At 38.2% G+C, this 144,179-nt stretch overlaps 7 protein-coding genes, 1 long non-coding RNA gene and 1 other non-coding gene across 14 annotated transcripts in view; 6 read left to right on the forward strand and 3 right to left on the reverse strand.

Annotated features, from left to right (window-relative positions):
• The first annotated feature begins 16,781 nt into the window (after window positions 1-16,781).
• Window positions 16,782-28,888, forward strand: LOC103714902 (sodium/hydrogen exchanger 1-like). Its single transcript, XM_039132620.1, has 14 exons — window positions 16,782-17,298; window positions 17,379-17,497; window positions 18,587-18,684; window positions 20,075-20,134; window positions 20,254-20,300; window positions 20,387-20,581; window positions 20,718-20,764; window positions 21,106-21,172; window positions 21,298-21,398; window positions 21,519-21,620; window positions 26,035-26,173; window positions 26,251-26,313; window positions 26,981-27,064; window positions 28,099-28,888. The coding sequence occupies exons 1-14, from the start codon at window positions 17,125-17,127 to the stop codon at window positions 28,432-28,434; spliced, it is 1,632 nt and encodes a 543-aa protein (XP_038988548.1). The 5' UTR covers window positions 16,782-17,124; the 3' UTR covers window positions 28,435-28,888.
• Window positions 28,889-30,432: 1,544 nt separating this feature from the next.
• Window positions 30,433-37,534, forward strand: LOC103714865 (superoxide dismutase [Cu-Zn]-like). Of its 2 annotated transcripts, none has more exons than XM_008802300.3 (8): window positions 30,433-30,530; window positions 31,175-31,264; window positions 31,389-31,490; window positions 31,596-31,691; window positions 31,893-31,924; window positions 32,017-32,092; window positions 37,000-37,053; window positions 37,208-37,534. In XM_008802300.3, exons 2-8 carry the CDS (start codon window positions 31,189-31,191, stop codon window positions 37,234-37,236), a joined length of 465 nt encoding a protein of 154 aa, XP_008800522.1. In that variant the 5' UTR covers window positions 30,433-30,530; window positions 31,175-31,188; the 3' UTR covers window positions 37,237-37,534. The 2 variants fall into 2 exon arrangements, with proteins under 2 accessions (XP_008800522.1, XP_008800523.1); XM_008802301.3 differs by lacking the exon at window positions 30,433-30,530 and adding an exon at window positions 30,537-30,673.
• Window positions 37,535-38,237: 703 nt separating this feature from the next.
• On the reverse strand, window positions 38,238-60,546 carry LOC103714867 (protease Do-like 2, chloroplastic). 4 transcript variants are annotated; one of them, XM_026807606.2, is made up of 21 exons: window positions 60,317-60,545; window positions 60,013-60,183; window positions 58,233-58,286; window positions 58,058-58,131; window positions 55,265-55,328; window positions 53,178-53,222; window positions 51,268-51,375; window positions 50,900-50,977; window positions 49,750-49,816; window positions 49,547-49,605; window positions 47,696-47,795; window positions 46,564-46,643; window positions 44,709-44,765; window positions 41,070-41,173; window positions 40,605-40,692; window positions 40,411-40,496; window positions 40,269-40,293; window positions 40,075-40,146; window positions 39,076-39,126; window positions 38,923-38,983; window positions 38,238-38,824 (listed from the first exon to the last, which is right to left on the reverse strand). In XM_026807606.2, coding segments are annotated over exons 1-21 (1,617 nt in total). In that variant the 5' UTR covers window positions 60,488-60,545; the 3' UTR covers window positions 38,238-38,822. The 4 variants fall into 4 exon arrangements, with proteins under 4 accessions (XP_026663407.2, XP_008800525.2, XP_026663408.2 ...); XM_008802303.4 differs by having other exon boundaries at window positions 38,238-38,831; window positions 60,317-60,543; XM_026807607.2 differs by lacking the exons at window positions 38,238-38,824; window positions 38,923-38,983; window positions 39,076-39,126 and adding exons at window positions 39,133-39,765; window positions 39,919-39,981 and having other exon boundaries at window positions 60,317-60,546.
• A 149-nt stretch (window positions 60,547-60,695) lies between these two features.
• LOC120112768 lies at window positions 60,696-63,147 on the forward strand. The gene is made up of 2 exons (XR_005514429.1): window positions 60,696-60,949; window positions 62,520-63,147. It is a non-coding gene; the product is annotated as an uncharacterized LOC120112768 (long non-coding RNA).
• Window positions 63,148-64,682: 1,535 nt separating this feature from the next.
• Window positions 64,683-69,307, forward strand: LOC103714869. Its single transcript, XM_008802304.4, has 2 exons — window positions 64,683-65,001; window positions 68,748-69,307. The coding sequence occupies exons 1-2, from the start codon at window positions 64,717-64,719 to the stop codon at window positions 69,015-69,017; spliced, it is 555 nt and encodes a 184-aa protein (XP_008800526.1). The 5' UTR covers window positions 64,683-64,716; the 3' UTR covers window positions 69,018-69,307.
• Window positions 69,308-87,097: 17,790 nt separating this feature from the next.
• On the forward strand, window positions 87,098-102,900 carry LOC103696336. 2 transcript variants are annotated; one of them, XM_008777932.4, is made up of 4 exons: window positions 87,098-87,555; window positions 88,210-88,279; window positions 88,368-88,429; window positions 98,928-102,900. In XM_008777932.4, exon 4 carries the CDS (start codon window positions 99,210-99,212, stop codon window positions 102,444-102,446), a length of 3,237 nt encoding a protein of 1,078 aa, XP_008776154.1. In that variant the 5' UTR covers window positions 87,098-87,555; window positions 88,210-88,279; window positions 88,368-88,429; window positions 98,928-99,209; the 3' UTR covers window positions 102,447-102,900. The 2 variants fall into 2 exon arrangements, with proteins under 2 accessions (XP_008776154.1, XP_026656651.1); XM_026800850.2 differs by having other exon boundaries at window positions 98,976-102,900.
• A 3,597-nt stretch (window positions 102,901-106,497) lies between these two features.
• LOC103719702 lies at window positions 106,498-111,361 on the reverse strand. Its single transcript, XR_606027.2, has 2 exons — window positions 110,959-111,361; window positions 106,498-106,870 (listed from the first exon to the last, which is right to left on the reverse strand). It is a non-coding gene; the product is annotated as an uncharacterized LOC103719702 (transcript).
• Window positions 111,362-113,714: 2,353 nt separating this feature from the next.
• On the forward strand, window positions 113,715-127,358 carry LOC103719701 (pentatricopeptide repeat-containing protein At4g35850, mitochondrial-like). The gene is made up of 13 exons (XM_008809069.4): window positions 113,715-113,854; window positions 113,954-114,095; window positions 114,180-114,342; window positions 114,503-114,568; window positions 114,747-114,844; window positions 115,359-115,476; window positions 115,572-115,778; window positions 119,129-119,205; window positions 123,476-123,566; window positions 125,977-126,042; window positions 126,129-126,206; window positions 126,577-126,678; window positions 126,962-127,358. The coding sequence occupies exons 1-13, from the start codon at window positions 113,830-113,832 to the stop codon at window positions 127,055-127,057; spliced, it is 1,329 nt and encodes a 442-aa protein (XP_008807291.1). The 5' UTR covers window positions 113,715-113,829; the 3' UTR covers window positions 127,058-127,358.
• Window positions 127,359-136,826: 9,468 nt separating this feature from the next.
• Window positions 136,827-144,179, reverse strand: part of LOC103719700 (syntaxin-132-like) — a 14,432-nt gene continuing 7,079 nt past the window's right edge. Inside the window, exons 4-13 of the mRNA XM_008809067.4 lie at window positions 143,643-143,691; window positions 143,421-143,509; window positions 142,577-142,650; window positions 142,426-142,468; window positions 139,138-139,198; window positions 138,982-139,007; window positions 138,812-138,889; window positions 138,572-138,652; window positions 137,344-137,409; window positions 136,827-137,132 (exon numbers count right to left, since the gene is read on the reverse strand). Coding sequence (XP_008807289.1) covers window positions 136,968-137,132; window positions 137,344-137,409; window positions 138,572-138,652; window positions 138,812-138,889; window positions 138,982-139,007; window positions 139,138-139,198; window positions 142,426-142,468; window positions 142,577-142,650; window positions 143,421-143,509; window positions 143,643-143,691 — 732 coding nt within the window. The 3' untranslated portion in view covers window positions 136,827-136,967. The remainder of the gene's footprint in view (window positions 137,133-137,343; window positions 137,410-138,571; window positions 138,653-138,811; window positions 138,890-138,981; window positions 139,008-139,137; window positions 139,199-142,425; window positions 142,469-142,576; window positions 142,651-143,420; window positions 143,510-143,642; window positions 143,692-144,179) is intronic.

The raw sequence follows: 144,179 nt of genomic DNA on the forward strand, positions 1-144,179 counted from the left end.
TCCAAAATGATTCCCAAAGGGAGACTAGTGATCTAAGTACAACCAAGCCACTTCACATCACAACTGTGGAAGAGGTAGTGACAGATATTGAGAGCCAATCATCTGAATTGGCACTTGTAGCTAAAGTTACCCATGCGGAGTCCAACCTTGAACATTCCCCGGTAGTAGTTTCCCTTCTAAAGGAGTTTCATGATGCACTCCCTGATGATCTTCCGGATGCACTTTCTCCAATGCATGATATCCAACGCGCAATCGATCTAGTTTCCGGAGCATCTCTGCCCAACCTTCTACATCATAGGCTCAGACCGAATGCATATGCTAGGACCTGGAATTTAATGTTACCGACAGTTGAGTTTGCATGTAATAGTTCGGTTAATAAGTCCATAGGTATGAGTCCATTCGAAGCAGTGCATGATTACAAACCTAAGCAACCCATAGACCTGTTTTTCATGTCTCATCAGTATAGAGTCTTTGAGTCTGCACAATCAATTGTATCACATCCACATTCATTGCATCGAGAAATCAGCAATTGTAGTCACTTTAATAACTTAAAATATAAATCCTTTGCTGATTTATACAGACGTTATAATGAGTTAAGTGAAAGAGATTACATCATGATAAAAATTAGGTTTGAACGACTTTCTTCGGAAACGTTTAAGAAATTGCAAATTTGTAGTGCAGAACAGTTCAAAATCTTAAAGAAAACCAGTTCGAATGCATATGTTGTGGATCTTCCTGATGACTATGGGATTAGTGCGACATTTAATATTGAAGATTTAGTCCCATACAAAAAGATAATATTCCTGCCTTCTGACCCCTTTATTGCTATACCTGCCCATGTTGGACACCCTGCCCTATTACCTGCTGTTGAGCCACCACCTCCCAAATTTCATGCACGCAGAGAACAAATAGAACATATATTGGATGAGCAGGTTATTTCAAGCAGGAACGGTGGTTACCAACGTTACCTTGTTCGGTGGAAAGGTCGACCAAAGTCTGATGTGATGTGGATTTCCAAAGCACAGTTGCAGCGCATTGACCCCGATCTTCTGGAGCAGTACGACAGCCGGCCAGACCTGTACTCGACGGGGTCGAGTTTTTCTCACCCGGGAGGAGTTGATGGGGACATCAGAGCCCTTCATCCAGATGATCCTGAGCCCCCGGATTGAGCCAGACTCGTTTATTTGCATATTTATTTTATTATTTTATTTTTGGGCTTATTTGCATTCTAGGGTTTATTTGTGGTTTATTTTATTTCTGGGCTTATTTGCATTTTAGGGCTTATTTGTGTTATTTGTGGGTTCATTAGGATTTATTTCTGTGTAAGGGGGGTTTATGCAAGTTGTGTATTTGGGCCCTATATATAGGGAACTATTTTCATGATTAGGGTTTAATGAATGATTAAGAATTTCTTTTCCCCCCAGATCTTATTCTTCCTCCTCCTCCTCCCCTTCTCTTCTTCCTGTGTCTCTAGAACCTCTTCTTCCTTCTTCCTCTCTTGTTCTTCCTTCTCCTCCTCTTTTTCCGCATTTGTGCGGCATCAGACGATCTCTCTCGCGAGCATCAAGGCCGGAGCCGACCTGCACAGTTAGTTCGGAAAAATTTTCTCGTAAGGGAATTTGAATGAGTAGCTCACCAGGCTCTATCCGCTTCTTTTGAGGGCCGACCTGTGCCTCTAGAGTTTTAGCCAAGAGCTTGTCATCTGTTGTCAGAACCGACACTTTGGCCGGTTGCTTCGCCTCGTGGGTCGTCATGTAGCATCGCCTTGCCACCGCCTGGTCCCCACGGACTTCGCCGACTCTTTGGCTGGTGGGGAACCGCATAAGCAGATGGCGAGTTGAGACCACGGCTCGGAGAGCGTTGAGCCCTGGTCGTCCGAGGATGGCATTATAGGCCGAGGGCAGACGCACTACGAGGAAATCCATCCTCATGGTACTTTCTCGGGGGGCGAGCCCGACCGTGATTAGGAGATCGACCTCGTCCTCCACTGGGACTGAGTCTCCAGTAAATCCGACCAGCGGGGCGTTCATCCTTCGCAGTTGCTTTTCTGTCATCCCCATTCTAGAAAAGGCATCAAAGTACAAAACATTCGCCGAGCATCCATTATCAATTAGGACGCGTTTTACATCGAATCTGTTCACAACTATGGAGACGACCACAGCATCGTCATGGGGAGTTTCAACTCCCTCCAAGTCCTCATCCGAGAATGAGATGGTTTCGGAGGCGCGCGGGCGCTTCGGGGTGGTTCCTTCCTCTGCAGCTCCTCCGACCGAGGCTCCGCCTCGGATGGTGTTGATGGTGCCGGCGATGGGCCTGTTGGCATTTGGATCTTCGAGCTGTGCGGTGTTCTCCACTGGCCTTTTCTCTTCACGTTGGTTCCGCACGAACCGGTCGAGCGCTCGGCGAATGAGTGCCTCGATTTTGTCTCGAAGCTGGAAGCAGTCCTTCGTATCATGGTCGTGGTCCCGGTGGAAGCGGCAGTACTTCCGGGGATGGCGCCAGGCTTCGGGATCCCGCCTCGGGGGCGGGGGCCGAAAATAATCCCGGCCCTCGATCTCCATGAGAATCTCAGTCCGAGGAGCGGTAAGGGGAGTGTAATTTTCGTACCTCCCGTTGGTTATGCGGGATCGCGGTGGAGATCTCGGACGAGGCGGGGACCTTGGTCGAGGCGGTCCCCGCAGCCGGGGTGGACTCTTCAGACGAGGCGGGTTCTTGGCTCGGCGCGGAGACGGGCTTCTAGGACGGCCGCGCTCCTTCCGACGCCTTTTCTGCTTTTTGGAGGTCTGCTCGGCCCCGCTCCGCCTAGAAGCAACAGCTTCCTCAGCTTTCGCGTACTTCCGCGCCCGGACTAACATCTCGGTGAGGTCGGCCGGTAAATTCTTCTCGATGGAGAAGAGAAACCTATAAGATCGAGCTCCAGTCTTGAGTGTCGACATGGCTATTGATTGGTTGAGCTCGTGGACCTTCCAAGTTGCGGCAGTGAAACGGTCCAAATATTTCCGGAGCGACTCCCCCTCCCTTTGCTTTATGTCGAGGAGGGAGTCTGAAGTCCGCCGTTGGGGTCGGCTGGCAGCAAAGTTGGTGGCGAACTGCTTGCCGAGCTGCTCGAAAGAGGAAACTGTGCTGGGTTTCAGCCCGGCGAACCAAAGCCGAGCTGCTCCCCGAAGTGTTGCCGGGAAGGCCTTGTAGAGCATGGCCTCCGAGGATCCCTGCAGCGCCATCAGGGCCCGGTAACTTTCCAGATGGTCGAGGGGGTCGGTTGTGCCGTTATAGGGCTCCACCTGGGGCATTTTGAACCTCGGCAGGATCGGCTCATCCTCGATTTGTTGGGAGAAGGGAGACCTCGTGGTAAACTCGAAGTCGCCGTCACATCCTGCCTTTCTACCGTGGAGCACCTCGATCTAGCGCTCCAACTTCTCGACTTTCTTGTCGAGCTCATCGCTCTGGGGGATCACCACGGTGGTCCGCTCAGGCGCGGGTTGCCCCGGGGCTAACTCAGCTTCTGACGGTTGCGGCCAGTCACCGGGACCCCTCACTGGAGGTTCTCTCCAGGGGGATGCCTGGGCGTGGGGATCTTGGCTTTGGAGGGCCGATCCGCTTACAGGGGGCACCGGCTGGACCGGGGCCTGAGGGAACGGTGCTGTCAGGACGCCCCTGGGTTGCAGGCCTTGGACAACAGCGGCCAAGGCCTGAACTTGTTGCACCAGGGCATCAAACTGTTTCGGCCGAATTTGGGGAGTCGAGTCAGCCGGAGGCGGTGAGTTCTGGACAGAGTGTCCAGGGCTAGGTGGAGGACGTCGGGAGGCATTAGAAGCTCCCTTGCTTCTCAGCTTCATGGCCGCGACTCGGGCCCTTCCTCTAGCGCCAACTGTTGCTGGAATTTGGACCCGGGGGCGACCAATGGGCCAGGAAGGAGGAGCTCCGGTGAGAATTGGGGAGTGGCGGTCCGATGGCGCACGGCGTCCTCCGGAGGACCTGCAAGAAGCCGGTGACCGAAGTTTCCGGCGCCGGCCCTCCGATGCTTAAGTCAGAGGGGGCAAGTATCTGAATGAACCGTAGCAATGAATAGTCAGGGTTTCAAATCTTCCCCCCTTAAAATGGAGAAGTTCCCCTTTTATAGAGGGGGCTGGATTACCTGTGATGTGACGGGGCAAATGGTCTGTCGTACAATTGGGCATGCAGTAGAAATTAATGCTCAATCGTGTGAATCAATGCTGTTACTATATGAGATTAGGCCAAAGCTCTTAAGTCGTCGTGGAGTCATGTCATCATTCGTAACTAAGCAGGTTTGCCGTAAGAGGCGCGACGTCCGTAGGCAACGGAAGCTATACGCTTTAATTGTTGAGTAGGCTGAGGGCCTGCAGGTGCCATGCGCTTTGATTGTTGAGTGAACCGGAAGCCTGCAGGACCCATACACATTAATCGTTGACGAAGGCAAAACGTAGCCCTCCGGTCGTGCTGCGGGAGGATGTGACCTCAGCGCGCAGGTCGGGCGTCTTTGGGTTGGTAGAGCTATTTGGATGCTTCTAGGTCGAAGAGGGTCTGCTCGACCGCCTACAGGTCGGAGGGGGGCTGCTCGGTCGGCCCCTGCTCGGAGGGGATTTGCTCGGTCGGCCCCTGCTCGGAGGGGATCTGCTCGGTCGGCCCCTACTCGGGCAAGCGTGGTGACATATTTTTCCCCCAACAGTTGGCATATGTTGACTTATGTCACTTTGGAATAGTTGATTGTAAGAATTATTTGTATAAGATCTGGATTAAATTAATTTTCAAGATCATTATTGTTTTGATATGATCTCTAGTCTTGCATGTTTGTATGGTCCATCATGCAGGTATGCAGCATCTGTTATGCTTTGGATTTGGGACATGACATTTTGCATAAAATTTTATAGGAGAGATGCAATGAAGCATAGGTTTAGCTTAACTTTGTCGTAAAATGAATAACTTGGATGCCATGTGAATGTGATATTATGGAACCAGTTCATTTTATAAGTTTTATATCAAATCTGTTGCTGGTGGTCCAAACCGAGAACGATTGGCACAGCGGTGTGAACGGGACTCCGTCTGAGCTGCCTTGGTCGATGTTGATTGTGCTCCACCTTCCACCGGAAAACCTGCAAGCAAGCCTCGCACAACCACTGGGGTAGCGGGGGCCCTCCGACGATCAAGTCAGAGGAGATTGGAGGAGGAGGAGAAATGATAATAGCAAGCAAGAGAGTGCTCTGGAAGATATTGCTTACCCCCCCCCCTTCTCCCCCCAGCCGCATATATACCTGGCTGGGGGGTCTCTCAGGGGGGTTTGTCATCGTGGGGCGCGATGGAGTGGCCACTGACATGGCCGTTACAGGGCGTCGTGGAGCAGCGCTGGGTACGGCCATGACAGGGCGTAGTGGAGTTCCGCTTTGTACGGCTGATACAGGAGATCGTGGAACAGCATCGGATACAGCCGTTGCAGGGAGTAGTGGAGCAGGAGGCCTCGGCGTGCCTCTGGGAAGCAGCCTGTCGTTATCAAGAGATCTCCGACTCGGGGTCGGAGTGCTAGATCAGGGGGCAGCCGACTCGGGGTCGGGCTGCGGTGCTGAGGATATCCGACTTGGGGTCGGATTGCTAGATTAAGGGGCAGCCGACTCGGGGTCGGGCTGCGAAGCCGAAGATGTCCGACTCGGGGCCGGACTGCTGGATCGAAGGGCAGCCGACTCGAGGTCGGGCTGTGGAGCCGAAGATGTCCGACTCGGGGTCGGATTGCTGGATCAAAGGACAGCCGTAGTCTTCATGGGCGCGCGTGCCGGTCACGTGGAGCATGGCGGCTTAGTTCCCCCGTAACAGTAGCCCCCCACTTCCGAGCCTGGAACCAGAAGGGGAACGGGTGAAGGGAGTGATGCTTCGAGATTGCCGCCATCCCTCGGAGAGGCGCGCGCGCTTCGAGCTCCCCGCCTTCTTTATGGCGTATGGCGGTTGTTGCTGACCTGGCAGTCTGAGGATTTCGGCGGACATCCTTCCTTAATGGTGTCGATTCGCCTTTGGGCGCGAGCGACCCTTCGGCGGCCAGGCGTCCTCTGGCGTCATCGAGGCATCACCCGCCTTTCCGCCTATTTAACCGGGGGCCCTCCCCCGTCCGTCTTCCTCTTTACAGACATTTTCGAGTTTCCCCTTTGCGCTGCCGTTGTTGCCGTCGGACTGTTCGCTTGCTTCTCCTTTGACGCTCTCGGAGCCGTTCTTCCTTCTCTTCCGGTGAGTTACCCCATTCTTCTACTTAGGGCTCTCCATACTTTCTCCTTTTGTACTAGTGTACCCCAGTCGTCCCGGTCTTTCCCCCCTTCTTGTCCCCGTCCTGACCGTAGGTTTATTGGCCATTAGGAATGGGCGAAGTGAGAGCAGACCACATTAAGTCGGAGCTGGTCGCCGAAGACTTAGACAAACTCGTGGCTCGGTACCACCTTCCCGAGGCCTGCAACGTTACGCTCCCGGGGCCTGAGGAGAGGATGTCCCATCCTCCTCCAGGGAAGATCGCCATCAATGAGGGCATTCTCCAGGCCGGGTTCCGCTTTCCCCCTTCGGACTTAGTCGTGCAGGTACTCCGGGGTTTAAGAGTTGCGCCGACGCAACTGGTGCCGAACTCGTGGCGTGCCCTGACGGTCTTCCAGGTTCTCTGCCGCATGCACGAGATTTCCGCCACTCTGAATATTTTTTGGGAGTTCTACGGCCTGAGTGGCCACCCCCAGGACAAAGGGTGGTGGTGCTTTGCGGCGCGGCGAGGGTGCGGCCTCGTCAAAGAGGCTCCTTCCTCCATTCACGGCTGGAAGGAGCGTTTCTTCTTCATCGATGTAGATCCCTCTTGGGAAATCAGGGCGACCTGGGAGACGCCGATGAAGTCCCCGATCGGCCTATCGAGACTGTCGAGGGAGGAATCCGATGGCTTGGCCGCCTTGAAGGGGTTGGTTGCCGAGGGCCAGCTCCCCCCGGTGGCCCGCCTTATTTCCGAAGATACCTTGGTGAATGTCGGTCTGAGCTCGGTCCCCACCGACCGTGAGCCCGCTACCATTTCTTTTTTGACTCTTTTCTCCTCTTTCGTCTCGTTCTTTCCTTCGGTTTCTCAGCCCTCGACCATCTCGTTCTTGTTGCAGAGATTGACGACGTCATGCGGTCGGACAAGGGACCGGCTGTTGGTAGGTCGTCCCTACTGGAAGCGGTCCGGAGGAGGAAACGAGCTCCTCCGAGCGGGGCCCCGCCGGCGAAGAAGTCCCGCAAGGAGGTGCCTCCGACGCCGACCGACGAGTCCGGGCCCACCGATCAGGGAGACGCCGTGGGCACGGACCGGCAGCTGACGCTGTATCAGCCCTCCGGTGGTGAGACTGCCGCTATTCCGGAGGTATCATCCGAGCCCGCTCAAGACGGACGGGTCGGACGTGATCGGTCCCCGGCCCGGCCTTCGACTCAGCCGGCTCCTGATGATTCGAGGAGGGACGCGCCGAGGCCCCGGCCGAGCGGGGCCCTATCAATTCCTGGAGTGACCCCCGCCCCGAGCACAATCAGCAGGACTCTTCCCCAGGCGATGGATAAGGGTAAGGCTGCAGAACCACCATCCGGCTCCGGGGAGAAATCGGGGTCGGCCTTCACTACCGATGGCGCCCGAAACCTCATCGAAACAGTGCTGCTGGAGAAGGACCGTCGGCGGGTCCGGGAGTTGGGGGTCTCTGACGTCGGGGCTGCCAGCTGCGTCTGTCTCATGTCGGTGAGTGTTCTTCTGGCCACTTTTCACCATTTATTAGCTCTGTTGTTCTCCGCCTGACGCCCTCACTTTTCCTATCTCTTAGCTCGCCCAGTACATGATCCGTTTAGAGGAGTGCTACAAGGAACAGGCGGGGCTTCTGGCGAAGGCCGAGGACCGACTGAAAGCAGTGGAAGAGGGAGGCCAGGCTGTGGCGGGCAGGACGACCGGGGACCTCGAGGCGAGGCTCCGGGAGGCCGAAGAGCGGGCACTCGGCTTCGCCGCCCTCGAGAAGCAACTGTTGGAAGCTCGGGAGCAACTCAAAGTCGCCTCGGGCCTCGAAAGCAGGGTTAAGAAGGCGGAGGAACGAGCTGAAAAGCAGTCCCGGAAGGTCGTGGACTATCGAGAGAGGTGGGAGAAGGCTCAGCGGTCTGCCGACAGCGCCCGCAACCGAACCCGGTCTCTTGAAGCCAAACTGGGCGAATTGGAGTCAGCCTTGGAGAGGTCCCGCGCGAACGACCAAGAGCTCCGTTCGCGCCTGGAGGAAGCTGAAGCCGCTCGCACTGCTGCCGAGGCGAAGCATAAGGAGGCTCAGGCTAATCTGCTGAGGGTCTCCTCCGAGGCTGAAGACCGGATTGTGGCGAAGGTCTTGGAGGCTAAGGCTCAGATTACGGAGCGAGCAGAGGCGGCGCTGGCCGAGAAGAGTGCGGAGATCGGGCGCCAGGCGGTACAGGCTTATCGTCAGTCCGCCGAGTTCACCCGTGATATGTCGGAGGCGGTACGGGCCTATCGTCAGTCTGACGAGTTCATCCGTGACGCGTCGGATGCGGGGTCCGAATCCTTCATCTTAGGCTTCGAGGAGGGCCTGGCAAGGGTGTCGGCTAAGTACCCCGAAGTTGACCTGAGTGGGATTTCCCTTCTCGACTCCTCTCCGGCGCCATCGCCTGCTGATTCTCCTACCGCCTCCCTACCCCCTGCGGATGAGCCCGACGCTCCCGACCCGGGGGTTCCTCCAAGCTGACCTCTTGTACCTTTCGTTGTCCTCTTTTTTTGTATGTCGGCGTTTTGCCAAATTGTATGGGCCTTGGCCCTGAAACAATAAAAATTAATACAAGTCGAATGTTTCTTCATCTCGCTTTCGTCCTCCTCTTTTTTTTTCTTTTTAACTCTTGGCAGCGTCTTGCCGACTCCTGACTCTCGAAGTTCTTCCGGCCCTAAGCCAGGCATCCGAGGGTTAGGCCTCAGGAAATTCTTCCGGCACTAAGCCAGGCGTCCGAGGGTTAGGCCTCAGGAAATTCTTCCGGCGCTAAGCCAGGCATCCGAGGGTTAGGCCCCAGGAAATTCTTCCGGCACTAAGCCAGGCATCCGAGGGTTGGGCCTCAGGAAATTCTTCCGGCGCTAAGCCAGGCATCCGAGGGTTAGGCCTCAGGAAATTCTTCCGGCACTAAGCCAGGCATCCGAGGGTTAGGCCTCAGGAAATTCTTCCGGCCCTAAGCCAGGCATCCGAGGGTTAGGCCTCAGGAAATTCTTCCGGCATTAAGCCAGGCATCCGAGGGTTAGGCCTCAGGAAATTCTTCCGGCACTAAGCCAGGCATCCGAGGGTTAGGCCTCAGGAAATTCCGCTCGTCGGTCGGCCAAGGCTGGCGCAAGCCGAGGCGACCGGTCGGGGCTTCAGGCTAGTCTGGTCCCGGGATGGTCATCGGGTTAGCCTGGCATCCGAGGGCCGAGCCTCGGGAGATTCCGCTCGTTGGTCGGCCAAGGCTGGCGCAAGCCAAGGCGACCGGTCGGGGCTTCAGGCTAGTCTGCTCCGGGATGATCATCGGGTTAGCCTGGCATCCGAGGGCCGAGCCTCGGGAGATTCCGCTCGTTGGTCGGCCAAGGCTGGCGCAAGCCAAGGCGACCGGTCGGGGCTTCAGGCTAGTCTGGTCCCGGAATGGTCATCGGGTTAGCCTGGCATCCGAGGGCCGTGCCTCGAGAGATTCCGCTCGTTGGTCGGCCAAGGCTGGCGCAAGCCAAGGCGACCGGTCGGGGCTTCAGGCTAGTCTGCTCCCGGGATGATCATCGGGTTAGCCTGGCATCCGAGGGCCGAGCCTCGGAAGATTCCGCTCGTTGGTCGGCCAAGGCTGGCGCAAGCCAAGGCGACCGGTCGGGGCTTCAGGCTAGTCTGCTCCCGGGATGATCATCGGGTTAGCCTGGCATCCGAGGGCCGAGCCTCGTGAGATTCCGCTCGTTGGTCGGCCAAGGCTGGCGCAAGCCGAGGCGACCGGTCGGGGCTTCAGGCTAGTCTGCTCCCGGGATGATCATCGGGTTAGCCTGGCATCCGAGGGCCGAGCCTCGGAAGATTCCGCTCGTTGGTCGGCCAAGGCTGGCGCAAGCCAAGGCGACCGGTCGGGGCTTCAGGCTAGTCTGCTCCCGGGATGATCATCGGGTTAGCCTGGCATCCGAGGGCCGTGCCTCGGGAAATTCCGCTCGTTGGCCATGCGCCTGTCGCTTGCAGCCCGACGGGGTTTCTCCGTGGCCAGCTGCGATCGTGTTTCTCCTCTTCTCCAAGCGTTGCCTGGGGAACACCAGAAGGGCATTAAACGCTAATTGATGCGTTACCTGGGAAATCGGATCGCCAGTTGCTGCTTGCGAGGAGTATCAGTTAAGCGGCCGCGACGCGCGCGTTCTTCGAGGCGGATGCGGCCTGGGCGCGAGCGGAGATATGTGGACCTAGGGGTACGTGCCACCCGGAGTGTCCTGCACAAAGAATGCGATTAAGGAGAATGACGCTTAGGAAATCACGGAAAGATACGCCTCGAGAGCCAGAACGGCTCCGGATTCAATGCGTCCGCATTTATGGGAGCCACCCGCATCGGAACGACCGGGGGGCTGCAGTTTGGCTATAAATACAGGTGCAGGTGCGATGGAGTTTGCCAAGCCGGAGCTATTCAAGTTGCCATGGATCGTGGACCTTCTCTCTGGCGCATGGCTGAGAGACTCCTGCCGAAGGAACGGGAGGCGCGCCCCTCGTGACTTCAGCCAACTAGCCGTTTCATCTGGGATCAACAAGGAGGTTCTCCCCGGCGGAACTCCGCTCTAGGCGTTTCATCCGGGATCACGTCTCCCCTCCTTGAAGATTTTATTGACGAGGCGCTGGTAAGTGGCGCCAGCATTCTTCAGACCAAAGGGCATTACCTTGTAACAGTACAGCCCCCGGTCTGTTATAAAGGCAGTTTTCTCCTCGTCCTGTGGAGCCATCATTATTTGGTTGGAGCCGGAGAAGGCGTCCATGAAAGACAGCAGCTGATATCCGGAAGTCGCGTCGACCAGTTGGTCTATCCGTGGAAGCGGAAAGCTATCCTTGGGGCACGCCTTACATCATAGTTCGCCATAGTGAGGGAGATCACCATGGCATCATCATGGGGGGTCTGAACCCCCTTTACATCCTCATCACAAAAGGTGATTACATTTCCGACCCGCTGCCTCTTCGCGACGGCCACCCCTGATGCTTCCACCGAGCCCCCTGCGTTTCTCACGGGCCGAGAGCAGCCCCCAGTGATGGTGTGGATTACGCCCGCGACGGGTCGATTCTGCTCCCGAGGCTCCTGAGGGGCCGGGTCGGCCGGACGCGGGTCTGCGGGGGGACGTCGGTCGTTTACATATCGACCGAGACGCCCTCGGCGGATGAGAGCCTCGATCTCGTCCCGAAGCTGGAAGCAGTCTTCGGTATCGTGGCCGTGGTCTCGGTGGTACTCACAGTACGCCCGAGAGGGCCTCCTCCCAGGGATTTTCTTTATCTGCCTCGGGACCGGGAGGTTCTCCCGCCCCTTGACCTCCATAAGGATCTGGGCCCGGGGGGCCAGGAGTGGGGTGTACCGGTTGAAGCGTCGGTGCGGAGAACGAGGGCGTGGGGCGCCGTGGTTCCTCGCCGGTGACGGGCTTCTGCGCCGATGTTGAGGCGTCGGGCTCCTCCTCTGGGGTGCCTCTTTTCGCCTTTTCTTCCCGAGCTTTAGAGGGGCCTCGGCGGCCTCCTTGTTCCGGTGGGCGGCTGCCTCCTCGGCGTCTGCATACTGGTTCGCCCGAGACAACAGCTCCTGGAAGCTCCGCGGCAGGCGTTTGTCCAGGGAGAAGGTGAGTCTGCCCTTCCGGAAGCCACGCTTCAGGGCTGAGAGAGCCACCTCCTGGCTCAGGTTCCGGACCTCCAATGTAGCCTTGTTGAAGCGGGTAAGGTAATCCCGCAGGCTTTCTCCCTCGTTTTGCCGGACATCAAAGAGGGAGTCGGAAACCAATCGCCGCCGGCTACTGACGGCGAAATGGCTGATGAAGAGGCGAGTGAACTGGTCAAAGGACTGGATAGAGTCAGCCTCCAGGCCGGCGAACCACGCCCTGGCTGGGCCACGGAGGGTCGCCGGGAAGGCCTTGCAGAGGAGGGGATCTGATGCTCCATGGAGGAGCATAAGAGTCCTGAAACTCTCCACGTGATCCCGCGGGTCCGCCGCCCCGTCATAGGGCTCGATCGCCGGCATTTTGAATCCCGGCGGATTTGGGGTCCGCAGGATCCTCGAGGCAAGCGCCGGTTGGGAGGAGATCTCCAAGTCGGCGAAGAGATCTTTGGAGTGGCCCTTCAGGACCTGGAGTTGTCTGTGGAGATCGTCCACCCGCCGGTCCAGGGAGCGCGACCGGTGGGTGGGAGACAAGGAGCGGCGCGAGGGGGACCGACTGGAGTGCGGGCCCCTCGAGGACTGGGGGGTCGGAGAACGCGCCCGGGTCCGCCTCTCGTACCCCGCGCAGCTTCGATGAGAAGGTCCTGGCAGAATGGACCGTGCTTGAGAACTTTCCTCGCGCCGGCGCTCCTCCCCATGGGAGAGGAAGGAGCGCGGGTTGAGGAAGACAGGTGAGCGCTCGGGGGGCAGCGGCTCCTGGGCCCGCTGTGGCGCTCGAGACATCACACCCTGCAGGTTCTGCACTGCCTCCGCGAGGGTGCGAACCTGCTGGGCTAACTGGTCGAACTGAGCGGCTTCGACCATCTGAATGGGGGGTGGAATGGTGGAGTGTTGCTGAGAATGTGTTGGAGACGCAGCGGCCTCCCGGCCGGAGGCGCGAGAGGCCCCGCGACCGGAGGCATTGGAAACTCCACGACCACCTCGCCGTGCCATTACGATCGCTCTGAGATCAGGCCCTTCCTCTAGCGCCAACTGTTGCTGGTGGTCCAAACCGAGAACGATTGGCACAGCGGTGTGAACGGGACTCCGTCTGAGCTGCCTTGGTCGATGTTGATTGTGCTCCACCTTCCACCGGGAAACCTGCAAGCAAGCCTCGCACCACCACTGGGGTAGCGGGGGCCCTCCGACGATCAAGTCAGAGGAGATTGGAGGAGGAGGAGAAATGATAATAGCAAGCAAGAGAGTGCTCTGGAAGATATTGCTTACCCCCCCTTCTCCCCCCAGCCGCATATATACCTGGCTGGGGGGTCTCTCAGGGGGTTTGTCATCGTGGGGCGCGATGGAGTGGCCACTGACATGGCCGTTACAGGGCGTCGTGGAGCAGCGCTGGGTACGGCCATGACAGGGCGTAGTGGAGTTCCGCTTTGTACGGCTGATACAGGAGATCGTGGAACAGCATCGGATACAGCCGTTGCAGGGAGTAGTGGAGCAGGAGGCCTCGGCGTGCCTCTGGGAAGCAGCCTGTCGTTATCAAGAGATCTCCGACTCGGGGTCGGAGTGCTGGATCAGGGGGCAGCCGACTCGGGGTCGGGCTGCGGTGCTGAGGATATCCGACTTGGGGTCGGATTGCTAGATTAAGGGGCAGCCGACTCGGGGTCGGGCTGCGAAACCGAAGATGTCCGACTCGGGGCCGGACTGCTGGATCGAAGGGCAGCCGACTCGAGGTCGGGCTGTGGAGCCGAAGATGTCCGACTCGGGGTCGGATTGCTGGATCAAAGGACAGCCGTAGTCTTCATGGGCGCGCGTGCCGGTCACGTGGAGCATGGCGGCTTAGTTCCCCCGTAACAAAATCAATTGTTATTTAGGTCAATTGTAAATTATATCATGCAACAAAAATGAATGGTCAAGTTACACAACTTTAGTTTTCCACCTTTTGTTTTGTGTTATGCGGATTATATTACCTTTTAATTTTTACTAATAAAATAACCAAAGGTTATTACTATTTTTATGAAGTATATTCATTCTTTTTTCCTTATAAGCAAAACAACAATTATTGATGCAAAACAAAAGGCAAAATGATATCCAATAGACAAAGGTAAACCTATCTGAGATGAGACACAAAATTAGTCTAGCTCTTATCTCAAAATTCATGTCTTTGGATTGATCTTGGTCAAGCTTGTCATGGTCCTGGGCCTAGTTTAAGTTTCGACGTTAGGGTACTGAGTAGACTTCCCATTTTTTGTGCAATTCCTTAATGCCAAAGAGGTCCATGTCATGGTATTGCTTTTCTTTATTCTATAGGAGGCAATATTTTGTATCTAAAAAACCCTTAAAACTATCATCTTGCATCTATAATCATTGCTGATCCATAACTTGAAGAATCACAATCATAAAATAACATTTGGCTCTAAGCAATCCATATTGCAATTCAATAAATAGTGTTATATAATTTCCTAAAAAAATCTATACATGACTAAGGTTTATTGTTTTGGTTTGATCTCTAAGGCCCATAACCCATGGTCCACCCTATTGTAGTCATTTTCTCTTGGGAGGAGAGGTGGAAAGGGAAAGAGAGAAGTTGTTATTAAAGTTCCATATGGAATAACTTGTTGCATCAGGTTCTTCCCAAGGAATAAATTGAGTCCGAGGCACACAAACTATGTCTCGAATATATAGAAAGCTTTGTTCATTAATAAAATTAGTCAATAACTCTTCTTCAGAAGTAGCTTCTCAACGCAAGTGATGAGAATAAAATATGGTTGGTCCAGACTACTTTTACTAAAACATGTTAAAGAAATACATGCATGGTTTTGGAATCTAGCCATAACTCACAATTATAATGTTGAACGAAGGAATAAAATGGGCCATTGGGAATGTGGAGGTCAATTTGCTTGAAAATTGTTCTTTAATGAAAGTGATAGAAGATTGAGGACACTATAGTGATTGAGGGAATATAATAGTTTTGAACAGCTAGGATTTGAACAAACTAAGGATTATATTTTATAATGAGATGATAAAAAACATATCACTAGTGCTCATCATCACTTAGGACAATGAGGATCATGACTAATAAGTGTGGTAATAGCATGTTTGTTTTTCTTAAGATGATAACAGCTGTTTTATTTTATTGAGAGAAGTGATTATAATTTTCATCATAGCCTTGGATCCAATTATTTCACTGAAAACTATAGCAACAAGTCACCCATGCTATATTCTATAGATGCTAAGTAAGGGCAACATTTGATGCTAGACAAATTAAGATTGCAAGCATATATCCTGAAACTATGAGAATACCAAGAAAGTTTGGACAACTTTGATTGCAATAAGAAAGATTGCCATGGGAAATTAAGTGATAGAAGGTAATGCACTTCATCAAGGACAAGCGATTAACTTCGTTGGTAGCTCTAAGAGGATGTCTAATGTGAAGCAACATAATATGAACAATATCCTGCGTAGGTTTGACATATTCTGGTGTTTTTTTTTCACAAGCTCAACAACGCATGGAGCAATGCAAGGATAGAGTGATTGATTAGAAATTTTCATTGGACGTGTCTATCAAAATCAACGAAGATGACTCAACAATATTGATTTCTAGACCTACAAGCATGGGTATTATTTCTAATTATCAAGTTTTGCAAGGTTTGCCCGTTGAAATAAGCGACCGACCGATATCATGACTCTTTACATGACATCAGGTTCTTCAATAGCAGTATGTTTCTTGCATGATAAATATTGTTCCATCAAGCACTAATATACCTATCCTTGAAAATATATGTTATTGGTGGCTCAATTTGAGAAATCTAGTAGAGTTTCTTCTTCTTCTTCTTCTTCTTCTTCTTTTTTGCTTTGAAAAAGGGGAAGGGGGGAGGAAGGGACAAGCTCACTCCCGCGTAGCAACCTCCACTGGGCTTCCACCTCGCTAGGAGAATATTCGATGCGGGCAGAAATGACCGTGTGTTGGGCACTCTGGCCGGTTTTACTCATACCCTCTCCATCCGTGTGAGTACGTCACACCTGGCACCACGAAGGCTACCAGCAGAGCGATACGCTCTTCCAAACCCGCGTCCAAGTAGGAAGCATCCGGTCTCCACAATTTAATCAACATCCGTACGTTTCGAACTCGAAACCATTTAATTGGAAGTAAGGCTATGCTGTTATTGGGCTACCACATCAATGGTGTAGAGTTTCTTTTTGTGTGAAGCACCTATCAAGCAAGGTTGGTTCGTTTTTTTTTTTTTTAAGAAGAAAAATGCGAGTAGCAGGCTGGATTGCTGTTTTATTGTCAGACATTTGGGGGAATTCATCTGAACGGTTGCAGCGTATATAAAAACTATGCGATTTCCCTGGACTCGCGGCAAGCATTTTCCCTGGACTCGCGGCAAGCATTTTCGATTTTGGAGCCGTGGGTTGGAGGCTACTGGGAGTCTTCGAGATCCTTCATTTGCGTCTTGGGGACACTCTCTACTACACCGTTTAGCAAACACCAAATATATCCAATCAAAACGTACCACGAGTCGAACAAAGCCAAGCTTCCCTTCCTTGGTCCTCACGTCGCTCATCCTAACCGTCTGATCGAACGATCTAACGGCTACAGCACGAAGCACACCAGAACCCGCAGATCTATCAAGATGGGGCCCTGTTAGCCAATCCTTCTCATCCAACGGACACTCGTCTTCCCGATCTCTCGATCCAACGGCCACTGACAACGGTGCAAGCCGCCAAACGAAGATTTTCCTCCCCTTCTCATTTATATGCGATAGCCTTCTTTCCCGTCAGATTAATAACGGACGGTCAATTAATTTCTATGCGCTCGTTCAAAAGACTAGGTTGACCGGCGACGGCAGTCAGCTGGAGAGACCATGGATCGATCATCTGCGCCATTAGAACAGAAAACAGCAGCATGAAAGGCTGCCACGTAGTACCACTCCCATCTCCCTCCGCCGCGCCGTCCACGACACCATTCGTAGTAACACCTCTGGTTTCAATCATCCGAGGGAGGAAAGATCCCTCCTAGTTCTGATCTCCAACCAAAAAGCCCTAAAAGATCTTTAGATTCCGTCATTAAAATTCCTTCCCTATTGAATTCTCGAATCGAATCCACAATCCCGAGATTTTCTCCTCTGCAAAAAACCGTCCAGGATTCGACCCCAAGCATCGAATTCGTGAGCCGAGCGGGAGATCCCGGGGAATGGACTCCCTGGAGACATAGAGCATCGGATTCGCGCTTTGTTGTGGTGAGGTTTGGTATTTTGGGGCGCAGGTGCTGGGAGGGCCATGGCGGTGCACTTGGGGTCGGTGCTGATCAAACTTGGGGTCCTCTCGGAGTCTGATCACATGTCGGTGGCGTCGATCAATCTCTTCGTGGCGCTGCTGTGCGCGTGTATAGTGATCGGCCACTTGCTGGAAGAGAATCGGTGGATGAACGAGTCCATCACTGCCCTTCTTATCGTGAGTTCTATGGGGATAAAGATTTAATCTTTTGGTCTTTATTGCAGAAATTTAGTTTAATTGGACTGGTTTGATGTCAGGGGCTGGGCACTGGAGTGATTATTCTTCTAACTACTAAAGGAAAGAGTTCGCATCTTCTAGTCTTCAGTGAAGAACTCTTCTTCATATACTTGCTTCCGCCAATTATTTTCAATGCTGGGTAAGTTTTGTTGGATAGCTGTACCTCCATTTCTTGCTTCACAACTGTTTTCTGATTTAGGGTTAAATTTAGTTTTAACTTGCTAATAATGTTGGATTTGGTTTTTTTTTCTGCCTTTTTTTTTTATGCAAGATGCACCCAAGTTCAGTTTTTAAGTTTTACTATTGGAGCCAATTTTGGTCTTATCTACATTTAAATATTTTGTAACTGAACCTTGGGTTATTCTTGGCAAAACTTTGATTACCCGTGGTGGGCATTTCAACTCTAGGCCCTGCCTTAATTAGGGCTTAAGATGGTAAGATTTCCAGGCAGTGAGGGACTGAGGATAGTGCCAACATGACAATCCTCATCGTCCCTTCATTTTCACTTAGCTGATGCCTAACTTTGTTGTTATTGCTATCTTATCTGCATGTAAGTTTATTTGGCTATGTATTAGGAGTTATATGAGTAAGAATTTAGAAAATATACGTTATCTGATGATACTTGATGTTAATAGAAGATGATTTTTGCAAAATATAATAGTAAAGAGCTTGTTTAGCCATTTCTCTGACAGCAACAAATAAGGTGTCGAACATAGGCTCATATCCCAATTGTAAAACTTGAGAATAAAAAATTGGATAGCTAAGGACATTATACTTCTCAAACTCAAGCGTGTTCATGTCAATTAGCCTCCTATTGGCTATGATATATCCTCTCTCCTAACATGTCAATTAGTCTGCTCGAAATAGCTAGCAGTTCATTTCATAACAAAATCCCCAAATGTGCAATCCTGGGTTTCAAAATGGCAAATTTTGAATTACCTATCTTCAATGCAGAAATGTTTAAATAACCTTGATGTATCCAGAACCCGGTACAAGGGAGTCAACTTGCACTTCACTTAAGCCATCACACCAAAGTTTCATATTGCCCAAATTTCAGAAAAATATGTATTAAGTGCAGTTTCTGCTTTATTCTTATAAATTTAGCTGTACGTTATTTTTGCACCTGTTGGTTATGCAGATCTTGTTAAAACCGGAAGTCTTGAATGTTGACAATGAGCATTCATTTTAAATGTATGTTACAATTCTGACCAATTTTCTTATGCACCAGGTTTCAAGTAAAAAAGAAACGGTTCTTCCGCAACTTCATGACAATTATGCTGTTTGGTGCAGTTGGAACACTGATCTCCTTTATTATTATTTCACTTGGTAAGTTCTCGATCTCTTTGTATTTAATTGCACTATAAATATTCCAAGGAAAAGAATTTCAGCATAAATGCAACTGCATAAGCTTCTATGCCATGAAACCGTAACATGGCAAATGTTGTATTTATCAGAAATTGTCTTTTGTTGACTTTGATGTCTGCAAGACAGAAACCTTAGTATTGCACTTGTTCAGGTAGTTTATGATCCTCTTATAAGGGCGTATTCTGAGTTGATTAAATAGCTTTTCCGAATACATGCATGCTGCAGTTCTGAGTTCAAGAAAATTCAGGCACGGCTCATTGAGCATCTAGTTTTCAAGATGGCACTGGGTGAAATTAGTTTGGCTGATCGATTTATTAAGCATTCAGTTAGGAGGCTAAAAAATATAAGATATGAAGAATTGTCCCAGAAGATTGATGTGGGCAGAAACAAAATCAGAATGCATCAAAAGTTTTCAAACTTTTTAAATCTTAAAATAGGCATGGGATTTGAAAATTCAGAAGATTTCAAAGAATTTGAAATATTTCTTTGTAAAATTTATCATCATGTCTCCATCTTCCTTTTTTTCCTAACTGCATTTCTGCTGGCAAACATATCCTCTGAAAATAGTCAACTATGAAAATCTGAATTTATCTAATTAGAGAAAAGTAAGGAAGTATGAATTTAGGTGTAATTGATGCTTGCCCTTAGCTGAATGTGGGCCCATATTTTTTCGTGATAAAAATTTAACCCTGCTGCCCTGCTAGCAGATAGTGGCTTTTACATGGTATAATGGTGTTCCAACCAAGTTTGTTTTGCGTTTTTCTGCTCGCTCCCGTGATTTTATTTTTCTTTCTCTTTGGGTTTATTTCCGAGTGAGAAGCAAGCCGAGCCTTTTCTTGACCATGGCAAAACTTTTCTTCATGTGATATTGCTAAGACATTTCAGAACTGCTATGAGCTAAACGGAACGATAATAGGATAGAAGGGATTTCAGTTTGGAGCCTCTCATAGATCTCATCATGGGAGTAACGTATTACTAGTTTAATTGATAATTTTGTAGTCAGTGCGAACAGTAAGCAAAAGATTTAACCTGTAACTATTAATCTTTAGGAAGTCAGACAAATTGCATTTTCCCTATATTATCATATTATTCTGATCCACGTGAGTAATCTAAACAATATACTGAAACATGATATGGAGTGTCTTCTAAGAGTAGCATTTTAAGTGGTCTCCAGTGTGGAAACTCAACGAGAGTGATACTGGAGGTGTTGTTCTGGAATCTCAAGAAGGCCTGATTCTAAGAGGAATATTTTTAAAGATTAGGGAATCTCTAAGGAAGAGAAAAGTATACAAACTGCTGTTTTTCTATATGATGCATCACATTTATTTCTCGACCTTCATCTATTGTCCAGGAGCAATAGGAATAATTAAAAAAATGGATATAGGTGTTCTGGAAATTGGAGATTATCTTGGTAAGCTCTCTTATTGCACGCTCTTTGCTTCTATATTTTTTACCTCAGTTCTTGTATTCTTTTTTTGCTATCACTTGTTTCCTGAGCTCTCAAACTTCCTTCTATTTATATATTTGCAGCACTTGGAGCGATCTTTTCTGCAACAGATTCTGTTTGCACCTTGCAGGTTCTGAACATCTCAAATTTGTGTTATAGGCAAAGCTTAAGATATAATAGCTTACCATATTTGGAAATTGTGTACTTGAAAAACAGGTTCTCAGTCAGGATGAGACGCCTTTACTTTATAGCCTGGTTTTTGGCGAAGGTGTTGTAAATGATGCCACTTCAATAGTGCTTTTTAATGCAATCCAAAACTTTGATCTAGGAAATATTGATGCTGTTACTGTTTTGAAGTTTGTTGCAAACTTCTTGTATCTATTCTTTACCAGCACCTTTCTTGGAGCATTTGTAAGTTTGTTATGCTTCTGTAATGTAGTTCATTTTCATAAAAGAAATATGCCCTCCAACTTGCAACTTTTCTGTATCCTTTTCCAAATGGCCAGAGTTCTATGTTTGGCTGATATTTGTTCTCTTTCTTCTGCAGGCTGGATTGTTTAGTGCTTATATCATCAAAAAGTTGTATTTTGGCAGGTTGGTGATGCAAGAAACCTAAACTTCTCTTAGTGTTTTCTTTTGCATTGTAGTTACCATAAAGCCAACCTCAAATAGTTGGAATATGGCTGGATGGTTATGGTTAGCTGTGGAAAAAATTTATTAGTGTAGGAGTACTGAAAGAACTGGATTGGTGCTGCAGTTTTTTCTTTTCTTATGCTTTCCGTACTTAAAATAAAACACTGATAATTGCAGCACCCTTTTGTAGTTATTTATATTATTTTATAACGTAGCAACATGATGTGATACTATCAAAAGCAAAATCAAATTTTCCTGTTTTCTGCTAAAGATCTCATTGCTTATATTTCCATTTAATACAGACATTCTACTGATCGTGAAGTTGCAATTATGATACTTATGGCTTACCTTTCCTATATGCTGGCAGAAGTGAGTGTCTTCTTTTAAATCAACAAACATATTTAGAAACAGTCTGGCTTTCCCTTGTCTCCATGATGCTTGATATTTTATTTACTAAGTTAAACACATCACTGACAACTTGTTTCTTGTTGCAGCTATTAGATTTAAGCGGTATTCTAACAGTGTTCTTCTGTGGAATAGTAATGTCGCACTATACTTGGCATAATGTGACAGAAAGTTCCAGAGTTACCACCAAGTATGCAATTTCTTGATAGCTCCTTGCTATATAAACTACTGCTTCTCATGTTTTACTTGTTCCTTCTCTCACTGTTGATGTTATGATATTAATAGATTGCTTTTTGACTTACTGTCTCAGGCATGCCTTTGCAACATTGTCTTTTATTGCAGAGATTTTTCTCTTTCTTTATGTTGGCATGGATGCATTAGACATTGAAAAGTGGAAAGTGGCCAGTAACAGGTATGGTATATGTCACATTCTTAGATGAATGTTTGTGGACTAGGAAACTTCTTGTGAGCCGAATGCTGTAGTTTCTTTGAATTGCTCTAAATTTTTTTATATAATTAGAATAGGAAGGAGATCTCAGTATGGTATAAGCAAGGTCTCAATGCATGATTGCATTGACACTGTTCATCTGTCCATGTTTCATGCTTGTGATATGAAATGCTACTTTAGGTTGGCTCGTATTGTCATTTTGGTTTCTGATGAAAAAACATGATCAGTTTTTAGTTTCAAAAATAGTACTTCTTGAACGTAAATCATATGAATTAATCACACAAAAACATATATGTTAGACATTGCATCATTGATGTCTTCTATCATGAAGTCACATTGAGTTAATGTTTTGCATGCATCTCATGATTACTATCAGGGCCTTAGCTGTCATTTTCTACGTCTCATGATTACTATCGGGGCCTTATCTGTCATTTTCTATGTATGAGGCTTCTAACTTCTTAATCTATTATAGACATCTTGGAACCTTAGGTTTATATTCAAGTACTTATAGCATCATGTCTTCAAGAATCACCTAAAAAATTTCAGATTGATCTATTTTATTCCCTATTTTAATTAGAATTGCAACCATACGTTTAAAGAAAACATGATCTTACCGATGTATGTTCTGGTGGATGGGTTAATATAGCCTACACGGCTGCATTGAAATACAATGATGCGGAACATAATGGGTCCTTTTTTTAACCCCTAGTCGAAGTTGTTCTTTTTCTCGAATGCTTTAGGCTCTGTTAGCTTTTTTGAACAACTGTGACTAAGATCCGCAAAATCGGTACCAAGAACCATACGGGTATGTTAACGGTTCGGTACGGTAAGGTCAGTATGTACCCCATTCTAAGATAGGTTTTCAATACTTTTTCTTACTTTCAGCCATGGTACTGCTTGAAATTGGGCAGGATGGTCGGTATTGGGTCGAAACAGTTTTGCTTGATTTGGACCATTACGAACTAATTCGACTCATATATCAAATCGAACCTCGGTAGCATACGGATACATTATCGATATAATATGGTTGGTACGGGATGGTCCAAGTCGGCAGCAGACCTTGGCTTTGACATTTATAGAACAACAAATGATAGAACCTGCAGTCCTGTGCAGTGTATTTTGTGCAGAAAAGGTATATGCTGTTATAGTCCACCACTTTAAAAGGTTTTTATTGCATGGATTCAACCTGCAAGGGTCCGCCCTACCATTGCAGAAGATTGACTTCTGGGCGAGTTTAGTAGCAAAGTTGCCGGTTATTCAATGTCTGCATTTTCAGAAGTTCGATTCAGCATTTACTTCTTGCCCATATAGTTTCTTAGGGTGAATTTTCTGGAACCAATAGTCATGAAAGAAATTCTATTGGTCGTGGATAAACAAGAACTGAGGCCAAGACAAGCAAATAAGTATTGTAGAACCTCAATCACCCTCAGACCAAGTGGTCTACTATGAATCCGATATCCGTGCTTTTAGGCTTCCTATTGTTTTAAGAAATATAAGAGAATTGTACCTCTTACCCTGACAAATATATATTTTTTTCATGCAGCTCTCTTTTAACATTATTTTATGTTCACTACACTTTTCGTTTGTTATCAATTAGATCGTAAAAGGAGTATAGTTCATCCAAAATAATGGAAAGTTATGGAGGTGTAAACTTTGCAGAAAAATGTAGAATAGGAGGTGGTGGCACATTTCAAAGAGATGACGCCAGTGAGCTGTAAATAAGCATATTTTTTAAGTTTTAAACTGATGAAAGTTTAGAGGTAAAAATTTAGGTTGAGGTAGAGCCAGAGGAATAGACTCTATACTAAAATATGTTCATGCAAAAACCCTGCAAAGGATGCCTAGTTTAAACAAGAATTTTTAGTCAGTTGTTGTAGATAATGGGACAAGCATCCATTGGATGTTGAAAGTGTGTTCTTGCATGGAGCTATTAAGGAGTCTATATGAGTGTGTCATCTGGCTACAAACAGTAATTAGAAGATCACAACATCAACAAGTAAACTTGACCCATGATATTAAGCACTACTATCTAGGGCATGATTTAGCTTCTGAATTGCCATTAGATATGGCTATAAAAATTGCCACATTGGTTGATGCAGGATGATCTCAAATCTGATATCCAAAAGGATATTGGGACTACCAAGTTTTAGATTTCCTGAGTTTTCATTTTCAAACAATGATTTAGCTTGCTGAAATCAAACAGCAATGCAGTACTTTCTGAAGGACACTAATGTAGTCTGGCATCATGGTGCAATGGAAGATTTAAAGTGGAACTTTAGATAAATCACCAAGAAAGATAGTTGCATGTATTAGATCATAGATTAATGCCTCCAAGAAGAGGTTAGAGCATTACAAGATAGAAGTAAATGGATGAAGACTTCTCTAGGCACCACACAGAGTATTCAACACTCGACAGGCCCTCTAAGAATTACTTGGATCTCTGTCTTTCTTCCTTCAATCTTCCTTCTCTCTGTCATCTTTCTAGTAGGCGGCTACCGTGAGATCTCTTTCCTGAGACTCAACATGAGAAACCTTAACGCATACCCTAAAGCCCCACATGCCCCTCCTATTTATGGTAGGATGGACACCACTCCAAGGAAAACTCTAGATAAGTGGGCAGAACCTAGGGAAACCCCAATGGGCCAAGCACTTAGTGAAGCCCTAGGCCTGTGGTTTGGATCCAACCCATAAACACAGCCAATTTGGGTTATCCAGCCTACTTGAACCAACCCCTATGCCAAGGGTCTAGTCTATCTGTGCAATCATATTTTACCCAAGTGCGAGAACTCAATAGATATTTAGTGAAACGATAAAAAGACGAACATGTATAGCATCGAATGTTAATTGGATTTCTAATCTAACATGTCCTCTCTTACTTAATATGTGTGCCATGGTCACAATGCAGCGAGGAGGGCTAGCCTCCTTATGTATAAATATGTATGATTGTGCTAATTCTAGTAGAATGGATAGAAAAGTCTCTCTTCATGCATAGCATTTATTCTTGCAATTCAGTCCCTACACCTTCCTTTATGCTCGATTAATCATTCTGAAAATATATGCCATTTCAAATCCATAAATAATTAATTTCATGGCCCATCATAATTTTGGATTTATCAAATACAACTAAAAATTGATATGCGTGCAAAACCATTTTCAAAATAAATACGTTTGGTTTTATTCAAAATAAATATATTATTTAATATGAAAATGATTCGATTAAAACATAGCTTGGTATCAAGATTCCATACTTGACCATGTCTCTTTTCTAATGTGGATGAAATCATAGACAGGTTCTTTATTGGACAATCCTTATTCCTCACTCATGACATGACATGGTAAACTAGTCTGCCATTTCACTAAACCAAAATCATAGTGGGTAGTCGCGCCCCCAAATCAGGGGATCGCTTTATGAGAATGTCATCTTCAACAATGGTTTCCAAGAGGTGGCTGTGTCCCATTGATGGTTCAGTGTGAAGCTCACTCATGTATCAGTTCAAGATCAACTATTTTGATGCTTATGAAAAAAATAGCCACTCCAATTTATTATTGGACATTGTACATAATGGTAGCCATATGAGTGCGATGCCCAACCTCATCCATAGTTGTGAACCATCTTGAAGTGTAGAATGATCCAATACTTCCTGCAGAATACACAACTGTCTACTTGGTCATTCTACCCATAAGTGACACTTGTGGTCTTTGTCCCCCTCAAAGACTAATATGTGAAATAACCTTTAGCTGTTTATGACTATAAATAGAAGATATACCTATGTGATATCTCAAAATACAATGTTTAATATGCAAATGGCTTTTTAGGGCATACCTACTTCCCAACACCTTCAACTATGAAGGCTGCAGTTGTTGCCCAACTCTAAATAGGATGATAAATTGATGAGCAATTGGGATTACAAAAATAGCAATAAAATTTCTTCTATTCTTAGATTTTTTTTGCATTGAATTTTGAATTTCAAACCTGAAATGGTAATACCTGGCTTTTAAGAATTATAAATAAACATAGTTTTGCCACTAGCCTCTCACTGAAAGACATGATGGATCTATCAAGATATTAATATATAATATTACTATGTAATGCGGTAAGTTCAATGGAGCCATTCTAGTACTAAGGAACAGAAGGAAAAGTAGAAGATAAATCTGCAGTTGGCTGCACCCTTACATCTCTCTTTTTATGCAGTCACATATATCAAGAAAAATAGAAAACCATGGGCTATAATTAGACTATAATATTGAAAACAAGAGGTCCATATTTACTATTAAACTTACTTAAACAGTGAACTTTATATATGTTGGGCATATAAGTTGTTCCTTGGTTATTAATTTGATTTCATTGGTAGCTTCTAATATTTATCCTGCCATGCAGCCCTGGAAAATCAGTTGCTGTCAGCTCAATTCTGCTAGGTATGGTATTGATTGGAAGAGCTGCTTTTGTTTTCCCACTATCTTTTCTTTCCAACTTAAGTAAGAAGTCTCCAAATGAGAAAATCACCTTTAAGCAGCAAGTGAGTTTTCGGGACTCAAATTATTGTATATCTATTAAGTCAAATGTGAGAACAACTTCTAAAATTTCAATCTACAGGTCATAATATGGTGGGCTGGTCTAATGAGAGGAGCAGTATCAATTGCACTTGCATATAATAAGGTTAGATGTGATCTTTTACCTCCAAAATCTAATGTTTCTTTTGTATGAAAAAGAAGAATTTGCCTGTTTTTTAGTGTCTCCATTTGTGGAGTCTTATGCTTGTAGTTCCATATTCAGAGAGGTAAACATGTTATATTATTGGATATGAGTGGTCTGTAGTTTTTTTGTTTGAAAGAACCACTCAGCCTTTTTACGAGTATCACTGGTTTACCAGAGAAGCAAGCATCTCTTTAAATTTTCATGGTTGCTGCAAAGGAATCTAGATTGTTGTTTCTTTTGGAGAGCAAAGATTCTGTATGTGCATAACTTATTCATCAGTTTCTTCATGCAGGCTTTTCCCCCTCTAATTTCCGCCGGGAAATGATCATCTGTATTCATCGTTTTAATTGCATGGGCATTTTGATTATTGCATTTAAAATAAATTATACATAGATTAACCTAAAGTACCCCAAATACGAAAAGTTCCAGTGGATCTGTAGCTAAGAGATCTTTGGAACTATAAGACTACAAGTAGGAAATCCGAAGTGTTATCCTCTAAAAGGATATGTGTGCACATTACTATGCTTTTGTATGATATATTAGAAGTGGGATCCAGTTATATGCTGTAAATGCCTTACGATATTATAGGAGCTCTTTTATTGACAAGACATGGTAATGATATGTGCAGTTTGCTAGGACTGGCCATACCCAATTGCGTGGCAATGCAATCATGATCACCAGTACTATCACCGTCGTTCTCTTCAACACTGTGGTAAGACACCTTACGCCTCTCAGTTTGCATACTTGTCACTTGCATAGTTCATGGTGGCTTGTTGTCAAAACTAGGGGAGGTTGAATAATAGCACGAAGCAGTATTCAACTAGCTGCTAATGTTATGTAACACTCTTTTCATTCATGGTTCATCAGTAATTCGTCATCTAAAAAAAGAAATGCGGCTTTCCATGGACTTGGTTCCTGTTATTTGATTTGAGCTGCATGAGCTCACTGATCAATTAAAAGGTGTCCAATTTTTCTGATAATGGCCAATATTGTTTTGGTAGTAGTATCTGTCAATTTTGCTTTCATAACAGTACCCTACTTTAACCTTTCTTGTGTGTTTGTGTGTGTCTGGATGGTTTCTGCTTATTATATCTGAGCATATTCTCAAAATTTTCCAAATGTGTAATATTACCATAGCATCTTCTCTTAATATCATTGACTCAATAACCATATGATTATGCTGGATATTCTTTTAATAGTTTTATTTACTGTTAATGAAGTGGTGCTGTGGCTCTCATGGTGTACACACATGCAATGCACATAAGATGAAGCATGGATTGCTGTGATCCCCATCTGATTAGAGTATCTTGTTGTTTTTAATGCAACTTGGTAATTACACTCCAATTCTGGCTGGTGATCATCTGTTGCTTTGTCCTTGAGAGAACAAGGACTAAACTAAGATGAATGTGCTTATCAAAGATAGGAGTGTCTATAGAGATGTGAGCAAGTGGAGGCATGGAGAAAGGGTAGGGCAAGATACTCTGCTTTCTTTATTAATTTTTTTTTGGCATACATTAGTAGTGGGATGAAAGCATCAGGTAGTGGAGATGTGGAGTTTGTTATTCAGCCAAGATGTTTGCTCTATATCAGTATATATCACTTAGATTTCGATCCCAACATGTATCAGTATCTTTTGCATTCATTCTTTTTCCTTTGAAAAACACGTGTAGTAGATTGTTATGTTGGGAACTTTGCTATATTTTAATTGTGTAACAGGCTGTGTGCTAATTTTCTATTGCTGCTTAGGTGTTTGGGTTGATGACAAAGCCTCTGATAAGGTTTTTACTGCCTCCATGCGCAAATCATCTCAGCAGGGATCCCAGCATGTCATCCGGGCCTCCAAGTCCTAAATCTTTCCTCTCCCCATTGCTTGGAAATGGACAGGGAGCTGAATTGGAAACAGGGCAAAATGTCCAGCGCCCAACAAGCCTGCGTATGCTTCTCACTGCACCATCTCGTTCCGTTCACCATTACTGGCGTAGGTTTGATGATGCTTTCATGCGCCCCGTGTTTGGTGGGCGAGGTTTTGTTCCATTCGTTGCTGGTTCACCAGCTGAAAGAAGTGTCCACGCATTGCAATGAACCAAAAGGACATGGAACGGATGGAGAGGGAACCAAATCGAAGTTCTCCTGGCTATGCATGTAGTTGGTGCATAACGAGAAAATGCAGTCAATGGTCATAGCAGTATGAACTTTCCGAGGTTCCGGCCTGGCAGGTTGGAGTGCTGTGTTTACCCTGAGTCCTATACTTTTTTCCCCTTACCCATTCCTGTATGTTCTCCGACTAGTGATGCAGGTCCCTGTGGACTTGCATGAGGTACAGCAATTGCAGACTTTGTCATGGTGCTATATATTTGTATACTCTTTTTTTTTTTTTTGGTACATAATATATTTGTATACTCAAAACTGTGATTTTTAGGCTGTAAGTTATGTTCTCGAATGCATTATGATTCATGAAATAGGTGTTGTTCTGCTGTATCTATAGTTTTGTTCCATAAGATTATGTAAAGACATTTAGATCATGTAAAGGCTGCCACTTGCTCTTGTTGTGGGCATTAGCCGTCTGGCTAGACATAGACAGCTACCAGTATCCATTATCGCCCTGATCTATGGAATTTTTTTAATATAATTTTTTTCGACCAAAATAGTCAAGATTCGTCGATGACCTTGATTTAAGGTTGTATACATATAATCTACTTTAGACTCTACAATGATGGAAGTTTCGTGTATTGGGATGCCTCTTTTATCTATGATCTAATTTGTTTTGCAATTCTTTATATCGTAATATAAAGACATCGGGTCCAACTTAAAATAAATGCATGTATAGGCTTTTTTTTTTTTTTTTTTTTGGCTCCAAGTCTCCAACTAATCGTCATCTATAGCCTGTAGGATTTGGCTGCCGACTTTGGGGGACTTTAGAATGCTCGCTGGCGGTAACTGAAGATTCCGTTCACACCTGCAAACTTCCAATACCCACAGGTGAGCTCACCTCCCTCCCCCCCCCCTTCGAATTTCGTAAAGAGCAGCTGCATGGTTTGGTAAGCCGCCTTACATGCTTTAGGATACATTTAGTAGAGCTTTTAGAGGGCCAGGAAAGATTTTTTAACCCTCTAAAAATAATTTTGGATGATATAGCAGCATTTGATAAAAAATAAGGAAGTTGTTTGGCTCTACTGGAAAGCTGAAAAGGTTACTTGAAAAAAGCTCTATTTTGGAGCTTCTCCTTAAAAGTACTTTCTGACCAATATCGAAAAGCTATTTTGATTTTAATAAAAAAAATTTAATGATCAAAATATTGACTAACAAATCTCATGATTACATCTTATATCATATCATAATATATTATTATACTATACTATATTATACTATAATATCATAATAAATTAAAAAATATATTATGTTGTATTATATTATATTATTATATTATAATGGTATAATATATTATATTATTATAGTAATACATAATAATAATATAACATATTCTTATATTTTATTATAAGCATAATATAACATATTATTACAATCATCATTTTAAATTATTTTTATAATAATAAAAGCAAAAAGTCAGCCCCCTCAAATAGGCCTTTATTATAGATATTATTAAATAAAAGCAGAAAGTCAGCCCCCTCAAAAGGACTCATGAGCTCTAATTATAAATAGAATGCTCATATTTTAATTTCTAGAACTTTTAGGACACTCTAATTTATTATCAGTTTTGCAAAACAAAAAATGTATTTCCATTCTAATGACTAAGAGAATCAAAATTAAAAAAATTAAAATTATTATACATAAATACATACATACATACATACATACATACATACATATATATATATATATATATATATATATATATATATAGAGCGAGAGAGAGAGAGAGAGAGAGAGAGAGAGAGAGTTTCACCTCGTCATTACCACAGGTCTGTAGTCTTCCATTATAAAAAATTTACAAATATTTTACAAATTTTCTTTTTATTTTAATCTTACCGTTTTGTCACAAACCTATTTACTAATTCTACGCTGCCTTCGGTCAAAGCTCTCTTACGCTCACTGGGCGGTGAACATAATTTCACCGTTGGTGCTCGTGCCGCTCGATAGATAAGCAGCGGTCGGTCTCTTTGTCCCCTCCCGCTCTTCTTTTTGGCTTTCGTATCCCTCGCTCCAAGGGGTGGCCTGAGGTAAGCCAAACAGCACACAAGAGAATCTCTTGATCCAATCGATGCTAAGCGTTTAGAATCTCGCGACGAGTTCGATTTTGATACCATACTGTTAGGGTTCAACCAAACGATCACCCGATCGATTCTTTTCTTTGGCGATCCTTGTATGCTTCTTTCGATCGGATAACAAATCTTGAAAACTTTGATTTCTTATTTTGTTGTGATCTAACTTTTGTTTCTTTAAACTTTGATTTCTTATCCTTCGTTTACGTCGAATTTGAGTTTTTCTTTTTCTTTTTTTGTCTTGTTAATTTCTTATGGAGTCTCGAAGCATTTCTTACATGTATGATTTCCTGGCTACCGTAAATTAGACTGTTTGTTTGTTAATTAGTACCGAGTTATTTGATCATTTAATCTCGTATGAAGCAAAACTATCAACTTTTCCTTTTTAATTGTTAAATTTGATCGGCAACAGACTTGTTTAACGGTAAATAAATTTTTGCTCATAATTGCAGTGAAAGAATTAATTTTTTTACTGCTCTCCTGGATCTGTAGTTTGATATCGGTCATACTATTTCTCGAATTCTCGTTGTGATGCTCGTTACAAACATCATCTTGTGTTTGGTCTTGCGACTTTTGTTTTGTGTTTGATCTTTGATGTACAGATCACGCACAAAAAATGGTGAAGGCTGTTGCTGTTCTTGGCGGCACTGAGGGTGTCACAGGCACTGTGCACTTCTTCCAGGAAGGAGATGGTAAATTATTCCTAGAATTCAGTAGCTAGCAATTTATTGATCAAATATCGATTGTTATGCAAGATCATACTGAAGTTTTTTTTAAAATCACATTTGTTGATGGAGTTTTTGACGTCTGTTTCAGGTCCTACCACGGTAACTGCAAACATCTATGGGCTTAAGCCAGGGCTTCATGGATTCCATGTTCACGCTCTTGGTGACACCACCAATGGTTGCATGTCTACTGGTAGTGAGCTCTTGTTTTTGAGCTTCCGATTATTTAAGTAATTTCACCAGAATATGATTGAAGTGCTTGATTTGTGGGTCATTCTAATGCTCTTTTCAAATGCAGGGCCGCATTTTAATCCTGCTGGGAAGGAACATGGGGCACCTGAAGATGAGAACCGCCATGCTGGTGATCTTGGAAATGTGACTGCTGGCGAAGATGGTATGATCTATTTGTCATGGCCACTTTGTGGTGCTGCATAATTGTTTCCATAACATTTAAAAATGGCAAATTGGTATTAGCAGTGGTGTTTTACGTATGCTTGAAGGGGTTTACTGAAGCATTATGCATAGCTGGTTGCTGGAAAACTAGATGTTTATTGTTCAATTAATAGTCTTTTGTGGTTTTGGTTCGATGTTTCAGGTACTGTTAATTTTAGCATTGTTGACAACCAGGTATTTACTTTTTCCTTATGTTTAATATGTTTCTAATGAGATAATTATTAAATCTATCTTCGAAACTTTTCTAAGTTTATTCTCTTTTGCAGATTCCTCTCATTGGACCGACTGCCATTATTGGAAGGGCTGTTGTTGTCCATGCTGATCCTGATGACCTTGGAAAGGGTAAACTTTCTCGAAATGTATCTTATCACAATTCTAATTCACTTTACTTGTTTGCATTGAAAAATGAATGATTTAAAAATCTTAAAATTAAAGAATTATAAGACTTACTGTACCAAAAAGAAAGAATTATAAGACTTTTTAATGTTAATGCTAACCTCATGTTTCATTAATTTCAGGCATTAATATCTGATGATGTGGAACAATTAGTTATGATGTGTCGAGTATCAATTTGTATATATGCTATTTTTAATTTATTTATTTTCAGTTTTCACCAAAAGCATGCCTGAGCTAGCAAGTCATTAAAATCTCTATCTCCATTCATGCTAGCATCTAATGATTTGCTTGTTTCTCTTTTACATATTCAAACTATGTTATAGTTTTTATCATCACCCTAATTGGTTTATGTCAGTCAGTGCCATTTTATTATCTCAATTGCATGCCTGCACATAATTTTTACGAGTATGTTTTCTTATTGTACCTGTATTTTAGATTTTAACCTGTTTAGATGCTCTGGCATGGAGCTTGCTATATCCATATGCCATTCCAAAACAACATACATGCTTGAGCATTCAAACCCCCACCCCCCGCGCGCCGTGAAATTAAAAGAACTCTAGTGTTTGTGTTGGCATCTCTTGCATGCTGAGCACTGCATGATTACAAAAAATCCACTGTTATGGCTTTATGCGTCTTGGCAATTCATTCTACTTTTTAGCATCATTGTGTAAATATCCAAGGTTCAAAAGAAGGTTTCCTTTCAATGTAGACCAAGCTTATGAAGTTTTCTTTCAGCAGTTTCAACTGCTTTGCTAGATTTTGCTGAGTTCTAAAACCTTAACTATAAAGAAAGGAATAGGGAAAGCAAAAAAAAGGGGTGTTCAAAATGAGATATAATAGAGAAACTAGAGAAATCAAGTTGAGAAGATACCTTAGATATCATTGTAAAGTATATTGATGTATGCATGAATAGTTTAGGTTGTTATGATGATGAAACTAATAAATTATAAACGTGAACAACTAAGAAAATGTTAAAATGCATATGATATCATTGATATCATTTAAGAGTTTATATATTGTTCAATTCTTTTAGGAAAGTATAGCACATGACAATCTATATACATTGTTGTAAGTATGATTGTGTTGGATATGAATTGCAAATAATGTTACAAATGACATGAAAATAAATTATCCATATTTTTATGGAAGCTAAGAAGACTTTTGTTTTATTTATAGTTCTACAGGTTCTGCAGCTAAAGATGATTGATCTCTAAAGTCTAGGAAAGAGGATTGTAAAGTGTCTTAGAACCCTATTGGGCTTTGGCAATTGACACCTTGCAGGGGAAACAAATCTTACAAATTTGAGCTTAAATCTTGAAATCCACTATTCAAGATGTCCAATCTTTTTTCTTTTTTGTGGGGGGTGGGTTGCAGAATATATGCATGCACGCTAACAAAAAAAAGTTCTTACAAGTTTTGAAAAAGATTACTTATTCCTGATTGCGGCCAAACACATAAATGCTTCTTGTTTTCTTAAAACTTGTAGAATCAAAGTCTAATAGTTATAAATTATTTTCCAGAAATCAAATATATTAACAAGTTGTTAGAAAAGAACACCTTGCACGTATATACATAAGAAATGACTCTGCAGACCGGTGTCAGCTGAAACTCCATAACCAATGTTGGTTACGGATCATTTTGGGGAGAATCTGAAAAGCTTTGGTTTTGTTTTTAGGGTTTCAGCTGAAAGTTAAAGTCATGTGATGGGCAAAAATCCCTACACTCTTCCTCTCTGCATTAGAAAGCATCTAATGGATTAGAAGCTGATTTTGGTTGAACTCTGTTACATTAAATATTGACAAGATATTTTAAAAAAGGGTTTTCTTACATTCCATAGTTGTGAAAAAATAACTCATAATTCTTTAATAGTTATTATGGACTGGTTTCAGAATAAAGTAGGAATGCTACTTATGGTGCCACCATCTATTGGGTGTGGCTTCACACCACAATCTATGGCATTTTCAATTATGGGTAGTATATTTTTTATATCTTTTTCCACATGCTTGTATTCCTGCTTTAAAAGAAACTAGTATTCTAGCATTCGTATGTGATCTCCTTTTCAAAGAGTTTGAAAACATGGCTTCGACCATTTGGGTCAAGGCTGAAAACCATAACTAACAGAATCAAAGTTGAGAGATGTTAAAAAACACTGACCTCCCTTTCTAACTCTGGAATTGATAAGCATGGTAAATTAAAGTAGAGGATGTCATATTAAATATTCTCCATACTGTAGGCAACATACCCTCATCCAACTGCCGAACCCCATCTGTCCAAGCCCCAAATAAGTAATCTCCAATCCTCCATAACTTTAAGTGGTTACCTATGTTTAAAGTCATGTCAGTAATTGTAAATAGTGGTGTTAAGATCCATATGCTTCTCGCCCCTTGTCGAGTTTGTATTGGATAAGTATCAGGTCCAGGTACCAAGTGGATACCATTATTTATTGAGCCAAACTCCCTTGAGTCCTTAAGATAATTCATATGACATAGCTTCAAAGTGCAATTAGTATAATGTATAAGAAATGCAAAATTTATAAAAGTATACATTATATATCTGGTAAGCTATCAGCTCCAGATTGAGTCAGGTTCCTAAGAATTAGCTCCATGCCCTAAATAATTGTATTATTGGGTCCAGTCTGGTCTGGTTCACATGGACATTTGCTAGACCTATACTCAGTTCAAAAAAGTTTTATACATTAACTTTGGACCCATACTCGACCATAAATTTTTGAGTTTGGCTTGGATATTCTGGTTAGGTCTGTGTTCACGGGTCCAAGTGACTGCCTAACTGTAGACTGCATTTATATTATTTATTGGCGATTAAAAGAGAGAGTTTACTCGCAGGATATTACCCTGACATGAAGAATTCTAGGCACTCTTCTACTTGTATTTCTATATTGCATATATTGCTTGGGAATGCCATCTTCTAAGCGTTTCTAGATACTATATTTGGGAGATATATCACATTCTGAGAGGAGATAAACTTGGAGTGTTATGTTGGTTGGTACATTTTAATGTTTATTGACGTGAAATATCAGACTCCTACATATATACACTTAGGGCATGCCTGCTTGCTTGTAAGTGATAGAAGCATCTGAACTTGGGTTTTTAAATGAGTTCTGATCATGGTTTGCCGTACCGGTTGGTACGGGCCGGTACCGGCCGGTACATATCGGTACCGGACCCTACCGGTACGGTACAACTACATATTTCGGTACCGAACCGTACCAGCCCGTACCGACCGGTACCGATGCGTACCGGCCCGTACCGACCCGTACCAATTCGGTACCGGCCCATACCGAACCGATACTGGCCCGAACCGACCAGTCCGTACCGGCTCCAATTTTTTTTTGGCTTTTAGCCCCATCGGTACAGTACCGGTTCGGCTCGGTTTGATTCGGTACCGTACCGATACCGATGCCCACCGGTACGTCGGTACAGTCGGTACCGCGTACCTTAGTTCTGATCATGTTTGTTTCACAGTGCTGAACTCAAGTTCTGGCTAAGTCTGCTGTTTGGTTTGCAGGAAGTTGCTGCATAGGAAATGTAATTTGGAGACATCAAGATAATCACTAAAATATTATATAAGAATTATCACTTAAATATTGCTTAAATGACTAATTTGTAAGGAGTGAAAGTAGCATTAAGTGCTTTGCTCTGAGAATTGCTTTGCTTACCCCCACTCCACTCCCTCATTCTCCTCCCCAGTGCAAAGCCTATTTTAAGGTGAACTGGGAACTTTTCCAGAGTTCGGGAAGCAAACAGTTAGTGCCCACCTCCAACTGAACTCAAGTTAAGGCCCTGCTGTTTCTAGGAAACAAACATGTTCTTACTTGAATTACCTACATAGAGGAAGTAGAGAAAGGAAGATGCTGAAGACATTGGCAAGGATATTCATATGAAATCCCTAGATTTAACACATCTTGAAAATCTTGGGATCGTAGGATTAATGATTTCATTGTTCCTCATATTATCTCTTCTCCTTGGCTGGTTCCCAACCTTTGTGGAGAGATTGCGTATGGTAACTAGCTTCTCATCCATAGAGCTTCTTAAAAGGTTGTGAGCAGTGTCCATTAATTGAGGTTTTGAGATCAACTGAAAACTGAGTTACATATGTTGCTGATAGGTAGGATATTGTATGGACTATGGATTGTAGATAAGGGAATTCAAAGGTCTCCTTTCAAAGTACAGCAGGTGTGACACCCATAAAGGTTTTATTGAGAATGTTGTGAGCCCAATTTCCAAGGAAGTATTGATTTCTAAGAAGATTATGAGTGAAGAATTTTAATTTGAAATTATAGGTGTTGATTCATGTAGGCGAATTCGTACTATTCATTAGTCTCATGCAAACTAGATGCCTATTAGCTGATTGGGGCAAGTTAAACCCAAGTTGCATTTATTAGCTGTGAATTCTTAGAAATTTTAAACTATTATCTTAATGCTCCATTGAGGATGAGCCTTGGTGCAATCGTAAGGTTGCTCCATGATGACTTGAAGGTCACTCGTCGAAACATGGAAACTGCCTCTCTATACTCAGGGATAAGGCTGCGTAGGTTTGACTCTTTCTAGATGCCCGCAATGGCGGGGGCCTCAAGCACTTGTCTTCCTCCGTTATTTTAATGCTCCACGGCCACATTCAGATATTGCAAGTATAATATCAAGTATGCCTTCATGTTTTTTATATTCATAGTTGAGTGTTCTTCATGTGCAAGTTGCATTCATTCTGCGCTCTCTCTCACACGCGCACACGCGCACACACACTCATGCATGCACTTACGCATTTATGCATCTTTCCCCCTTCCAAAAGCTCATGTGGGCAGATAAGGCTGAAACAATTTTCTTTTTCTACTTTAGGTGGACATGAGCTTAGCAAAAGCACTGGAAATGCTGGTGCAAGAGTTGCCTGTGGTGGGTTTTCTGGAACTATACATCTCACGCAATGAACTATTTCTCCTTGTTCTGTTCTCCTCAAATGGGAACATTGCTTCTATTCTGGGTTTATATATTGAATTGACCACCTTGCCTTTTTTAACTTACGGAGCCAGTTTCTGTTATTTTCCAGGCATCATTGGACTGCGAGGCCATTTGTGAAGATTACAGGGCCCGTGCACTGCAAACCAACGGCATGTTTCCTTTTCCATGTTCCTTGATGGGAAAACAATAGCGTAAGTCGAATAAGAAAACTTGTGCAGCATTTATATGAGAAGAACATATATTTGTATGCTGTATCTAAGGTTTAATCGTCAAATAAATAAACAAAGAACTAAGTAAACATCGGTGGCAAATTATTTCCATTATTACAATACAAACTTCCTGAGCTTCATCTAATACTCTCCAATTTGTTACAAGACAAGACATGGCCCTAACTGAAAGTGAGAGTGCATTATCATGTGGATATTACTGCCTTTTGTGTTTTCTTCAATGAGACCGCACCTGTTCATGCTTTCTCTCTTCCAGAATTTGAGTGCATTCATCATATGAGAATCCACTGTTGTGTTTTGCACCCATCCATGCTTTCTCTCATGCAATATTTAGAGTGTGGGAATTGCTGTAATTGGTGCATCCAATGCGATCTCTGCCATCTATTCATCTTGTTGCAACCATCCATGTTTTGCACCGCCATGTGCCAGACACTGGTGCCTTCTAACTCATGGTAGTTGGCAACCAGGGAAGCACCATGCTTTCACCAAACCTTGTATGGTCTCCCTTCAGTCCTTTCAGGAATTGTGTTCTGCAATTGAATGCGGAGGGCTTCTCCCCGTTTAGCATGTAGCTCAGCATCCATGCACAACAATTATCGACTGCCGATTGTAACCAAATTGTGTCTTATAAATGCAGGTAGAGGTTAAAAAACACATACTCGAGGAAGAACATCAAGCTGTTCAACTCTTGAATTAAATCGAAGCTATTTGGAGAGCATGTTATTGGTTATGATCTTAAAACCAACCACAATTTTATCTCAAATTATAAAAAAATATTAAATTTCTAGATCGAATCACTAGTTCAGCCAGGAGCACTATAGACCTTTATTCCCTAATGCAACCCATATCTTGGCAGCTGTCTTTCCCACTAAAAAGTTGTGAAAACATACATAGGACAAACTATTTGCATTAATCACAAAATTCCTCAATGCATCATTGGAGTTTTTGTAATTACACAAATGCTAGTCATTGAAAAAGAAAAAGGAGAGATATCTCCACTTATGGGGGAGAAAAAGAAAAAGAATTTATCATTATGTTAATTTCAGCAACCAAAAATACAAAAGCTTAATGGAGTTAGCAGCAACCAATTCAGCATGTGCTTATGCGCTCCAAACTTTAGAAACAATGGAGGACGTCACAGAAAACATGAACAAGACACCTTTGATCAAATTGGTTCACCCTGTCAATGCAGGATGATGCTCGGGAGAACATCGTCATTAGCTTTGTAGGATCATTGAGTTCATGCCCATAAAAGACCATCAAATCCAATTTCCAAATTTGACACAGGGCTGTCCCCAATATCTTGAATTGGGACTTGGTTATCTTCTGAGAAGTCTATGTATGGCTCCAGCAAATCAGCTGATCGTTCACATGGAATTCCATAGTCCTTGAGAATACAGGGTGAGGCAGCAGCTGCAGCTTCTCTTTCCAAAACAGCAAGAAAATTGTCTTCAAATTCAAATACCAAGTACTTGTCTCTGCAAGCTACACAAGTGTCAAACAATGAGGATTAAGAATGTGAAAGGTGCAAAGATTAAAAGGAAACCTGTTCCACATATCAGGTGGAGCCACTTACAGTCAACAAGATGAGCGAGATGCCGAATGTTCTTTATTGGTGTTCCATTGAACTTCAAAACCTGTGGCCATCATTAGTTCATTCATATCAGCATTGAATACACGATAATTCATCCATCATAAAGCAATTAATGAAATTTGGGAAGAGCTTTACTTGTTGATTGCCCATATCTTCATATCCAATATTCACTTCATTTGCCAAGACCTAGAATATAGGAGGAAAGAAGAATATCTAAAAAACATGTAGTGGCCACTGGAATCAGAGAAATTTTTTTAAGCAAGTATAGAAAGAAGTATCATCTCTGCAAAAGAAGGCAGAATATTTCAGACTCTACCATCCTAGGTGATTATAAACACATCCACTTAGGTAAGGATGTTTAGATATAAGATACAGCATATGCCAAAAAGAACATAATAAATGAATACATGCATACTGTGGCATGTCTAGATCCTATAGCCAGCACCTAGTGGCCTTTAAGCACATGATATGAATGGCCCACACAGTAGGAACATGGTAGTAACCTATCTTAGCCCTGCAAGATCCCACCTGTACATTTTGGCCCCACCCCACAGGTCAGTTATCACAGGGGCACAAGGGAGGGCACATAGTGGGGACCACAGAGGATCCACACACTACCAAGAAGGGACTCCCTAGTCTTCACTGTTCAATCAAAGCATCGTCTCATATACAAGGTAATCTGATTCAGATATTGGTTGAATAGGAATAATCCAGTACTCCTCAGGCCTCTTTGTGATCATGCTATGTAAGCAATTGAAGCTGGAGGCTGGCAGTGACAGTCATGTCCTCTCATTGCAGAAAATTAGGTTGGCTTAAGGTGCAGACCTGTTAGCAGGATGAGATACTATATTTTCCGTTTGTCGACTTTAACAGTCAAAAGACTTACCATTAAAAAAACAACAACAAAGAAACCTAACAATAAGATGCATTCTTTATTAAAATATACACATTAAGGTTCCTTTGTTCTTGGGAAAATACCCGTAAACGAAAAAAAAGCTGAGGCATCCTCCATGAATAATAACTTTTCTTGGTGGAGTAACTCTACAGCTTCCGTTCAGGTTTTCTTAGTTACTCTAATATCAACATATTACGCAATGACAGACTTTCATGAGAGAAAAAAAAGCATGAGCTAACCTGGGACAAAATTACAATCTCTTCTCCTTTGAACCTTGCTAAAGAGTAGCGTGCCTTAGCCAGTAATTTCAGCTGACCATGCGAAAACATCTCTAGTCATGTGACAGGTAGTAACAAAGGTGCTCAACCAAAATCTGAAGACACCAGAAGCATAAGAACATAAAATGAGAAACCAAATTTGCATTCTAACTTACCCCAATTGAATCTTCACACTCCTCACTGCAATATAAAGCAGAAATGCTAAGTAACTGATTCTTTGTTTTCCACGGTTTACAAACAGATCACCACATAAAAACAATTATAATAACTAAGGATTTTGGGAAATCTACGACTTACTCTATCAGTGGTTCAGAGAGTGGAGTGAACACGAGACCTGCAATTATCAGATAAGAAGGCTGCCCCCCTTCAATGTGATAAGGCACCTTACAAGAAGAAATTGTCAATTACGAGAATTCAAAAGGATTGCAAAACAACGAGAAAATGTCAATTAAAGTTAGTAGCTACAACAAAGTAAGGCTCTAGGTGCTTACCAGATGCACCCGTGGCCGCAAAACAGTCTTGACTTTCATGGAGGACCCTTCTCGGATGATTCCAAGCTCCGAGACATCACCAGAAAACCTGATGATCCAAAATATTATTATGTTCAAGAGCTTGAGCCACTGCCCGAACACATGATACAATGCTTACAATTTTTTAAATTAAAAAGCTCAGAAATACACATTATGGGAGACAGACATACAGAGCCTGACTGAAGTGTTTAAATCCCTCTAGAATATATTCTCAAAAATATTTATCTGTATTATAAATCAGTTAGCATTTTTTTCCCTGGCAAATCTAGTCATTCTGCTGCACCAGTTAGGAGAAACCATGAAGACTAATGGTACTTTGGACATGAAGGTGAAATGTATCATAACAGCTAAACTGTATGTGCAAGTCTTGGGCTAATAGTTCTTACAAATTCCGAAATGACAGAGAAAAGTAGGTTGTGACTTTACTTTTGACTTATAAGGTAGCGAAAAGCAATACGTTCTGTGGATCGAAAAGGGATGGTTCCTTCACACCCTACGGAAACACCATCAAAGCTCACAATCACGTCACCCTGGAAATGCATAAAAATTTTAAAAGCGTTAAAAATTGAGATAACCATTACATCAAAAAAAATAAAAGAAAAACAAATATAAAAATTGAATTGAAGTGAAACATGAACAAGTACAGATTCTTGTCCTTTAATGCAGAAAAGAACAAAGACAACACCTTCATAAGGCTTATGATTTCAGTAGAGGCACTAATTACTTGAAACTTGATATGTGCTGTCCTACAATTATGTAGACATTTGCAGTGCAATGTAGAAAATAGAGCCAAAGAAAACATTTGATGGAGCCCAATGAAATTTAAACATTAGACCAAGGGCCTTTTGTTTTCTGTGGCACAAATTGTATTGGCTTTTATCAACTTTATAAGTGATAAAGAATCTACCAAGATTTGGTGCTATGATGTAAGAGGCAGAAAGGTCAATTATATTCTTTTATGGAGCTAGAGTATGGCAAGTCAGTAGCACAGTAGCAAGACATTCTCAGTTTCTATGCTGGTATCGTGATTTAAGAGCCTTCAGTCCAGTGCAAGAGTATCACCAGTGGCTGCTGAGTACATCTTCATTATCAGCAGATCAAACATCTGTTTTACTATAGTAGTCATGCAGAATAATAATCCTTATATCAGAACTGTAGCCTCGACGTTGCTAGGTCTTCTGTGGAGTTTCCAAAGACATTCAGAATATCTATCAAGGAAAAATTCTGTTAGATGGAAATGTATTTCCACAATTGTGTTGATCCTGAAGACGGAAGACCCTAATATCAGGATTCAGACATTGGTCACTATAATTACCCATGGATGGAGTAAATCCATCAACTAGTAGTCTATCAGCAAGTAAAGATCTACTTTTTCAGCAGTGATAAATGTATTTTTTGCTCAATAAATCATGCAAGAATATATACACAATAAAAAAGAAAAATTTGATGATTTGACAAATATAGGAAGCAAAAACAAGAGACTGATGGAAAGTGGTGCTTCCTCAAGGGTGTTCATTATCATAAAGCTTTCTTCTAACTAAATGAGTCTAGACAAGCTCCCAATTGTCGCAATCATTGTACCGCGTGTCGCGCTCAAAAGAAAAGGGAAGGCCAGAAGGTGAAGCAGGAGTCAGAAACACTTGAAATATTTCAGGTACAATGGCAATCCAACTCAACCAATTATGATCATTGAAACCACCATCTGGGAAAGTCATGGTATGCTGCACCATGCAACACGTCAACATTGCTTGTGGACCAAGTCAAATCGGAAGTTGCTGCTATGACCATCAAATGAGTCCTAGAACTGGTTGATATGATGCCATCAGCTTTTACACTGCAGGAGGTTGACCATGGAATCAGGATACGATTACATAAATCTAAAGAGTCAAGTGGGCTAACAAACTGGTTGGTTAACAGATAGAAGTACTATAGGAAGTTCGCAGTGTAAGCTTACTTTCCTCCTGACCTTACGATTCTACTTTAAGATAGAGATATGAGCATTTTATTGATGAAGAAGCTACCACCATCAAGGGAAAAAGATAAAGGATTACATAAAATTTATAACAAATAGTCAGAGAGAGCTGATTGATTATAATATACAACATCTATAGTTCTATAATATTGTCAACAAGAATGATTTCTAGATGACTAATTTATGTTAGTCATTGCCTCTTGCAGGATCCAGCCAATGCAGAACGTTGGTTACCTGGACACTCATGTCCAGCTCCCAGAATCCATATTGGATATGTATCTGAATTAGATACAAATGTGTTTGGATACTTAACAATTACTTCAAGATCTAGCTTATAAAAATTGGTAGAAAGGTTTGCAAGCTCGGTACTGAAACCTATATCGGTACCATAGTAGTATGGTATCAGTATTGCCTGATATAGAAATCGATTGAGCTTACCAACACTCAGTATGGCTCCCATATCGAGTACTGGTACGATACTATATGCTCTGTACAGCGTGCTATGCACTGATACTTTGAACCTTGATTGATAGACTTGGATACTTGAAAGAGTTCAACGGTTATAATAATCTTACAACTGAACTTCTATTCTATTTAGAGACTGATAAATAATGTAGGTTTTAAAATAACTTTGCAAAATGTCATTTATCTGAAATCCTTAAGCTAATTGATAGGTTTGGATGAGAAACACACATAACAAAGACCTTAACAAATACATTTGAATGTTTTGTTTTGTCCAATTTTCATATAAAAATATATAATATCATAATTTAGTTGAACTAATTATTTCTATATATCCCTGTATCTCTTTTTTTTTTCCGCTTACTATCTCGAATACTCGGACATGTCTCTGAATCTAATTCTTGTGTTTGTGTCTATGCAACACTAAAAGAGTTTTGACAATATTTGTAAAAATTTGAATGTCAATCAAGCATGACATAGTTTACGTTACAAATTCAAATTTGACAAGATTTAAATAAACTCATTACATTGTAACTATTTCAACAGACTGTATACTTCAAAATTAATGTAAAATCAATACCATATAGGTTAGCATCTCTTAACAAATTCTATTTGCATTATAGTTCAGAAATACCGTTTGAGTTATCTAAATTCCAAGCAGTAAAATTTCAAGTCATGTCATGTATTACTATTTCAACATTTAAGTGTGGCAAATAATTTGTCACCAATACAAGGTGGACACTACTTCATTAACGTTGACCAGAATTTCAAGTCATACTGCATTGAAATAAGGCAAAATAACATTATGTACAAATCATGTCTGGGACTCCAAAATGAAGGAAAAAACCTTAGCCTTAAACCAATAGCTTGGTTTCAATTAGGTTTAGCTAGAAGGGTTTTGCATATTTTTAAACTAGTTTAGATTTCCAGAATGAGTCAACAAAATAAACTGAGGCATTTCTTTGAAAATAAAAATAAAAAAATAACTTTTTCTTTAACTGCTTGCTTTGGAATAAGAGATCTTGACCGTGGACCTTCATGATAATTGTGGCCCATATAGAGCTCTTCTATATTCAGATAATTAAGAAAATAAGTAACTCTTTCATAGAATGTACCCCAGAACAACAAGAAGTAGATTCAATAATGAGGTGCACAGCTAACTGCCAAACCATGATATTATGTATCATGAGCTTTGAATGTTTGCTAATAAATTTAATCTTATGTTCACGGAAAAAAGTAGATACTAGAGTAATTCAGAATATATGGCCCTTGGTTTCTCATGCTTCCCACGCAAATATGGGATTTCCTCTCCAGTACTGAACATGGAGACATCTCTCCAGTTTTCCCATATATTTTTGCCATTTTAGGGTATTTACTAACTATTCAGTTCAGACTCTCTTCATCTTCTCCTGCATTAAGGTATCAGTAGGAGCACTGCAATGATGCTGAAATAAAAAGCTCATGGTGTACCACGGAAAACGATAGCAGCAAATCCTAGTCATAAAGTAAAACAGAATTTGATTGCTTCCAGGCAACTGGAACTTTCCTCAATATAAGCACTCAAAAAACTTAGATACCACAGAGGAACCATAATAATCAAGATAACTTTTGCAGTAACAAGCTCCGGTTACCTCTTTTAGAACATTACCAGCTGCAGAAGTGGGTTCGACCCTCCGGACCAGTACACCCTACATGATGCAAGAACAAAAAAGAAATTAGAAAGCCAAACTAAGTTACAGCTTGGATGTAAAACAAGCAAAGGAAAAGACTGTCTACATATTTACATCAAATTCTGCAAGCTAATAATAAAATATCAACATGAAAAGTACTATATTGCAAACACAAACACAACTTAGAAAATATTAATAATACAATAACAGCATTCATCTGGGAATTTGTATTTCTGTTACTTATCCCTTACATAGTCATTAAAGCTCACATTTTGAATAAGGCTTTCCATTACACAGGGTATGATGACTTCATCACATACAGATTTCATGAGAATCCAAGGAAAAACCTGAACAATACATATCTTGAAGTGACATAAAAGATGATGGCACATGTTTCTCTTAGGCCAAATAGTTTAACAATCAGAGCAAGCATGCATTATTTTTCCCCATCACAGTTGCTCTTCAAAATTGGAATTTAGCCCTTTCTTTTTGTGAAGGATCTAGACGAATTGAAGACTTGGTCAGACTTGCTAGATATTACTCTTTCTAGTTAAGACAACCCTAAATCTACTGGATATGGTCATCCCTGAGCTGTTTTATTCATGCTTCAGAACTTTCATCATTAAGGCAAGTTTCATGCTGGTCCCAAAGAATGTGATCAAACAAGTTTCAGACAAACATCTAACATATATGCACTTCATAGACATTTTTGAAATTTCCTGACCACCCAAGAATTTAGCAAAAATAAAAGAAGAAGAAAATTAAAAAAACTGTGAAATTCAGAATTGAAAAATGAAGTACTGAATGATATAATGTTTGCACAGTTGATACATAAAAATATCAGCATGACACATTTGCTGTAATGTGTCTTAATTTGCCTATGTACCTTGCAGTTTGTTCTTAAAGATTGATCTCGACCTAGCTTTTCCTCTTCCCATTTTGTCAGAACCTCTTTCACTCCATAGAGCAACCTTGGAGGGTAGATCCACTGCATAAGCTAAAATGCTTAACCAATTATGATTAAGTTATCCATTCTCACCACTGGTCAGCTAGGTTTTGCGGCATGCCCTTTTCATATCAAGAAACGCCTAAATGCTAGGATCGCAATATATTTAGTGTCTATATATGGCATATGTAGAAGCATCTTACAGATTGATTTGGACAAGTTTGCACTCTGGCCGCATTTGAATGAAAGGTGGGAACAGGTATCAGCTTTCCACTCTAGCCCATTCCCATGTTTGGTAACTTATTTGGACATCAGAATGCTAATCCCATTGGATGGCAGATTCCCATGAAAAGGGGCAAGACCAATGTATTAACCTGGACAGATCAACTGAATCAACCCGCCAGACCTGCAACCACACCAGATCAAACTCAAACCTGTAAATCCCACAAATCCATGCGGCCCATTGAACAGGGTGGGTCAACCCCTTCCTGCCCTGGTAGCCCCCATTTTGACCCGTCTAGGCTGACCACTTTAAGGGTTCTAAAACAAAATATAATAATCTAATATTGTTTTACTATTTTACTCTTTAGTATTAAGATTTTTGATGTCATCCAAACTTGCCCTAAAGTTAATGCAATTGCAGCCTTTGCTGACCAACAACAGGACTGATCTAACAGCAGCTAAATCTTACTTCTGGGGCTTGTTTAGATATTAATATCTACTGAATTAGATGTCTCAAGACAAGAATATCAGAATATACTAAAATCATGTAAACAACGTTTACTAAACAAGTACGTCATAATACAAATATAAAGCGAGTTAAAAGTGTTTTGATATGCAAAATCTATGGTGGATGAGTTCCAAGCGCACCTCATTGGATGGTACTCTTAAGCATGCACGCAATGCAGGGTTCTCCAACTTCTGAAGTAAGACCCCAAGGCAAGGAAATCCTATATGTTAATGCACAAAATAGCACAGAAAGATCAGTTTACGTAAAATCTCATAACGAGGTAACATTTATCTTTCACGCTTACCACCCTTTCTGTTCTGTGTGCATGTGTGTATCTTATATAGAATAAGAGCAGTACATGGGTTTGCATATATCTAAAAGAGAGTTGGTCATTTGACGACATCACTACAATATCAGATATTAACTTACAAGACAGACATATATAGTTGCTTCAGAGCCTATTTCGGTCCTATGTAATTTCTTGATAAGATTCAATCTGTACTAAATAAAATTGATAGAGATGAAACAAATATACCAATAGTAAGCACAAGCCAAGAATTCATATATATCACAGCAAAATTTAAACCAACCAATCCAGTTCGGTACACCCCGAACCATCTGGTTTTGCATGAACATATCCCAAGATATATATTAATAATTATGTTTATATTATATATATATTTGTTTAGAAGATATAATCGGAGGACATGGATTGTTAGGTTCCATTCATATACCTGGTGGAATGTCGCATCTATGAACTAAGAAAATCATTCACTCATTAAAAAAAAAGGATTCCATATGAAATGAGGCATGGAAGGGAGCCACTACAATGAAGTTTCAGGAGTATGAGGTTGACAACCAGCAAAGCTAATGTTGGTTGGCATAACATTACAAGTTAAAGGTAGATTAAAATTTCCACAATAGTAAGTCAAAGTCATGATTTCAAGTCAAAAGCAATGTTATATTACGACATGTCATAACTATTAAGCCATATGAGCAAGTATTGCCACCGTTTCGATTATTGGAATGATAAAATTCGCAAGTACTTCGAAGTGTTTGCCATACCTGGATTCAATTCCATCCATCTATTCTTTAAAGAGATGTCAAGATTTCAAATTCCTCAGATCTAAATATTAGAATAAAACTTATCTATAACTTCACATAGTTACCATACAAGGATCTTTTCCAGACATTCAAGTAGTTGCTATACAAGAAAACCGTTCAGACTATCTAGGCTTCGTAGAAATATGAAATTTCATGAGTTCAACTTACCAGTATACTTTCCATTTCTTTCATAGTCATTTAGAAAATGAGATACAACAGTAGTTGGAATCACATATCCAATATTTTCAGCTTCTTCAGATCTGAATACCTAAATGAAGTATCTTGTAAGAGACCAAAAAAACATGATGACAACAAAGCCAAAATGAATCATTTACAAACTATAAATTCCATCTCCAGCAATGAACATTTAGATTTCATATATAAAGTGGATTTATACAGAGAAAAGATGAAACTAAGTACAAGCATGAAAGAAGAAAAGATGAACAAAACTAGAAATAATAACGAAAAAAGGAGAAAAGAGCAATGCAGAAGAAACATAAATAAAAAGGGTATCCTAGTGTACAAGGCTCCCGCTATTGCAGGATCTAGGGAGGGTCATATGTACACAGCCTTACCCCAATGTGTGGAGAGGTTGTTTCTGTATTTCCACCCCGTGACTCAGGTAATAATGAAGCAACCTTACCATTGCACCAAGGCATGCACTCAAAAATAAAGTACTTCATAGAAATACGAAAGTCCAAGATAGTAGAGCAGTGGAATGAAACACTCGGGCTGCATTTTGGATGTCAGATGCATTTAACCATGGAATGCCGTACCGGCCCGTACCGGCCCGTACGTACCGGTCCGGTCCTAGACCGATACCGGAACCACAAAAAACCGGTATTTCCCGATTTTTTAGCCGGACCGGACCGGTACGTACCGGACCGGACCGGTACCGGTACCGGCCGGTACGTACCGGACCTTGCATTTAACCATTGGTAAACACTCCCAAATCAACTATCTATTGGATAGAATGATCCGTTGTTTGTTGACCCAACATGAATGCTTGAGTGGAGAAAATATGCTGTTTGGTTGAAAAGGTGGTGGTTAACAAGTTAAGTGACTTTTCTTACTTCCATGGACCAGAAGGTGAGGTAAAAAGGTTGTTGAGGGGTAAAACTAGGTGAGAATTGAGAGTGGAGGGAGCTTTCCCTTGGTTAGCTTTATTTAACCCTCCCCCATAAAAATAAGTTATCCAGGTTAGTCTTCTTTTCTGGAGCATTGATCGATTAAAGATAACATGCCATTTTTGCCACTTGTTTGGCTGGCTAAACTGATAACTAGGTCGTAACCAGTCACTCAATTTAGCTCATTCTTCCATATGATCTACTGAGTAGGTGAGATTGTGGTTAAGTTGAACAACTATGTTACAAATCATTATGATGCCACATGATATGTGCAGTCACACAATTTAGCCCATTCTTCCATATGATCTACTGACACTGTTATGTAGAGGCACTGGCATGTAATGTACAAAATCACATTGCATCATATCATATATCAGAACTGTCATAGCGTACTTATAATATGTTTTCACACTTAAAAGCTGTCTGAAATAGATAAAATCATTTGAAATTAATGTTCATTTGCAAATTAAAAGATACAATATCGCAATGTCACTACTGAAAACTCAATCGAGACATTTTAGTAAAAGATATAACCCATGAGTTCTGGATGCAAGTACTTCCACCTCTTCAAGATCAAATGGAAATGTTCAGTTTGTAAAACTCGAACTCATTCTAACTGCAATTTCATAAAGGACCATCCCTGTTTATCTCACTCCATCTGAAATTTTCATTCGTGAAGGCTTCTTGATCATTGATTGACCAACTTTTCCCCATCCTAAAATAACGATGGAACTAGCAAAAGATTCTACTTTCAGACATTGTTAATTAACAATTTAAAGTCCCTTCTTGTAGTTCATTTAGCTGATAATTGCATACAGTTCAGGAACATAAAAAGTTTGATTATCACATAATCAGTCAATAGTGTAACATGATATAGTAGAAGATAATGTACCTGAAATGCTACACCAATACACTCCCCTCGGTCATTAAAAGCAGGACCACCACTATTACCTGCAACAATACAAACATTAATACTCCTCCCACACTACAAACAACAGAAATGACAAAAACAAAAATCACAAGTTGAATGGAGACCAACGATAGTGCTCCATAAACTATTAACTAACAACATATATTTCCGGATCTGACATTTACCAGGATTTATTGCTGCATCAATTTGAATGCCAAGCAGATCAGATGCTCCGTGAGCATATGAAGTAACCTGAGGTATTCAGAAGGAAAATGACCATAATTATTGTTATCAAGAATTTTAGATTTAGTAATGTACTCTAAAGTAATTGTTATTTGACCAAGATTTGCGTCCAAGTTGATTCTTAAAAAGTTGCATATCTAGCACCATGTTAATTTGCTCATGTAGCTAAACACAACAATATTAATAATCTATGTTAAATCACAAATGATCTCTCAGTACACCTGGTGGAGCTCACTGGAAAAAATTATTAGGATAATTACATTGTTATGCGATAATAATCCTTGGACTACCTGGTGTTTTGTTGCTTATGATAATCCATGGTGCAACATTTGGATACTTGTCATATATCTCCTTTCCTTTTTTCTGCTTAAGTGTTATGGAATAGGTATCAAAGTTTCTGTCATGACACTCCAGACATGCTTATGAACGCAAGGACTGGAATTGGCATGGCAACTGACAAGCGTCATGACGAGGTGGCCCAATGACAAAGATTGATATGAAGTCTATAACTCATTGCACATGTTATGGATGAAATATGCACGACAAAACCTTTGTCGTGCCAGACCTTGGCCAAATGATAAAGGTCTAGTTGCTTGTAGCTTCATTTAAGGGTACTCCACATGCACTACCAGACATCAGCAGATATGAAAATGCACATGATCAGCAGTTTAAATGTTTCCATAGTTGTTCGTGGTTACCTTACTTCTTCCACCTGATCTTTCAAAAGAGATTTATAAACAACATCAGGACCTTCATGCCCTACCCAAAGTGTTTCTCACATCCATCACGCTATTTATGGACTTAAAGAGGCTCCTCATGATTGCTTTAGCAAATTTTGTACATTGTCGTAAGAATTACATAAATTTTAAAAAATAGGTTCTTTCATTACAATTATCCACAGATCAGCTACTGAACAATGATAAACAGGTCGATATAACATATGTATATGAAAATGAGGTTATGAGGGTATAAATCATTGAACAATATAATGGAAACTGAAATTCAGAAATCATGATATTCTATATGAAAGTACTGATGCACTCAATTAGGAAAAGAACAGGTCTTAAAAAGTCATGATGAATAAGATCAAACCTCAATTCGCGATACCACACCCTTTGTTACAGATATAGTATCTCCACCGAGAGGATAACCTACAACAGTTACTGAATCCTGCAAATTGCCAATTGTTACCTTAAAAAGTTAAAGACAAATCAACTTAATTAGCAGCTTATGGAAAAGAACATATAAAAACATTAATAATAATTGTATTGACATGTAACAGGATGCACCATGGTACTGACGATTCAACCCAGCAAATAACATTGTACAGACTAACAAAAGAAAAGGACATAAATCTTACTACATTTCACACCCAAAAACATGCATCAGAGAGGTTTGAATTTCTGGCACACATTATCACATGCAGAAAGGGTCACTGGATATATTTTATTGCCTATTACCTGAAGGCATGGCAGACGTCCAAAACAAAGTGGTTCAGCTCCTCTCCAGAATTCCTCACTCTCCACTGAGAGTAATGCAATGTCGCATTCTATGCCTCTAGCTAAAACCTGTGAATCAGATCACTGAGGAGTTTTATTAGCCAATGTAACAGCCAGTTCTAAAAGCTTCGATATCCTTGAAATGACTTTTAAACATCACTAAAAAAGGTTGCACATGAAAAAATTACATAGCAATCTGCTATTAGCAACTGTAATTCTTTATATAGTGGTGCCACGAGGGCCTGAGAAAACGGAGTATGAGAACAAATACTTGTGCAAAGTTGCCATTAAACAAAAGTAAACCATCTTGTTTCACAAAAACGAATGAAACAATAAGCAGATCATCAGTGAAATTCCAGTTGGTGAAGTCAATAAAAAATTGAACAAGCATACAGACATTAAGAGGAAAAAAAGACTCAGAATAGAACATAACATGTTTGGCTGCCTACAGTAAAACAGGGTTGGAAAATTATAAACAATGTAGAAATATAGCTGGAGAACAATGGTAAGATAACACCCAAAGAAGCTTTGGAAATATTCAACTTCATTTTAGTATGGGTCAACTTGAATCAGAAGTCTCTCAAGGTTAACAGACTGTCCTGCTGCACCTCCTTTAGAAACTAATAACAACTGTTTCCCAGGATAAAGCCAACTCTAGATTTTCCGATCAGTTTCTATTTTTCCTCATTTATCCTTCTCCTTCACAGTCTCCACCTCCCTCAAAAGGAACTAGTTGCTATATCAGTTCAATCACCAAGCATAAATTACTATTATGCTGATACTCATTTTTCTGCTCAAAGATATATGACAACTAATAGCATTTTTAAAAGAAAAATCAACATAAACACGTTCAACCTGTTTGCCAAGTTAATTGCTTGATCGAAGGTCCACCAATTTTACAAACCACTGTCATTTTATATTTTGCTGCATATTTGTTATAAATGTTTATAAATTATTGAGAACAGAATGAAATTAAAACCAAGTGAAATCCTGCTATTTTCTTCAGTTTAATGAAGGCACTTGACCATCTAATAAGCTGAATGTTCAAGTAATTTGTGGCTTATGTTCTGGATCAAAGTGTACCTTTGGTAACTTACTCAAGGAAAAGGTAGAGGATCAGAAACCAGCCTGAGTGTAAGTTTTGATACCCTTATTTAGAACCTACACCCCAGCATATCTGCGAGTACCTTGGGGTCAAGGCCTAGTGTTTGGAGTCCTTCCAAGTGCTAATGTTAGGTTTGACAACCTCTGGCCTATTGAGGAGATCTTAGTCCAGAAATGTTGCACAAAGGATAAGCTGATTCTCTGTACAGGAAGTTTATTACCTGTGAAAGCTTTTTCTTGGTTCTTTTGGGTTAGAAATAACTACCAGGCCTTTAAAGTTTAATGTTTAGCTACAAAGACCTTCAAGTGAGCATAAGATGACTTGCTCAATTTGTCAGGCTTCATGTTTTATTGACTTGATTATTCTTATGCTTTCTTCTTGTCTCTTCTTTCTTCCTTGGTACTACCTACACCAGACCTTCTCTCTTTTAAAGAGATTCTATGCTTTTCACCTGACAATGAGTTTCATTAGAGTTCTTCAACAACACATAAGGGTTAAAAAAAAAAGACCTTAATTTCCAATACCTTCATCATTGTTTTCTTGTAAGTTGGACTGGTAAAGAAGCAATGAACAGATAAATGGAAAGAGACATGAAATCCATCAAGATACCATATATTAATTGAGGAGAGCCACAAAGTAAGAATTGGAAAACCCATGGAGAAAAGTGTACAGGAGAACAAAAGGACACAATAAAATCACTATGAGCAACTAGTGAGGAAAACAGCAGAGATGTATAATATAAAAGTTTGCAAATACAAGAAAATACCTTAGCCACAAACTTGGTGTTATCTCCCCTTCTCTTCAATTTGACCTATTGCCATTAAACCAAAAAATTGAAAGGCAAATATAACTAACCACACGTAATAACAATAGGAAAAAAAGAACATAATTTTTAAACAAAGAAAAAACACAAAAAAATGAAAAGACTCGACCTCTGAACAGAGTGATCATTTCCACAGCAAAAAATGGATAATTCAAATGGTGAAAAGATTAGTACAGAAAAGATGATGATGAAAAGGGAAATATTATTTAAGGGCTACCCTATAGAAAATTAGACCACACCACAACAAATATTGATTATTATAGCCAGGTTTGAAGTTTAAACTGGGAGCAAAATATTTGTCAAACAAAAAGGTTTCGCTTGGAACTAGTTGAAAACCAGGGTCGGTGGAATCATCCCGAACCGGACAGTTCCGACCGTCCCGAGCCGTACCGGTGTCTCACCGATACGGTTCCGGCAACGAAAACGGAACCCGTTGCCGGAGCCGAAGAAGGGAAGAGAGAGCTAGCGAGGGAGGGAGGGAGAGAGAGCGCGGGATGTCGGCGAAGGCCGGCCTCGGCCGCAGAAAGCGAAGTTGCGGCTGCTGCTCCTGTTTCGAACGAAACAGAGTCCAGCCGTGGCCTCGACTTCACTTAAAAATCGCAAAATTAAAACATGCCGACTTTACTTAAAAAACGCAATTTTTTTAAGGCCGCGGCCGAACCCTGTTTGTTCGAAACTAGGGCCGCGGCCACGGCTTCACTTCCCACGGCCGAGGCCGGCCTCCGCCGACCTCTGTTGGCCTCCGCCAACACCCTGTCTTCCACTACCCTCTTCCGACCCTTCCTTCCCCGCTCGCTTTCTCTCTTTTTCTCTCTACACGGTCCCTCTCTCGGTACAGGCCCAACACGGCCCATACCGAGTCGTCCCGCCGGAGAACCGGTATGGTGCCCAGTACTGATTCCTTAAACCTTGTTGAAAACTGACTCCCCTTTTAGGAGTTTGCCAATTTTAAATAAAATTTAATTATAAATAAATGAGAGATGGGATTTGTTTGCTCTTTCTTACTTCATTCTATGTATTTTTGAGTGGTTTTGACAGGTAAATTTGGTTTCAAACGCTTGGGTGTTGGCTTGGGAAAACTTAAGCTCAAAAATAGCTGAGATTATAGTATTGGCCTCAAATTTTGTCGGGCATCTCAATCCCATTTTTTTTTACCTTAGCATTCAAGAGTACCCAACAAACTACGTAGATCTCTCTCAGCCTGTTTTAAAAAAATCTTCAAACTTTAGGACAAATTGATATAAGATATTCATGAGAAGAAGGGCTTTACTTTCATGGAAACAACTTAGAGAATATGGGTCATGTGAATAGACATGCTCTCAAGGAACACTATTTAATTCCAAAATCCATCGTAAAAATCTACTAGCAAACTTTTCTGCGATATACTCTCATACCAAATTAAAAAAAAGGTCAAAAAAATGTATTTTTAATATGACCATGCATAAACATGAACGATCATAGGGTATTTCATGAAATTTGTCTACCAAAATCTACAAAACTGGTACCAAGAATCATACCAACACGTTACAGGTTCAGTACGATACAGTCAGAACGATATGTATACATCTTGTACTAGACAGGCTTCCAACACTTTATTCTCACTCCTAAACATGCATTGCCCAAAATCGGCCAGTACAGGTCGATGTCATACGGTACACCCCCCCCTCCCCCCAGTTTTTTAGCAGTATGGGAGGCTTCCACTTGGTTCAGACTAGTATGAATCGGTTTGACTTATAACACAAACTGAACCTTGATAATATACCAGTACCTTACTAGTACAATACGGTCGGTACAGGTCGGTATGGCAGACCTTGCATTATCCTTGCAACATCATCAAAACAAAAAAAAAATTATGTCATATTTATGTATATTTGTAAAAAGATGTATTTGAAAGCAAGAACCTTGCCTCATTTTTTTTTTTGGTGGTGAGTTACAATTTTAGATGAACGATGTTAACCAAAGTTGTAATACTATAACAATCCTCATAAAATTTAATGTGTTTTCATTCATCAAACCATGTTAAGCTGTACCTGGGTATCATGTTCAACACAATGTGCATTTGTCAAAAGCTTCCCATCACCAATCATAAAAGCACTGCAAAATAAAGAAAGCATTAGATATGCATTTGCTTAAGTCAATAACATGTAAAGATTGATGATAGAGTATCGAAAAAGATGAAGAATATGTGCACATGTGAGAATGAGACAGTTCTTCCATGAATTGTACTCAATTTGTCAATCTCGACTAATTCTCTACTGTTACAGATACAAACTTCTCTACAAATTGTGATATATCACATAGGCAATGTTTGGTTGGCCTTTATATGGTTAAACCAAATTTATTGCAAGAGACGATGAGTTTCCAAGAACTAATTTTTAGTATAGCTTGTACAGTACAATGCACAAATTAGTTTTTGCATCCCTAGAAGATACCTTTCAATAAACTAGCACTGAGAACTCATTTACTCACCATATTAATTCTAGTCCATTTAAATGTTGTGCATGTCACAGCCATCATCTACTTCATCTTTAATGAAAGACAACACCAAACAGTTGGCCAAACATCATTGGTAATCAAATACCCCATTAGAAAATGTCATGCACCACATCATCCAAAACATTTAATCATATCTAGTGTCACTCCAACTAGAAACTTGACTAAAAGAATAGAGTTGTAACTTCATAAAGATATGAGAAGAGAAGATATTGGGGAAACAAGGACATGGGTCTAATCACGATCTGTTGTGCCGGTACCAAGCACCGTACCAGTTGTCCGGCGGCACGAGTCGGTATGAGCCCGCGCCGTGTTGTGCCGGGCTTGTACCGACACAGCAAAGAAAGTAGGAGAGAGAGCGAACGGGAGAGAGGAAAGAGAGAGAGAGAGAGAGAAGGGGGAGAGAAGGAGGTCAGCGGATGGTGGCGAAGGCCGGCACCTAGGCAGAAGACGGAGGGCGCTGCTAGATCCTTGTTTCGTTCGAAACAGAGGTCTGACTACTAAAACAATTTACGATTTTTAAGTGAAGTTGGCAAATTGTTTGCCGACTTTACTTAAATATCACCAAATTAAAAAAAATAAAAAAAATAAAGTGAAGTAGGCAATGGATTTGCCGACTTTAACTTAAAATCTACAAAAATAAAAGAGGCCCCCTCCGGGTCCCTGTTTCGAACGAATTAAGGGACCAGGGGCGGAGCCTCGCCTCCGCCTCCCGGGCCTCCGTCGGCCGGGCCGGCCTCTCTTCCTCCCTCTCCCTCTCCCTCTCCCTCCTCCCCTGCTCTCTCTCTCTCTCTCTCTCTCTCTTCCTCTTTTTTCTTCTTCTTCTCGTCCTTCGGCGATGGCGTCTCGGTTTGGTTGCCGGAACCATCCCGATCCCGCCGGTACAGCTCAGAACGCCCCGAACCGAGTAGTTCGGGATGGTTCCGTCAACCATGGGTCTAATAAGAAAAGGAGGGGATTGGGGAGATTAAGGAAGCAGCAAAACATGTGTTGACTTTCTTGATGGGATGGGAAGAGAAGAATGGGGAAGTTTAGAACCACGGCCACAAGATAAGTTTATGTAGTAGTGGACTTGTATCTGATGGTCTCTTGGCTTCTCATCAAGCTCAATTTTTGATGAAAGCATGAGAATGAAAAGTTATGTAAATTTAAATTTATAGGGCCAAGGTTTCTCTTCGAGGCCGTAGAAAGAAGTGTTTTTTAAAAAATATAGAGTTCTCACATAAAGAATTTCATCACCATGCATCATTTCATCCCATACTAAAGGCCTGCTTTGAGTTATTTGTGCAACTTCAGAGACTATCCAAAAAAGTTTGTCATGTTTAAGATGATTATTGTGATGATCAAATAAATAGAAAATGGCTGGGCTAGAAGCATTACTCAAATTATAAACTTAAGCTTCTTGGCAACTAGTAAACTCAGATTCTAGAAACATGAATTGATTCTCTAATCTAAATCTAGTATATAGCCTCCAAACCAGCCTAGGCTAATTATAATACAATATGAACTTAGCTTGTATGGCTCTACCAAAAGCACTATAGAGTTTAGACTTAATCATTGCATTCTCAGATCAAGTCGATCCAAGCCTACGAAAAAACAATCCGTTTATTTTCTAACCATTATATCTAACTAGCCCAACAAGCTTACTGACTCACTAATTTCAGGATATCTTGTCCAAAAGTTGCTTCAAGTTGCTCCATCTCCAAAATAAAAAGACCCAATTCTCCAGTCCCTTGCAACCTTAGCCAAAAAATACACCCAAAAATTCAAGCTGACATCAGTAATGACCATGATATTCACTTAGTTACTGTAATCAAGCAAATGGTGGAGTTTCCTACACCTCATATAAGGTACTTGATTTCTCTACCAATACGTAAAACAATCAAAAGAAAAGAAAGGAGGCAGGTTAAGCCTACAAAATCTGAGTTTTCTAACTCCAAGGAATGCAACTCAGACACCAGCCCATGGAACATAACACTTAGGCCTATGCAGTCACCCAGCCTATGTCCAGCCAAAAATATTTTAAAAAATGAGAAGTTTTAACAGCAAATATTGACAATATAGTGACCATCTTAAGTAAACCCCAAAGTTACGGGTATAGAAGCACGCTTTCAGTACCTAAGTTTTATCCATCGACCATAGTCGATTCCCAGTTTTTCTTTAGTCAGTTCTACAGTGGACTTCTGACATACGGCACAAGTAATGACCAAAGAATGAAACACTACTGAATAAAAAGAAAAAAAATGTCATGACAGGGATGGTAATTTATCTCTTTTGTATTAATCTTGTTGACCTTAAGTAATGCATCACATATAGTAATCGAAACTTGCCTTGCAGTACTTGTATATTGCCTTTGTTTTTGCCAAGGAAGTGAATAATCAGGTGCAGTATGCGTGCAGTAAACCTGGACAAAATGGATAATGTGTTTGGTGACTAAATTATATGCAACACATTTTATATTACCAATTAATCGCCTGGATCATTAGAATCCAGTCATGATCATACCTTCACAACAGCATTAAGAAAAGCTGCATCTTGAAGATTCCCAGTGTCGTCAAACTGATAAAAAAAATTATTTTTTAGTATCCATCCATCAAACCATCATCAAAAGCATGCTAAATATATGAGAGGGATATAGCAAGTAAAAAATCGAGCTTTTTATGAAATTTCTAATATTGATGAATCCAAATAATTCACCAAAAAGGATAAATCCTTGTACAACTACAAATGACCAGTCCACAAACTTATAACCATGGTTTGCCATACCGACCTGTGCCACTCGATATTAGATGTATCCATACTGTAGCGATAAGGTATCAATACAGTATCAAGGTTTGATATGGTGCAGGGGTAGAACCAATCAGGTGGAACCAACTTGTATCAGGTGGAACCAACTTGTATCAGGTGGAACCAATCAGTTCCATCCAACCTGTACGGCCCAATTTCAGGCGATACATGGTTGGGCATCAGAAATAAGTCTCTCAATCCTATATCCATATAGGGAACGTACCAGGCATACCATACCATCTGGTAAGGTACTTGTACAGCTTCCGGTACCGGTACAGCGAAGCTTAATTATGAAAATCCCAAAATATGATAAATCTTATTATTTTGGCATCATAAAAATCATCGTCACTATCCTAAGTTTATTTTTTGCTTTGGGTAGCCAAACTTGGTTAGAGATAGGCAGATTTAGCACATAAAAAATTAAACATGAAGTGAATAAAAATGAGTCATGAATAAATACCCTCTAGTTGGTAAACATGCTTGCATTTCCACTATTTTCTCCACAAAAAACATGCCAACATGGAAACTAGCAATGTCTAAAAAGTTTTGAGGACTATCATGTTGGTAGTTCAGTTATGTCCGACCCCATAAAACAGAAATCCAGTAGCCAAATCTTACATTAGAATGATGTGACCCTCAATTTAACCTATTTTCTAACCCAAAACACCCAATCAGACTCAGCTTACTGTACATGGTAATGTTTGACCTGGACACAACTCCAATTCTTTAGGCATTTAAAAATGCTCCAGAAGCCGGATGTCAACGACATTTTTTAACTATATGGAAAAATATTGACTCGAATTGTACTCTTTGTTGAATATTAGACATTTGTCTTACTATTTATTTTGAATCATCCTCTTTTAACTAGATGAAAAATGTAACTCTACAAAAGAAAGCCAGGCCTCTTCTATATGAAAAAAAGGGTCATTCCAAACCTTGTGACAGCTGTTACAAGTTTTGAATAAGTAAAAAAGGGACAATCCTGCTTTTAGTTTTCCATACAGACAAATAGTTCCATTTCTTTTTTATTGTTGAATATTTGGACAGAGTATATTAAAGGGAGGAATTTCTTCTCTCCAATTGGCAAAAAACCTAACTTGCCAGTCTCCGAGCTTAAGCTGATGCAACAAAAAGCAACCCTCTACAAGTGCCCTCAACATGGGACGAGTCTAGCCGTGATGGAAGAAGAATAGGTATTAATACATGTAATACATCCATCACCAATGCACAAAGAATAAACCAAAGAGCCTTATGGAAACATAGTCCTACGAAACTATAAAATAAAAGTGATCATTTTCATCATAGGAAGATGTTAATCAAGAAAAAAGAAACAAAATGTAGCCGTCCTTCCCTATGTCATAAATGTCTGGGAGAGTCTGATGCCCAAGACCCAGTTGAGTACATCAAATATTCAAAGCAAACACCACAAATTCATAAATGCGTGCTCAAAAAGCAATTGCAATTGCAGTTAGGGTTTGTTAGAGAGTGTAAATCATGCCTGCTGTTCCCTGAGATCATACACCAGATCTTTGTCCTTCTTCTGCAATCCAGCGGACCCGAACACCATCGACTGGGACCAACCCGCCTCCCCTCTACTCCCATCCGGCGGAAGATACGCCCTCTCATCCTTTCCTCTTCCTGGAAACCTCTTCTGAGAAACCCCTTTAAACTACCCTCAAAAACAAGCACAATACCATCAAAAATCTAAAGAAAAATCAAACTTTCCGATAAAATATCGATCGTAAGACAACTAAAAATGACATGCAATCAAGAAAAAATTTATTTCGTCTTGTTTTGATTACCTCGTCTCCGTTTTTTCGCGCAGGAGGGCCTTTTCTGAGGGATTTCTTTCGGGAGCGCGGAGGTCGATGGGAGCAGGCGAAGATTGACCTCCGAGAGGAGCAAGAGGATTGGCAGGACAGAGAGGGAGAGGAGCAAGAAGGCGAGGCTAGAACTGCGGCCATGGCCGCCATTAGAGGAGGAGGAGGAGAGCGAGGGAATGAGGGAGGTTTAAGAAGAAGGGAATGTACCATCCTTTAGCTCGCTCCTTATCCTCTCTGGCCCTAGTGAGAGGTCACGTGCAACGCACGTGATGCTCTAAGCTCCGAACCGGAACGGTCTATTACCGGGCCGATCTAACCGGCTTCGACTCGGAAACTCCGTGCGGACCGTGCCGTGCTCGGACCGGGAAAGCTCGAAAACGGACATGTGGCACATGGTTGTCGATTAGATCCGACGGTCAGCAATTGAGAACGGACCTAAAAATGGACGCTGGTAGGAGGCCGTTCCCAATTTCTCGTCGCAGTTTCGAGTCCTCGGCTCTTTCGCTGTGGTTTTCTTCGAGAAGGCAAACGCGAAGCGATTCCAAGTCTTGCTTATTGTGTACATTTGAAGTTGTTCTATGCCCTAGCATGTCCAGATTGCTTATTCAATAGGTTTTTCCTTTGATTTTGTTAAAATTTTCTATAATTATGCTTTATTGTCCAAATTTAGCCCAAGTTTTTGCTTTTGGAATTTCCAAGTAATTAGCAATAGGATTGACATGAGATTCTTATTAATTTGTCAAATTTACTAAAATCTCTGTAGTTTTCTTTATTGTGGAGAAAGCTGTTCAACATTAGTAAACCTCTCAGATAAGGTTCTTGAAATGCCCAGGAAGTAGCAATAGGATTGAGCTCACGTCTTCAAATTTGTCCAATGAATTGACTTCCATAGACTTTTGTTATCATACAGAAATCTGTTTAACATCAGTAGAGCTCACAGATGTGTGTAAATCATTAAATTTTACTGATTCCAGTGCATCTATATTTGAGTTCGGCAAATTTCAAAAGCATATATTTAAGAGATTGTCATAACTCTTTTAAGATGCATTTATGAGTACCCATTTTGAACGCATATGTGTAGAATGTAATAGAAACTACATAGAAATGGGAGCCAGTTGGTAAGTATTGGTCGTGCATATTCATGGAATTGGTAAGTGCTCTATAGATTGCAATTGGTAAAAAGCTGTTATATTTGATGATTATAGAATGAATTTATGGAATCTTGGATCAATATGTAGGATGGAATGAAAGTGCTCTAGGTAATGATAACAGATCAATTTATTGGTTTATAAGGAATCACAGCAAAAACCTGCGCACATTGACATTTCCCCCTTCTGAGGGATAATATTTTACTATATCACAATTTTCATAAGTTAGATAATACAAGGATCCTTCCCCATCTTTTACTTCTCAAGATCCCTTCATCTTATCAACATTTGGCATTAATAATGTTGCAAATACTTTTGATTTGCCTCTAATACTTAAGCCCTCACATCCAAGCATTCTCCCATCCTCATGCGTCCACTAATTCTTTCTCTAACTTCATTTTCTCATCAGGTTAGGCACTCCTTATCTCCAGTTTACTATGTACTGTTTAATACATCATTCATTTGGAGTGCTTATTGTTCATGTCATTATTTTGTATGCAATACCCCTTTAACATAGAAGGAAATGAGTACAAATTTTTGGAATTAGATTATATTCTCTTACCACCTAAATACAGCAAATAGCTCAAATATGGTTAGGTGATGTGAGTTTCAAAATAGTGTTTTTATTAAATTTAATGTCATTATTAGAAAAGATATAAGAAAGAAGTGGTTGGTAGTCGGCATGACCATGGTACTTCCAGATTTATTTTGTTGAAGGCACTCTGGAGACCATTAAATTTTTAGGTTAATCTCTCCATCTTTCACAAAGGAACCTTTGAGCACATGTCTATAAGAATCTAACATTATTTCCTGAATTGAGGTTTATTATAGACTTTTAGGAAAAATTAATAAGAAATTCCTGTGTATTTAAACATGTTCATATTGGTTTTTGGATATGATCATGTTAATGTTGGGTTTTCTAAAGTCCTTTAGCTTTATGTTAAAAATTTGTACCACTTGCCATGCTGGCTTCGAGGTCAGTTTTTTCTTTACTGTGGCACATTGATGGTAATCTTCATGTTTGCTGATTTCAGATGCAGATTTTTGTCAAGACCCTCACCAGCAAAACCATAACCCTCGAAGTTGAAAGTTCCGACACAATTGATAATGTCAAGGCTAATATCCAAGACAAGGAGGGCATCCCTCCTGACCAGCTGCATCTCATCTTTGCTGGGAAGTAGCTGGAAGATGGTCGCACCCTTGCTGACTATATAACATCGAGTCCACTGGAAAGACAATCACTCTTGAGGTTGAGAGCTTGGACACGATCGACAATGTGAAAGCCAAGATTCAGGACAAGGAGGGGATCCCACCTGATCAGCAACATCTCATATTTTCTGGGAAGCAGCTCGAGGATAGGCATACACTAGCAGATTACAACATTCAAAAGGAATCGACCCTTTACCTTGTCTTGCATCTCCGTGGTGGTGATCTATGAATCACTATCTGATAGTCGTAGTGGTACTAGTCTGTTTTTGTGGACAACCCTGCTTTGATAGATGGGAACCTCATAGAGTCCTTGGTCATGAATATGGATATTCTTCAGTATGACGATTTGCATTATGCTTTGAAACTGTTCAAAGAAGACTTCAATAAAGAGGATTGATTTTGTGAACTGATGCAGCAGTTGAATGAAGTAGTATGCAAGTCATTCTATTATAATTTTGGTTTATCACTGATGCAATGTTTGGTTATGATGTGAATGCTCTCTATGTTTAGTTATATGTTTACAAATTTATCTTAATTCTTTTTATGGCAGGTTCTCTTCTCAGTTTACTGTTCAAAGTGAGCTAAAGTAATGAATATCATAGTGCAAAAAAAAGAAAACTGTGGTTCAACTGTTGATTGTTTGGAATTAGCTCTAAGCATTCCCCAAGCAGCCCTAGTGTCTGGAATGAATATCAAAGTTTCTGGTTGTGAGAGTGGTACAAGTTTGAAACTGTAAGGGCCACAAATTCTGTTGGCAGGTAACTTCTATCTTCTAAGTTGGATATAGATGCATGCTTGGAAATTACGATGGAGAGATTATATTATACTTGAAAGTGAAAGCTATGCCTCAAGTAATTAGATCCTTGAAAAGCTGAGCCATCAAACCGGACCGGGATTTAGGTACGTGCTACTCTCTGGTTCTTCATGGTACCTTGTGTTGGAAAAATTTAAAACAATGCAGAATTTCGTTAGAAGGACTGTCTGGCACACTATTTTTTCCCTTTTTTTTCCTCTACTTAAAACTCAATTTGCAAGTCCTGGAACACGGCTAGATTCCCTTTTTTTTTTCTTTTCTTTTGGTGCAATTAACTTGATTTTAATGGAAAAAAAATGATGGCTGGGACAAAGGCATGCGTATGTGCTCTGCATGGTTACTTGGGCTACTCATTGCTCAGCCCTCAGCCGGCTAAATTCTCTCCTGGAACACAGTGATGCTATGGGAGCTCAGTATGAGGGCAAAGCTCTGGTTTCTCTGCTTAAATTTTGGATTAAGCCCAGCGAGCCATCGGGATGGGTCTGATGGGAAATTACAGAAGCATGCAATGTTACACAGTCAAAAATATGAAGAGCGTACGATAACAAATCTTAAAATTCTATCCGCATTATATCAATCATCAGTTTTCATCACAGGTGAAGTTATATACCCAGTAGAAAGGATGGCTTCAATCATTAGAAATTCATCTGGTGTTGGGGAATGAATATTGACTTGAAAACTTAACCTATTAAATTGATATTGATGTTAAGGAGAAAAAATAAATTTAAGAAATATTTTTGTTAATAAATAGCAAGATAATTATATAATTTTATATTAAACCCAATGAATCAAAATTAAATTATTTTTTTTGCCCTACAGCAAAAGCTATCCAATCCGGATCATTTCCAATCCTCCAGCTCAAACTTAGGATGTCTATGATCACTCTTTTGAGACATCAAAACCAACTAAAATTATTTTTTTTTCCAACGAAGTAAGTAGTTGAAATTGTTTTTTTTTATATTTCTTTTTTTAACATAAGGTTTCAAAAATGACTTTTAATTATTATTTAATATTTTTACTACTCATTTAAGCAAAATGATAGTCTTAGATTCAATTTTTTTAATGCTAGCTAGAAAATTTTATTTAATTTTATATTCCCTTTGAATCATTATAATAATTTTTTATTATTTTTTTTATTATTTTTTTTTAGTGGGACGACCGGTAGCAAATACAACTAGCGGCAGTCAGCTCTGGCGAATCCAAAGCAGATGGCGTCTTTGCTCCATTTTGTGACCCTCGCGACCGCAAGCAAGCCTTTCCCGTTCTCTTCTTCTCATCCCCAATTGGCCTCCGTTTCTATAGCTCCGAGGCGGCCCGCCTCTCATGGCAGCTTCGTTGTCCTTCGATCTCTCTACCACGCTTCCAGACGCCGAGCCTGCCGCCCCCGTCTCTCCTCATCGGACTCTGGAGTGCCAGGAGAGGAGGACCCGGAACCCCTAGTCCAGGAGCTCAGGGTTCCTGACGCTTGGTTGATCCCTTCGAACGCCATAAAGGTCTACTCTCGTATCCTTTTCCTTTTCGTTATTCTGCTAATTTTTGTTGTTCTGTTGGCGACTTTTTGTTTTGTATGATCATGGTGTGATTGCATTTCTGTTCAATTCGGTTTCATGCGAATTACTTTCTTGGATTTATTTCATCCGATTTTAAGATTAGAAGCTAGTTTTCCGATGCCACTTATTATTTCAACCGGCTATGTGTATCAAAGTGGCAATAGAAAGATTAAATTCTAATGTTATGCGAATTTTTATGCTTAGAAGTTAGTCTGTAGCACCTTTTATTGCAACCAGTTATGTGATTCTGAGAGACTATGTGGAAAAAACTAACCTTTAAACAATTACTTTAGCCTTACTGATGTTTCCATGGGCACTGATCCTATAGAACCTTGAATCTTGTTGCACTATTACTTTATCTTGCATCTAGTAAGTTTGATTAGTATGAATCTGGATCTTGGGATCAGGAACGGAGCTAGGATTTTCCTGCCGGAAGGGCACAGTTGATGGAAGATTTTATTATAATCACAATCTTATTCATCATAATTGAGTATAGAAACCTTAGAAATTCAGCAAGAAATATAAGGAACTGATCATTTTCCTTCTAGTATAAGGGCTTCAACAATGTGGCATGGGCGGTACACCATGTACCTGGCTATGGGCGCATACCTGCTTAGGGTTCAGCCATGACAGGACAGTACCTGCATCGATACAGTTCAATAAAGGTCAGTATGGACTAAAACAGGCAATACATAGCAGCGGTTGCCATGACTTTTTAATCCTTAATACTGACAAACCATTTCTACAAAGTGGTTGCTAATATTTAAGTATTTCAACTGCAAAATAGGCTATAGGATATAGTTATAACTGACAGTATCATGGTTGCATATTTAGAAATTTGAGTCCTCAGATTAGGCTAGTGTATCTTATGAGTCAGCATGAATTTCATAAGTTCAAACTATAATCTACTGCTGTACACTTAGACTACAAAAGCATGCGTCATAAGTAAAAGGCACATACATCAAAAGCCACAAATAACACCACAGCAGTGGATGAGAACAGGAAGAAAATTAAGAGAAAAGGCATACCATGGCAGACTAATCACTAACTCAATTTGAAAAGGCTCAACCTGACACCTTGTAAACAATTTTTATACCTCTGTTACCTAGACTTTAATATCCACCTCAACTAATTTGTTCAGATATTCATCCATGAGTCGGGTACATGTCGGCCACTTAGGTACCTATAAAATTCTCTAGTAGTGGCTTTTAGAGAGCTGGAGAGTTGGCCTTTCTAACAATGATTTTGACTTATCATAAGGTTTTTCGAAGTAAACTTTGCTGCTCTTGGAGATTGGTTGAAGGTGTACATATCAAAATAACTTGGTGAAAAGTCATGTTTCTTGTACGTTTGAGCTAATTTTGGAGCTACAGTGAGGAATATATAAATTGTATCACTTAAACAAATAATAACTTGTGGTAATTTCGATAAAATATTTATATACATGATACATAATTTAGTTATATTACTGATTTCCTAGGTGTCCCTTGATTAGGGGGCTGCAAGTGGATTGGGTTACCCCACTAACAGTCTGAGACCGGCCCAAAAAGAAAACAACCAGTCCAGTCGTAGCTTGAATGAGATGTATCAGGCTTGGGTTTGAAATCTGGCCCATTTCTAATTTGGACTGGGTCTTTGATCAAGCATCAATATATCTAATCCGCAAGGCAAAGAAATCAGGTTCGGGTAGACTTTTTTTCCTAACTTGACTTGACCTGACCCGTTTCAACCTGCTCCAACTGGCTCATAGAAGAGATATTTCTCTACTCTCCTTCAACGTGATTGTTCTATTATCATAGTCACAAGCTCAGTGTTCGGGAACCATTTGGTTCGATGGAATAATTCAGAATTCTTGAAATATCCAGAAAATGCATCAAAAATTCGAAAATGCTTTGGATAACAAAGAATTAGAAAAAAAGAAAAATTAAAAAATGGATTTCTGAATCATTTGTAAGTTTATTTACTTCAAAATAAGTATAGGAGAGTAAAAATAACAATTGGTCGAAAAGACATTGTTGCTAGTAATGATATATGGTGTGAAGGACAAATGGACCATCCAGCCATTTCCATCCATTTCTCCTTCTCCTCTTTCCCTTCTTTTTCATTTCCCTCCACTTCTCCAGCTCTTGTTCTCCTTCTCTTTTGTACCACGTTCCATCTTCTCTGATTTTTACCCTTCTCTTTTGTTCTTTTCACTATCTTCCATCTTATTCTATTTCTCTTGATTTTTCCCTTCCTTGATGGTCCCACAGTCTCATTTCTCCCCTTTTCTTCATTCTTTCTATGTTTTTGTTCTTTCCCTTACCCCATCTCTTCTCTTTCTCTGATCCTTTTCCCTCAAAGCCTCACTCACAGCCTCACCCCTTCTCCTCCTTCCATTCCTTTCCCAGAATCCTCCAGACCGCCACATCATCTCCTTATATTCCAGGATGCATCCAGATTTCAACATGAGGATTTTGATAGGGCCAAGAACTTCTACTTGTGAAAGGAAATAGTGACCAGATATCTTGAAGGCCCAGGGGTAGTTCTCCTTGCACTATTTTTTGTTGAGCTTTCTGGGACTTCCTTTCGATGGTGTTATGATGTTCTTGGACCTGGCCATTCGTTATACTTTGAACATGTGTTTTTTAACACCATGTTGATGACTTTATGTTAGTAGATAATCACTTGCATGGTTGAGTTGTCAATTATGTATGATATTAGATTGGAAACAAGTTTAAGTTTTGTACCGCTTCAGTAGAATTAAGGTTATCGTGCGACTTGCAATTGTGAGCTTCATGGCTATGTTTTGCATTCACTATGGAGCTATTTTTCTAAGTATAAACAGTTCACTTGTATGCTTGTTTGTATTTGTTTGACTTTATTGTTAAACATTGCTATAACTTTTCATATTATGTAAAATGTTGCAAATTCTTTTTCAGGGTATTGGTTTTTGTTCTTCAAGACCTGAAACGATCTGAAAAACCAATGGACAACCCTAACCAATCTGAAAATCCAATGGACTGAAAAAAAGTACTTTAACCTTGGCCAGCCCGATCCAAATTCAAAAGGACTAGGCTTGGATTGAATTTCTTGACTCGATAATGATATGGATCAGGTTTGAATCATCCTTCCCCTGATCCAACTTAACCTGATTGCTGCCCTACCCCAGATCTCATTTTTTTTTTTCTCCTTTTGCAGAGTCAAACACTTGGCTGCTCTGTGAATCCAATTCTCATGTATCAATGCAAAGCAGTAACAATAATTCATCAGCCTTTTTATGCTCAATTTTGATTGTAAATAATTTAATCAGTGGGCAACAGTGAAACTCCAAATAAGATCCCATGCATGTATATTATTGCCCTTCTTGTGATTACTCTACATCGATGAAGTATGCTTGTTTGTTTCTGGTGGTCAAAATTCCTGTCAAAATTCAAATCTCAAGGAATAATGAAAGGTGCATCAATCTTAATGTATGGAAGTACAAATTTGTTTTTGGAAACATTTACAGAGACTTCAAAGTTACAAATCTAATGTCTTTCTGTCGTACATCCATGTAATGCATAGTATGAGAAATGCTGTGGTGTTCATGTTCTATAGTTAGCACTAGGATATGTTCTTTATGAACTTTAAGAATAGTGCAGTGACTATTTATTTTTATGTGCTGGTGTCTTCCATGATAAATCTCAGTTTCTGCAGCACTTCTATAGGAATCAGAGTGGCTCAGAGTAACTTTGCACAAATGGCTGGACGAGGAGTACTGCCCGGAGACTACCAATATAGAGATCAGTAAACTTTCTGCGCGCTCATTCTATGAATCTTTGATGGCAAAGCAGACTGACTTGGGTGAAATATTGCTGAAGATGGTGAGAGATTTGGAAACTCTTTCATACCAGGAAAGCTTTCATGGACCATTCTCAGCAGCCAATGCAGCCATGCATTTGATAACTTCAAGAATGGAATTAATGGCGGATCGGTAGAATCATAGACATCACTAGATAGAATCATGCAAGCGGTTGTGTTCAAATTATGTACTTCTGTGCCTTCTAAGAAAAGCCCAATCGGAAACATTTTCTAAGATATTGTAGCTTCCCAGGTTTAATCAGACCAAAAAACGGTTATGATTTAATAATGCATTTTATGACAAAAATATGCCCAAAAGAAGTTTTTGTTTCAGATGGTGAGTGATGTAAATTCTAGCCATTTCAAGCCAGGCAGCAGCTTGTCACGGATTTATGGTTTCATTGCATTATATTATTGTATAAGATATCATTGTTAAATAGCTTGATGACTTATATTATTGTATCTTATCTGTTAATTCATTGCATTTCTGAAAGTACAATATAACCCATCATATTATGTATCATATGACTGATTGCAAACCCTTCGACTTTGAAAAGGGAAGAAAAGGGCAAAAGAAAAGCATTTGCAAAACTGAACGCTATTCTTGTTAACTATTCTTATTATTGGTACATGAGAAAGACAAATCAACACCAAAATAGAAGACTTTTTTGACAACTTATTTTCTAAATTATTTTTCTGTTACATTTTTCTTTTCACACAAAATAGTATACTGTTGGTAACTTGGTATTATTCCAAAACTTTTTTTATGTGATAAAATACTGTCTTTATACAACAAAACATATAGAATACATGATATTAACAAACAGCAGCGACATCCACTTGCTACAAGAATTGCATAGAATATTCAATAGTTCTTTTGCATGCTTTAAAAGGTCAGGACTGCAGCAAGAAATAGAAGATCTTTTCCATTTGAGAGAGAGATCATATGGTGCAGCAGGATAGAAATCTTGAAGGAGAGAACCCAAAAATACCAGAAACTTTCAACACTTGCAATATTGGCCGAGCAACATAGCACAAAATGATAGCTCTTTTAACAAATAACTTTTCTCCCTTAAGCAAACTTTGGCAAATAAAGTATCTATTTATTATCCCAACCACCAAGGATAAGACTTAATTTTACTACGGGAAAAAGTAAGATAACAAAAAAGAAAATTGTGGACAGGACCCTTCTTCATGCGGCGGAGGTCCTCGGCATCACTACGTCGTCGTCCCTTGGGTTAGCTAGAAAAATTTGGAGCTCTCATTCCGCTCTTATAGCGTCAAGCAACTTTGGCTGTCAATTTTTTTAATGACATTGAATTCTATCTCCTGTCCAAAAAGTGCATGCAAATATGTATTCATTGGAACCAAGTGACATTTTCAGCATTAGCTTCAAACTCGTAATTTTGTCTCAAATTCTCAATCACCATTGGAGAAAGTTGATGGTGAAGGTAAGTGATACCTAACACGACACAATTATTTAAGTCAATGGTTTCACTAGCATTGTGATTTTGATCTCTAGTAGTGTCTCTTCAGTGATATTCTACTTCAAGTACAGAGACTCAAACAACATAAAATCGGACGAGCATATGTTAGAGTGAATAATACACTCTTCTCATCAGGGCATGAAGCAGAAATTTTACCAAACAAACATGATGTCACACCAAATTGTTGTATAGGTTTTAGACTCAATTTATGTAAAATTCATTTGCAAACTAAAGTGCGGTTATATCAACAATATATTTAAGTTGTATGTAGGGTACGTAAAATAGAATACACTCTAGAAGTGTACATTGCATACCATTTATTTGGAACCGCTATCGAAGAAAAAACAATCTCCTAGTTTTAAGACAAGTGACAAATGCGATTCATTACGAAAAACTCTATAGTTGCTAGAAGTGATGCTTACCAATTGATTCATTAAAATCAATTAGTTTAGTCTCAAATTATGCATAGATTAATTTTTCTGGATATTTTTTTTATATTTAAGCCATCAATTGGTTTGCTTTGCTTGACATAAGTTCTTAATTGCAAGTTGCTCAGGAATTTACGAGACTCATATCTATTAAAAAAAAAGGAAGAACTTCTAAGCTTATCGTATCTTCTCATAACTATCAGAGCACTCCATTCTATGAGAAGCTTGGTAGCCTTATGGTAACAATACAAAATCGTTGGAGCTAACATAGTGAAGATCACAACAACTACCATGGACATTGTTGATGTAATGTATATAATTTGGTATGGAAAAGATCTTTAAATAAATGCTTTGATTAGAATAAAGATAGAATAGGCGACCGTTAATGATATCTATGGCTAACTATTTTCATTTTTTTAAAAAAATAATGATGAATCTCCAAATAGAGAAAATGATTCATCCTTTCATGTTTTAAAACCCTTAATTTTGGTCATAACATTAAATAGTTTATTGGTCAGTTGGTTTCAAAATTTATCTTTGGACATTGAAGTTATCATTAGGGAGTCGTAACTTAGAATGACTCATGTTTGGTGGATTTAGACTAGATGTTTACAAGTTTGTATGAATTGAGGAGAAAGAGAGATGTGCAATTAGGTAAGATTTTCGATTTTCTAAAATAGAAAGAAATGAGACTTGAGATTCTTTGAATTTTAAATATGACAATATGAGAATTATCAATAGATTTCTATTTTTGCCAAGGAAATTTTTGAGAAAAAGTAAATAATTTCTACTATGTAGCATATAATGTAGTGAATCTAATGGATCCCTCTGAGTCAAACTTGCCAAAATTGTTGTAATTTTAATATATCTCAATCATTTGTGATCCACTATTGGCGATGTGGTTTAAAATCTTTGCATTTGTGACAAGAATAAAAGATATCAATGATAAGTTATGTGAAAAAATAAAAAAAATGAAGAAAAAATTCATTATATATATAAATTTTTTTTGATAGAAGCAAGTAAAAGTTTTTAAGATGCCAAAAAATATGTATTAAATAAATTAAAACAAACTTCTAATTTGGTTAACTCTATTTGATAAGTATAAAATAGTAATTACAAAATATTTGAATAATTTATAATATATTAACATGCAGGAGTTTAGGTATATAGTCTTGCTGAACTTGTCTACAAAATATGTATATATAAAAAGTTTGGCTGTGGACAAAATTCAAATATTACATAGTTATGTTGATTAATAAGAATCTTGTTTAAATTCAAAGATGGAAAATCATCACTCGTTCTAAGCCTCCCTCTTTGATGACAGTCAAATAGTCCCCACTTTCTCCAAATATCTTTTCTTTTGTCTATAATTTTTATCTGATATTTTTATAATTTTTGATAATTTTTATTTCCCAAAATTACTAAATATTGCATGCCCCTAAGGACTAATAAAATTAGAAAATTTATTCTGCATACTTATTTTTTTTGTTGTTGAGTAAATCTATGCTACATTATCAAAACAACGATTTTGAATTTTCAAGAATATTTCATTCAGATTTTTTGTCACTTTCTTTACATAATTTTTTTTATACTTTTTTTGTAACAAATAAGTACGTTTTAGCATTTTAATTCAGGGAGAAAAAAAAGGAAATCCCTACTCTTAAAATAAGAAAGAGAAAAAAATTGGATTATAATCCCTATTTGGCAAGTTCCATGCACCATCGATCCCTCTCTAATCCAATCCATATCAATTCTAATCTCTCTTTTCAAAGGTGACAAATAAGTAAAAAATGTAAGAGACATCATGCTATTCTTTTTAGAATTTTATTCATATTGTAATTTATAATCTACATTTTGTGTGTTTGATTAGTAGTATAAATAATTTTAATTCAATAATTAAATTTACTTATTTCTCTCACTATTCGATTCTCATCTTTCTATGACTAGTGCTCTTTTACATCATACTAGGTGTAAAAGAGACTTAAGAGACTTAAATAGACAAGATAACTAGAAAGAAATAATAAAATCTAAACCAATTAACTTTTTTATAGCCCTTTCACATGGAAAATGTGATATTAAAGCTTAAGAAGACAAGTAGCAAAGCTAGGATTTTATATGAGGGGATGGGCTGATAACCATATCTATGATTTATTTTTCTTTATTATTAGAGATGATATCTATATAGTATTATTCAAGGTGCTAGATGAGTACTGGCTCTAGAATAATAGAATTACATTAGAAATAATTATTTTAGCTTTTCATGCTTCAAATTTGAGCATCTTGTACAAATCCTGAGTATAATTAAAAAATAACCATCATAAATTAAATATATTTGTAATATAAAATTTTCCATTGCTAATATAAAAAAGGAAGAAATGTATCTATTTTAAATAGAATAATACAAAAAAAATTCTGCACGATGCTATGCTACTAAGGAGATCAATAAACCTCCTTTTTTTATGAATAGGTTCATAACCAATAAAAAAAAAAATCTTCACATAAGTTATCCTCTTCTTCATCTCTTTGCTCTCTCTTATTTTTTTATTCTTATATCTAACTCAAAAGGTTTATTTCAGATTTAAATTCTATTCAACAAAAAATCATTCAAAAGTACATGAGGCATAGGGTGTAGAAGGAATATGAGGGATATGCATGCATTATAAGATCAAAAATTCAATAGCCTAATTGGTACCTATAATGAAAACGCGATAACAACCAAAAAGAAAGAAAGCAATAATGAATCACAACTATCTCTATGATTATTGAATAAATAACTTCCTATAATCTGTAAATCCATCATTTTGGCCTCTATATAAAATGATTATTGATATATAGTATTTTTTAGATTCAAAGCTAATTCTATTCATCGAGACCAAAATTTTAGAAAGTGAGACTTTCACCAAAAATTTAGATAGTAGAGAGACAAAGGATCATAGGTGTCACGGCCCCCGCCCCGTTTCGGCGGGCCGCGGCGACGATCCTAGGATGCGGGCATAAGGCCACCAGCCACCACGTAGAACCCTACTACCTATCAATCATCAATAAATCTTGAAAATTTTGTGCATATATCATGCCAAAATAATCACTCTTTTTCTATATTGACCTGTCAGGATTATCTCAATACATACAACAACACTGCATGTCAGAACAACAATCACATAATCTGTCACATAATAAACCTGGACAATATATAACAATACATTATCACAGGCACACAATTAATCTGCACATATACATATATATATACCTGCTTCCCAATCCATCCATGGTCAACCCATATCCACAACAGGATCTATGACTGTAACTATACACTATATACAACAGAAGGTTTATATTACACCAAAATGTATAAACCTCTATCTACATTATACTATAGAGCGGTACAACCAGCAGGCAATCTCTAACCCTGCTCCTCTCTAAACGACATCTGTCCTGCAACAAAAATATCAAACTGGGGAGTGAGTATATGAATACTCAGTAAGTGGAGTAGAGAGTACTATGCACATGAGACAAGATATAATCATGGCTCGAGGTGAAATCTCAAGAACATATGAGCAGTCATCAATAACAGGATACACATAACTCAACATAAGAAATATGGAGTAAATCATCACAGTATCACCACAATCACAATCAACTCATCTGGAGCATATATAGAATAATCAAATAAACATGAATGATACATCATGAATATGCTCAACAGATCATAACACTGAAATGTGTAAATCAGGGTGTCAATATGCGAAGTCATCATTAGACAGCTGTCGGGAGGTGGGTCTTACGCCCCAGGCGAACCACAACAACTCCCTACTATCACTGTAAATCTAAATGGCACATCACGGGAATTCTACATCCGCAGAGAGAGTCGACCCCCAACCTCGTGAGTCGACCCCTCTGAGGCATGAGTCGACCCCAATCTGCCCCGAGTCGACTTCAGTTGACCTCGAGTCGACTCCGGCGCGTTTTTTTTCTCATCTTCATCTCGGATGAACAGTAACCTGGACTGATAGCGGATTACTTCATCCCGGTTTTGATCCACTTTCCAAACATCAAATTTAATGAAATTTTTACCTAACATTCTACACTTACAGGAGTTTCCAGAATGGTAACATGCATCACCATCGAAGGCCGATTGACCCTAGAAATAATTCACTGAAGTTGAGACTTCGACACAGTTTTTCCGCAGTGCCGGAAAAACTTGTTGAAATCCAATTTCCTCTCCTTTAACCACTTCTTTAGACCACATCCACCCTTTGTATAGCCTAATTTCATTAGAAGACTAGGTAGGGATGGGTATTTACCTTTTTCTATTCTGAAACTTGGGTCATTGTGTAGAGGGGAAGGAGACCTACGCTTTTTTCTTTAGTTGGCAGCGCAATCAGGGCTCCTCTCCACCTCAAATCCCCTTCCTCTTTCTTCTTTCTTTTTCTTCTTCTCCTCTCTTTTTTTTCTTTTCTTTCTCTCTGTTTGATTCCACCGCCTGAGACTCAGCCCCCTCCTTCTCTGTTTCATTCCACCGACACAGCACAAACCCCCCCCCAATTAAATCACATCAAGCATTGTTCACCCTTTGTTTAATATTATTAAATTTTCATTTTGCCCCTAACACTTCAACATATCTACTGTTATGCCATTAACTTTTGATTCCTTCCAATTTTACCCCTTATATCAATTTTAAAGGACTATTCTATTCTTTTTTATATAAAAAAAATTGGGGTTATTACATCCTCCCCCCTTATATAAAATTCGTCATCGAATTTAAAAAAAGTAAATTACCTGATTACTCAAAGAGGTGAGGGTATCTGCTCTTCATATTCTGCTCGGTGTATCTACCATAACATTAGCTTTCTCCGGAGGTGAGTAGAGCAGCAATACTATCAGAAGCTTTTCTGCTCGGTGTGGTATTGGGAATCAAATCAATTGGAAGTGTTTTACCTCCTATCTCTATCACACAGGTAGGATACACATACTTTGCTTCTATACTATCCCCTACAGGTGTACTAATAGCTAAGGGAATATGCATTAATATCTTATCCTTAGCTAACTTCTTAGCAAAATAAGGGGATATAAAGGAATGGGTAGCTCTAGAATCAAACAGTACTCTAGCTTGAATCTTATCAATGAGGAGCATACCTGTCACAGTTGCGTTCGACGCCCGTACCTCTTGTGGGTTTACTGTGAACACCCTTCCTTGTCCTCTGCCTACGGGAGCTGACGGTTGTGATGGTCCAGCACTCTGCTGTGATGTTTGTGCCTGACCTCTGTCTTTGCCTACAGGCCCTCTACTACTGGGTCTATCCATCTACACAGAAGGGTAGGATGCCGAAGGTATAAACTGCTGGGTGGCACCCTGAGGGCATTCTCTAGCAAAATGACCCGGCTGTCCACATCTGTAGCACACTTCCTGGCCCATTCTGCATCTGCCAGGGTGCTGCTTCCCACATATGCCACACACTGGCCATGATTGGAACCCAGATTCAGTTCTGATCATAGTGACTGGAGGATGAGGTACTGATGGTAGAAAAGTATCTTGTGATCGACCTCGTTTCCTCCATTTTCTCTTACGTGGGGCAAGTGGAGCTGAGCGTACAGACTGCTCCGTCGGGCCCTCCGGAAGATCTGCTCCCTCAGATTTACCTCTGCTGCTTTGCCCCTTTTCCACACTCATTTTCCTCTGTTCTCTTTCAGCTCTTTCCTCTTTGTTTCTGATCTCCCACTATTTTGCTTTGTCTATAAGCTTGGACAAAGTGGAGACCTCTACTGCCAACACCGCATTATAAAGCGGGAAAATCAGACCTCGTCTGAACCTTTCTATTTTGGCAGCTTCAGTGGGGATGATGTAAGGAGCATAACCTTCCTAATCTTGTAAACTCACAAGCGTACTCAGCTACGCTCATTCCGGACGTCTGCTTCAGTCTCTCAAACTGAAGAGCCCGATTCTGCCTCTTCGCCGGAGATAAGAATTCATCCATTACTGCTTGCCTGAACTCTTCCCAGGTTGGAGGATTCCTACTGTACAATCTGTCCTCCATGTGCCTCTAGTACCAGTCTCAGGCATCTTCTTTCATAGTGAGCCCTACAAGCTCTATGGCCCTTGCATCAAAATAAGGCAATCTCCGAATCATCTTCTCCGTTTCCTCCAGGAATCTCTGAGGATCCTCACCTTCTTCTCCCTTAAACTCCGGGGTTCTGAGCCTCAAAAAGTTATGTACAGAAATCCCCTCATCATCCAGAGCCCGCCTGGCCAAACTTCTCGGCACAGGTACCGTAGGTGGGATGGATACTACTGACGGGGCAGGAGGTTTCCCCCGAGCAATCTGCTCCCTCAGAGCCTGATTCTCCGTCAGTAACTGTTCTATCAATACATCTCTACTTCCTATCTCTCCTTGATCATCAACTCTCCATTTGTCTGCAGGAGGAGATTTTTCTCTTTGGGGCTCGACATGTGCGGAACCCGCATCCAATGCTATATCTGGCTCCATCCTCCTTCCAGGATGAGCAGATCCTCTCCTTGGAGGTATTCTTTATATATCTCTAAAAGAGTCAAAAAAAGAACTCTTAAGTCTCATCCACAAATATATTTTACTGAATTGTAAATGACTCATAAAATAACATACAGAAAAATCCTATGCTCCATAGTATAATCTTATATTTAATCCTGACTCACCCTATTGCTCTGACAAGACTCTTCTTTAACCTTTGCTCTGATACCAAGCTTTGTTACGACCCCCGCCCAGTTCCGGCGGGCCGCTGCGATGGTCCTAGGGTGCGGGTAGGCATAAGGCCACCAGCCACCACATAGAACCCTACTACCTATCAATCATCAATAAATCTTGAAAATTTTGTGTATATATCATGCCGAAATAATCACACTTTTTCTATATTGATCTGTCAGGATTATCTCAATACATACAACAATACTACATGTCAGAGCAACAATCACATAATCTATCACATAATAAACCTGGACAATATATAACAATACATTATCACAGGCACACAATTAATCTGTACATATACATATATATACCTGCTTCCCAATCCATCCATAACTGTAACTATACACTATATACAATAGAAGGTTTATATTACACCAAAATGTATAAACCTCTATCTACATTATACTATGGAGCGGTACAACCAGCAGGCAATCTCTAACCCTGCTCCTCTTTAAACGACATCTGTCCTGCAACAAAAATATCAAACTGGGGAGTGAGTATATGAATACTCAGTGAGTGGAGTAGAGAGTACTATGCACATGAGACAAGATATAATCATGGCTCGAGGTGAAATCTCAAGAACATATGAGCAGTCATCAATAACAGGATACACATAACTCAACATAAGAAATATGGAGTAAATCATCACAGTATCACCACAATCACAATCAACTCATCTGGAGCATATATAGAATAATCAAATAAACATGAATGATACATCATGAATATGCTCAACAGATCATAACACTGAAATGTGTAAATCAGGGTGTCAATATGCGAAGTCATCATTAGACAGCTGTCGGGAGGTGGGTCTTACATCCCAGGCGAACCACAACAACTCCCTACTATCACATGTATATACAAAATAAGACACCACACTGATCATGTAAATGCTGGCCAGTATCCAGAACAGAAATCCATAGAAAACCGTGAGACTCATCTCACATCTGAATGCTAAATGGCACCTCGCGGAAATTCTACATCCGCGGAAAGCCATACTGCACCTCGTGGGGTCTTACTATGCCCAGCGGCAAGCAGAATATAAGTCGTAGGACCGGCCGATCCTACGCCTAAGGCTGTGTCCCCCTTTGGAAGGGATTAGGCTCCACCCACTCAGAAGGCTACTATGTGCACACAGGCTGATGTCTAACCCCATCGACTATAGGTGTCCTGTAGATACTGCCAAGCCATGCATAAATGCCATAATGCACCCTCCCAATACTCTACTAAAAAGGAGTATAATCAAGACTACCACTCACTCGACCACAACTCAATCATAAACTAACATCAAGGTTGGGAGTGAGGGGTCAAGGAAGTGCGATGCAACTCAATATACCACTGAAAAAGCTCTACAAGTCTTTGAAATAGAGAAAATGAAATCAATTTACAAAAGAAGTCATTTCATAATTTGGAACCAATTTAACTACTTATCTACCCCTTGTAATTCCTCTCAATGTTCCCTCAAATGCATGTACAAAATAATCAAGCATGGAGAAACAAGATTATAGAGGAATCCACTGTAATATCAATCAATATGCACAAGTGGAATCAATTCACACTTGGCGACATTCATGAAAATGACTTAAGAATGCTCATGGTGCAAAGTACATGACTCCCACTCATCTGTCAATCCGGCACAACCCTGATACACCTCTAAAAATCTACAGTAGGCAGTGGGGGACTTCTTCCTCTTGTTTCCTAACTTCTTGCCCAACTGTGACACACATTAATTATACATTCAGTCTGGTATCAAGGACTTATAATGTATGTATCAATCATAAATATAGGCAACTTTAATTGATTCAACTCCTCCCTTTTCTAAATCCTTCTCTTTTTCCCTATTTTCTATCAATTAATTTTCTCCTTATATGTATTATGATGCAAAAGCATCACACACACCTTAGGCCACTGCTATAGGATCAAGGTACGAGAAAATCAAATTCCTCCTTTATCTAAAAATTTTACTGAAGCGTGAGTCGACCCCAACCTCATGAGTCGACCCCAACCTCACGAGTCGACTCCGACCACAGAGCTGCAAAACTTCATTTTCTGGACTCTCAGAGAGAGTCGACCCCCAACCTCGTGAGTCGACCCCTCTGAGGCATGAGTCGACCCCAATCTGCCCCGAGTTGACTCTAGTTGACCTCGAGTCGACTCCGGCGCATTTTGAGGCGACTCCCATCATTTTTCTCACTTTCTTCATCTCGGATGAACAGTAACCCGGACTGACAGCGGGTTACTTTATCCCGATTTTGATCCACTTTTCAAACTCCAAATTTAATGAAATTTTTATCTAACATTCTACACTCATAGAAATTTTCAGAATGGTAACATGCATCATCATCGGAGGCTGATTGGCCCCCAAAATAATTCATCTAATTTGGGACTTCGACACAGTTTTTCCGCAGTGCCGGAAAAACTTGTCGAAATCCGATTTCCTCTCCTTTAACCACTTATTTAGACCACATCCACCCTTTGTATAGCCTAATTTCATTAGAAAACTAGGTAGGGATGGGTATTTACCTTTTTCTCTTCTGAAACTTGGGTCCTTGCGTAGAGAGGAAGGAGACCTATGCTTTTTCCTTCAACTGGCAGCGCAACCGGGGCTCCCCTCCACCTCAAATCCTCTTCCTCTTTTTTCTTTCTTCTTTCTTCTTCTTCTTCTCCTCTCTTTTTTTTTCTTTTCTTTCTCTCTGTTTGATTCCACCGCCTGAGACTCAGCCCCCTCCTCTGTTTCATTCCACCGACACAGCACAAACCCCCCCCAATTAAATCACATCAAGCACTGTTCACCCTTTGTTTAATATTATTAAATTTTCATTTTGCCCCTAACACTTCAACATATCTACTGTTATGCCATTAACTTTTGATTCCTTCCAATTTTACCCCTTATATCAATTTTAAAGGACTATTCTATCCTTTTTTATATAAAAATTTTTTTTGGGTTATTACAATCGGAGTCTTAATTAATATGTTGCAAGCCCATATTTTGGGGAGGTAATTATCCCCTTTTGATCCCCCCCCCCCTTCTCTCAAATTTAGTCTATTAGTGGATTAAATCTTTGCTTTCATCCAATTATAATCAATTATACTAAAGTCATATCAAATTAAAATTATTTTTTATTATGGTAAACTAATATAGCCTGACCCAGTAATGTAGCATTAATTGAATTAAAACCAATCTAGAGACAACTTGATCTACTAATAACCAACCCAACACCACTAATATGTAGTATAATTTAACATAAATTATAATATATAATACTAGTTTAAATACAGTATTTAGTCTATATAATATACAAAGCAAACAACTTAGAACTTATCAACTATTATCCAGGCTAGATATTCAATTATATCTTACATGATCATAAACGAAACATTGAATTAGAATCAATCTAGAGACAACCTGATCCACTAATAACCAACCCAACACCACTAATATGTAGAATAAAAAATAATCTAAAATAATCTCTAAACTTACCCTATTTGCTTTTTTATTTTAGTAATCCAACCATACCTCCTCCTTCCCTTTCTTCTCTTTTGCCTCTTCATGCCTCGACTCAAGCAAGTATATTATCAATCACCTTTTCCTAAATCGTTTTTTTTTTGCTTTTCATTTATTCCCTACTTTTGATCTTTATTATTGTTATTTTCCATCATGAGCTTTCTCATCCTTCCTTGTCCCCATCTTAGTTCTTATATATTGTTATATTTATATCATAGTTGTTCTCTATTTCTTCACTTCCACTCTCATTGTAACTCTTCATATCATCTTCATCCTACCGCTTTCACTATCTGCTCTCCTTTACCATCTTTGGCACTAGTCTTTATCCACAACTTCATCAACACAATACTTTTATAGTTTCTTCCGTAGCTTCTCTACTATCAACTCTTCTTTTCCTAATGTCTAAAATTTTATTTTGACTATAATTTAAATCTATGGCGTATCAAATAAATTTTTAGTCCTTAACAACTGCTTTGTATCACTATTTTCCCTGTCATTGATTATTTTATTAGGTTATATTAGATCAAGTTTTCTAGGTTATGAGTTAGTCTCGAAGTGAATCTAATTTAAACATAATACATTTATATGCTTATTTAAATTCATGTATGCATATATATATATATATATATATGTGTGTGTGTGTGTGTGTGTGTGTGTGTGTGTGTGTGTGTATGTACGTATGTGTGTGTGTGTGTGTATGTTTATATAATATATGCATGTGTAATTATAAATAATAATAATGATTCTCTATCCTTTTTTTTAAAGGTTAGCTCAAAAGAGAATGACTTATACAAAATATCAAAGATAAGTTTGAAAGGAACCAAGAAAGCTACAAAGATTTAGTAGTTTTTCTATGGGTGTGTGAGTGTGTATGTACGTATGTGTGTGTGTGTATGTATGTTTATATAATATATGCATGTGTAATTATAAATAATAATAATGATTCTCTATCCTTTTTTTTAAAGGTTAGCTCAAAAGAGAATGACTTATACAAAATATCAAAGATAAGTTTGAAAGGAACCAAGAAAGCTACAAAGATTTAGTAGTTTTTCTATATCAGTTTACATCCAATTATCTATAATCATTACATTTTTATTGTTTTACCTATCAAAGTTTAAGATTAACTACATATTACATATAAATATTTTAATTTTTTAATAAAAATATGAGAATTTAGCTAGACTAGATAAAAGAAATTTTAGATAACAAAATAGAATTAGATGTATCAAGCATGCAATTAAGCACAAATTTACCAAAATTTTCTCAACAATGATTCGTAAATAATAAGCAATAAACAAAGAGGATAGATAAAACTTTCATATTCAAATCAATTTAGTAAATCACAAACAGAAAAAAATAGATACATGCAAATAGAAAAATTAGATTTAATACAATTAAAAAAAATTAGTATAGGTTTAGTCACAAGACATCAATAATATATTTATTATAGTTCATGTTGAACTACTTATTTTCGGATACACAAGATAAATTAAATATTAAAAATTAATAAAATAAATGATGGGATGTAGATAATGAGATAATTTCATGTGTATATAAATTTTTATACATATGTAAGATGTTTATGGGGACATCTTATACTAGTTTCACATATTAATATGTGTGTGTGCGCGCAGTAGAAGTGAAGAGATTGGAGTTTTCATAAATTGAGGTAAATGAATTAAATGGAAAGTTTAAACTTATAATTGTTAGGTACTCGTAAATATTGAAAGAAAAATATAGATCTAATAAAAAAGTAAGGTGGATGGTTAATTAAGATGCTTTCATACTCCCTCAAAATGTGCAAATAATATTAAAAATCTAGTGAGATAATTATTTCTCTTACAAAATATTATTTCAAGTTAGTTGAATGAAGAGCAAGTTATCTAGAACTATATGCCTTGTTGTGAAAAATAACAAAAATCAATATTACTATTATTCTAGGATAAAAATATGTTGAATTTATTTAAAAAATATAAAATAAGATACTACAAAATGATATCTAAGTAATAAAGAATAAAAGTTTATTGATTTTTTATGTAGGTCTTAAAGTTAAGAGATCTATGGTTTTATATAGATCCAAAAAGAATAAAAAATGGAGAAAAGATGTTAAATTTTCAAAAAGAAAGGTAGAAAAATATCGGTAATGTTTATAATTTCAAGGAAAGAGAGGAATGGATGGAAAACAAAGGAGAAAAAATTACAAGGAATTCAAAGAAAAAATCTTAATGACATGGAGTTGAATACTTGTAAGATAAAATAAGTAGGCTTTTCCTAGTTTATAATTATTATTATTTTATAAAAAAGATGTTTATACTCTCGATGCATAGTTTTTTTAGTACCACCTAGAAATGGCAATGCTTAAACCATTAACTTGCTTAACTTGATTCGGTTAATTATAGGTTAGGTTGGATTGCCTATTTAATAAAATGTTCGGGTCTAAATTTTTGACCTATTTAATAAGTAGGTCAAGTTCAAGTTAATAAATTTTTGGCCAAACTTGTAGCCAACCTATATATGGTCCAACTTGACCTAATTGCCACCAATAATATTGCTAAAAGTTATCTCTATTATTAGAATTTTTATTCCAAGCTTGCAAGTTGTAATTTAGCATGCCACTATTTTTTAAATATCTCTAAATTTTCTCATACATGTCATAACTAAGAAATGCTAGAGAAAATGAAGAAATAAGATATAAGAAAAAGATGGTAGGTAATGAGAAACTAAATGAATCTTTCTTCTTCCATTTAATCATATCATTAGATACAAAATAAATTAGCAAATGCAGCAATAGGATAAAAAGTGGGGGTCTCTTAGTTTTTGTTATGGAGAGAGGGTGAGAAATATCATATTATGCTCAATTTTCTCTTTTACCTTCAATATTACTTTAAAATAATATATAGAAAGAATATATATTAAGAATTAACAATCTTAGTTTATTTTGGCAATAATAATTTGCTTGTCCATATTTTATTGTATAAGAAGTATTCGTGTGGACATCATTACAAGTAAATGTATTCCTTATACCACTATTTTTTTATTTAACTCAACCATCGTTCCAGCTATTTTCAGCCGTATTGCTTTGATTATGAATATATATGATGTAGGCTGGAATCCCAACCTTAAGTCAAGGTGCGATGACAATTGGAAGTCTGATGCAAATTAGTTTAAAGATGATTTTAGAATGATCGATACAGATTGAGTTTAAGTACTTTTGTCATGTCCAACATCGAGTTAACTTTTCAAAGCTTCTTGAATCAACTTAAGAAAGCTTGGATAAGAAGTTTCTGGTAGAATTATGGAAGTAGTATCATTGTAGTTTGGCTAGAATTTAGAAAGCAGAAGCTCCACTGTCCGATTAAAAGTTAGACCATAGTAGCCATATTCTCTGACCTATTTAGATGACAAAAATCTTGCCATCATACCGAGTTTGAGTTTTAGAGCCCTGATACCATCCTAGTTCAACTCCAAATCAAATAGAAATTCATCTAACATTATTTAATGTGCTGTCCAACTATTTGGATGGCATAAAGTCTATTGTTACTCATTTTTGTATCTAAAATGTCTCTAGGATGAAGGATTTGTTCTAAATTGCTTAGGTTTGAAGTTATCTAAGTCTTAATTGAACTTTACAAGCATCCCATTTATCTATCAATGTAAGAGACCCAAAGCCTATAAATATATATGTATGTATGCAGAAATCAATTAATGAAAGCTTTGTTTACGAATGCATATTATATTTGTGTTCTTGCTTTGCATATTGGATTCTCTAGGGGCTTTGATGGATTCTAAAGCAAATCTTGGTGGATTCTAAGAATTGTTGATGATGTGTTGATAGATTTTTGCAAATTTAAGCCTTCTTCAAATATCCTTCATGGATTCCAAACATCAATGTGGACTTCAATAGCAAGGTAATGCTCTTGTTTATCCTTCTTACATTAGGTTCTAGTTCTTATTTGATTTTAGATTAATATATTCTACTTCTTCTTTTCTAATTAATTTTTAGTTTAAATTATTAGTGTAGTTTGCTTTACTTTCACTGTGTTGCTTCGAAACTTGCATCAGTATCTCCTAGCCTACATCAAATATCTCTAATTTTAATATTTTTATCCCTTAAATCCCCTCTAAATATTATTTTTAGTACTATAAATCACACTGACTTACACCTTTCATAGTTAGACAAGATAAAGTAAGTGATGATAACATCTAAAAAAGTAATCAACACTCTATTGTAAGACACTCCATAAATATGGCCTTCACATCTTAATGAAATTTTGGGTTGAAAGTTTGGAATTAGCTAGTCCAAAAGAGATTACTGATGATAATGGTTTTGTTTAGTGATAAGGCATATAAAGGTTGGCTATCAAAAACAAGATGTTGCCAAATTTTTCAAACCTTAACATATATAGCAGTAGGCTCTCTGCATCTCTTTTCAAAGAGCTTTTTTATTTTTTTCATTGTTTTTCAAATTCTATTAACCATCTAAAATTAAAAATTCCAAAAGAGGTAGAAAGATACATGAGATTCTAGAAGTAAGAAATATGAGAGAAGGCAAGGAGGGATGGAAGAAGATCTTATGGATCCAATTGGTATATTACTAAAGAGGGTATTTCAATTCATCGAAGAAAGCCAAACTAGCTACTAATATAAAAGAAATAATGGGACATTTGATGCTATCTGACTAATAGCTGATTGTTTGAAGACTTTATTTTACTAATATATATATATTGCCTAGAATACTTTATCTTTTCACCGCAATATGAATGTGGTTTTAACGGTGGTGTTGCTTCTTACCTATACTTGTCCTCTTTTTTTTTAAATAAACTATTCTTGTCCTTCTTCAAAACTTAATAATACATCAATAATACTCATTCTAATAAAAATGATTATATTGGATAGCTTTGCATCCATTTTTTCGTGTAACTAATTATATGATTTTACTTTTTATGAAGATTCACCAAATTGGATCATTTCTAGATAATGTCATTGTGTGAGAATATTTGCACCTATATAATTGTAGATACTTATTTTCAACTCTTATTCAATTTTTGGTCTTATTTAACATTTTCCTCCACTCTTATAGGATTTCACTGATATCCTTTAATTAATTTAATAAGATTTACACTTCCACCTTTTTATTTTTTTCAAGGTTCATATGAAAGATACGTTAGTAAATGTATAGATTTCTGGCGACATCTTTTAACAATATCTCTATTATATTACTATTTCAATGATTTTTGTTGGTTTGGTATAAGCATATATTTCTACTATCATCTAATTTAATTGTGATCGATAAGTTTCTCTATTAGCTTATTATAAATAGCGACATGCCATAGCTATAGTTTACACTATAGATGACTATTTATCATTATCTTAAATTGAGTTTTACATGGGTAATACACTTGATATAGGAAAACTCTAACTTTTAGAGTTGAGGCGGTTGAGAAAAATATGGCACTCTGCACTTCTCTTGGTGAACGTAAATTGAGATAAAAAATATAGTATTTTTTTTGCATATTAGTCCAGAGAAAAAAAATAAAAAATAAAATCGCTTTCTATGCATAGCTTAACTTATTGGAGGTCGATTATATGAGACTATCTCCAAACCTTTCTCATGGAAGATTGAAAATTGGCGATCAGAGCTCTCTACTTCAATCTTAAACCAAACGGAATTTGAGTACGAACAAAATTTATTTCTTACTATAATAATAATATTATTTTAATAATATATATATTTTTTATCATTGTAACATAGGTAAATCTCTCCAGCTTTCTTTATATAAAAAAAAAATCTCTCCAGCCTTCTAGACTCTTCCATTTTGGCCAGGTAAATATGTTGGATATATTTTATTTTTTTCTCTCCTCCTCTCTCCCTAGCTGTACAAGGTGTTTTCAAAAATTACAAATATATTTTCCAAAAAATATAAATATAAAATACTTGTACACTTCTTCTAGTATTTGGATCCAAACGCACCCGTCCATGAAACATCACATGCAGCTGCACGTGCCAAATATTTGTCAAATACTCCCCATTCATTTCTCATATAACCTCGCCCTCCCAACCCCCTCCTCTTCTCTCTCTCAGTCACCCCCTCGGTATTGTTCTCTATTATTTTTTTTTGTTAAGGTTCCGCGGCCGCGGGTAAGCGGAGTCCCCGAATTTCCCCCATTCCGCTCCCCTCCATTTTTTTTTTTCCCGTCTCCCCACCCTTCTTTCTCTCTCTCTCGATTCTCGAACTTTCTCCAGTTTTGGGTTTTCTCGAAGCCCTGCTCCTCCTCATCTCCTCGGCCACCCGCTTAGGGTTCCGGGAGGGGGCGCCGCCACTGTGAGGCGGAGCTCCGCCTCTGGCCTCTCGAAGTTTCCGACCTGCTCCCTGGTTGCTGTCTCGTCACTCTGCTTTTCTCTCTTGTCGGGTTTGCTCGGATGCTACGGGAGGGTACGCGGTTCCGTTGCTCTGTTCTCGCCCTCGATTCGTTACCTTAAGCATTTCTCGTTGCTGAGCTGGTTGTTTCGTTCTGGGCTCGCCATTTCTGTTCTGGTAAGAGTTTAGGGTTTTAAGCTTTGTCTGGTTGGTCGGTGGAATGTAGGGTTTTGGTTGCAATGTTCTCGTTTTGTGGCAAGTGATGAATCATTTTTGAGATTAGATGGTATGCGCGATTTTGAGGTGGAATTTGCTTACCAAGTTGTTTTTCGGGTCATGTCATTTTTCTCTGCATATTTTGTTGAATTTTAAATTCTAAACTTTTTAATGGAGAGGTGGTCTTCTTCTGAATCATTTTTTTTTCCTTTAATAAATGTTAAGATGGTTTCGAAGGTGATGGTTTTTCTTTTTCTGGAATCTTAAAACACTATGGATGGTTCGAGTCATTCAAAAGTTTGACGGTTTACTGTGACTAGCTACTGAGATCGCTTTTTGGCCTATAAACGGGTTTTTTTGGCATTTGATACATTTCTGTTCATGCATGGAATTCATTTGGGGGAGTCAAGCATGCCGTAAGTGTAAAATGACTGCCGAGTGTTTTTGTCATTTTGTTTGCGGAATCATTGGAAGGGTTTGCATTTTGGTTAGATAAGATGTGGGGCATTGCTGCTAACCCGATTGGAAACTTTTTAATCCTTTTATGAAAAGCTTAAACCTGAAAGAATAATCGTATCTCTAAAGATTTTGAAGCTAGTGATATTTGTTTTGCAGATTTTGAGATCATGGGCTTTTATCTAGATCACCTTTGTATTGCAATATCTACTTTTATGAATTGACTAAGGTGAGAAAACATTATTTTTATGAAGTTGATGACTCCAAAAAATATCGCATGTCTAAGAATTTGAAACTAAAGATTTTTCATTTTGCAGGTTTTGAGATTGTGTTCTTCTTTCTGGATCTTTGTAGAGCTGCAATATATGATCTCGCTAAGGTGAGTAAGGTGTTATTCATGAAATTTATGGATTTTTGTCGATATATGTTATGGACCCCTCCGTACATGCTGACCTGAGTTTTTATACACTTTATTTTTTGCTCAAATTTTCCATTTATATAATTGTGGAAGTTGTGGATAGTACATATTTATTTTCATAAGGACTTTGTTTTCTTAGGACAAAAATTTGTGCTATGAACTTTGCATCACAAGATCTGCGCAAGTTCTGCTAGTAAATTTCAAAGAATCGAGAGCGGGAATTTATCTGGTTATATTTTCATTTATTAAAAGGTTTGATGCTTGCACATTTTCTGGGAGGATCTATTCTGATGCTGAATTCATCTGCGGAGCCTTCTTCGCTTGGAGTTGTGCTTCATAAATGATCCTGTTTTGATGGACATTTTATTGTCATTACTTTAGTCTTCTGCTGTGTAGGTTACAGTTGTGACCCACCTTTCTGCGATTGGCTTTCGGATTTTCTTTTTGACATGATTTTCATTTTTATCCCTGTTCTTCCTCTTTACATAGTGGTTCTGGTTCATATTGTAGGTTGAGTAGTTTTTTTTTTCACATGTAACTTACCATAAGATTCATGACAGTAATTAAAAATACAATTACTTTTATGATCAGTAAAATTTCCAACTAAAAAAAAGCATGAAATTTCCCCATTTATCCTTCTTGGAGTAAGGACATCCTTTCAATCCTTCAGTAAGGTAAAATAACCAAAATCAACAAGCCTTGTTCCAGCAATTTTAGGTTGGCTTTACAAATTCATCCAACTTATAAAGAGCATGATAATTCCGCTATTTATCCTTTTATAGTGTGCTGCATGTGCAAGGCACATGAGAGGATAAGTGAATGTCAATGATTTTTCGAATGGAGAAATGTTCATGGAAGTCGGAAACTGGAATGGCTGTATTCACTTGCTAGATAGCTAGGATGGAAGTGGGCCCATGGACTGTCACTTCTTCAATTTCCTAGTCATGGAAATGGAAGATGTATCAGGGGACTTTTATTTATTTCCTCTTTCACTCGATTATATTAACATCATTATTAATTATGTTCACTTAGTTTTTTAAAAAAATCTGGCTACAGAAGGGCAGTTCTTCAGAAACAAATGAGGTATGGCCACCGAAAGCTTCTGCCACTAAAATAGTAGAGATAGAGATGGAAGGTCCAGTCATAGAAAGATTCTGCTATTAAAATAGTAGAGAAATGGGCATGATGAGAACCTTTCAGTCCTCAACTTGGGATGACCTTAACCATAATAAGAAACCCTTGTTTCAACTTCTTGGGATTGGCCTTACAACTCCTTTGCCTTTCATTCCTATTGAGGGATATAATCTTTGACATTTGTCCATTTCAAACTCATCATTAGGCCTTCCTCTTTCCATCTTTGTTGGTGTTTTAGTATTTTACTTTTGATTAATGCAACTCGTCTGCCCTATAATCTACTTGCCTTTGACCCCATTCTATCTTGTTTTGTTAAAAATCCACTCTATATTTTCTTATCTACTATGCTCAACTTATGTGCTCGGGCACTTTCTATTGTTTAATATTTGACTTTGTGGCTTTATTAACTCTTAGTAGCATGTATACGATTTGAAAAATGATTCAGAATTTCAAAATGAAATTATCAGAAACAGTGTCATTTTGGACTTTTCATCAAAAAAAAATTTGTAAGGCATTTTCATTTTGTCATTTTATTAAATGTCAATAAGCATTCTGTCAAGATTAAACTTTGATTTTGCAAGGTTGCAATGAATTGTAAACATTGGACTTTAAATTCCAAAGAGATTTTTGGGAAAAGTAAGTCTTTTGATATAATTTTGGCTATCCACTAATGCTTCTGTAGGAATTTAACTCTTACAGATAACCATTTCTTATTTCATCAACAAATGATTTGCAAATAATTATAAATTCCCATGCCTCTTGAATTCCACTGGTTTTTCATGTTTGTAGATGCGATGAGATATGAGCATAGCGCTATTTTTAGTGGCCTAACACGTTGAAACTCTTCCCACCCGTTGCAACATCTATTACCGCAACTTTGTACTTCATTTCCACTTATATCAAATTCAATAATACCCTTTAAGACTTGTAAAGTGCTTCCTTCATGGTACCAATTGCATCCAAGCTGTCATCGCATAAAATTTGTTGAAAGATCAAAAATAGTTAAATATGTGGCAGAAAAGCTAGTCAATTTAGCACCCCCATTGTGATTCACATGTTATTAGGGGACCATCGATAAGTGAATGAATATGCGTTTTTTGCTTTAACCAAGGTTCGATCTATGTATGAGGTGTGTCGACTAGCGGTAGGCATGGTAGTGTTGCCATTATTGAGGATCATGTTACCAAGGGTATTGATTGATACACAAGATAAATTAAATATTAAAAATTAATAAAAGAAATGATGGGATGTAGATAATGAGATAATTTCATGTGTATATAAATTTATATATATATGTAAGATGTTTATGGGGACATCTTATACTAGTTTCACAAATTAATGTGTGTGGTCATGTGTGTGCAATAGAAGTGAAGAGATTGAAGTTTCCTTAAATTGAGATAAATGAAATAAATGGAAAGTTTAAACTTATAATTGTTAGGTATTCGTAAATATTGGAAGAAAATTATAGATATAATAAAAAACCAAGCTGGATGATTAATTAAAATGCTTTCGTACTCCCTCAAAATGTGCAAATAATATTAAAAATCTAGTGAGATAATTATTTCTCTTACAAAATATTATTTCAACTTAGTTGAGTAAAGAGCAAGTTATCTAGAACTATATGCCTTGTTGTGAAAAATAAGAAAAATCAATACTACTATTATTCTAGAATAAAAAGATGTTGAATTTATTTTAAAAAATAAAATAAGATACTACAAAATGATAACTAAGCAATAAAGAATAAAAGTTTATTGATTTTTTATGTAGGTCTTAAAGTTAAGAGATCCATGGGTTTACATAGATCCAAAAAGAACAAAAAATGGAGAAAAGATGTTAAATTTTCAAAAAGAAAGGTAGAGAAATATCGATAATGTTTATAATTTTAAGGAAAGAGAGGAATGGATGGAAAACAAAGGAAAAGAAATAACAAGGAACTTGAAGAAAAAAACTTAATGACATGGAGTTGAATACTTGTAAGATAAAATATGTAGGCTTTTCTTAGTTTATAATTATTATTATTCTATAAAAAAGATGTTTATACTTTTGATGACTTTCATACTCTTTTTTAGTATCACCTAGAACTAGAAGTGGCAATAATTAAACCACGAACTTGCTTAACTTGATTCGGCCAATTATAGGTTAGGTTGGATTGCCTATTTAATAAAATGTCCGGGTCTAAATTTTTGACCTATTTAATAAGCTGGTCGGGTTCGGGTTGATTAATTTTTTGACCAAACTTATAGCCAACCTATATATGGTCCAACCCGGCCTAATTGCCACCCCTAATATTGCTAAAATTTATCTCTATTATTATAATTTCCATTCAAAGTTTGCGAGTTGCAATTTAGCATGCCACTATTTCTCAAATGTCACTAAATTTTCTCATACATGTCATAACTAAGAAATGCTAGAGAAAATGAAGAAATAAAACATGAGAAAAAGATGGTAGGCAATGAGAAACTAAATGGATCTTTCTTCTTCCATTTAATAATATCATTAGATACAAAATAATGAAGAAATAAGTCATATGGAAATCTTGGAGTCAAATGCTTAAGCAAAATTCCCCTAACCAACCCTTCATGATAATAGGTCAGTACTTCCATCTCTAGGAACGCCAACCATAATTGGACGGGGGGAGGATTAATACCAATCAACAACTACTCTCTTAGAAGGCATCGGTTAACCCTTCCTCCTCTTACTAATACTACACTTATAAATTATAGCGAATGTCAGGTATATAAGCAGTGATTTCAAATCCAAAGGTTAATCGTATGATTTCAAAGCCAAAGGTTAATCGTACTCTGGTAACTTTACATAAAGAAGTTTTTGACCTAAATTGACATAGACCTCTCTTTCCTTTACACTAATTTTTGAAAGCTATCAAACCCCACTTGTCCCATTTTTTTAATCCCTCTCACGTTGGTTCTGCATCAAATGATAAGCCCATGCGACAATTTGATATTTTCTTTGTTGCAATAGATAAGATTGGAGTTCCAATTTAAGTGCTCTAGTCATGATTTTCTGTGTATGCTGAAGTCAATGACTCAAAAAGACTTGATTAGATATTTACATTTGTTTCCTTTTATTTAATGCATGTATAGACTCTGGAATAAATATTTTTTAGTAAATGGTTGCTAGTATGGGTGGGTAGAGACAATTGTGAACTTCAAGTACTCTACTAAAGTAGAAATCCTATTATCACACTTCAAAATTCCTTTTTTGAAAAATAGTAAACCACTATGGTCAAGCAACATCACAAATATCATGATCTGATTTGTACTATATGCAGCAAGAGATGTTCTACCTTAATCTTTACTTCAACATGTCTACATTTGAATGGCCATTTTATTTTTGTTCACCTCTTAGTGCACATGAAACTTCTAATTGTTTGTCTAAAACAATCAATGCCTGACAATGTAATTACATGATTACCCCTTTGTTGCAAAAAGAGAGGTGATACAATATGTGAATAGTTGCATTTGGAAATAGACAAACTAAGATTTCTCTACTGCAAAATATCAAGCTTGATTAGGTTTTTGGGGAATGAATCCCACCAAATTAGCATCTTGCTAGATTCAAGTCGAATATAAGTCCATAATCATGTCCAACAAATCCTAATTTGCATAGCTGTAACTGAAAAATACATGATATACAATATCTACATATGGGCTGTGTGTGTGTGTGTGCACGTAACCAGACTATATCAACAATATAAGGCTCTTGATTCTAGTCGAATTCAAAATTATGTGCCAATACTTTATATGTAGGTTCAAACTTAACTATGGTTATTAGAGCTGGGTCTAAATCTGTTTAAGATGAACTAGTATTAGACTTGATACAACTCCATTTAAGATAAAGCCTAAGTCTGGCCACTATTTGGAAAGTATTTTCTAGATTGATAACTCACTCTGTTCGAAGGTGTTGAAGTTTACTTAGTCTAAGTGAGATTTGGTGAGAAATTTTGGTATCAAAAGCTTTCTTATTTTGAAGAAGTTCTATTTATAATTCTTATTGTGTCATTTTTTTGTTAAGATTGTAAGTAAACAAGATTTGATCTTAGTTATATTTAGAGTTCTCTTATGGTTCTTCTACAAACTTGTAAAGAGGATGAGAAATTGGCATTAGATAAGATGTACTAATGCAAGGTGAATCCTGTGAGTATCGGCGCTTGAAGTGAACTCTTTATTATCTAAAGTTGTTATTTAAACACCTAGGACAATTTTTGGTGAAACCACGTAGGTTTTATAGTTAAATGGTGGAAAATGAGCCGCCAAATCAAATAGACGTCGTCTTGAGCTGTATTAGTGTCGGATTGTCTGGATCTTGATTTGGGCTTGGTTCAAGCTGGTTTGAATGCAGTATGACCTAAACTACTTGATTAGGGTTGGTTTGGATGTGGTTATGCTAGATACCACCTGCACCAATGCTCCTTTTTACTGGTCCTAAGCCAGCATGGTACATGTGGGCTGGTACATTCTGTACCAACCAATAGTTCAAAGCTTTTTTGAGGTGTTAAGTATTAAAACTGGATGAGTAAAGTTTACTTTTTTGAAGGGAACATGCATAGTTCAAAAAAGCTAACATGAGATATTTTCAAAGGCCACACAAAGTTAGGTGATGTTTGATCTTCTTTTGGTCTAAACATTGATCAACGAGTTTTTTAAATAATTCATAGATTCATAATTAAATTATATTCAGGTTGCATCTGGATGCTTTTAATCTCAAGTATCATGATTTTTCTCTCGCTGATGATTCAGAATTCAAAATTTTGAAAGTTGAGATATTTTAAAAGGTGTTTCATTGTTAAAGGATAAATTTAAAAATGGAAAAAATATAAAATGATTGAAAAAATATGCGATGATAGGGAATCATGAACTCGGAAATTTCTCCCTTTAAATTTCCACCCTTTCAAGAATTTTATGAATTTTCATTTCAAGGCAAAAACTATTAGTTGCATAGAAGAATAACATGCAATTTCAAGACCATGTAAATGCCCATAATATAATGATTTTTCTAGTAACTTAACTAATCTAAACTGTCATCCATAACTGTAATTCTGAGTCCAGTCATTAGCTAAACCCTCAATTGATCTATTTTGGGTTAATTTGAATGTGCTCGATTCAATTCTAGAATGGAGGTGGAAGATTTTTTGTGCTGTGAAGGGAAGGTTCTTTTGTCCTTGACCCAAGAAAATACAATTTGGCATAAATTTTTCAAGAATAAGTACTTTTGATGTTATTTTGTAATAAATAATGATTTTATTTAGTGTGCAGCCTATTCGTTAAACATGTGCTAATAGAGTCCAAGAAACATTGCTACAAATATTATTGATAGGGTCAAATTATAGTACCATGGATCGATATGACATGGCATGAGGCGATGCTATTTATGTGCTTGAACTTCAATATTAACTACAAACATCATCAACCATTAAAAACTGATCCAGTAATGAGTTAAGATCATTTTTGATTATGTTCTTCCAGGACACCAACTCTTGAAAAGTGTGAACAAAGTTAGGTCCACTTCGAAGTTACCTTATATGCCTGATGAACTAATACTAGCATAGTATTCCATACATCCATTGAGGGTCTTGCTTAAGTTTGGGTTGTCCCCCACTCACTATCTTAAAACTTGGGTTATTAGGTTAATGCATACTTTGCTTGGGCCTGTAAAGACATTTCCTTCAATGACAACGAGAGAGAAGGGCGAAGAGTAGTAGAAGAAAGGGGAAAAGTGTTTAATTGTACTTGATTTAACTTTAAATTATCTACGGTTAATGCTTGATTAAGGGCTGACCTTGTATCTATGAGAGCCAATCCTACTTGCCTGCAAATTTAAATTCTATTTTTTGATCATTTATATTTTTTCAATTCTTTGCTTACATTTATTTTATTTTTTTCATTAGTATATATGCATAGTGCATGATGCTTGTGTATATATGCCGGCGTCCGCCAACCTCCGTCGGGCTCCCTCTCCCTCCCTTTCTTCCCCTTCTCTCTCTCCCTCTCTCCCACGGTTTGTGTGCCCTCTCCTCCGTCGGTACAGGCCCAGCACGGCCTGTACTGACTCGTGCCGCCGGAGAACCGGTGCGGTGCTCTATATCAGTTCTGCCGTCCTTGCTACCTAGGGAGTTTGGCTTATAGGGTTGAAGGTTGGCTTTTGATTTTTAGGGCTAGAAAAGCATTCGAGCTAGATAAATCTCCAACCCTGTCCTTTTTTCCTTATTCCTCCAAAAATTTGAGTGGAATTTTGTGTTTAATTGAAAATCAAAATGAGGGTTAATTTTATTTCATCAATCATGAGCGTAGATCTAGATGAAAATAAATGATTTGTGGTTTTGGTTGGACCATAAAACCTACACCTAAAAATTATATGAATCCAAAATTAACCCCAAAAAGCCAACCAAGACCATATTGGCCATATATCTGTCCACCCATTGCCATACCCATCCCTGATTAATACTCCCCACCTCGATACTTCGAATCTGTTTAGAAGTAAATCTGGTATACAGATGGCAACTTCTAATTTACGAAATATGAGAAATTGTTGCTTGTTCCTCAAACCTTCGAGCTATATGATTTTAAGGGCCTATTTGGCATCAATTTTATTTCTTTTTTTTATTCTAAAAACAAAAACATGGAACCTGAAACAAAAAACATATTTGGTGCTATTGTTTCTATTTTTTTAAAAAAAAGTTATTTTCATTATTTCTGGAAAAAAATGAAAGTAAGAGATCCTTATGCTCGGTATTTTTAAAAATAAGAAATTCATGTTTTTACTACCACAACCGACATAGCCACCATCATTGATGTCATCACCTCACCCACTGCTGCTGCCACCATTGCAATTGCCACATGCTGCTATTGCTATCATTGCTTCCGTCACACCTTTGCTGCCACCGTCGCCACCACCATGACTGCCATCACCTTGTCTCCACCATGCTGCCATCTTTTTTGCTGCCTCTGCCACTGCTATCATTGTTTTTTTTTTTTTAAAACAACTGCCATTGCCACACCACCGCAGCCCCTCACCACCAACACCACCATTGCTGTTGCTGCCTCCAATGCCAATACTGCCACCGCTGCCACCACTACCATATTTATGTTTTTAAAAAGTATTAACTATAGCAGGCATGTTTATGTTTTTAAAAATTAGAAACGTAGAAGTAGAATTTTTATTTTTCTATTTCTAAAAATAGGAAATTAAAGTCATGTCAAATGGCACCTAAGAATCTGCCCTTTGTTTATTGTTTTATCTAAAATATCAGATCTATGCTTCTTAAGAAAGTTCCACCATTGATAACTAAATTTTCTCTCTCTATATATATAGTAATACTAGTTATAAAATTATTGCAAGATTTTTGAATTCTAGTCTAGCTTAATCTGTATCTTTCTACCATGTCAAGTTTCTTTGCTCATCTCTGCAACATAGTTTGATGGTCGTATAATGCTGAAATGTTAGGAGAGCATTGATAGCTATAGGAAGTAGATAGCTATCGGAAGTTGTTATGTTAATGGCAAAGGGAAGTCATGGGTGATGCATTATTTCATTGATACATAAAAAATGATATTAAATCGTCACAAAAGACAAGTATGATGCATCATGGCTAAGTAGCTCACTTTTTTATCTAGTTTTCTAGAATAAGCCCCATTCTATCTCTTACGCATTGTCTATAGGTAAGCATTCCAAGCCAGAATACATTTGGCAGGTTTGCATGTGCTCTCTCCCCATTGGAAATATGTAGATCATTGTTTGGTTTTTTATTTGGGGCTTGAATTACATTTGACAATACCTCTCCTTTACCTGATGAGAGACTGTTGCTACATACATGATTTGTTAATTATGCTAAAGACTTATAAGAATGGAATAAATGGAAAAGAACTTGGTTGAGATATGAAAAAAAGAAACTAATCATTTACTTAAGTATTCTAGGGCCTACTCTTACAATTCTGGAGGGCTATATTTCCACCAACAATTAGACCTAAAACCTACTTTGACGTAAATAATGTTCTGGAACTCCAATTTTTTAATTATTACAAAGTAAACTGAAACTAAACCAACTTGACTTCAATTTTTCTTCTTATTTTCATTACTAACTTCGAATACCTTTTGGATTAAAATCCTTATTGTAAGGGATACCATTAACACACATCCTGGTGTAAATTATCACCCACTAAGACTTGTAACAGGACACTATCTTTTCCTTGATAATTTTGTTGTCATTATCAGTTGATATCAATAGGATGGTCCAGACATGCCACGCTTTATTTTCTATTTTCCACAAGTCATTGAATTTTTGAGCTTTTGCTGCACTATCTTGTCTTCTGACTAGCAGTCCTCTAGTCTATGAATTGTGTCACTTGTTATAAGATTACAAAATGGTGGTCTCTATCAAGTTACGAAGACAATATCTTTAATTTCCTCTCTTTCATTTAGGTGAATGCTCCTCTTGGAGTCCTTTATGAGATCTGGAACATGCAGTCCATTTTCTGAAATCTGAAGTTTTATATTTTTGGCCTTCCATGCTTGATTTGAAGTTTGAGTTACGTAGGATTATACTTATAATAAGGTGAATCCTTTGTCAATATTTAAATTTATCTTATTATAATGTATTGCTGATAAAAGGTTCAGATTTATGTGTATGACGAGTTTTTTTTTTCCCTTTAAAGTTAGAATATATGGAGTCTGTGTGATTGAAAGTGCTTTTAAAGATCAAGATATAGGGGTGATTGAAATTTAAATGTAACTGTAAAATATGATGTAGATTTATTCTATGGTGATGGTAGTTTTAGCCTCCATGTTAATCAACAGAGATTAATTCAGATCAATATAGCCTTCATGTTAATTTTTGAATTTCCTTCATACACTGTAGCTATAAATCCAAAACTGTTAGATAGATGGTCAGGTATAGTCATCTCTTTCTGGAAAGGAAGCCCCTCACTAGGCTCTCTGCTTATTGCAATAGAATGAGACTGATCTCCCATGGTTGCTAATCTTTTTCTTCGTGTATTAGATTTGCAGGCTTATCAGTTTTCCTTTTTTATGTAAATAAAATCAGTAAATTTTGCTTATCCGATAGCACTATTTTCAACAAAGAAAATCAGGATTGGATTATTTCATTCTGCAAATAAGACTTGAGGTCATTGCATCTTCCTCTTGATGAGGGTAGGCATCTGAGAAAAGTTTTGGATTCAAACAATATAGCCAGCTTTTGGTGGTTTTATCTGTCATTATTGGACTTGGATTTAGTTCAGATATGTGAAATATGGAAACTGCATATGTGAATCTGCAATCCCGTGTCAAATTTTCTTTTTTTATGCTTTAGGACTGAAGTTCAAGTAACCCTCTGTCTGCTACATGTTGGTGGCTGAAGTCCCAGGACTGCAGAATTGTTGTTGGAGACAGTTGGTCCTACTTGCAATATCAGATCCTGGTATTGTTCAACAGCTATAATTCTATATCAGAGAAGCAAGCTTGTTTTGAAGATATATATTTCTCTTTTGCACATGCTTCATGAGGATTAATAAGCATGAAGAGGAAACATAGCCTGTTTTGGTTGAAACATCTTACATGAAGGAATTTAAGGGCATTCTTATATCATTTTATCATGATGGAGTGCAACAAGGAAGAGGCTATCAGAGCCAAGGACATTGCCGAAAAAAGAATGCAAAACAAAGATTTTATTGGGGCACGGAAGATTGCTCTCAGGGCCCAACAGCTCTTTCCTGACCTTGATAACATCTCTCAGATTTTAACTGTTTGTGATGTGCATTGCTCTGCTGCAGTTAAAGTCAATGGGGAAATAGACTGGTATGGAATTCTTCAAGTAGAGCCATCAGCAGATGATTCATCTATCAAGAAGCAGTATCGCAAACTTGCTCTTTTACTTCATCCTGATAAAAACAAGTTTGCAGGTGCTGAAGCTGCGTTCAAGTTAATTGGAGAAGCACATATGACATTATCTGATCGTGCGAAGCGGTCCCTCCATGACATCAAAAGCAATGCTAACACAAAAATTGCCCCATCAAGGCAGCCTTCTCAGCAGGCCAAGAAGACTCCTTATGCTAGAAGCAATGTTCATACCATGAATTTTAATGGTTTGAATCAGCAGCAGCAACAGCCATCAGCTTTCACTGGTTCCCAGACTTTTTGGACCATTTGCCCTTTTTGTTGCATGAGATACCAGTATTACAAGACAATATTAAACAGAGCTCTCCGCTGTCAGAATTGCTCAAAACCTTTTATTGCATATGATTTAAATGCACAAGCTGTGCCTCCTGGGACAAATTCGGGCTATTCATATAATAGTTCTGGAATTCCACCACAGCAGTTTCCCAGTCAGCAAGCTCATAATACCAGCCAGCAAACTCAATTTGGTAATGCTTCTTCGAGCACCGCATTTCAGGGTAGTGTGGGTGGGACACCAGCAGTCAACTCTGAACATGGATGTGGACCTGTGAACAAGGCAAAAGAAGATGGTAAGGTTGATGTTGAAGGTGGGGCAGGCAATGAGGTGAAGTTTGAAAAAGTAAAGCTTAAAGAGGTGAATAAGAAAGAGCAGGTAGCTAAGCCTTCTGTAAAGACAAGCCAGAAGAGGGGCAGAAAAGCGGTTGTTGAATCTAGTGATTCAGATGCCACTGATATTGAAGATGTAGTTATTGATGATGGTCCTCCTGCAGAGCAGGGTGCTGGGGCAGATGCCAGCCATTATCTGCGAAGATCAACCAGGCAGAAGCAAAATGTCACTTATAATGAAGATGGAAGCGATGCTGATGACGATGATGACTTCATGAATCCTTCTAGTTGTAAAAGGCTGAGAAAGGGTGGATCATCAAGTAATGTTGATCGGAGAGAGAAAGACTTGTCAGATGGTGATGCGTATGGGGTTGATGTGGGAACTAGTGAGAACAATATTTTTGACGAACAAATGGATAGCAAACAGAATGAAGGCACAGCACATGCTGAAAAATTACCAAATGAAAATGAAGTGACTATGGATAAATTGCGGGAAAGCAAACAAGGGACCATTGAGAAAGACGAAACATCTCGAGCTGGGACTGATTCTAGTGTTGATTCGAGCTCAAAGGCTTCACCTAATCATGGGTCTTTTTCCTATCCTGATCCAGAATTTTGCGACTTTGAGAAGTTCAGGAATCCAGATCAATTTGCAGTTGATCAGATCTGGGCAGTCTATGATAATCTGGATGGGATGCCCAGATTCTACGCTCGGATTAGGCATGTTGATGAGCCAGACTTCAAGCTGCGCTTTACTTGGCTAGAGCATGACCCCAGAAATGAAGATGAAATGGCATGGTCTGATGAGGAATTGCCTGTTGCTTGCGGGAACTTCAGACTGGGGAAATCAGAAGTCACCGAAGACCGGCTGATGTTCTCTCATGTTATTTCTTGGAAAAAAGGAAGAAAAAGAAACTCGTATGACATATGTCCTAGGAAGGGCGAGGTTTGGGCTCTTTTCAAGGACTGGGATGTTGGGTGGAGCTCTGATCCAGACAGTCACAGGTTGTATGAATATGAAATTGTAGAAGTTGTTTCAGATTTTGCAGCAGGCACCGGCATAAGGGTTATTCCATTAGTGAAGTTAAGGGATTTTGTGAGCTTGTTCATCCGAGCAGAAGGCGAAATAACAGCCCCATATGTCATACCACCCAGTGAAATACTTAGATTTTCTCACAACATTCCTTCTTATAGGATGACTGGAGCTGAAAGAGAAGGCATTCCAAAAGGTTGTTTTGAACTTGATTCAGCATCCCTTCCTGATAACTTTCAAGAGGTTTTTCATTCCATCAGTCTTGACAGCATCACAGACAGAGTTAAAAAGTTGGATGATCAATGTAGTGTTTTGCATTCTAAGACTGCAGTTGATGAAGAGAAGCTTGGAACTATTACAATTGAGGAAATTGAAAATATGAAATTTCAGGACTTTTCTCCTCATGGGGCAAATGGAGTTTATGAGGAGAAACATCAGGCAAGTACAAGTCAGCATATGACAACAACTGCTTCAAAACTTGTCAATGAAATGAAGGCATCCAGAGTAGAGATTGACAAAAATAGTGTAGATTCTCGGAATGCCGATGCTAACAGTGATGCGGAGTGTCACGATCCATCTACGTCATCATCTCAAATTCCGATTACCTATGAATATCCTGAATCAGAGTTCCATAACTTTGAAGAAGGCAAGTCTATTGAAAAGTTTCAACAGGGTCAGATTTGGGCACTCTATAGTGATATTGACAAATATCCCAAGTATTATGGCTGGATAAGGAAGGTTGAATTGGGGGATTTTAGAGTGCATGTGATATGGCTTGAGGCTTGTCCTTCAAGAGAGGAGGAGAAACAGTGGTTGGGAAAGGAGCTTCCAATTGGATGTGGAACATTTAAAGTTGCTACCGGGAGCATTGCATTTGATACTACTGATACCTTTTCTCATCTTGTACAAGCCAGACCAGCTGGTAGAAAAAACCAATATGTTATCCTCCCCAGCATTGGTGAGATTTGGGCTGTATACAAGAATTGGCATGCAGGATGGACACTTTCAGATTTTGAAAATTGTGAGTATGATGTGGTGGAGATTTGTGAGCGCACTGGTTCTGGCATGAAAGTTTTGCTTTTAACTAAGTTGACTGGCTACAGAGCTGTATTCAGGCCTGAAAGAAAAGGAAACAGCATTACCATGATGGAGATACCGGAAGATGAATTTTTGAGATTCTCTCATCAAATACCTGTATTCCGGCTGACTGATGAAAGAGGCGGCAAGCTACGTGGATATTATGAGCTTGATCCTGCATCTGTGCCAGAGATTTTTCTGTTTCCAAGTGTTGACTGAAACATTAGGCTAATGGGGGTTGGGAATCTTTGACAAGTATGACTGTGGTTTGTAACCTTTCGGTGGATACCTAGATTATCAGATCAGGTTCTCACTGAAAAGGCAACAGGAATGCTTCCCAGTTTGCTTCAGAAGTTGCAGAATTCATGTACTTCTGCTGGATCCAATTTGAATGATAGCTTAAATCTGGATCCACATTTTGCTAGTTGGAAGTGAGTCTTCTCCATTGGCCACACTCATATATGTAGATCTCTAGTCATGCAACCAGGACTAGCTTGGTAAGATTCTAATATTTAATGCTTGCAGTTAGTTTCATTTTAGCCATCCCATGTGTTCAGGCTTTTGGTGTAGCTGCAATCTGCCATTTTGATATAATGAAGGCCCAAGAAGGCCGGCTACTAAGATGTCAACAAGGTGTTGTGCCCCCCACAAATTATATCTCATTTGTCTTCAATCTTGAGTTCTAATTTTGCTAATAGCTTCCATAGTTCAGATAGAATCGACCAAGGGATTCAACTAATTTTACTGTGGTGGTCATATTTATATCCGTGGTGCTTGTTTTTATCGTTTTTGGCAGGGTATGAATATTACCATGACATCAATATCTTGTTGGATTCAAAAGCCACTTGTTTTGCTGCATTTGAAACACTTGGATGGCTATTGTTTCACTCTTGGCTTGAGCTTGGTGCATCTTAGATGGCTCTCACTACTTTTGGCACTCGACATATGGGGCCTTTGGGGGATCGAACATGAGCAACCTCCTCCTTCCCAGGAGGACTTGCTTTTAATTACCTCACTGGAAGACTTAATCAGAGAAAGAACAGAGAATTGACTTTCAGAAGGAGTCTCTCTCTCTCCAAATGAGAGGGATAACCTTATCCGAGAGTACTTCACATTTTCCTCAAGAGAGACCTATCTGGTTTGTAGGTCATGCCGGATGGCCGAAATCCAGGTGTTAGCATCATTAGATCTCATAGAAGCCATGGAAGCGTCGTCAGCGTATCCATTGCCCGTATAGGAAATTTTACTTGTGTATCTTAGGGATTTTCTTGACTCGATAGGGGTGTCAAAATTTCATTCAATTATCAACAATCCATTAAAACCACTACCATAAAAATATGAAGAAATAGTATCGGAAATAAGCTCAATATCAAGGTAATGTGATGTAGCAGCTGCAGTGGCTAATTTTTTTTAAAAATTTCAAGTCATGGGTTGTGCGATGTCAGTCTAATCAAGTTTGTTTTCATCAAGATTAAAATAGAACCAAGATGCCCAAATGATGCACCCGTTTTCTCCTTCCTCCACGGTGCTGAGGTACTTCTATTTCAGAAAATGGAGGGTATGCTGTTATGGAAAATAAATAGAAAAATAAAAGAAAAAAAGATATTAAAAGGTAAGCTGGGCGTTGGCCTCATCCGGCTCGGAACTTTGTTGGTGGTCTTTTGTGGTCACCTTCTCACCTGGTCAAATAGTGCTTCCAGGAGGAGGAGTTTTTTTTTTTCTTGGCTTTGAAAAAGGGGGAAGAAATGACCGTGTGTTGGGCACCCCAGCCGGTTTTACTCATACTCTCTCCATCTGTGGGCCCGGCTCGATTACCCCTCTAAGCTCCGGCTCGAATTTTCTATGTGAGTACGTCACATCCGGCACCACCGAGGTTACCAGCAGACCAATATACTCTTCCAGACTCCGTGTCCGAGCAGGGAACATCCGGTCTTCACAATTTAATCGATGCCGGTGCATTTTGAACTCAGAACTACTTGGTTGGAAGTAAGGCCATGATATCACTGAGCTACCATCTCAGTGGCTTCCAAGAGTTTTATGCTTGTATTTTACTCCTACAAAAGCAGTTCATTGCAAGGGCTTCTGATACCATGTCTGCACCATGTATATGAATGCTAGACTTTGGTGTACATAATCGAATCCTTGGCATAGCCAAACTTGCTCCATGCTGCCTCTGGTATATTGTTCTTCTACCGGTTCTATAAAATTGGGGTGTCACTCGGTTGTTTTTGTTTTCTTTCTTTCTTTCTAGAGAGAGAAAGGGAGGGAGAATTGCTTGCACTACACTCGTCCATGCGTAATTATTTGGTGATGCATAACTGAAGGCTAGAACACGAATCTCTGATTGCTAAGTCGAGGAAGTTTTTTTATAATGATGGCATAAATTGATCTAACTTGAAAACTTGGCTTTGAGTTAAGGGTTTTTTAGTTATGGCTGGATATGGTTAAACTTTGTGCATGAATTTAAATAGATCGGGTATATCAAAGCTTTGACTCAAGTTGTGCTATGGCAGTAGGGTTCTATTTGGATTGGAACAATTTAAATTGAGTTATACCATGATTTTGGATAAATTTTTTTTAAGGGATTACTATTTTTTAATATTAGTTATTTAAATTATTTTGAAAACTAGCCAGTAAGAATTACGAAAATTGGATTTGCTAAGTTAGTTTAAAAATATGAGGTTTTGTCTTCAATTAGTGACTCGAAATACCTGTGAATGGATTATGGGTTGATAAGTCTGGTAGGATATGAGTCAAGACTTTGTTATGTCATTATCTTTACTTACTTGGATGTGATTTGACCTGATCCATTGCAACTCGGAATATAAGTTACATAAAAAAAAGTTATTAGAGTAGAGGAAACCAAAGGAGAGGAAGGGAAAAACAAAATAGCCTTGCGGACTTCATATATCACAGACGGCATTCTTGAATCATTCTTTTAGACATATTGGCTTTTGTGCCATCTAATAGCATAGTTAAATATTTAGTAAAAGCAAATTTAGTTTATAAGGTTCCACATCTAGAGAGCGTTGATTTATCATAGATGGATGGCCAGTCCCTGGCCCTTTTCTCGTAAATAAGAGCTTTTTTTAACTAAGAATCTATTTGAGCAATAACTAACATTTGGTCTGCCGTTATGATTCTCATTATGGTTGCAAGACTTCCCAAGTTAGATTCTTGAAATTCCTTACTATTTTTTTTGCATTAATATTTAAAAAAATAAAAAAAATAAAAAGAAATAGTAGAAAGAGTTGGGACACTAGGAACTTACCATCCACCCATACAATGCTTGTTAATTTCACGAAAGCCGTAGATGTCTTCCCTCCAAACTCTCACTCTTGCTGCTCTCCCCAGTTCTTCATCTCAAAACCTGCCTCCTCTTCTTCCCCCAACATCCTCCCACTCTCTTCTGTAATACCAAACCCCCATCTCTCGATCTCCAAAAGCCCCTCTATTTTTCTCTTCCTTTTTAGTTATACATATCTCTGTCTCTGTGAGGACCCATGCGGACGTGTGTTTAGTCCCACATCGGTTATTCGCTGGGTAGATCTTGGGTACTTATACAGGATAAAGGAACCCAAATAATACCTTCCGGTTAGCCATTTTGGATGAGGTCCTTGGTTGTTACAAATGGTATCAGAGCGGACCCGGCCCATAACCTATGTGGACTAGGGGACACTGCAGCACGGATCTATTAGAGCTGACCACAGGCTGATCATGGTGTTTGTGATTAGATTCGAATAGACTTGAACCCTTAGCCTGACGAGGACGTCAGGGCTTGAACGGGGGGAGTATGTGAGGACCCGTGCGGGCGTATGTTTAGTCCCACATCGGTTATTCGCTGGGTAGATCTTGGGTACTTATACAGGATAAAGGAACCCAAATAATACCTTCCGGTTAGCCATTTTGGGTGAGGTCCTGGGTTGTTACAGTCTCCATCCAGAACGCTCTCTTTTTCTCTTCCTTCTATTTATGTATCTCTGTCCACCATTTCTGATCTCCTCTCAATTAGATTGCCCTCTTATCAGAAAGGTATACCAATTCCCTTTTTTTTGTGTGTTTTCTTGAAATAATTCTCTACTTTATCACTGATCCCTATTGCTTTTCCTTTTTTCCCCTCTGTTGATTTTTCTCCAAACTATCGCTCATTTCTTCTTTCTTTTGATTGGCTAGCTTTTCAGTTGAATCCGATCCAAATCGATCCCCATGGTTTTCAGCAGAGATCATAAAGATGCAAGAGCATGAAAGATTGGAACCCGATTCTACAATATGTCTTCAACATGCAAGAAGTTCTCAATATATATTTGGGTTGTGGATCAGTATATGATAGACACATCTATGTTTTGATTATTCTTTAACATTATTTTCGCATAAAGTAGTTCTTGAGAAATACAAACCAAGTCAGTGGATATGAAATCTAAATTCCAGACAAACCTCTATTTCCTTTCAACCCAAGGAAACGGCGCAACCAAAGGCATGAGATCAATTGATGGAGGCACACCATTGACATTTATTTCATTATGAGGGTCTTTTTGCTTCTTCATCAAGCTTTCTCCATGGATTAAGAGCATCTTTGATGGCTTGAGCTTCTGGAGAGCTCTCCCATGCTCGCTTTTCTGACTCCAGAACAGTTACCTTATCATCTGTAAAAAATGGGAGCACATCATAAGAAATCCATGTGCATACCGTGGAAGCATGACTGTCAGGATTCAGAATCAATGGAGAAGCACAAAGCAGGCACAAGAAAATGGACACATAAGCATGCTGATTCATCTCTAGACTATCATTCTCCAACCTATAATGGCATTCTATTTGATTCCTAGTATGAACATAGATGGAAACATCAAAATTCAAGTGCTTTCGTGTGGAAATTAAACTTAGTGTTAACTTAATTGTTATAAGTATAATAACAATCATGCTGCTTTTATCTAATGCATGATCATTATTGTACTTTTCCTTCATTAGACAGATGGAAGGAACGACTTCCAGATTTGGTAAACATGTCTTCCTACAGATTAAACTTCCAATTGGAGTTAGGACATAATGACAGTAGGTTTAAGTATCAAAGATTAAGTGATTTGAAGTGATTTGGTGGGAATTTTACACATCATTGGACCTTGTTCTATGACTAGTTGGATCTAATCTGTGATGAGATCAGGCCAGTCTGTTTACTGTGGCCCTAGAGATTAGCGTGACTAAAGCAAAATGGAGGTTTGCTGCTAATCAGGAGCAGTAGACCAGGGAGAAGGGGCTTAACAACAAAGAGAAACTGAAAAGAACGATCATTAAGACACAGAAAAAAGAAGAAACAAATGTAGAAGACTAGAGAATTACAGGGACAAAATGCAGAAAATTAAGAGTAAAGAAAGAAAAAGAAAAAACACAAGGAACTCACACTGTTACGTAGGAATCACGCTTAGGGTTTCAAGGCCTCAAACCACACTGAGATCATATCCACAAGAGAACAAGAAGACCTTATGTAAATCATCATTCTTCATTAATTAATCAATCAACTTTATCACATAATACTCTAAGACCCCCATTTATAACCCCAAAAAACAATTCTCTTAATCCCAAAACTAATCCCATAAGGTGTGGTCATTTTGCATGGTTATCATAGCATGATTGCATGAAAACTGAATATCACCAATACAGAAATTATGCCGATGATAAGATCTAAGATCTTCTGATCTCAGCATTTGATTGAACATAATCCACTATGAACATAATCCACTAAAAAAATAGCCAGAAATAAAAAAAAAACAGCAAATTGACAACCAAAACTAAATTTAAGAGAAATCCCTAGTTCCACAGCCCTCTGATGCATCATGAAACAATCTTGAATCTCCATCACTATAAACACAATATATATACATATTTGTGTTTATGAGGTTTTTTTTCCTAGCAAATTAAGACCATTGATTACAATAAATTCCCATTGCTAGTCTGTATGCATGACGTGAATGTTTATGAGATTGTTGATATTCTTTTTCTTTGCTCACAGAAAGATTTCTTCACGAAGCACAAGTAGAAAGACTTGTCTGTATGCACGACATGAATGTTTATGAGATTGTTGATATTCATTTTTCTCTGCTCACAGAAAGATTTCTTCATGAAGCACAAGTAGAAAGATTATGTTTACAAAATATAGGTGACTCGATCTCCATGTTATCTGTAAGACTAGAATCACTAATGATGGGATGTGTATCATGGGAGCACATCAATGTGGTTAATATGTGCAGCTACCGGAGGGCACAAGCAGTCTCAACCATGGTTGCATTCCAAACAAAAGACAAATATGCACCGACTAGATCCATTGAGGAAAGTGGCATTCAACAAATTATATGCCCATTACACCGATATTATGAATATCAAAGAACTTATTCAGGCTTTATTTAACTGTTTTGGTCCACTTTTGCCAGGCATTCAACTATCCAGGTTATATTTTTGATTGTTTCTTTTATTTGTATTACATTGTTTCCATGAGGAAGGGCAAGATTTGCAATGTGAATTGCAGTATGGTTTATGATTTGCTTTTCACAGATTTGAAAGTTGACGGACTTCTAGTATATGCAGCTTGCTGCCTTTTCTTTGGTCTTTGCCCCTCTTTAATTTTTTGTTAGGTTTTCTTTGAGCACATCTATGATGCAACACATTGATGTACCAAGTGTGAACTGGGGCTTGGCCCAATGGTCACACCTCTCTGCTTAGCAATCAAAGGTTCTGGGTTCGACTCTTGGGTGATGCAAATCCAAAAAATCTGGACTTGGATATTTATAAGATGGCTGGGTCTCCCTCTCTTTCTATCAAAAAAAAAAAAGAGATACACTGAGTAACTATGAATCTATATGGGATCATCGGTATGTTCTTTCATATTATGACCATGTTAATGAGAGGAATCATGCACATGTAACTTCAAAAAAGCCTAACTATTTTGTGTGTTGCTCTATAGACTTGTGATGGTAACATTGCATATGATTCATGCTTGATCAAATAGATGTTGTAATGAGATAACTGAGATAACACACTCTTGTAATCAATGTGAAAATGCATCGCTATTGTATTGACTAGAGGTGTGATGGGTGATACATTTTTGAAATGCATTCTTGTTCTTTATCATTTCCAAAATGACATTGTTTGAGACACTTAATATGGTTTCACTATTCTGTTTTTTCAGAATTTGGCTTGAAGGAAGAAAGTTTATTTTATGCTTTGTGCATGGTGTTTTCTTTTAACATTAGTGTTATGTTTATTCAATCTTAGCATAATTAGTGGTTCCTTCAATTAGTGGGAATATGGTCGTGCTTAATGCTTCCTTCAAACCTAGCATAATTACTGTGCCTTTTCAGTTGAAAATAAGTAAGTTCTATAGTAGATCGCATTCCATAGACCATAGTTCGGATCATCGATGTGAGACCTCCATTATCAAATCTAGATCTGAGTGGAGATCCACTCGAGTATGCCAAGTCTACTGTTCTACTGTCTACCTCTATAAAGCAGTAGACTTGACTACATTTGAGTGGATCTTTACTTAGATCTGATCAGGTCTAGATTGGATAAAAGAGGTCTCATCAATGATTCGAGCCTTTAGATGTCATGCTTGTACACCAATAATCATGTGATTTGGAGATCCCTAATCTATATACTAAGTGGTCAAAAAATTGGATAGTTCAAATAACACAAAATGATACATGTTTTTTGACCACCTGATACATAGGCTAGGGATCTTCAAATTATATAATTTTTGGTATGTGAGCAACTACTAAATGTAGTCATCTGAAATTGCATATTTTGCAGCCTGTTAGAGTTGTCTTAGATTGATGTTTAGCCATGATATTGAAAAGCTTTTGATAGGGTTTTTCCCAAGCTTGAAGTGGACTAGTGTCAGATACTACCCTCTACCCCTGGTTAAACTTAAAGGTATTATCTTTGAATCTTAACCCAGATGGATAATCAGTTTGAAAAAATCTCTAACAATTGTTTGATAATTTTGTGTTTAATCTTATTCAAGATATGTTATCAGTTTGTCTTTGAGATTAAAAGCATATCTTCTATAAGTCTTTTACTAATTTTGTGTTTAGTCAGTAACCAGATTAGTCTTAGGGATACTAACTTTTCTAAGCTCTCCTATAATTTGTCATTTTCTCCTCCAAAAGACCTACATTAACCTCTCAAAATTCAAGAAAGATCCTGGACTCTCGAGCCCTAGACTATGAACTAATTCCTCGCTTTCCCCTCATCTTCTACTTGCATTACAACCCAAGCAATGCCTGCTTAGCCCCCTCATAAATACTTCTCCACACACAAAGTTTTCCTAATCCCTGCCCACAACCCTACTCAATCCACAAATTTCACCAAAATTTCTATCTTCCTAGCTCATTTTCACCCAAATTTCAGATCCGATTTCAGCTTTTCCTAAACCAAACCCATGAAGAACTTCAGCATCATGTCCCAATTTTAAGTAGTGGAACACATAATGTTTAATAGCTTTAGAAGAATCGCCTAAGACAGGTTGCTCATCACAGGTATTCTCTCGGAGAGTTGGAGTAGATAAAGACCAACAGCTTCATCACAGGTATGCTCCAGAAATTTAAATGGAATGAATTCGGGCTTCTCTAAAGCTTAGACATAGCTGCAAACATACGAACCACTCTTTCTTTCTCTATCCCTGAATCAGAAGACATAAGAAAGCGAGAGGGAGAAAAGAAGAAGAGAGGGAAGGGTCTCATACAGTGATACAGAAGCCGGTGTGGATCATGAAGAGCTCCATCGCGGCTCCACACAGCGCCGATACCGCCGCGATCTTCAGGTACCAATCTGCAAATTTCATCTCAAATGGGTGCTCGCAACGCTGTTAGGCAGGCTGGTTTCGAAGTGGAAGAACGCCCTCCGTCGCTGCCTCTTCTTTCCCACAGAATTCTTCTATTTTAACGTCTCCCCACCCTCCACAACCGCTCCCCGCCGAGCAGTTCCGGCGACCCGGCGGTGAAGATTCTTACAGCGCTGCCGCTCGTGGCGGAGGCCGGCAGAGTGGAGGGCCGGGAGGGGATAAAAAGGCGCCGACGATGTTCTACGACGGGGTTCGGTTGGCGGAGGAGGCACAGAATGGCCCGGACGCCGATCTTTTTAGTCCCATGCGAATTTATTTATTTATTTATTTATTTTTTCTAAAGCGGGCGTTTCATATAACACAGGTACGAATACATTCAATCAAATCGGAAAACAAAATGTCCCGAAAAACTCCGGACATCCTTTTTTCTGAGTGGCTCGCTACATATGCCGCCACCCAGTCGATCGTCTCATGCGAATTTATTGCAAAATTGGAACTTACTAAAAGTAGATTTTGTTGTCTATCTTGCACCGACCTTACAAATGTAATGTTTCGAAACTATGTTAGACTTTACCATGCATCCACATCATACCATCTTAGGGAAAGCTGCAATATTGTTATATTCTTAAATTATACATATTATGATACGCAGAGATTAAATTGCTTATCACACTATTAGAGGGAGATACTTTAGTTGATGGCTTTATGTTGATGCTAGAATCCACTCATTTTTACATGGTTGCTGGCGGATTATACGCGCACTGCTTTATATTAAGATTTTATAAATTTACAGACAAGTTAATAGTGCAGTAGATTGGACCACGAACAAAATGGCTAATTATACTAAATCTACAATATAAATTTTTTTAGTGCATGTACCACATCAATTTTTACATATTTTATTTTTTAATTTACAAATATATATATGCTTATATTAATTAATTAATTCATCCTTTTAGAAAAATTTCAATATGGTTTCCCCACTCATCATTTCATTGTATCTTGTCCCTCCATCCGGTCCCCGATGACAGTGTTGATAGCTATTTACAAGTAATCAAAATGCCTCCACTGCTGTCATCTTTTTCTCTTTGTCTTTCTTATTTTCTTTTTTTCTATTATTCTTTTTTCAGTGGGTGGGAAGAGAGGAAAGAGAAGATTGGGCTTAATAGAGTGGGGGAAGAGAAAAAAAGTTATGATTAAAAATCCCAGAGAATAATGTGAAGGAGGAACATTGGATATGTGGGATACTTAATATAAAGGGAAAGCTTGCATCAAGAAAGGACTGAGTTTGGTGGAGTGGGATGAGATTAAAAAGTTAGAATTTTAAATTTTAAAGAATTAATATTAAAGAAGCCTACTAGATTTTGAGGTAATTGAGGAGAATGACAAGATGGTCTAAGAACTATTTTTATTTTTTGTTTGGAATAAATTCTATTCCTTTGAATGTTTCAAAGCTTCCATACCATTTTTTTTTCTTATATAATCCAATTTTAATGTTGGATCAAAATAAAATTTTCCTTCAGTTTTTCAAACATATTTTTCTCTATAAATAATATTGCTTCTAAATATATTCTAGAAATATTTTCTATAAGCATGAGATTTGTTATCACCCAGTCTTCTCAATTCAACTTTGATATCGTAATTAAAAGAATCAAAGTTAGTCATATGATATCGTAATTAAAAGCACTTATTTATTTGAACAATAAATCATTATTTCATAAGTTGTCTCCACTTAGATTATTGAATTAAAAATCCATTTTTATACAGCTATTAGAAAACTAAAATTTTAAAGTTAAATAGTTTTGAAAGACAAAATAGATGATAAATTTGGCTTGTGCGAAAACTTTAATTTTTGGATATGAAGTATTTGGATTTAAAATTAGATTTTGTTTTAGTCCATGAACCATTAGTTCTCAAATTATTTTAATGCAAGTGTGTTAATTTAGAAAGTAGACATCATGAGGAAATTAAAGGCTTCATGTTTAGAAAATATAATACTTCCTATTTTCTTATTCATCTACTTCCTCATCACTATGGTATTTAGTCATATTTGTTCTTTTTATTTTATGCTTGTCTACATATATGTCTATATTTAATATTTCAATCATAAAAGAGCGTCTATGAGATGCTTAAGATCTATACATTACTTGCTTTATGATTTAAGTTTTTGTTTTCTTAATAGCTGCAAGTTATTTTCGGTTTCATGCTGTTTTCTCAGAGGAGTTACTATAAAGAGAGATTTGAAAATAGAAAAAATTTATTATAAAATTATGTTAGATAGCATTCAAGAAGAAAATATACACAATTTTATAAATTACAATATTTTAATCATTTAATTTTTTATATTAATTATTTTATTTTGGATATAAAAATACAAAATTTTTCATGCAATAGAAATCTCGATTTTTTTTTATAAACAGTTTCTTGAGAGTGCTGATCGATCAAGTTGGTAAAGTCACTGGATACAAGCAACTTGATTTTGATTTTTTTTTCTCTCTAAAATGATCTATTTGATGACTAGTTAATAAATCAAAATAATTCTTTGTCCCTATAATTTTCTTAATCTAAATTATTTGATGCCTTTGGGGAGACTCATGTGGGTCTCTTCCTGGGCCAGAGTTTGAAACCCAACCCATCTCCTATAGTAGTGCAGTCAAACCCTCAAAACCCTCAGCTTTTTCTCTTTTCCTCGCAGGCGGCCTCCACCGCCCGCCTCTCAAGCGAAACCAGTTGAGAGGAGGAAGGCAAACACCTCACTCTCTCTCTTCCGCCATGAATCTCCTGCGGAGCTTCTCCGGTAAATTCTTTCCCCAATCCGAAATCCAAAACCCCAATACCCTCCCATCTCCTTCTCCTCAATCCGCTCATGAAAATCTCTTTTTTGATAAAAAAACAGCCCAAAATCGCCGCTCCCTGGCTATCTTCAAGCACACCTCCCGGACCTTCTCGGTGGAAACGGCGGAGTACGCAAAGAGGAACTACGCCAGCAATATCTCCGAGTACAACACCGTCATCGGCTCCCTCATCGCTCAGCGAAGGCAAAGCTCCCACCTTTCTTGCCCCTTTCCTCTTATTGGCCTTCTGATCTCATTTGTAATGGGTTTTGGGAATGTGGGCTTCAGGAATTTCTTGCTGAGGGATGTGTATGATGACATGATGCTTGATGGCGTCCAGCCAGTGCGCGACACCTTCCACTCCCTCATTGTGGGCTCCATGAAGGGAAGCCGGCTCCAGGATGCCTTCTTCTTCCGTGATGAGATGAAAGCCATGGGCTTGCCCCCCGACGTCGGTTCTTCTGTCCTTGTTGCTCTTTTCATCTTTTATTGTACTATGTATTCCGTTTATAGTTGTGGCATTGGTTGCAATTGATCTTAAAGCTTGTAACTTTGGAAGTTTTTAGAGTCAGTCTTGGATGGAATGGAGTTGAAGCCTTTTAGTGTTGCAGGTTAATCTGTACAACTTCTTGATATCGACCTGTGGGAAATGCAAGAATTCCGATGCGGCAATAAAAGTAGGTTTTTGTTTCTTGATATCTTTTTGATTTTGTTTGCTTAGCAATATTTGAATTTGATCTGGAAATATTTGGTGGGCGCAGTGATCTTAATGCTCTTTTATCACCTTATACATCTTTATTGGATGGTTGAATTTTTGTTTTGTTTTGTTTTCTTTTTCCTCCTCTTAATACAAAGCTTTTGGAAGAAATGAAGAGGCACGGTGTGAAGTTGAAAGGAGAGACCTACATTTGTCTCCTCAATGCTTGTGCAGCGACTGGCCGTACAGATCAAGTGTATGTTGTATTGGTGATAGGATACCACTTAGTCTTATATTTAATTCTGTGAATATTATTGTCTGTTTGAAATTTGTTTGTCTGTTTTATGGATGGGAATTCTTAGAACCTTGCATGCAGAGTTTCTCGCTACCTGGTTCTTATGTGAATGTGGATTTTATGGTTGTCAATATAAGCAAGCAATGAAATTGAAGAATACACTTGCTAAAGCATAATATCTCTACAGTAGTGACTGTATAGTTCAGTGTTTAAGTGTTATTATAGAACTTTGCAGTTTTTGCATTTAGTCTCTGCCAAGCTGCAGGTTGCTTCAAAATAATAGTTTCCACCAATGATTTTTGAGGGAACAATTATGTGGTAGTTTTCTATGGGTTGGAACAATGGGCAACTCTACCTTTTTTTTCCTTGTTTACATAGAATGATATACGTGATGATTTGTGGAAACTGCTCAATCTATTCATCTAAATATATTTAAGATTGATTGATCATTAAGATGTATCAATTTACGTAACAGCTATGCAATTGTTCGTGATATGACTGCTGCTGGTCTTGGATTAAACAAATTTTGCTATGCTGGACTTGTAGCTGCATTTAAAAACAAGTTGCCAATCACTGAGGAGACTACTACAAAAGTATGTGATGCATGCTATTTTCCTCTTCTTCTTCGTCTTCTTCTTTAATGATATTTACTTCTACATTTTTTCTAAATATGTGCTATGATGAAAAGATTATCGAGCTTGTTAAGCAATCCAAGGGTTGGTCCTCGATTGAAGCTTCAAGTGACAGTGGACAGAATGTGATGATGAATGTCTCTGAGGAGGAATTGTATAATATCCCAACTGCAGAATATGTGCACAGACGGGGATTTATCAACAGGCAGTTAACAGTTTATCATGTAGCTTTACATGCCTGCGCAGATTTAAAGAGTAAAGAGGTATTATTTTTTTTTCTTCTCTTCTAACTGGAGTCCTGTTGTTGATTGATATTATGGATATGCGATCTAGCACGATAATGTTATTCTGCTGTATCTGAGCACAGTGCTGGGTTGTAAAAGGAAATGTTGTAGCAGTAACTAGTTTTTGTAAGTGTTGCCTCTTAAATGCTTTTCAGTGGCTTGTTTTTATATGTGTATAATGCACATGTATTTGAATGCGTATAGAAAAATGCATTTATTTCAAAAATAATTAACTCATTTTGATTAACCATTGATGCGTGAACGAGCTATTATGCTGTCCTCCAACTAAGAGTTCTATAATTTGGATCTGGGGGTCTGTAGCTGAAGCATGTAAGAATGATACTTATGGTAATCAGAAAAGAACATGCTACATTAGATCCTAAGTAGAGGATGAATGCAATGTTCAAATTTTATTGGGGTGCTTTCTTGTCTCAAAGTGGTTGGTCCCAAATGCATGAATGAATTCAATAAAGTCAAATATGTGACTTTTAATATACTTAAGATTTAGTTTGTCCTTTATTTTTATGAACAATATTTTAGTAATGCAAATGTATCCTATGCTGGCCCAAGTAGTTGGGAAATGGTTTGATGATTATGGTTATTTATCTGATATTGGAATGCAAATGCCATTTTTCCCCTTTTGAAAGTCATGTCCATCATGAACTTGTTTCTAAGGAAGTATGATTGGCTGCTTTTTGTATTCTTTGCATTCTTGATCAGAAGAGTTCTGTTCAATGTCGAGATCTTACTTCGTACTCTCCATTCAGATAATTACACAAACATGTTGAAGCTTAAAAATTGGATTTAGAAACATTTATATTTAGCTTGAGGTGTAAGGTATGGTGCTGCATGCTTTAACTTCATCCTAATGCAAGATTTAGTTGTACTATGCTGGATGTTTGAACATAATTCTGGATCTGTAGCAGAAGCATTTGCAAAAGATGCTTGTGCCTAACAAAGAATGTGCATTCTGTGTTCATGATCTTTGTATTTTTCAGTCCTTTTGGAAATTTCAATGGATTAGCCTTCTTATTGGGCCAAAAAACTCATTTGTATGGGGTCAAATTTGCATTAACCCATAGGTTTATAAAATGTTGAACCATTGATGCAGGGCCTTCAAGCTTTGACACCAACTTTGATGTAGAGAGAAAAGAGAGGGAGCAAGAAAAAGACGGGAAAGAGGAGATGTGGAACTCCTGGAATGCTAAAATAAGTGGAAATCCACCAATAATAAAGGATTTGTTTAAATTCAAATTCGATGTTCAACTCTCCCTTCATTAAATAAAAGATGATTCTAGATGAGACTCACTAAAAGTCTAATAAACCTAAGACTATTCTTGGCCATTGATTTGAAGGCTTAAGGAAGTTGCTTGGCTTTCCACTAATAACCTTATGGGTATTCCATGACCTAAAAAAATTGGTTCAAACTCCAAAACTCAAAAAAGTCCAATAAAAAATCAGGTTAATTTCTTCTCGCACTCAAATTTGCAAGAGTGAATGTCTAACCATCCAGTGTTCTACATAAGTAAGCTGGGGAATCAGCCTGAGACCAAACCCCTGACTCTTGGTGTTTTGACTATCAGCCTTGAGAATTGTTTAGTGTTCATATCTTATTTTCCATCTAGACTCAAATTTGCATAATTCTTGATGTGCTTGAAATCTTATTCAATTACTACCTAAGGAAGCCGATCTTTATCCTTACTCATCATGAGGTTTATTTCATAACATAATCTTTGGGCTGATACTTATGAGAACAAGATACAATTCACTGCTACTTGTTTTTGACCATGATTGCTACTCTTGAATCAAAATTACAGCCAATGTATTGCATCCACATGCTCACTGAACTCTAGGTAGACATCCTTTCCCTGACCTTGGGTGAGAGAGCTCTCAAAAGATCATTCTAGAAGCATGATGCAAAATTACCTTCTGTCCACATGTTAATAAGTGACATGGATAACGAGTATCAGATAGCCTTGTCATGTTGGTTTATTTTTATGCTCCAAGTCTTGCAGATGCTTGTGCATGGAGAAACTATCTATGTCTGATATTTAGTTCTAGGCTTGCTGCAAGAGCCATGCAGAAAGAAAATTCCTCGTTTGAGAAATAGCTGATTTTCTTTTTTTGCATTATGGTGTAGTTCTTCCATTAATTTCTTTGCTAAATTTAAATATTTTACTGATTTTGAGGATTTGAACATCTTATTTTTCATAAGGAAAAACAAATTGTTAGTCATTTGCAACTCTCATATATGACTTTCAGGCTATTTGACTCCATCATGCTCACACACTAAAATGTATTCCCTTTGACATTCTAAACTATATCATCAATGTTATTCATTATGATTGTAAAGTTGGGGGTTTGACTTTCCTTAAAATTAGTTAAAGTAAAAAGAATAATTTTGAACTTATAATCATATTTTGATCAATGTACTTTTTTAATGTCCCAAGACTTACCCAAAGGTGGTTGGCTAGAAAGTTGGGCCCTTGACCTTAGTTAACTACCTAACCTCCCCAAAGCACATATTCTATGGGACTAAGCATGCCTGTGGGGGTCATTACATACTCTTCCTGTTTAAGCCTCGACGTTGTCGCTAAGGGAAGAACAAACACCATGACTGGCTCGTGGTTAGCCCCCAAAGAGCCCACAATGCAGTGTTCTCTGGCCACTCATAGGTTGTGGGCTGGGTTCGCTTGTTACCGTTTATAACGACATAGGACCTTTGGGAGTTAGAAGGTTCTTAGATGGGGCCCTTGGCCTTGCTTAAATACCCAGGACCTCCCCAACGCATACCCTATGTGGGACTCAATACATGCTAGTGTGGGTCCATGCACTTTGTTGATCATTTATTTGACTTCTTTTCTGGGTAACTTATTGTCATGTGTATACCTTTAAATGTTGATATATTTGTTAAGTAAACCCTCATCTTTGAAACATAGATTTTGATTGTAGCCAGTTGGATCTTGTTAACACAACTGACCAACATATGATAACATCCAGCTCGGATGTTGCCTTTTATTTTACTTTATTGTTAGGCTATAAATTAATACTTCCCTGATTTAAGAGGATTAACTATTTGATCAGCAAAGACTTCTCTTAGCTTTTAATTCTTGTTTTTTTAGAATTGGTATTCATGAAACCATAGAATATGGCTGATCATTGAACTTTTGGTTCTTAAGTTGAACTATACCTTGATATTACAAAAGAAAATAATTGTGAGAGCATGGATTCAGTGATTAGTGGACTCTAAAACTGTAGCTCATAAATTATCAATTCATGTATTGCAGCAAGAGTTGCTAACTAATTTCTGCTTTCTATTACTTTTGTAGACAATGGAGACACTTCTTGAAATGCTTAAAAGGGATGGCTATTCTTATGATGTATTCATTGTGATGCAAGCAATGCGGTATTTTTCGTCAATATGCCTTATTTGGAAGAGTTAATTCTGGCTTGTAGATTTATATATTCTTATCAAGTATCCTGCAATGCACTTAATGGTTAAACTTATACTCATGCTGCACTTTGTTGTGGTGTATTAGATGTAATTCATTCAGAAATACATTCAGTTGATGCGATGTTTCATTTCCTCATATAGTGTTCTTTTAGCAACTTCCTTAGATATGATGGAGTGTTAATGGTTTTTTGTTATATAGAAAGTTAGTTCCTGGTATGTAACCTTTTAAAATAGTCAGTGTTTTGACTTAAGGAGCAATAGAGACATGAGAACTATGTACTCAAATTTACTTGTAGCAACATGGTTCATGTTTGTATATGTTGTGGCTATATTGAAGGTTTATAAAGTTGCTTGTTAGTATGCATGCAAAAAAATGGTGGGGTTTGGCCTTTGAATGAGAATGCCGTGATGGATTTATATTTTGTGTTCTTTATGCCTAATGATATTATTGGCTTGACGATGTTAATGTTAGCTTGGAGTAACATTTGGTCCATCGTAGGTGGTGTTTTTCTTTAGATGGTTGTGGTTAAAAAGATAAATACTGTCAATGTGCTCCAACAAGTCTGTCAAGGAAACATGGTCGAGTCTGACCATTTACATGATGTCAGTAGCAATGATGGGAAACCTCTTTTTCATTTATCCATTTATCTGGAAGGTGTGAGATTATTTTCTCGTACAGTTTTGTGTGATATAGGACTTTCACAAGAGGTATCTTTTTAACAATGCTTTAAAAGTTTTTCTTCAGATGCCCATAACCTTTCACAGAAATCTCACTCCAAGCAAAATTTGAGGAATTTATGGGAGCATAATCACTGAATTTTTTACAAGCATAGAAATTTTGGTCAGAAATCTGGTTGATCTTCCCTTCTAAAAAATTTAAGGGTTTTATTGTGGGCAAAAGGAAGTGAGATATGTAAATATTTGGTAGCAAAGTGATGGAAGAACTTGCTTTTGCATTTAATAGTGTTGGATATACTCACTTCATTAACTTTGAAAAGGGTGTACGATGATGGGATTGATCATTGCTTGACAATGTTAAAATTCAAATTTAAGATTTTCAAGTCTTATTTTTTAATATTTTATCCATATACGTTTTGTATTTTAACATGTATTAAAATAATAAAACTTTGATGGTTCCTTATCAGCATATAGAAAATAAAAATCATAAAATTCAATTTGAATATATGCCCCAACTAGGTTTTAAATTATTCAAAAGAGTTCACATGCATCAAAGAGGTAGAATCATACAGTACCTTAGTATTTAGATATCTTATTATAGATGGCACTTGCTCTAAAACGTGGTTTAAATTTTTGCCCAAAACTCCAAAATCAAAAGCGAAACATTTTGATTTTGCTTGCAACCGATTTGATCCTAGGATCAGGTTTGTAATTCCCTTCACTGCCAACTTATGGGGAGTCAAGTTCATTTATAAATGAGCTATTTGTGATAATCTTTTTGTCATTTCTTCTTTATTGCAATCTCAATAGCAATTTCTCTAGATTCAACTTAGACTTTCTTGGTGCCAAGAAATCTTAGTAGCACTATATTCAGAAAGAGTTTCAGAGCAAAAATAAAATTTTATGACATAGGCTGTCTATTTTTGAAACTGCATTTAGATTGTCTTGTTTTCAATTGTCATTAACAATAAAACGATACATTATACATATGATTTTTTAACATTATATTTCTTCTAATTTTTTCTAAAATAATATTTTGACTATCTTATTGGTGCCATCAGAATGATATTTCAGTGCTCCCAAACACCATACATACACCTTAAAATGATGTCTAACTTTTTTTGACAGTTTATTACTCTTTATTATTTCTGAAGTTCTTGCTTTCTGTTCTTCTAACTGAGACTACCATAACTGAAGCTGCAACTACTGAAATTGCCAAAAACGAAATTCATTTTCCTACTTGAGATCAAAACCAGGTTTCAAATCTTGCGCACTAAAATATGAACTAAGGATGTTGCCAATTGGGATAACACATTTTGAAAATAGAATAAAACAAAAAAATAGATTCCTATTCCATGTTGGACTTAAGAAAATAGGGCAAGTCATGGTTTCTCAAGAAAATAAAAAAATCCTCATGCCCAGTTGGAATTATACAATCCTGTTTCGACATGTATGTCTTTGGAATTTTCATTCATTTTACATATAATCTGTTTTCTATATTATATGCAATGGTTGAACATAAATTCTTCTACTGTTCAAATTTCAAAGCTTAAATTAATTCAGCATGAGTCATACAGAAAAGTGAACAAGTAGACACATGTATGAGTTATGAGCATATCACATGTCTTTTTTTACAGTTCCTTGGAAAAGGAAAACCATCATAAGTTATTATAAGAAAATTCAACCTTAGTTTATGCAGTTTATTTCAGCACTTAAAAACATAACAAATATAAAAAATTGATATGATTTGAAGGAGAACAACGAGATGGCGTTTATTTCAGCACTTTAGTTTATGCAGTTTATTTCAGCAGTTTATTCAATAGTGTGCCAGTTTGTAGAAAGACACAACAACGAGAAAATAAAAGCTTGGTATCCTAACAATTAGCAAGATTGTAAAATATTGCAAGTAAACATCTTCAAAATTGATTTTGAGCATAAGATATTAACAAATTATGGATTGCCTAGGAATTAAGTATTAAATCCAAGGTTTTAAATCTTGCTTATGGACCCAGTAATGGTCAGAGATGGCGTTGGGAAGTTTCCATGGTGGTACAGTCTTGACACTCGGAATGGATTGGCGTCTCAGTGATTACTGGGATGCCATTATTCTTTTTTTCTTTGCTTCTTTCTTTTATGTTGCTTTTAATGATTGTTGTTTAAAGGGTTTCTAGGGTTTCTCAAAATTTAGGATTAGGGTAGGTTTTCCTAGTTGATGGTTAGGTTTATGGTGCCATTGTCGGATCTGAACTCTTCCCCTCCTTTCCTCTTTTCCTTTCCTTTGCGTGCGAAAGCAGGCATACAAAAAGAAAAAGCCTTGGGCTCCTTCCTTTAACTAGGTCATAGGCCTGTACTGGTAGGTAACAACTGACCTGATCACCAACCTAGTTAGTCCTAACGGGGACTACCAGCATATACCTAGGTCCTAAATCCTTGAATATTAATTACATATTGGTAATCGCCAAATGATGATGCAAATAATTAAAAAAACATTAAGAATTCTCTGTGGGCATTATAATGAAAAGGGTAGTGAATTAAGTTGTTGATAGGATTAAGGATTTTGGACAAAGTATTACATTAATGATCACCAAATTCATTATACAAATCCCTGATCATAGAAATTGCTACTGCAATTCCTGATACTTTGTTATTAGCAAGGCAGCATTAGATGTTGAGTTCATACCATCAAATGCAGTGTGAGAGTTGAGTACTTCGGCAGTTCACAATGTTTGATAGGGTGAATATGCATGGTTCGCCATGATAGAGTGGAGCTAATGGACTACAAGTTTATAATTGACAAAATTTGTTGACTTTAGATAAGTGTAGATGGGCATAATGATAATTTTGCCATTTAAATTGGGGGACATATTGGATTAGCAACTGAGTGGAGGAACATGTTAGATGAAACCGTCTGTGTGCTAGCTGACCTGTCTGCCAGCACGATTTCAAAGAGAAGTGGATTTAAGGCTATCTTCATATTCAGTGATTAAGTTTCTTTTACTCTTATTGATCTCTGATGTAAGGGCTGTAATACTGTCATAATAATTAATTACTTTTTTAACCAGTAGGTACCACTATGCATGGTTGCATATTGACTGTGAATGCTGTATAACGACCTTTGTTAATGATATCATAATATGAATGTTATAACACACATACAAGCAAACAAGATATTGCCTTGTATGTTACTGAGATTATGTTTGTGTTTGTGAGACATTCTCCATGCTTGTCATTTCACATTTATCCAACAAGGCTATTTTCATCAAGAAGGCAGTTGGTGTGACCATGCCCTCTTCAGGTAGAATCTGTTTGGAGTCTTCAGTTATTTGACAAATCTTTGTAGAGTTTGTTTCTTGTTTTTCACATGCCAGCCATGCAGATGTAGAAATGTACTTGTTATGCAGCATTTCTGAAATAACACCTTTTGAGAGATTTTGCTTATCATGCGTTATCATTTGCTTTGAGTTATAATTATATATTAATCATTGTTACTTTATTCTAAACTTTCTGTGTTACTGATATTTACTAGTATTCTGCCTTAAAACAGGTGTTATTTCCATTGCGGTGATATGGATTCTGGTGTTAAGATTTTTGAGGAGTATACAAGTTCAAGACCCCCGACTGCTGAGTTGTATGTGGTGAGTCTGTTGATATGATTGGTCACCTGGCAAATTCTATCTTTCAGTAAAAAATGGTTTGTTTAACTAGCTGCTTCTTGGAACTTAGAATGTAAATGCTTGTGGTTTTCTGTCATCATTATAGCATTCATTTTGGACCTATGTGGGTTCCTGGCTGTGTATCCATGTGACATCTCCCACACAAATTGGGTTTGTCTCAGGAGAGGTGGCAGAAGAAAGGGAAGTGGAAAGAATTGGTAGCCTATTGATCCTGCTGGTATCCCAGAAAACATGGATTATATGATCAGCACCGTTACTTGGATACTTAGCATGGGTGCCAAGTATCCACATGTCCTCAATTGTCGGACACAATAACCTGCAAAAATCTCTTCACAAGGATACGGACATGGTATATTTGTGTGCGTGCATATCTATACATACATACATATGGCTGTGTATATATGTTTGTACGTATGCTACATACATATGCAAACACATATATGTTTATTCAAAATAAGAGAAAATTGAAATTACTGATACATTTACATTTAAAACATAACGACATTTTGCTTAAGTGTTCTTATAGTAGCAATAGCTTCATATTAAAAATATAATGACACTTTGCTTAAAGTGTCTGAATAATCTTGATAACATTATAAAGTGTGCAGCACTTAGAATTAAGAGTCCCCTGCATGACACTCCAAAGAAAATGCCAAGTGTTGGACACTGTTTGTTAACATCAGCAGGACACTTCAAAGTGAATCATCTACCTGTGTTGTGTCGTGTCATGTTGTGTCATTGAAAATGGAGTGTCCGAGTGTCATAGGGGATCAATGATTTTTCTTTGAACGGCATGGCTAATTGTGATGATATAAAGACATTAAAATACTGAGATAGCTTTTGGAACATTGACCCATGATAATTATTTTGCCAATTCATCAAGTAGAACCACCACTAGTTGCATATAAACAAGGTTTGAAATATCCCTGCATGGAAACCAACGAAGAATGCAATTCTACAGCTAGTAGAGAATTTAATATTATGCTCTCTCATGGTACTCTTTTAGCATGGCTCAATACTTGTAAAAGATGTGGGTGCTCGATGTGGTTGCATTTTGACAATTAAGCTGCACTAAGTTGATCATCCACTACCATTTGCATTAATGCATGTCCTTTTCATAAATTCTATATATATTCAATTATCTATGTTATCTCCGGTACAAGGTTATTAAATTTACAATTATATGAATCGCTGTATCATAGGTGCATCTACTCTTCCCTCACGACAATAGTTATACTTGTTTATGGTAAATTTTCATGCATTTTTTTCTAAGTTATAACTTAGTAACTACTTACGTATATGTAATGTACGTTATGTAACACTTACTACTACTACTACCAATACTTGGTATCTACTGCCAATACTTGTGCAAAATGTTCATTTATGTAATATATCCTGAACTAATAATGGTGCATTAGTTTGGAGAATTTACATGCATTGATTATACTGAAAATTTTCAAGAAGCTATAGGTGAAGTGCTAGAGAAGTGATTGATAATGTGTTCCGATAAATTATCTGATATTTATAATCAATATCAATATTATATGTTCACTCAACATAGAAAGTACAAAAGGAAAATCTTTTGAGTATTCATGTGTGCGAGAGAATAATATGCCTTACATATGTTATCCCTTGAGGGAGACAATTTTGAGTGCTTGAAATAATTAGAAAAATCAAGGAAAATCCAAAGGTGACCAAATAAACTCGTAGAAAATCTAGAAACATGTAAAATATAAATAAGAAATGGGTCCAGATATCCTAAATTCTGATAAATAATGACATGTTACAGAAACAAGATATTCTGTGCTATACTATGCAGACTGACAACTTATGATGGAAGAATGCCATACATAAGTTTTTGTTGTTTGCACAGGTCATGAGCACATGTGAGTCTTTAATGCTTGCGACATGTAATGCTTATGCTGTTTTTGGATGATGGGTACAAGGATCCATAGGCCAAGACCTAAGAATTTGACCATATAGGTTAAATCAGAATTGACAAGTGAACCAGAAATCTTGTATGAATTGAGATGATATTTTGATATATTCCACAAGAGATGTGCAAGTTGGTCAATTAGAATTCAACCTTTTTTTTTCTACCAAAATCAATGAAGGAAAAAAAGCAAAAATTGAAAGAGGAAGCAGACAAAAAAGTTAATTTTAGCAAAAATAGGAGAGGAAGAAGGAAAAAGGTAGATGTTGCAATTCCCTCTTAAGCATTGATTTTATGATCTTATTGTGGCCTAGCTTTTTGTGTTGCTTTTCATGTTGCAAAGAAATATTGCACAAAGATGATTTTCTGCTTGAATAATCTACTTCATGATATGTTAAATTTTTATTGTGTTAATTTCTTGTACTTGTGATTTCATAGACGCTAGTTGAGGGAGCAATGGTTGGTTATACTCCTCAAGGGATGCAACTTGCTCAAGATACCCTGGTAATTGATTCCTCTGATTTTGAGTCTGATTGTCACTTTGATCAAAGTTTCTACACTTGCATAATAAATTTTACTATCTTTGTCAGGAAAAAATGAGTGCACGAGGATTTTTCTTGAATGCCAAGATGGGAAATGATCTCCTCTTGGCAGCTGCAGGTGAAAAGGTAAGCAGACGAATATAATTTTGATTGCTAAAATAGGCAGTTATTTCTCCATTTATGTTTCTTCCAATATATATATATATATGTATGTATGTATATATGTATATATGTATATTTTAAAGTCAATGATCACATTGTCCTGAGAAGTTTAATGACTAATCTGACTATTGGCTGTCATGAGCTAGTGCTGAGTGCATTGAAGGTTTCTGTTAGGTCAACTGCATGTAATGCTGGACTTGTAGAAGGTTTTTGAAAGAATTATATTAAGTGCTTGATTTATTTGTCTTTAGATGCTCTGGAATGAAATTATAATGCTGAGAAACTTGTACTTCAATGAACTCTAGTAATACATTAATTTGATAATTGTATGCAGATGGGTGGATACACTACCGCCAATTATATATGGGATCTATTGCAAAGCCGCAGGATCAATCCTTCTCTTCCTGCGGTCGAGGCCTACCACGAGGGTTTAAAGGTTATATGTTTCCTTTTACTCTTGCATATGATGCTTTAACATAGTTAAGTCACTCAAGCTGGTTGTGTAAGAAGTAGACAAACAGTATATGGGGTTATTTTCTAATAAGTGCATGCATATAATTTTATGGCCTTATGTGTCTACCTGGCCTTAAAATGGTCAGCATTATGAGTGGACAAGGTCATACCATTGTTATGCGTCATTGTCTTAAGGTCATGGATTCCTATTAATGTACTGTCTATGGTGCCTTGAGAAAATACTTAATGGGTTCTCTTTATTCCAGAGACGGGAGATACCAGCAGATGATCCGCGGCTTCTAATGGTTTCACGCACGCTTGATAATCTTAGGCTTAGATTTGGAGGAAGAAGAAATGCTTAGTGGACCTCTATTTTGTTGTCTGCTTTCAGGCAACTCCTCTTCACAGTGCTTCTTAGCTTTCCAGATGCAGTCTTCTGTTATCTCCTACCAAAATAACATGTTAATATGACCAAGGTATACTTGTATAAGATTCAGAAGAGAGCATAATTTTAGTGTTGAATTACAGAGAAAAAATTAATTTATGTACTCTTCTACAGATCAACAACTTGATAGTTATTGTTTAATTGTGAGAAAGCTAAATTTAATATTATTTTTTTTAATGAGAAATACGGTGGGAATGACACCACCAGTGTTTGAACCATGGACCTGGTCCAAGTGGAGGGCTGCCAACCGGCAAAGCTAAGAGTGGTTAGCAACTTCACTAGCACCTAAGCTCCTGCATGTTTGCACATTCTTTCTCAAATTACATTAACCTGGTAATGGTAGAGCCAGCAGCTTCTGTTGCATACTGTTGCTGAATTATGTTCATTCTAGAATTCTTTGCTCATATCTAGTTGATTGATTCTTGGGTTCTATGCCTTTCTGCGATCTAATTACTGCACTTGGTTTCTGGAACTTTTGCTGATGGTCTTGGTCTCCAGCAGGTTAGTGATACGCAAGTCCTATGTGAATCTAGTGAAAGCTTTGCAAGTGGCATAGGCTCCATTGTATCTCCAGTATACTTGATTTTGTTTTCAAGTCTTGTATATGATTAGAAGCTTTGACGATCATTACTGATTTGTAAGAGCTTCCTGAAGATGGTCACAGTTAGATTTCATTCTGCCTTGAAAATTAAGTTACATATGACATGAGCTAGTGAATATCTTGGCTCTAGTAGTAGGATGGCAAGCATAAAGATGTCGCAACCTTGCACTCTCTTTTCCTCATTCAGCAGCAAGATCAAGCAGTGACCTGCTAGGTTTACTGTATTATTGGGAAGTGATGGGGTGAAGGGCTAGGAACATGTTATAGGCTAAAATCTGATCAAACTTACTCATAGAGTGATCAAAGGAAGTGTTTTGTGTCATGTCGTATTCAGCCTGTCCCTTGTTGAAACATGGGGTTGGTGACGGTCTTCTTGCAAGTATTCTATGGTTTCATTGGTTTCATAAGTAGGATTCAATCCCATGTCTAAATAAATTTTTTGTTGAATTCATGTTGAGTTTGGGTTGACGCTGAATTTAACTAGATGAATCGATATTTCAGTTATGTCTGGTCATGCTAATAGCTGTTAGTAATAGTCAGTTAAGTGCCCACTTTTCCTTGATTGATATTTAACTTAATCTAAGAACAAAGCTAAGAGCCATTTAGCATCACTTTTATTTCTTGATTGATACTTTTTTTTATATTTTTAAAATTATTTTTATTTTTTTTTAAAAAAGATAAGATTTTTATTTTGAATATTTTTAAAATTAAAAAATTCATGTTTTTATTACTAATATCAATACCATTGCTATTGCTATCCCCTTTGCCATCCCCATCAGAAGTAAGAATCTCCACTACACTACTACCACTTCCACCGCATTGTGGAGGCGCTGCCATTGCTAATAATATTTTAAAAACCATCGATTATATCTAATATATTTATTCTTTATAAATAGAAAAAATAGAAATTGAATCTCTATTTTTATATTTCTGAAGACAAAAAAAATCTAAGTATTGAAATTTTAGCTGGATTATTACATCGCACCAAATATAAGGCATACACTACCATCAAGAACTACATTAGGTGATGACTTTAAAATTCTAAAATTTCATACTGTATACCATTTAACATATGTGAGGATAATTTAACAAGTAACAACTTTTAATTATAAACAATATCTTGTTTCTCCTATCACTTAGTTAAAAAATATATAGGACATAGTCAAATAACAAATACACAAGTGGTTAAACCCATAGAAAGAGTGATTCATATGCCAAATATAACATAAGAAAGGTGTCAAACCATCATGACTGTTATATGTTATAAAACATGCATCAACTTTCTCTCTCTTTTTTTTTTTTTGGTACAATGGCTGCTCATCCCACTCTAGTGTAAGAGCAGCCAGCAAAATCAAGGGCTACAATCTGGCTCAGGTGCGAGGGGGAGCCTCTGGTGTGGCCAAAATTTCTCTCTGGAGTGCTGTGCAGCGTAAGAAGCAACCCAGTTTGCAGCTCTGCTCGTCTCTCGTTACACGTGCACTGCCTGGAAGGCGCTACATCAACTTTCTCTCTTTGCTTGAACTATATCACTACAAGGCCATATTAAAAACTTGCTCTAACTCTGAAGTTTCATATCAAACTTAAGTCACACGGAGTTCTTGTATTGTACCCATCAACCATTCATGTTATCCATCCATCTAAATCTCATTATTCTTGAAGGTCATGCTGGTTTTAAACAAAGTCCACCAATGTTTATGATCAAACAGTATGCTTCACTAAAACTCTAATCCATGATTCTCTTGACCTTCACCTTCGAAGGTAAATGAGATGTTAGCTTAGTGTGGCTGGCTGTCCTCTTCTTCTAGAAAAAGGCCAGGGGTGCTGCATGCGTGGGTCCATCTCACCTTTCCGCCACCTTTCCTTCCATAGGATCCTCCATTATTGCTTCCCTCGGTTGGCATCTATTCTCCTTCTTCTGGAAGGGTGGCTCCCATAGACCACAACGCTTGAACAACGTAGGGCAAGAGCCAATCTGTGTGCACTTAATTGCCATTCAGATGGGCAATACTAGCAGCACCCATCTCCACGGAGCCAGCATCCTCTCTGGTGCGTGTTTTGCTCTGCAGATGCCGGTGCATGTTTAGATCGACGATACATCGCCCATCTCAAAAATTGGACGGCCGTCACCCGTCTCTTAATCCATCATGTTTGGCACGCCAATACAATGGGCTTCAGGCATCCATCTTCGAGATGCAGGGCCGACCCAACCTTTAGACGATTGAGGTGGTCGACTAAAGCTCTGGTCAATCTTAAAAACCTCAAAGACAAAATAAAAAGAAAAAAAGGCTTCTCTATGAGTTTGCCTTAGGCCAGCGCACTACAGGAAAGGTCTCAAAGACATAACGCTCTTAGGCTCCAAATATATTGGGCCGCTTCTGTCGAGACGGATGATATGTCGCCCAACCAAACAAGCACTAGTTTTCGTGGTGCTAAACATGCACGCAATTTTACTATTGATGCTAGCAATTTTTTTTAATAAAAATCTGAACGGGCTCCCCTTTCGTTTTGATATTAAGCTATAAAGTTTTACGAAGTAATTTTGAGCCAACGGTCAGGTTACGATATGTCTGTTGATATTAGAAACTATGAAAAAAAAAGCTGCATTTTATTGGCCTGGGTGTCCTTATAGCTGAGTCTGAAAGAATCTCGCCTGTCAAATCCATACCAGCCAGTAATATGCTGTTGCTGTCTGGTGTACAAGAAGCTTGTCCACAGCTATAATAAAAGCACTAATTCTGTTGGTTGAATTTTCACTAATAGATTTAGAGAATCCAATTAAGTAGTTAATTAATTAGCAGGATATTAGAGGGAAGGAATTTGATGGGATGTATGTTTGATTTTGGAACCATAAGGAATGCCTTCCTTTTGAGCTAAATACTCTGTTAAAATTTGATAGGGTTAATAACTGACAGAATTTAATAAAATAATTGTTTCAGCAGAAATATAGTTATAACTAGAGCTCAGTTATATCAGGTCATACAACTGCTCCACCAGAACTCAACCGTATTGATTTAAACAGCATCCATTTTTGTAAAGCTAATAGGTTGACATGGTAAGGCTTTCAAACCATATCAATTTCCAAACAAATTATATTTTATTAATTCTGAAAAAATTTTGCCCAGCACTCTCTCCTAACCTCCTCCATCCATTGTGGCAAGGGTATCATGTAAAGAATTCTGACTGAATACCTGTAGTTGGCCTGGCACTCTCTCTCTCTCCTAGCCTCCTCCATTCATTCTGGCAAGGGTATTTATATATAACTTGCAGGACTTGAACAGTCGAGCCACTATATTGGAATAAAGGATGCATGATGTCACTTGAGATAACCATGAAAGCTTCATGACATGTCTTGTGCCTCAAGAGAATGAATTCTCTACAATCCTAATTGCATGAATTTTTCATAAGAGACTACAAATATGATTCACAACAAATATTTGTTAGTTGTACAACTATGTTCCACAATTAACCAGAAAGGTTGTGTTAAATAGAATGGGTTAGTCTTTATTAATCTACCTTGTACTCGGGGTTGTCGAGTGCTCGTATTGCATCTCAGCAACGAGGTGTAAAACCTATGAATTAATTCTTATTTTTTCTTCTCAGTCTCTACTACGTTAAGACAAGTTGAAAAAGAAAAAGGAGAAAATCTATTCTGAAAGAAAAAGAAAAAATTATTTCAAGATTCGTTATCTCGGTACCGGATTTCGTATCAGTACCATACTAGTACTATATCGGTACGGTATGGTATAAGATATTTTCGATATACTGAGTGTTGGTACGTAGTATCGAACCGATACAGTATACTCCTGCACTGCTCGGTTCAGGGCTTCAGGCCGGTACGACAAAACATGATACTTGTAGTATTATTCGTTACTTTAAATATATTTCTTTTATTATACATATTTATTATTTTTATTAATATATGGTTTTTTATGCTTTTATTTTGAAGATAGACTTGCACACTGTTGGTATTAGTACAGATTTGAACATATGAATCAAAAGTTCTACCTTTTCTCTGTAATGCACTAGTTGCTCAGAGTTTAAGTCTCCAAATTATGAACAAAATAATATAATAATAAATGAAACATACTGACATATTTTCACAATACAATATTATTAGCAAATGATTTTGAACTATTAAGTGTTATTGCATAATTGATATAAATAATTTATGTACCATATTTGACTGAAAGATTTAAGGAAAACAATGATGATATGAAAGTTGTTGTCTCCTATAAATAAATAATAAAAAAACGATTGCGAGGATTATGATTTAGCTTCAAAGGTTAATTACTAAGCAACATGTTGATGCTCCCTGAATAAAATTTCTGGCTCTGCCCTTGATATTGTGTATCATATAAACTTGTGCTGATGGAGCCCTCAGTTGGTTACTCTATCACATATCATTATGCGACAATGCATGTGGAAACACCACGCTTACCAATATGTCAGATTAACAATCACATGGAGCATTTCTTCTGTTTGGCTCCATCTAGCATTGCAATGATATAGATAGGGAGCATGGCTACTGTAACTGTGAGACCTGTGCGGACGTGTATTTAGTTCCATATCGATTATTCGCTGGATAGATCTTAAGTATTTATACATGATCAAAGAACCCAAATAATACCTTCCGGCTAACCTTTTTGGATGAGATCCTGGGTTATTAATGGTATCAGAGCGGACCTGGCTCATAACCTATGTGGACTAGGAGACACTGCAGCACGGGTCCATTGAGGCTGACTACGGGCCGATCGTGGTGTTTGTGATTAGATTTAAATGGATTTAAACTCTTAGCCTGACGAGGACGTCAGGGCTTAAACGAGGGAAGTATGTGAGGATCTGTGCGGGCCCGTATTTAGTCCCACATCGGTTATTCGCTGGATAAATCTTGGATACTTATATAGGATCAAGAAGTCCAAATAATACCTTCCAGCTAGCTTTTTTTGGTGAGATCCTGGGTTGTTATAGTAACCAACTCCATGAAAATCCTCTGCCACTAAAGCATGAGCTCATGGAACCCTTTTTGTACAAGATTGCTGTGCTACCGGAGCATGTCGCATGCTTTAGTAACAAAGAGATCTCGGAGAAAAAAGTCATACAGCTCAGGTGCAACTTTCAAAAGGTGCTAGTAGAATCCAAGCAACAGGAAGTTACAATTCAACTATATGCAGGATTTTGTGGGGTTCTTTGGTAAGCTACAGTGCTAAGAATCCCAATCTTTCCTAAATAATTCTTTTCTTGCTTTAGACGCTCTGAATATTTGCAGTTATTGGTTATGCGACGCAAAATTATTTTTTCTTTTTTTTCTTCTTCTTTCTCTCTTTTAAACAAATACGGGTCTAGAACGAGGAAAAAGCAGATTATGCTTTCTATTTGATAGAGTTGCCAGTTTGTTTGAGCAGCTCGATCTTAGCTCAAAGTGCAAATCAAGCTTCATTTAAATGTAATTGAACCAAGCTTGAAAACTCTAACATAAGCTTGAAATTCATTTCAAGTCAAATTAAAACGAATAGGTTTGAAATAAATTTTGCATCTTATATATTGTAGCTAGTGTAAATCAACTATTAAGTTTAGTTCAATAGTTGAATTTCACCTTTAACTTTGAAATGGGGCTTGTCTCGGTGGTCACACCCCTCTGCTCAGCAACCAAACGTAGACTGTCATCATGCCTAACAGAGAGATTCACTTTAGTTCTGTCTATCGCTCTATAGGAAAAGTCAATGACTCCGTTCTGTCTCCATTAGCTAAGAAGGCTTGCATAGGAAGGGGAAAGAAGAGATATTCTTGTTGCCGTTACTCAACAGTTTTCTGTTGAGGTCTATCCCATAGAGGTACTCAAATTAGATTAGTGATCGATTTCTAGATTTTATCGTACACCTAATTAGTTATTTCCAATTACGTAAATCAATAGTTCATTCTGATGGAGCAGGGAATGCGTACTATACTTTTTTTTACTACTACTTACTAAATTTCTTCTCTCTTTTGTTGCTGGAAGCTTTTTCCCAGTCGCTCTATTAGTTCCTCATTGGAAGTTTTCTGAGTTCGTCCTTCCGAGTTAATCTCGTTGCTCGTAGACTTTCAGTTTCAGCGCAGATCTCTCATTCGTCACGTAGCGTGGAAAAAGACATTCTATTTTTTCATGTAGAATCGTCGTAGAAAGTAGTCAGATAGAAAGGTGGATCAGATCTCTGGAGGGGCAACAGATAAAGTACATCCGTTTTAGGGATTGGCGACTTACCCATTCAGTGACTTTGGCACTGGACGTTCCCAAAATGGGTACTATCGGGTCGGGTGAATTAGAGAATAGACAGACGTCTGTTGGCATTCCAGCCTTCCTTCTCCTTTCAGGGCCTATCCTAAATCTAGTTTGATTCTTGAATGGTTCATCGCCAAAAATCTGAACCTGTTTATTTATAGTAAAGGTGGGTCTCTTCCTCATCCCTCTCTCTCACACACAAAAAATGTCATCTTAGTTTGATCAAGAAAAGATGGAAAGGAAGATTGAGATCGAGAAACTTGCTTTAAGCTCAATCGAGAGTTTGATACAAACTCAAATTAATTTTGGCTCCACATAAGATTATCCTCGTGATTGAAATTACTCATCGTTGGCGCAGCTTAAGATTGTGGTAAAATTAGACTCCATTAAATAATAAACATATTGCAATTAAGCTCAAACTTCAGCTTTGATTTTAAGTTTGAGAATGATCAAACCAAAAACCAATCAAGATCAGGTCAACTACACCCTATATGTGGAATTGTAAAACAAGCCAGTTCGATCAGATTCACAGCCATCTACTATTTTAGCTCATAAGAAATCTAGTCTCGCAAAATAATGGAGAGAAAATGAACCAAGTTATAGTAGCCTAGTGAATTCATCCATCCTCCACATAAGAGGAGGTCTGGATTTTAATTGTGGGGTATCATTTTTGATTTTAAGTGTATTTGACCTAGATAATTCTATAATATGATGCTTCCACAGTTATTCTTTTGAAAAAGTAATAGAAACTATTTCCTTGTTATCTTGCAACATTGTTTTCCATAAAGTTCACCATCAGTCATCGCAGCATATGTTGCATATAGATGTAGGCAAGTAGAAATACCACACAGGCATTGGCAGACTTCTCCATTCTTCTGGGGTCACTCTTCCCATCACATCAACCATGGCCTTCTCTGCCCCTTAGAAAGCACTATGTGCTCTCCATCCACCAAGACCTCAACCATTAATTCCTAGAGACCAGCAATGGAAGCCACCGGCGACTCAGAGGCCGACTTGGATGCCGTAGCCAGGCACACCATCCTAACCATGGAGGAAGAAGCAGTCGTTGATGAAGATGACAGAGAGTCATGCACCCATGACCCACATGACAACATCCACACAAACCACAACAGCTTCAACAATGATGATGGTGGTGTTGATGATGAAGATGATGCTAGCATGGAGGAGAATGAAAGAGTGATGACATGGTCGCCGAGGGGGACGACGGGATTAGAGAAGGAAGGAGGAGTGGATTCTACCGAAGAGGACCGGGTATTCTGGGAGACTTGTTTGGCTTCTGGCTATCCATAGATATTTTTTATTTTTCAGCAGCATTTGAAGTGTTTGGTAGACTTCTGAATTGGTTTACTTCAATGCTTTTTCCCCTCCTCTATCCACTTAAATGAATGGAAGTAGGATGCTCTCATGGGTGCCTTGGTTTATACATCACTTTGTTTTAAGCTGGGAGTGGGAGATTTTATGGTAGTGGGTTGCAGCTTTAAGTTCTAGGCAAAGAAAGCTGAAATCATGCATAAAGTTGGCGAAAAATCTCTCTCTAAATGAGCTTTCAAAATAAGCATCAGAGGAGAAAAAGGTGTCCTGCCTAATTGTATATTTTTTTGTAGCGTACTTAAAACTCTCATGTAGCTTTGCTGAGTTTGTTTATGATTTACCTCTGAATTTTATCTTTTAATCCCCTTCAGCTCTTTTAATATTTTGAAAGAAAGAAAGAAAAAGATGTTAGGGTTTTGTTTCTTTTGGGGTCTTGCACTTCCAAAGTTGTGACAAGCATGGCTGTAATTTCAAGTAAAATGTTGCCCTTCTTTCCCTCTGTTGTGAATTTTATTTCAAAGTTGAGAAATTTGATAGCTTGCCACATGATTACTTACCTGAAAAATGCCTTCCCACATTTTATAGCAGGTGAGTTTTTTCCCCAACCCCCACCCTCTCCTATAATTTTATAGTTTAGAACTAACCAAATATTAGTAGCTCATGGATTTGCCGGGCAAAGAAGATTAGGCTTGCCCTGTTTTAGAGGCATTTCTTAAAAAAAATAAAGAAAAAATGTAAAAGAGAAAGAAAGCCTTCACGATGGTTGCTAGTCATTCTGAATCCCATTTATATATAAATAACAATATATTGATAGCCGGTCCCTCCATTGATCAGACTATAACTTTTAGTCGTATTGATAATGTCTTTAATGTGTGACGTAATTCCGAATGTTTCCATAGATGAAGGTATCAGTTGGATGACTAAATTCATCACTCTGGTTGAAATTACCTGCTTCCATTAGCCACATGATGTGCAAGCATGCAAGGAAGCTTGTGAAGGACAAAAACAGATCAAGAGTCTGACACTATGAATGGGATCAGTTGACCAGTCATTTAAGCATATATTAATTAACAAAAAAAAATGCTAAAACAATCTACAACTCTCAAACACAACCTTGATTAAAATCCAAGCAAGCAACTGTTTAAGGGTGAAGGGCTCCTTGCCTAGCCAGGGACTCTGTAACCCTAATTTTTTAAGATCTCCTTCGTAGAGACCGCAAATTGATGATTAATCCTTACTTAGTTATCCGCTGTATGTTTAGTCCCTTGTCCAAAGTTAAACCTAGATCTATCTATACACAACCATACCTCTTATATATGCAGTTATGCATGGGCCAGGAATCACAACATATCCATCTAAACCAAGGAGCAGAAATAGAATGTTTGTTTGGCCAACAGGGACTAAACGTAATGCGGAAGTCGGTCCTGCTAATAATCTCCCCGCCCCATGATCATTTCTTCTCAAGTCAAGTGAGGCCTTGATGCCGAACCAACAATATGAAATTATGAATAATGCACAAGACTGGGTCATTAAGCACGCAGAAGAAGTTACATTTAACAGGCAACATGTACATATTAACTACAAAACGATACAATCCGTAACTTATCGTAATTCAGCATGTCTACTTCTGAAACACTATCAGTTTTTTGACCAAGGTTTGATCACAGCTAAAACAATAATGACGCCGATTATGAGAAGGATAAGCATGGCTATGCACATACATTTTCGGGAGTTCTTCTGTAGCCTCCTTGCCTTTTGCAGAGCAGTCGATCCAGACTGAACATGGTCAACAGCACTTGAAACCTGCAGGAAAACATACCACAACCGTAAAAGCTCATAGAAGAGCATCCCCTTTGCAATTATGTGAATTTTATATGTTCCTCATTCTACCACCAACAATGAACGGGAACGGACACGGTGCACCAGGAATATAATAAATGACTCCATTCCAATTATGAAGAGTAATGATATCCATCGTAGATACCCAGTCCTTGTCAAGAAGATGACATCATACCTGGGTTTCGATGTTATCCAGCATGTCGCCTTGTGCCTCGACCAACACTGCCATGTCGAGGAAAATCTACAAAAAATTGGATTAGATGGTTTCTATAGGTGGCAAGAGAGAATGAATAACAGCATCAGCAGGAAGGAAAAAGGAAAGCATAACACAAGGTAAATTAAGGGATGAATCTTTCAAGTAGTCAACCTCCCTTTAGATTCTGAAAGGACAAGCATGCTGCAAGGACAGAACTCATAGACCACACAAACAGACATATCAAGATTCTGCGTCCTTTAAAAATACATCTTAATTTGTTTTCCTCCGCTCTTTAGCTAAATATCATCTCTTTTAGATAGGGTTTCCTCATCCGTGGTTTGAAGTTTGATCTAATACTGAATACTCTGAGACCGAACCTGAAAAGTTTCAGTTTCAGCCAAAAACTAATAAGGAAGTGGAGTTGGTGTGGGAGTTACTGGCTAGAACTAGTTTATGTTAAATTTTTGTCATTTCTGCATTCCTTTATTTCTCCAAATTAAAGTGAGATCTTGCAAGTTTGATATAAGTTGGAAGCATTGCAAAGTTAGATCCCAAAGAGATCTACAGAAAAAGGTAATTTTTTCAGGTGTACGCTTGGCTATTCTAAAACTCATATCTCAAAACTATTACTATTGCTGTTTGTTAGATTGCAATCAAACAGCAAAATAATATATTATATTGAGCACTTAAAGTTTTAAAGAACAGTATTTTTAATTATCTCAGCATGAAATCAAAGTAATCCAATGCTCCTACATAATATTTTAAAAATAAGGTATAATCTATTTTTCTCAACTCATATCAGTTTCTTATCATTTTTATTTTCCCTATTCTAATTGACATTTGTTTATTTCTTGATGATATTTTTACCAAAATTGCTGAAACTAAAGCAGGAATTACAAAATTGCCATGTTCGAAACTAATATGGTCTGGTCAATTTTGTAATTTAGGATCACAATCAACGGTATCAAATTTCAGAGTTTAGAAAGCTTATGCTGCATCCTGGTTACTAAAATGTTGAGGATTGACCTTTTTTATTTTTTCATAATGGTAGTGGTCTTAGTTAGGGCTGTTTACATGATAATATGATAAGTCAGCCAGCTCATCAGAAAACAATCATATCTGGCCCCCAAACTTAGACATAATAAAATTATTTTGTCGGGTTAGGATAACTTAATGAAATATTTTGCATTTTCTAATGTAGAATTACCTGCTGTAAATCAAGAAGTTTCCTCTCTATTTCTTTAACAGTGTCATGACGCTCCTGGATTTCTGCAAGGGTGTCCAGTACCTGCAACCAGAAGGAAAATACCCTAGCACTCAAGTCTGTCTATACTCATGTCAAGATTCACGAGGGATGCAGTCTAGAAATAAACATATGTGAAATTTTTCCAAGTAATTATGATGTAAATTTGACTCAGAAACATGTATACTGATGTATCGGAAAAACCTGGCCACGTCCTTGCTCCTGAATTGCTCTCTGAAAAATTTGCTCACTGTTTCCAGTTTCTATCATTCGGTCAATTGTCTGTTAATTTAAAGCAACCATACAATAACATAAATATAAAATTAGCAGTAGGACCCGCCAAAAATTTAGGCCTTTACAAAGAATTACCTCACCTCTTCATCAGCACGATTGCCTGTTACTGTTTTTATGGAAGTCCAGAAGGAAAAATAAAAGCAGATAGTGAGCAAAGTAGCTAAAAATAAAAGCCTAAGAAGATAATCCATACATTCTACAAGAATATTTTGATTTTCAACACAACTGTGACAAACCTGTAAAAACCCTTCTCTCAACAACCTCCCGGTATTCTTGCTGAATTTTTTCCCTCAGAGCCTGCACCGAAAATTGTATATAAGAAACTGAGAATATCATTTAGTGATTTGAATTAAAGATTTCTTGGTAACTATGAAAAATTTATCATCTTGCATAATATAAATCAGGACAATAACTTTCTCTACATTCTTAACCCATATCATTCAATTTAGGAAACAAAGTGTAAACCTCCCCTTTTCTTTTAGGTTTGGTTGAAATGGGTCAGTTTCAATGGGCTAATTTTAGCTAAAAAACTGCCCCCAATAGAAAACCTCTAAAAAATGGTTTGTGTTTCATTTATTTTCCTCATTCGCACCTTTTTCTTTAATTTCATTTTTGTGAGAAGCTAACGGAAATCAACCTCTAGAGCATAGATCATGGTCTAAATACAGATTTTTTTGGAAACTGCTAAGCAAACTATTCAGAAATTTTTCTTCAATTTTATCGAAAGTAAATACTATGGAGAAATTTTGCAATAATCATGTCTGCAAGAAAATATGAAGTCCAAAGTGATTAGAAAAGAGTATAGTTTCCTGATCTTGGCAACTAAATCTATGTACCTAAGCATTGCTGGAGTTTCTTAGCATGTTCCAAGCAACAGAAGAACCTTAAAAATGATAGGTGGACAGACACCTGCAGTCCAACACACCTGAGCCCCAGCATGCACACATGCATGCAAATACACTCATATGTAATTGCTCATTCATGCATGTATATAGTTGTGCCATATGGTGCTTGTAAAATTATGGAAAGAGAGAGCTCAAAAAAAGAAGGGAAAATTCCTTAGTTACCTGAACTAGAAGCAGTTTTGGGTCTGGTAGTGGTGAACTATAGTTTTTGAAAACTATTCAAGGAATCATCTAGAAAGGGGGAAAATTCAGGCTACTAGGAGAAATTTCATTTGATTGGATTGCAAAAGACAGACTAATGTGGGCAACAAATCCACCATAACAAGCTCTGACCCAAGAGAAAGAAAGAGAAGTAGTCGTTCTTAATAGTGTTATTATGAAATCAAACAAGATTTATGGCATTAAAGAGATCCCACATCTTGAAAAATTACTTCAAATGGTATAGCAAGCACAATTGCTGGTAGACCAAGATAAAATGAATTTCTTCTTGACTTCTGTGATAAAATCCTTCCAGGATTTCGCATGGTTGGCTTAACTCTTAACTGGGCCATTAAGATTAGAGGTAGATTGAATCCTTCTACAGATAATGTATCTTGAATATGTTCAGGACAATTTTATGATTAAAATTCAAAGAAAACATTTATTAGAATGGAACAAATTATATGCACTTGTTTGGTGGTTGTGGACGAACTAATACCAACAAGAGTTAGATATACTTGGTGAATGTGTTCCACGTTGCCCTTTCACTGCTGGAGCATTACTTCATTGCTTTGTTTGAGATTTTGAGTGCATCAATACTTGGGCCAGAGGCTCCTCTTAAATGTAAAACCTTCCTATAACCAACGTTGCATTGGAGATTTAATGCAATAAACAAAATTTTATTGAATTGGTGGCAAAAAAATATATGCAAAGTGTACACCCTTTTGTTTTCCTGAGCAAAATGACAGCAAGCCCAACAGCATCATCTCATTGAGAATATGAACAAAGAGAGCAAAGGGGAGCAAACAAAATCTCCTGAAGAATAAACAGTGCACATCTTAGTCAATTACCAACCTAGCAGAATTGGACAATACATGGGTTTTTTTGGGAGGGATATGAACAGTTAAAAGAGAAGACAAGATGGATCAATAACTTCACTTCTTTAGGAGTTAAAAAAGTCTATGTGATCGTTCATTTTGCATGCCAATGCAATGGGAAAAATGGATGTTACAAAGCAAAATACATTGTTGAATTGTTGACTGAATGAAGAGTAAGGCACGTCACTATCCTTAAAACTTCATTTACTTGATCTAGTGGTTTGTTCTTAGTTGAATCCTCACATGACCTACTTATCTTATGTGCTTTAAGGTGATGACTCCTCTGTGTTGCTTTTATATGTTGACAAATAACTGAAGTATTCTTGTGCTATATCTAATGTCACATGCCATTGTTAGGGATAGGATTAGGACTTTCCATTGAGTAGAAGCCAAAGGGATGTTCTATGGATATCATAGCACCTAACTTCCTATGCTCTAATTGATGATTGTTTGAATAGGGGAAAAGTGGGAATTGTCCACTATCTTTCTTCTATTCGAGATTGGTTGGAGGTCCTGATGATACTAGATGCTTAAAACCGTCAAAGAGGAGAAGGAAAGAAATACATTGCTCCAACCTCCTTTGCTTCTGTTACTGACTACGATAATAAATATAAAGGAGGTCATTCTCCTAATCGCCTCTCATCTAACCAAGACTAGATGGATGCCTTAGCCTCAGGGAGAAAAAAGAGCAAGACACACTTGCAACACTATGATGGTTTTTTTTTTTTAAAAAAAAAGAAAAGAATTGGCAAAGCCAAAACCCTTTAATTAAGGGCATTAACAAGGATATGGAGTGTAATGATTTTCAAGCAGGAGAACTCTAGGAATTCACGACAGGGCACTCTTCTTTGGTTTGAAAGTTAAGTTTATCATGGAGTCAACTTTAAGAAGATTCTCAATGATAATATGCTTATAATGTTGAAAGTTGGGCTATTGTGTACTATGCGGTGATTTGCTGATGAGCTGGTAGGAGAGATCTTTGTTTTGTAGAGTGATTCCTTTATTCTTTTCAACTTTTAAGTAGTCTTTTCTGTATACCTGGGAACATTTTAAGAAGAGTAATTTTCTGCAAGAAGTTCTGCTTAGGAGACCTTGTCTTGCATTATCCTGCTTCTGATTATCACTTACCACTAAATTGATGGTGACACAGATCAAGTAAACAATCTATTCGAAAATGGAAAGTATAATGACATCATAAGTTTGCAAAAGTTTCTTTCTCTTTTGAGAAAATTTGTAACCAACTTGTAGTATCAGTACCAGTATTCTGTCATGAAGGCTGATAGATTTAATGAAAATTACCAACTAATTTCCTCAACATAGTCGAGATATTGCTCTATAATAATAAGAAACTTGTCTCATGAAATAAGTAAAGAAAAAAAAAGGCATTTTCTTTTATTTTGCCTTCAAAATCCTCTTCTGTCAGAACAAAAGTCATGTAACTTTACCACAAAGTCACAAAAATGTAGAATAAAAAGATTGAGATATACAGGTGTCGTCAGAAAATGATTGCTTTGTTGTGAATTATGGGGAATATATGCATTACCTGGAAGTCAGACATCATTTCTTTCAACTTCTTTTTCAATGCACTGCACTCAAACTCAGTAAGTGAGACAGATGTAACTGTCAAAGACTCAAAGTACTTCTCATAATAAATATTTAAGAAAATGAACACTGATTTTGACATGAAAATTTACATGGTAGTTGCAGTCCTAGATCGATCGACGCCTGATCCCTTTCCACATCCAGGCTTCTGTCTGTTGGCTAGATTCTGAAGTAAGAAATAAATCCTGAAGTCAGTGAGATTTAAGGTTTGAGTCAAATTCTCATAGCTCTGATACAAGTGAAAAGTAGCAAAAAAAGTGTCCCAAATGATTCAACAAAACGATTTACCTAAAACTTAATTATAAATGTTTAAATTAGTTAAGCCAGATAAGTATTTCTTCTTCAACAGAAACTAATGTGGTATAATCAAAACTTCTGTCAGAACTAATGTATGCTTAGCTAACTCAAAGTGAAGAACAGAGACAGCATTAATTGAAATTTTGAAAATGTTCCCAAAGAATCAATAAAAGAAAAAATGTTCAAAAATGGTAATATTTTACAGTGTGATATAGAAAACAACAAAGATCTTCACTGGAAAAGAGATCAAGAAAATAATATTCACAATAGAAGCAACATAATACAAATAAATATTTTAAATATCAGCAGTGCTTCATATCTTCAATTTCCTTGGATTTTTGGAGAAATTTACCAATTATATAAGATGCAACAAAATGACTAAATGAAAGATTAATCTTCTAATAGTGCCAAATAGTAAAAAATTATTGGTCAAAATAGAACTATGAAAAACTCTTTGGATAAAAAAGAAGATAAAGCCATCCCAAACAAGTCAACAAACGTTCCTATGTGCCTCATAAATTGAATTTTGGCTGAGATATTTCCTAACTTTTATGTGAAAATATTAAAATTTTGAAACAGACTGCAAATTTCACTGCCTTCTCTTCTCATCATAACAAGCCAAAGATTGAAGCAGCATACCTCTCTGTCTAGTTCTTCAAGTTTCGATTTTGCTAGTCGTGCAATTTTCCCAACTTCATCAATATCTTTCTCCATCCGCTGCTTGATGGCTGCAACCAGTTATGTACTAAATTGTACTATGGATGTCAACTAGAAGACAAAATTGAACCTAAAGAAGCATGCAGGTTCCCTTTTGAAGATCTAGCTAATGAATTATATTCAACTATTGAATCTCCATAATACCTTTCATAGCAGCTGCCTTGGTAACAGCTTTTGACTCCTCATTAGCATCCTGCATATGCAACCAGAAACTTAGCAGCAGGGAGGCACAATAAGTCATCATTAAGGAACAGAAGCAGTCAGCAGATCTTCACCATCTGAGCCCTAGAAGTACTTGAAATAACACCACTATAGTTTTAGTCTTGTACTACAATTTCATTAAATAAAACATCTTGCTTTATAAAGAAGAATTAGAATATGGAGGAACAATATATAAACAACCGCACACTAACAAAGTGCGAATAAGATCACAAATTAAGCATAAAACAGCCATTTACTTGGTCATAACCAAAGTAAAACTTCAAACTTTAAAATCCAGCCCATTAAACACTTCCAAAGTCACCACAACCACTTGTGAAGACAAAGTAAAACCTTCAGGCTTTCAAGTTCAAGCCCATTAAGCACTTCAAAACTTATGCCGCATTGCAAGTAAACCTTAGTTACCTGAAGTGGGTTCGGTTGTGGGTACAAGGAAGCAGGTCTCTTTAAAAATGTTAAAGA

Source organism: Phoenix dactylifera, chromosome 12 (assembly GCF_009389715.1).
Source record: "Phoenix dactylifera cultivar Barhee BC4 chromosome 12, palm_55x_up_171113_PBpolish2nd_filt_p, whole genome shotgun sequence".
In the NCBI taxonomy this organism is placed as follows: domain Eukaryota; kingdom Viridiplantae; phylum Streptophyta; class Magnoliopsida; order Arecales; family Arecaceae; genus Phoenix; species Phoenix dactylifera.

Coding starts and splice junctions, on each gene's coding strand:
- LOC103714902 (XM_039132620.1), top strand. CDS start 17,125: ATGGCGGTGCACTTGGGGTCGGTGCTGATCAAACTTGGGGTCCTCTCG. Junction 20,135..20,253: donor GGAAATTGGAGATTATCTTG/GTAAGCTCTCTT, acceptor ATATATTTGCAG/CACTTGGAGCGATCTTTTCT. Junction 21,399..21,518: donor AGTTCCAGAGTTACCACCAA/GTATGCAATTTC, acceptor TTACTGTCTCAG/GCATGCCTTTGCAACATTGT.
- LOC103714865 (XM_008802300.3), top strand. CDS start 31,189: ATGGTGAAGGCTGTTGCTGTTCTTGGCGGCACTGAGGGTGTCACAGGC. Junction 31,491..31,595: donor CAATGGTTGCATGTCTACTG/GTAGTGAGCTCT, acceptor TTTCAAATGCAG/GGCCGCATTTTAATCCTGCT. Junction 31,692..31,892: donor TGTGACTGCTGGCGAAGATG/GTATGATCTATT, acceptor TCGATGTTTCAG/GTACTGTTAATTTTAGCATT.
- LOC103714867 (XM_008802303.4), bottom strand. CDS start 60,487: ATGGCGGCCATGGCCGCAGTTCTAGCCTCGCCTTCTTGCTCCTCTCCC. Junction 60,184..60,316: donor CGCGAAAAAACGGAGACGAG/GTAATCAAAACA, acceptor TTTTGAGGGTAG/TTTAAAGGGGTTTCTCAGAA. Junction 49,817..50,899: donor GTGTGGTATCGCGAATTGAG/GTTTGATCTTAT, acceptor TGAATACCTCAG/GTTACTTCATATGCTCACGG.
- LOC103714869 (XM_008802304.4), top strand. CDS start 64,717: ATGGCGTCTTTGCTCCATTTTGTGACCCTCGCGACCGCAAGCAAGCCT. Junction 65,002..68,747: donor TCCCTTCGAACGCCATAAAG/GTCTACTCTCGT, acceptor GCACTTCTATAG/GAATCAGAGTGGCTCAGAGT.
- LOC103696336 (XM_008777932.4), top strand. CDS start 99,210: ATGATGGAGTGCAACAAGGAAGAGGCTATCAGAGCCAAGGACATTGCC.
- LOC103719701 (XM_008809069.4), top strand. CDS start 113,830: ATGAATCTCCTGCGGAGCTTCTCCG. Junction 126,043..126,128: donor AACTTGCTCAAGATACCCTG/GTAATTGATTCC, acceptor TATCTTTGTCAG/GAAAAAATGAGTGCACGAGG. Junction 126,679..126,961: donor CCTACCACGAGGGTTTAAAG/GTTATATGTTTC, acceptor TCTTTATTCCAG/AGACGGGAGATACCAGCAGA.